This window comes from Mustela putorius, unplaced genomic scaffold, assembly GCF_011764305.1.
Source record: "Mustela putorius furo isolate JIRA1106 unplaced genomic scaffold, ASM1176430v1.1 tig00001566_pilon_pilon_pilon, whole genome shotgun sequence".
Lineage (NCBI taxonomy): Eukaryota > Metazoa > Chordata > Mammalia > Carnivora > Mustelidae > Mustela > Mustela putorius.
In genome coordinates this window covers 537,211-660,322 of record NW_025421798.1, presented here as the reverse complement: position 1 = coordinate 660,322, position 123,112 = coordinate 537,211, and the positions used below count along the sequence as shown (strand labels likewise).

The 123,112-nt window shown below is 47.3% G+C and overlaps 1 protein-coding gene and 1 pseudogene across 8 annotated transcripts; one reads left to right on the top strand and one right to left on the bottom strand.

The window, feature by feature from the left end:
• Positions 1 to 6,093: 6,093 nt before the first annotated feature.
• IQSEC2 (IQ motif and Sec7 domain ArfGEF 2) lies at positions 6,094 to 84,316 on the bottom strand. 8 transcript variants are annotated; one of them, XM_004781217.3, is made up of 16 exons: positions 83,348 to 84,316; positions 59,274 to 59,303; positions 46,836 to 46,931; positions 26,229 to 26,490; positions 24,863 to 25,264; positions 21,468 to 22,363; positions 19,895 to 20,056; positions 19,297 to 19,419; positions 18,135 to 18,301; positions 15,227 to 15,366; positions 14,164 to 14,289; positions 11,962 to 12,061; positions 11,298 to 11,459; positions 9,552 to 9,725; positions 9,011 to 9,060; positions 6,094 to 8,411 (listed from the first exon to the last, which is right to left on the bottom strand). In XM_004781217.3, the coding sequence occupies exons 1-16, from the start codon at positions 84,052 to 84,054 to the stop codon at positions 7,446 to 7,448; spliced, it is 4,563 nt and encodes a 1,520-aa protein (XP_004781274.1). In that variant the 5' UTR covers positions 84,055 to 84,316; the 3' UTR covers positions 6,094 to 7,445. The 8 variants fall into 8 exon arrangements, with proteins under 8 accessions (XP_004781274.1, XP_004781275.1, XP_004781276.1 ...); XM_004781218.3 differs by lacking the exon at positions 46,836 to 46,931; XM_004781219.3 differs by lacking the exons at positions 59,274 to 59,303; positions 83,348 to 84,316 and adding an exon at positions 48,715 to 49,381.
• Positions 84,317 to 84,527: 211 nt separating this feature from the next.
• Positions 84,528 to 86,829, top strand: LOC106004523 (annotated as a pseudogene).
• The last annotated feature ends 36,283 nt before the right edge of the window (positions 86,830 to 123,112 follow it).

The following is a 123,112-nucleotide window of genomic DNA, read 5'->3' as shown; positions in this document are numbered from 1 at the left end:
TTCATCCAAGGTTATGTGTAGAGGCCTCTCAGAGGTCGGGCTTCCATTCATACTCCGCAAAGAGTCATTGTCAGCATTTTAAAAAAATGAACACTTTGAATTCTTCTGTATGAAGCTTTTATTGTGGGCACATTTGTAGAACGGACTCCTATAAAACAGGCCTGAGTGTATATATATTTTGATTGTTGGATGTTTTAACAACAGCATATTTACCTATTGCCTACTAGTGCCTACTGTATGAAACACGTACCATTTGTGAGCCTATAGCATACTTACAAAACGTATATGTACATGAGCTGTATTTATTGTGCATAACCCCTGCCATATGCATTTGAGTACCTACTATGTGTACATCTATTCCTATTGTGTGTATGGTCATTGAGCAGTTTCTGAATAGTTTTATTGCAACTACTTTGAGTATCAGACCAGTACTTTGCCCACACAGACATCAGGCATCTGAAGCATTTGACGAAGATGTTATTCCTTGGTTGTGGGCCCATTGCATACAATTTGAACACCTACTGTGCACATATTAGAGTACATGTATACATGCTGATTAAATGCTTTTGTGTGCATCAGACTGAATTCCTTAAGGGCAGGGACCATGTGGCTTTATACATCCCTTGCACTTGTCACCATAAGCAGTAAATGTTGAGTAAACAAAAGAAAAAATGAATGTATATTTTTGAGCATCTTTAGTATATAGTGACTGAAAATACACTATATGATTTTGCAAATACTTCCTGTATATATTAAGCATCTGTGACAAGCTTGAGTGCATTTGAATTAGGAACAGATAACTGTACCTACATGTCCCAGTTAGGTCCATCATTCTGCCTACTTTGGGATGGAGCTGAAGACATCTTATCTGATAGAGCAGTACACACCAGTAGGAGCCCACATCTTAGTGTCAGATAGGCCTAATTACTTTAATCCTTATTAATCTTTGCAATTTCCCTTAACCTTTGTCTTAGGAAAGATGTAGGTTAACTTACCCATTCTGTAGGCAAGGAACTATATTATAGAAAGATTAAACAACTTCCCTACTGTTACACAGGAAGTTGCTACCTCTAGGTCAAATGCTCTTCCTGTCATTTGCTCTCACCAGGAATAGGAGCAGGCAGAAGGGTGAGGAGAATGCAGAAAGTGGGAGATATGCCAAATACTAAGCTGAAGGCAGCTCAGCATCTCCATCAAATGCAGCTCAGTGAAGAGCAAAGAATCAGGAGTCAGAAGACCAGGTTTGGAGGCTCAGGTCAGCCCACACATCCCATAACCTTCTCTGATGGCCTTAGCCCAGACACCAGCCCCACCATCTTGGAAGCACAAATGTAAATTGCACGGAGTCTTTGAAGCCAGTCAGATCTAATTCATTCACTCACAAATATTTATTAAACTCCTCTTATGCACCAGGCACTTTTCTGAGCCCTGGAATATGATGGCGACCAAGACAGATATGGTCCCCACTTTCCTGAAGCTGACATTCACCAACAGAGATCTGCCAAGTACCTCTTCTTCCTTAGCCTTGATTTTCTCATTTATCCAAAGAGGCTCTGTAATCCCTTTCTTACAGGGTAGTTATGAAGATTAGAGATAACCATAACTGCCACTCATCAAGGACCAAGAGCTATGAAATAGGTATGCTTATCCCTCTTTTACACATAAGGGGACTGAAGCTCAGAGAAGTATGAACCTACCATGTCATATGGCTAGTAAGGGGCAGAGCTGGAGTTCAAACCCAGGTCTGTCTGACTGCTACGCAATTCTGCCTGTAAAAGTCTCAGATGGTGCTTCCCGCTCCCACCCCCCAACCCCAGTGCAGTGCTCAGGGAACGGGATCCTTTCCCAACCCTTGGGTCTTGCTGAAGATCAACCTAGATCCGGGCACTGCTGAGTTAAGAATTGGAAAGCACCAGGGAGCTCACCATGGGCTGGGGGCTAGGTTGGCTTCACCCACCCACCTGGGAGAGTGAGTCTGGCATGGAGCCGAGGCAAAACAGTGACTGGAAGCTTCAGCTGGCCTCTCCACAACATTCACCCCATCCATGTCTTCTGAACGGGCAGGATGAGAGTGACTCTGTACCTTACTTTTTGATTTGCAAAATAGGGTCCCCTCTAGTTCTGAAGTAGGTATGAGCTGTGAGTTCTAACTCCTGAATAGCTCTGAAATCCATCCCCTCCTCCCCCTACCATTTTCTAATCTTCTCTTCCCCTGAGAGCCATTTACTATCTCTAGCCTCTTCGAAGTATCAAGGTGTCTGTGTGAATTCATGAATATATCTATATGCAGAACAATAAAATATGTTCAAAATAGCGATAATTCCAAAAGAATTACTATAATGGATTTCTAACTCATTGAAGAATGAAATAAAAATCCATGACTCCACACTGATATACATATATAAAAAGAGAGAAAAGAGGAAACTTGTCCTTAAAGGAAGGATGGAGTAAGATGATCATCAACAGATGCTCAGAATTTTTCCAAGCAAAAAAGTAAATTCTTAAAACATAGCTCTAACACTGAAATTTTGGCCCAAATCTTGCTTCCTAAATGCTATTCTCTACTAAAAAGAACCAGGGGTCCTTGGGAAAAGTGGCTGATTCCAAGTCTGGGGCAGAGAAAGTACATGATGGGCCTGCAGCATCTTGTGGTGCCAGAAAACAAGGAAGTGCTAAAAAAAATAAATAAATAAATAAAAAATGGAGACTTGCCCAAAGGCCATAGAAGCCAGCTCCCAGAGAGCCTCCTGCTGGCCAAATATGGGACATTTTGAACACCATAATAAAGAATGATACTAATGTGTTATAACCATCAAATACAACAGACAATCAAGAGTCCATGAGGATACAAACAAATACCTGTAGAAGAGGGGAAAGCTCTCCCTTACAGTGGAAAGTCAACTAATCCATGTCAAAAGTATGATAGCATTTGAAAATCACCATTTGGGGGCGCCTGGGTGACTCAGTGGGTTAAAGCCTCTGCCTTCGGCTCAGGTCATGGTCCCAGGGTCCTGGGATCGAGCCCCGCATCAGGCTCTCTGCTCGGCAGAGAGCCTGCTTCCCCTTTCTCTGCCTGGCTCTCTGCCTACTTGTGATCTCTGTCCGTCAAATAAATAAATAAAATATTTTTTAAAAAGAATTGAAAATCACCATTTGGCAATCTGGATAAGCATCAGTGAATCCTGGTGGGTGAAAGTTTGAGGAGAATGGGATATTTATACAATCTCAATGTTGCTCTCCACGAGATGCTCATTTATTATAAGGGGGAAAACAGTAACTTTACAGTGGGGAACACTGTGTAGCTCAATGTGTTACCACGTCATACTTTAGGTCCTCAGGAGACTAGGGGGAAAAAAAACCTGTTGGCAACAGAGGAAAGAGGGCACACTGCCTGCCAGCCTCTGGGCTTTGAGAATATGCCATGCCTGCCACCTGGGCTTCCCTCTCCCATTCCTTCTCACTATGCCACTAACAATCACATACACACCTCCCTCCACACCCTTGTCTACCCTGCTCCCCCTGACAAATGCCCTTCTTTACCAGGGTGATTCCTACTTACCACTCAAGACTCAGCTAAAGGGGCAGTGCCCTCCTTGCTCACCCATCCCGCCACCCAAAGTTGGGCTTTCCCCTTCTTTGTACCTCCCTCCACATACTCTGCTCCCTTCTGGGCCTGTACTTAGTATCATATGGTGTAGACATTATCCCTGCCAGGCTGTTCCCTCCTGAAGGTCTTGTCCTGCTCTAATATGGCAGCCACCACCCACACGTGGCTATTTCTATTTAAATTAAAAAATAAAAATCAGTTCCTCAGTTATACTGGCCACATTTCAAGGGCCCAATAGCCACATGTGCTAGGGGTTACTATACTGGACAGCACAAATATAGGAAATTTCCATCATCACAGAAAGGATTATTGGACAGCACTGGTCTAGGACAAAGAACACTGTGAGTGTCTAGGACCTTTGTCCTTTGTTATATGTTGTCCCTTCCCATCCATGTCCCCAAAGAGATGGGCAGTAGAACCTTGGAAGGCTGGACAGCCACTGGGCTTCTTGTCTTCAGGCCCTCAAAGAAATGGGGAGGTGAGGAGCCAAAATACCCCTCCTCCACTGTCTGGACGGTGAGGCTCCGGGAAGCAGAGGATAGGGAGTGGGGACAGGGACAGCTGAGTGCTGGTGCTGCACTGAGGAGGGTAGGGGAGAACATAGGAAAGAGCTGAAGGAGGCATGAAGAGGTCCAGGGCCAGTGGGCGGCGGGAGGGGGGGGGGACCGTCGGTACACAGGTTGTAACAATCAGTAAACCAACCAATGCAAAGATACCTTACTCTAAGATTCAGCTTAGAAAGAACTATACACCGACTCAAATCAACAAAATTTCAGTGTCATCTGTGCCGTGCAACGCTCTGGACAGCAATGATTCAGACCATTATCACTCTTGAGCCACTTGTGGCCTAGTGGGGAAGAAAGATGACATGAAAGATGTCAGAGGATGTGATCAAGGGCACATTTTGTGAGGGGTGGGTCTTTTAAGCCCAATCTCACCAGAGGGAGGAAATCTTCATCAGGGGATTGGGGAGGCACCTTTGGCGGGGGTGGGGGCAGGCACAGGTAAAATACAGAGCCGGAAAATTACACACAGGCCTTCTCTGGGAACAGTGAGTGGGTGGTCGAAGTGTGGGCGAGGAATGAGGACGAGGAGATCGACTGGGGCCACGTGGTGGAGGACCTCCAATGTCAAGACAGGGAGTTTGCGTTCATTTCTGTAGGTGGCAGAGAACAGCTTACTGTGCAGGAGGCAGGCATTTCACATGCATCTGTGAACAATTTCCCTGCAAGATTATTATCCTTACTATACAGGTGAAAGACCAGCCTCTGAGGGGCTAGGTGAGCTGCCGACAGCAACCTGGTCAAGTCTGTGACTAAGCAAGGATTCGAGGGCTAACAGCTAAACTTTGGGAAGACAAAACCAGCATTAGGTTGAAGGTGGGAGAAGGGGGAGCAACCAGGGAAGAAACCAACAAGCAAAATGCTTATTGGACTTCATTCTGGCCCCTCTGGATCTAAGTTCTTCAAAAGCTCAGGTTGGATCCTGGAGGAGGCATCAAGATGGCCCCAGCTTCTTCTTCCACTAGAATGTGCATACGAAGCGGAAAAACTGAGACACCTCTGGCTATTCCAGACTCTTAAGAAGGCACCAAAAATGTTTACTGACTGCTGCTTCTGGGCAGCTGCTGACCCTAACCAAGAGCCAATGTTTAGCCCCATTCCTCCTGGACTCTGCAAAGACATAACTGGCGGGGCTGGAAATGTGTTCATTTCCTAAGGGGGCAGTTAGGGGGACTGGAGAGTGGCAGGAGCCCCTGTCCCGACTTGCTGTGTGGACTTGGAAAAGACCCTTCTCTTCTCTGGACTTGTCCACTCCCGTTTAAGCTGAAGAGAATCCAGTTACTTGTTACCTGACAACCTAAGTATATACATGTTGAGAGCTCTTACAATGGATCTAGCCCCTGGCTTCCTGGCCCAGGTCTCCTACCTGCCCACCTACCCTCCAGGGCAGAAACACAGCTTGCCCCAGGGGTGTGGGGAGGGCCCCAGGACAAAGCCAGGCCAGCCACAGGAAGGGTAAGCATGGATGGCAGAAGAGCAGAAGGAAGTCTCCAACCTGAGAAAGGAAGAGCAGGGAACTAACTTCCCAAGCACCTACTCCACGCTGTCTGCTTGACATTCGTCACTGCCTGTCATCATCACAATCCCATGTGACAACAGCTCATCCCCTCCAGTTTTAAATCAAGAAGACCAAGTCTGAGAGGATGCTTTTCCCAAGTGTGTGTGCCTCAGGAGGGAAAACCCCAGGATTTGAACTGGCTCAACTCCAAAGCCCACACACCCTTGCTGCTGTCACATGGCAGTTAACAAGCTGAGATGGGGAAACCTCCCTCCTCCCCCACCTTCCACCCACCCAAGGCATCTCACCCATCCTGGTGCCTGGGCTGCTACCCTTCACTCCTCACCTCCCTGGGCTAAAGGCCTCTCTCTCCATGGGCTCCACCCCAGGGAGAGGGGGCATAAGTAGGAGGCAGAGGCGGGAGGTGAGCACAAGGTCTTTTATGAGGCATCAAATATACATTCTTATATACAAGGAGGAAAAAAGACAATGCCTGAACCCCAGCTCCTCTCCATACAGCCCCTCTGGCTGCTGCCCTCCCCCACCCCCAAGCCCCTGGGTCCCTGGACCTTCATACAGCCAGGGTCTGTCTGTCTGTACTGCAGCCCATGGTGGGTGGGGGGCAGAGGGAGGCAGGAACTGAGAAAGGAGCTGGGTATGTGGGGCGAGAGGAAGAGCTGGGGCTTGTAAAAAATATATTTATAATAAATAAACAGGGCTGTAAAGGAGTTGGAGAGGCGGCAGAGATTTTGACGTACAGAAGGAGTCAGGCATCCTGGCTCCCAGCCCCTGCTCTGATGGCTTCAATCTGCCTCAGGAAGGACATCATGGGCTTATGGTGGCCCTCTGGGAGCCTATCTCCCCAGGGCTGATGCTGGCTGCCCTGCTCCAGCGAGGTGTATGTGGGCAAGATCTGTAAAGTGCATTGTCTTCAGTTGTAGGTGGGGTAGGTGTAAGGGAATGGGGGGCATGCAATATGGGTGAGGGAGGGCAGTGCCCTTCTCATCCCAGACTTGAGTCCCCCTCGCTCCCCCCCGCCCCGCCCAAACCTGTCTGGACTTTGATCAGGATAAGAACGTTGCTGTGAGAGGCAAGGTCCCAAAGCTGAAGAGGTCTGGGCTGGGGCCCACTGGAAAGAGGACAGAGGCTGGCTCTGGAGGGGAGGGACTGCCCCTATGGGGGGCCAGCGTTAGTGGGGGCCCACCCGCTGAGGGCACCTACAGCTCTGTTCCTCAGGCAGATGGAGAGACACATGGAGGAATTTAGCCAGGCCCTGAGGTCTGAGAGAGGACAGAGCCAACTGAAGGTTGGCCACAACTCTATGGAGCTCCCTCCTAGCCCTGCGTGGCTAGAGGTGCTCTGGGGAAACCTTCACCCTCACTGCTCCTGACACCTGTCTGCCCTTCTCTACCAGCCAGAGCTAACAGGGAGCCCACACTGGCCCAGAGGTCGGAGGCCACCTCAGGGAGTGAGGGTTGGGGGTGGGGAGTGGTGATGGAGAGAGTAGAGGAGGAAAAAAAAGAAAGAATGAGGATCTCCAAAAGGTCCTCACCACTCCCCAGGGCTTGAGAGCCCTGCGTCCAGGCTTCAAGTGGCAAGGATCCTTGAATCTGGAAGGAAACCCCACGGCAGCTGTTGTGGGTTAGAGGAGGGATTCCAAGGCAGGGAGGAAGTGGGGAGGAGGGCATCTCTATGTGTACATATATTTTGGAAAAACCGGGGAATCTCTTGTGGATTCCCCAGACCTCCCTGGGCCCCAGCTCACTCCCTCTGTTCATCAGACCACGGTGCTGATCCGGCTTGGCTTGGCCTTGGGGTTCGTACTGGGTGGGTTGGCCGTGCCAGGGGGCCCAGAGGCGTGCAGTGGGCCATGGGGGGAGGTGGGTGGCAGGGGCGAGTGTGGGGTGTGGGGTGAGGGTGGGGGCAGGGGTGGGTAGGAAGGGTGGGGTGGGATGGGTGAGTGTGGTGACAAGGGTGACTGGGGGTGGTGAGGGTGGGAATAGGAGCCCCCTGGTGGCCGGGATCCAGGGCCCCCAGTGGCCCCTGCTGCTGGCATCATTTGTGGGTGGTGGCTGAAGATGAAGTGTTTGGGGCCCTGTTTGTGGGCTGGCGGGTGCTGGGGGGCAGGACTGTACAGGGGCAATGGGGATGTGGGCTGGTGCAGGGGGTGGCGGCCATGTGGAGCAAACTGAGGGTGTCCTCCAGCCCCCCGTCTGGGGGCCCTGCCTGGCCGGCCCAAGGTGTAGTGCTGGGGGCCTGGGACGGGGCCATGGGCATGGAAGTGGCGATGTGGCCCCACAGGTGGGGCCGAGGCAGGTGGTGGTGGAATGGAGCCCAGCTGGGGCAGGGGCGGGGGCTGCTGAGGAGGTGGGGGGAGAGGGGGCTGCTGGGGTGGGAGGTAGGGCGGCGGGGCAGGGCCTGGTCCTTGGCAATATTGGGCATGCAGGGCCTGGAGCTTGGACTGCCCATCAGGCAGCACCCCCAGGCCACCGTGGCTGTGACCATGGTGGTGGTGGTGGTGGTGGTGGTGGGTGGAAGAAGCAGATGAAGAGGATGCAGAAGCCTGGCCTGTCGGCGGTGGTGGCATCTGGAAGGGCCCCTTGCCCCGCTTGCTTCCAAACAGGGAGCCCAGGAAGGATGAGGAGTTGGAGACGGGCCTCTGGCTCTTGTACTCCTCTGGCGGCGGGGGCGGGGGCGGAGGTGGCATCCTCTGGTGAGGGCGTGGACTGCTAATAACAGACCCCTGGAAGCGGGGAGGGGGGACAGTCAGGCCAGTCTAGACTTCCTAAACCCCCAACCCTAAACTCCACCCAGTCCCTGAGGGCTGGAGCTGGGGAGACAGGAACACCCAGGGCATAATGAAAGCCAGTAACAGTCCTGTACTTTGTACGCGGAGCTCCCCAGCTTGCAGAGCTCTGCTGTCACATCCACTATCTCATCTGAGCCTCCGCCAGGAGAGGAAGAATCAGTAGGACCTCCTCCTTATCCCCATTTTGCAGGCAGGGAGAATGCTAGGCCCGGAGAGACACAGAGTGACTTGCTCCGGCTCAAAGGGCAGGACTTGGAGGTGAGAGCTTCTCACGGTCCAACTCCAAGGGCATCTCTACTCAGAGTCGGCCCTGGGGTTGAGAGGGGCTAGGGAGAGTGGAAGACAGACTGAGAGACAGGCAGAGTGAGGACAGACAGAGTTGAGGACAGATGGAGAGAGTGGTTGGCTGGGAGAGGCAGCCTCGAGGTTCCCATCAGGGAAGAGGGGGAAGCAACAGGTCCCCTCTTCCTCTGGGGCTCTGAGGCAGGGCAGGGCTCATGCAGAGGGCGAGTGGGGCAGGAGCTGGCACTTACTTCGATGGTGCTGTCCAGCGATCCCACGCTGTTACGCCGCCCCCGCTTCCCTGCACCCACAAGCAAGGAGCCCAGCGTCAGAGCAGCAACCCCCCCTCCCCACCCTGCTGGGCTCCAGAGCTGGGCACCAGGCCTGGGCCCCTCCCGGGGACAGACACCCCTATTCCCTTTCCCCCATTGAAGAGGGGAAGGTGGGGAGGAGGAGAGGTGGAGGAGGAGGCGTGAGAGGAGGAAAAGATGGAGAAGGAGGAGAGGTGGTACTGGAGAGAGAGAAGAGGAAAGAGAGGAGGAGAGGTGGAGCAGCGAGAGAGAGGGGCTAAGACTGTGGCCCCACTTCACACTCCGTGGCCCAGACTCTGGGCTCCACCTGATCTGACCTGGCTCCCAGGCCCCCTGCGGCATGGTGCCCAGGGCTCTGGATAAAGGCAGGGTGCGTGCGTGTGTGGTGGGTGCAGGGAAGGCTGGCGGTCAGTGTGATAGGAGGCAGAAAGGACGCCCTGTCCCACATCTCCCCAGCCAGGGCAGGGCCCCAAAGACTTGCCTGCGTCAGAGAGGTCTCGCAGGGAACTGCTGAGTGCGCCCCGTTTGAGCCCATCGCCTGCCCCATACGTGTCCTCCAGGCTGCTGCGGGCCAGCGTGCCATTCACTGAGTCCTTGGCCCCTCCCGGCTGTGAGGCGTTAGGCCGCATCATACCTTTCTGCTTCTCTAGCTCCGCTGGGTGGTAGTGGGAGAGACAGGGAGAGAAGGTCAGGGATAAGAGTGAAAGGCCACCTGAGAGATGAGCCTTCCCCATCCTTGCCCACTCTCTCCCCAGGGCTCCTGCTTTGCCCACTGGACAGGCAGCATGCTACCCCCAAACCTCAGCTCCATCTTTGAAGCCCCCCTCCCCGCTACCCACACTGCCCAGCCCCGTTTTGTGCCATGTCCTCTGGCTAGGTTTTCCCTCTGTTCCTCTCTGGTGCTTGCTCCTCCGGTTTCTCCTGCTCCTCCCCTCTTCCTCTCACCCTTCTTGCTCCCAGCTCCCCTGCCCACTCTCAGTCTGGTCTTCCAAACCACCCCTGCCCTTCAAAACAGCTTCACAGCTGCTGGTCACAGCAGGGGCAGGAAGGATTATGGCAAAGGGCAATCATTCCAAAGTCTGCTTGGTTCTCAGATATCTTGCTCCAGAGCAGAGGGCTCCTGGAAGGACAGGAGCAGGAAACCAACAGGAATCGAAGCCTCTATTATATGCCAGCAGTATGCTGGGAGCTGTGTTTACTTGATTTCACTCCATCTCACGACAGTTCAGAGGTAAGGCATTATTATCCACATTTTTCAGAGGAAGAAACTGAGAATCCGAGAAGTCAGAGAGCTTGCCCAGAGTCATACAGCTGGAAATGGGGAGGCCATATTCTGGAAGCAGTTCTGCCTGAGTCCAAAGCCTACATTCTCCAGCCTCTTTCTACCCCACCTCCCTGAGGTGGTCATGGAGACCTCTATCGCCCTCCCCCTCATATTGGTACGCTCACCCCTCTCTAATTAGCCCCTGGGTTTCAAGGATCTGGTGAACTGATATGTGGACCCTGCCTTGCTGAGGAGTAGCATCGACCCTGGAACCATGAAGAGCTCACCAAGCAGCTGTCCACTGCCTCAGTTTCTCTCTGTGTGTCTGCCTGCCTCTTTCTCCTCAACACCATGTTACTTAACTGTGACTGCTTAGCCTGGAGAAGAGAAAACTTGGAGGGCATCGAGTGGAATGAGATGTAATCACTATTTCCCATTTATATATGCTGAAAGTGACTTGATGCGGCCTCTAGGGGCCAGAAGAATGGGTGATAGGGACTCAGCTCAGGAACTGGAATGTGGGAAGAGGACACCTTGTCTACCTTACCTCATCGAATCTCCACAACTCTGTGAAGGACCTTTCATCTTCCCAATGTCATATATAAAGAAACTGGGGCTCAGGGAGTCAGGCAACTTGCCCTGGTTTACCTAAGCGATGAGTAGCAAACCTGGGATCTGAAACTAGAGTCCTACCTCCAGAACCCTGATTCTTCTCCCTGCCGCCTTTCAATAGAAGGAAGAGTTGGTTCATAATTTGGGCTTGGCGTAATAATCTGCTGTTCAGAGGTAATGAGCCTCTTGTCACTGAAGGTATTCAAGCAGAGGCTGAAAGTTTCCTAGAATGAGGGTAGGAAGGCTGGACAAGCTCACCCTCGACTCTGAGATTCTCAAAGGACAGAATTCTTGGTGTCTGCAGGGTGCTGTGTCAGGAAAAGGGGAAAGAGGTGCCACTGGGCTACTCACACTCCACACGGTATTTCTCCATCTCCTGCACCTCGGCAATGGACTCGCGCAAGTCGGATGTGAAGCGAAGCCGGTCCTGGAGGCTGGGGGCGTTGAAGATGATGAGGACTTTGCGTTCCCCGCCAGGTACCGCGGACAGCAGCTTGATCCCAAACTGGTAATCTGTGGGGAAGGGGGAGGTCTGGGATCTTCAGCAGCTCCCCTTTGCCCTACCCCGCAGCCCCCAAGCTTCTGGTACTCATGGCCCCGCTACTCCCTGTACTCCAGATATGAAGGCAAATTGAACTCTAGCTGCTCTCTCAAATCCCTTCCTTCACATCTCTGCTTCTACTCACATTGCTTCTGCAGCCACCCAACAAAGCTCCTCTGGCTTGGTCTTTCAAAGCGCAGCAAGATCACCATCTCTTCGGCCCACCAGAAAACATACACACCCCATGGTTCTCTCTGCCAGACCACGAGCTCCCCAGGGCACAGACCCAAATTATACTTCACCCTGGCCTGCCCTGCATCCCGGGACCAAGTAGGTGCTTTGGAGATCTTAGTCCCGTCGTAAAGGGCTCCAAAAAAAAAAAAAAACAAAAACCGGAGGCTGGTACGGATGAAGGATGAGCATCAGGGCCATGGCATAGACTTTTGGGATGCAGGAATCCAGGAAGGGACTCACATGAATTCTGGAAGAGCTGCATGTGCATTTCCACGAGAGGAAAGGACTGACGGAAGCTGTACGTCACCAAGATCTTCTTCTTCTGGAAAATTTTGGTGACCTTTGGCGGGGCAGGGGGGAGATGGAGACAAGAGGCAGGGTTTGGGTGGGGAATTTCCACATGACACCTATTTCTCAAAGCCGCCCTCTCCCCTCCCACCAGCACTAGCGGACACATACACACAAACACACATACCCATGAGCTGGGAAGAACTGAAGCTTGAGAAGCAAAACGGAAGAGACGGGAGAAAATGCAAGTTCCTCATATGTAATGACGACGCACAACAGGCATATACGATTTTTACAGGAAGTAACTGAATGCTGTCCTCTCCAGAAAGCCTGTTGTATCTAACACCTCACACGCACTCCCCTACCCCACCCCCTTCTCTGAGCTGGTAAGCTGCTGCTTCCGTGCCTTTCACCAGGAGGCTTTAGCTGAGCACTGTGCGGGAGTGGTCGCCCCCTGCTGGACTGGGAGCACCAAGAGGAGTCTGGTTTTCGGGTTTCTTGCCCATCCCTGAAGATCCCAGCCAACAATGGCAAATGCCATTGAACCCATGTCTAGAGCTAACGGGTCTTCCTCTCAATAGCCCAGGGTCTTTGTCAAGTGGTTGGGCACTCTGGATTCGACCACCATAGGCTCTGAACACCTCAGGCAGTCTATGAGTGGCATTTAAAAGCAAAATACTGGGCGCCTGGGTGGCTCAGTGCGTTAAGCCGCTGCCTTCGGCTCAGGTCATGATCTCAGGGTCCTGAGATCGAGTCCCGCATCGGGCTCTCTGCTCAGCAGGGAGCCTGCTTCCCTCTCTCTCTCTCTCTCTGCCTGCCTCTCCATCTACTTGTGATTTCTCTCTGTCAAATAAATAAATAAAATCTTTAAAAAAAAATAAAAGCAAAATACTTCATTTCAGGACTGTTACAGCGTGTGGTTATGCAAAGCTTTTTTTTTTTTTTTCAATCCTTCGGACCGTGAGCTCCCAAGAACAAGGACTAAGTTTCGCTCATCTCTGTGAACTCAGTGCTTAGCACGGGGCTGGACACACTCTGGCGTTAGTGCGTGAGAGGTGGTGAGATATTTACTCAGCACCTGTGTGAGCCAGGCCCTCCTCTGGGTTAGGCTATTCCCCATCTGACTTCTTAACTCCATCCTCAGGACAACCCATGAGATAGGGATTAGCCCCACTTCGTAGAGGAGGAAATTGAGGCTTAGAGAAGGCATTCTCAACTAGAGATGACTTCGAACCCTGGGGGACATCTAGCAATGTCTGGAAACAGTTTTGCTTAAAGGAGTGCTACTAGCATCTAGGAGGTTGAGACCAAGAATGCTGCTAAATGTCTTCTAACGCACAGAATAGCCCCCATAACAGTTATCCTGCCCCAAATGTTAATAGTGTTGAGATTGAGAGACCCTGTTCTAAAGAATTAGAGAAGACCATGGGGGTAGGGTCGGGGGGAACAGGCCACTGTCCTCAAATCCCTGAGGAGCAGAAGAAACACTTGTTCTCTGTGATTGCAAGGGCCCAGGGAAGATGGTTAGAAGAAACCCATTGGGAGACAGTTTCTACCAATCAGAGCTGTCTAACCAGGAAACTGGCTGCCTTGGAGGAAGGCAGTCTTCTGTCTCCGCAGTCAACCAGGGGGCCATGCAGGATACTGGTTCTTGCTCCGGGTAGGAGGTTGGAAGGGAAACCCTGAAATTCTCTTCCCACTGGCAGAGTCAATAAAAGTCCCAGCTCTAAAAGATGCATGTCTACAGTGGTGACAAGCTTGGTTTTCAGAATCACTTTGAGCATCCTGACCACCTGAAGGTTTCGGAGTAACCTCAGGGTCACAGGTTCCTCTCCTTCCAGCCAACACTCTGGGCTACAGAGATGGACGGGGACTTTTTCTATGGCTTCCCAGGTTGTAGGTCTGTCAAGTCCCCTGGTCCTCACATTTTCTCCCCCGTGCAGCTGTCCACCACCACCAAATGGATCCGAAAGGGGAAAGAGGGGCATAGGGGGCCTGTGCCTTATCCAAGACGGCACAGAGGCCATGGCGAAGCACCTCACCCACCACACCTCCACCCGCCACCATTAACGTGGTTCACCCTAGACCCAGGGTCCAAGCTCAGCACCTCCTCTTCATTTCCTTCCCCTGCCCTCCGTACCCCAAGGCACATACCACAAGGAGATCGTTGAAGAGGAATACTTCCCGCTGATGCAACCCTAGCCGCTGGGGGCGGTTTGGATCTGGCACCTCGTAGAGTTGACAGCAGCAAACCAGTCGACGGTGAGGAAGAGACAAGACCTAGGCAAGCATGAAGAAATAGGTGTCAGCAAGGCTAGCATGCCAGCTTTGGGCCTTCAGCACCTTACCGTTTAACCTCAGGAGGAAGTCTACTTCTGATACATATCACTGTCACTGTGACACGAGGAGTCCGAGCAATGGAGGTGTCGGCTTGCCTTTGTTCTTAGAGCTCTCTCTGTCTGGAGTGCCTTTCTTGCCCAGTTCCATATTCCACTCTTCCTCCGCATCCCAGTTCTATGACTGAAAATGACTTTTCCCTCCTTTCTGCTCCCTTAGACTGACTATAAGGCAGAAAGAAGTATTATGCTGACACTCCCCACTCCCAGTCTGTGAATGTCCCCAAGGACGGAGACTCTGTCTGATTTTATCAATGTTCCTATTTCCTAGTGAAATGCTGGGCTCTGTGGAAAGGCATCTGTAAATGTTTTTTTTTAAAAAGATTTTATTTATTTATTTGATGGAGAGAGATACAGCAAGAGAGGGAACACAAGCAGGGGGAGTGGGAGAGGGAGAAGCAGGCTCTCCACTGAGCAGGGAGCCTGATTGGGGGCTTGATCCCAGGACACTGGGATCATGACCTAAGCCAAAGGCAGACACTCAACCAACTGAGCCACCCAGGTGTCCCAACATCTGTAAATGTTTGTTGACTATAAGACTAGAGGGTGTTCTTGGTTTTGGTTATCAACTAACTATTACCTTGGTTCCCCACCTGGGATGGAGAGGCAAAACTACAGGTGGAAAGGATGTGCACTAGAGGCATTCCCCCAAGAGCATCTCGCTCTGTACCATGACCCCCAAGGAATGCATTATCACCATTATCACCATTCAGCAGGAGACGGGGAGTCTGGGGCTCAGAGAGGGATACTGACTTACCTACCACTCAGTGGCAGAAACCAGCCCAAATCCTGTCCCCTCTGCAGCCCCCCAAGGCACTTACCGGTTTCTTGCCCACAATCATGCGCTCCACGGCCTGCACCTGGGACACATGGTCATCATTGGTTCGCAGTTCACGGCCCTGGATACGCTGGTAGATGCCCACCAGGAGGTCTCGGGGGATGTCTTCACCATTATCAACCCCTGCGGAGAGGAGCAACACAGGGATATATTGCATAAATGTGGGGGGTGGGTGGCAGGGGTTCTCCACAATATCCCACACTGAAGCAGGAGTGCAAACAATGGCTATGACTGGAAGGAGTGTGCACCCTCAGTCCTTTGGTCAGGACCGGGCCAGAAAAGGCATCCTTTGTCAAGTATCTGGACGACCAGCTGCTTTCTTTCCCAGCATGGGGATTTTTTCTAAGCAACTCAGAGCACGCTGTGATGAAAATCATCAGATACTTTTTTTCTTTTCTAACTAGCAAAAATAATGTTAAATTATATATCCAGTGTTAAAAAGAGGGCAGGGAAGTGGGCACGTATATGAACATAACTGTTTTGGATGATAACTTTGCAAAAGCTTGAATACTCCATGACTCTTTTCCTCGGAATCTGCCCTAAGGAATTACTCAGAAATACATGCAAAGATACATGTACAAGTGCTACTTACAGGAAAACTTCGAAACAACCTAAGTTCTCACAACAGAGGCCCAATTAATTAAAGCTGAGTGTATCCAGTTAAAATAATTTACAACTATCCAAAACTTGGTGTTTACAAAAAAGCATGAAAAAATTCCTGTAGCAAGGTAAGTAGAAAGAGCAGGATAATAAATCACATTCACGGCGCGATCTTAACTTCATAAAAAGTTCCATATGCAGAAGGAAAAAGACTAGCAAGCAACAAAATAAATTATCAACCATGGTTGCCTCTAGGGGGCAGAATTCGGGATGATTAAACAATTTTTTCTCATTTGCTATATTTCTGAAGTTTCCGGGTATGAGCAAGTATTCATTTCGTTTGTTTGCTTATTTATTTAATAATTGGAGGGGAAAGATATATGCATATACTATATATATATATATATATACATATACACGTATATACATACATATATGTATTTATATGTGTGTATATGTATTTGGAGAGGTACTTCCTCTCCAAATACATATACACACATATACATATGTATTCACACATATAAGTGTGTATGTACATGTACGTGTGTGTACATACAGAGAGAGGATGACGGAGGGAGAGAGGATGGGTGAAATGAATGAATGAATGAATAAATGACTAATAGCAGGATTCTGGGAGACAGCTCCAGATGGCCTCTGATCTAACTCTCTCTTCCCAAGTCTACCATCCTTCTCCACTCCTGACTGTCTGCTGAGTGAAACCCACTCACTCTTCCCTCTAAACCTTCTGCTAGAGAAGATGTTTTCTCCTTTGGAAATGCCACACCTCCTCCTTGGGCAGGTGTTAAGGGAACATCCGTCATCACACCGCCTTTTTACCTCAGCTGCCAAAGAGCTTGAGCCCAGCAACCGTGCACAGCCTGCTGGTCAGCCAATTTGTCTCATCTGTTTGTTTTTCCTCAATTCTGTTTCCCCCTCTCATTTCTGTTTAAAAATCCTAATGTCTGTGCTGTTTTTAGTAGGCTGGTCTTTGGTGAGATGCCAGGGCTTGACATCAATACAATAAACTAAGAAAAAAAGGTCAGGGCGCCTGGGTGGTTCAGTGGTTAAGTGTCTGCCTTTGGCTCAGGTCATGATCCCAGGGTACTAGGATAAAGCACAGCAGTGGGCTCCCTGCTCAGTGGGAAGCCTGCTTCTCCCTCTCCTACTCCCCCTGCTTGTGTTCCCTCTCTCACTGTACCCCTCTGTCAAATAAATAAAATCTTAAAAAAAAAAAAAGGTCACCTTGACCTTTTTTCTCACCTGGCATTCAAGGCCCTCATGTATTGATTCCCACTGACCTTCCTGACTGCATCGTCCACCCCACCTTTTTTTTTTTTTTAAAGATTTTATTTATTTACTTGAGAGAGAGACAGTGAGAGAGAGCATGAACGAGGAGAAGGTCAGAGAGAGAAGCAGACTCCCCATGGAGCTGGGAGTCCGATGCGGGACTCGATCCCGGGACTCCAGGATGATGACCTGAGCCGAAGGCAGTCGTCCAATCAACTGAGCCACCCAGGCGTCCCTCGTCCACCCCATCTTGATTGTTTTCTCAACAACTTGTCCTACCTCTGTGCCTTTGTATTCTTATTGCTACATAAGCCTCCTCTATTGCTATTCTGTCACATTATTCATGTCTTCAAGGCCCACCTTAAAATGAAAATGCTACTTCCTCCAGAAAGTGCGTTGGAGGTGGGCTCTCTCTCCTCTGAGCTCTGATTGCACTTGTGGCCTGTCTAACATCACGATTCGCTCTTTCTCTTGTGTTGGGTATCTGGTCTAGTAAGTCAGTCTGTCCCACAAACCAGGAGCTTTAAGGGCAGGGGCTGGGGTGTCCTTAGCGTCCAACACAGGGCCGGGTACATGGGAGGCACTCAGGGTCAGCTGGCTGGTCAAGGGAATAAGTGAACATATGGATGGAGGAAAGGGTACAGAGAAGAATTAAATGAGTCTTTATGGGCATAAATAAAGAGGAGAGGGAAAGAGGACGTGATATGTCAATGAGTGGATCAGTACACGCTCTGTAAGAGCCAGGGCTTTTAGCTCTCATGCTTACTGCTATAACCCCAGAACCCACTCGCTCAGTATTCGGTGCAGGAATGAGCAGACAGACAATATTCGAGCGAATTAATAAGGGAACGTGGCAGCTTTGGCAGAAAAGGAGAGAACCCCACAGGTTCATCTCCAGGGAGTCTATGTGATCTTTCCCCTCCTTCCCCAGCCCACTCCCAATCTTCCCACTCTCCCTTCCCAGGTGAAGAATGGGACAAGCCGATAGGGAGGTGTAGGGTCACCTCTCAGGTTCTTGATGAAGTCATCTAGTTTCATCTTGCGTTCAGCCTTGACGCTGGGACTGTACATGTCGGTATTGAGGAGGATGATAGCAAAAGCGAGGATGAAGATGGTGTCTGGGTTTCGGAACTGGCGCACGAGGGCTGGGTTACACACACAGTACCGCTGGCTGCAGGGCGGGATCATGGCCAAGGTTAGTCACCAGTAAGCTTCACCTACCCACCATCCCTCGCTCCCACCCCACCAATCCAGTCTGGTGCCCCCAGCCTTCTCCCCCAAGAAACGTCCCCAAGCCTTTTGGGCATGTCTTCTTCCTTCAGTTTCCCCATGACCAGCATGTAAAAACCACTACCACTACCTTTTATGGAGCTCCCCTAGGGGACTTAGGTATATTGTGTCATGGAATCCTACCACAAGCCTGCAAGGTAGTGATTGGCAGCCCCATTTTACAGAGGAAGTAATGAGACCCAAAGGAAAGAGGTAAACTGCGAGGTGAAAGAGCTGGCAAAGGGTGAAGACAAGATGAAAATCCAGATCTTTCTGACTTTAAGGCAAATCCTTCTCCCATTATGAGCAACAAGTTCTCCGTCATTCTTCTGTTTCTCTGCTACATACCCTGAAATGTTGGGGCCGGGATTTCTATCCAGGTCTGCCTAATTCCCAAAGTATCAAGGGTGGAGGATAAGAGTTAAGGGCACTGGGTCATGGAGGAAAACACACTTGAGTTCAAATCCCGGCTCCACCTCTTACTCATTGTATGACCCTGAGCAAGTTACTTCACCCCCTAAACTTCCGATTTCTTATCTGCAACAGGGGGATAATAATAAAAGCACCTACCTCATTGGGTTGTTATGAGTATTTGGTCAAATAATCGTACGAAGTGCCTAGCTCAGCACCTGCTATCTGGTGAGGACTCGACAAGTGTTAGCTGGGGCTGCTGTCATCAACTTTTGGATGTCCACATCTCAGGTGCTGAGCTAGATACTCTAGGTACACTACCTCTGATCCTCACAATTGCATGACTGCCTGGCAAGATAGGACTTATAATTTCCATTTTCTGGTGTGAGGAAAATCTGAGGTTCAGAGAGGTGACTTGGAGACACAGACTCCGCTGACCCCTGGAAGGAGGTTAAGGGAAGTTTTGGGAATGGGAGACAGGCACACCTGAAGGCTTCAATGAGTCGCTCCACTTTCTGGGCCTCGCCTTGAACTCGGATGTGGGATTGGAACTTCCGGAGTGCATCATCCAAATCCATGGAGGAGAAGTCCATCTCGTCCACCACACAGCTGTGGAACAAAGAAGTGGGTATGGCACTCTCAAATCCTCTGTAGAAAACCTCTGACCTATCCTGACCTGCCCGAATAGACAAACACCCCCACTGCCAGACTTCCAAAATCTGGACCCATGGCCCTAGCAAGTACTTTCAAGGATGGAATGTTTGAAATGGAATCCATCCCAGAAAAATCAAGGCCAGACACATGGTTACTAAGGGTCCTTTCCATTGACCCACTCTTTTCAGAGACAGAAAAACTGAGGCCCAAAGCAGGTCCGAGGACAAACAGGGCCACCCAGAAGACTTGTAGAAATAGGGCCAAAAGAGATCAGACCTTTTTGAAGTACAGGGGCATGGGAGCAGAAAGGTCTCTTCATCCTGTTTTGTAAAGTTTATCCATGCAAAAAGGACCAGCTGCCCACTTCCTCCCTCCTGCCCTCCTTTTCCAGGAATCCCTGGCCCAGTCTGCCCCATCCTGGGGTCCTCACTCCAACACATCTCTGTTGAACTGCTTCTGCCGGTTCCCTAGGAATTCCCCTATCATCTGCCGGCTCAGGCCTTTCCGTTCCAGGATAAAGTGAGCCACTCCCACCGGTGTGTCTGACAGGAAGCCCCGCTCGATCAGATACTGGATGCCCTTCTCTGGCTTCCTGCAGAAAGAGGGGAGGTAGATGAGATGACTATCCTCCGAGACCTTGGCCCTCTGTCCCACTACTTGAACTAATTTGAGGTCCAACCACAGCCTCAAAGTACCAAGGAAGTTGAATACATAATTTGGCCCAATCCCTTCACAGATGTGAAAACCAAGGCCCAAGGAGAGGAAGCCACTCTCACAGAGCTTCCAAACTCCAAGGTATCCTCAACCCAACTTCCTCCTCCATGGGAGCCACACTATGATGGAAAGAAAATTAAGATCTAATGAGAGGCTGCTCTATGCCAGGAGCTTCCATACCCCTAGCAGGCACAGAGGAGTCCTGGGAAAAGGCGTGAGTTCCAGGCTACGCCCTTCTCTCCCAGTCACAAACCCTCTGAATAGGAAAGCAAAGAGGTTACCTTGTCTGCGTCTCACATTCCACCCAGACAAGGTATTACCCAGCCTCTGTGGGTTGTTCAACAGACAAGATACTCCCCACTTTCCACAAGGCCAAATCTGGGTCTGAACTATCCCATATTCAGAACCCCAGAGCCTTAGGCCCCAACGAGGCTGGAATTTGGAAGGGACTTTGGTGCCACCAGAGTCTCAAGTCCATTACTTACCTGTTGCATGACTCAGGACAACTCCTTTTTACTTCTCCAAGCCTCAATCCCTTCTCTATAAAACAGGGACACTACTTCCCACCTTACTGAGCTATTGCAAGAAGTAAATACAGGTGATGGCATCTACTAAGCTATAAAGACATAGGGCATCCATTTTCTCTTCCTTTTCTGACCAAATGTCACGCTTCCACCCCGCTCCTAGGCACCTGGCACAAAACCAGGCATCTGGAAAGAGCTCGGTCATGGTCACGGACTACTCCAGCACCCCACGCTGCCCCCCAGTGCCTCAGATATATACCCTGCTAAGAGATGGAAGCCCTGAAGCCCAAGGAAGGAACACACCTTTCCCAGGGCTGCATACACAGTTTGGCCAAAGTGGGGTTACGGGTCCAGGGCTCCTGGGACTCAGAGCAGGGCTCTTGATACATTGTATCACCTCCTCACCGAAAAGGGGATGTGGGGGAACTGAGGTTCAAAACCTATCCCTACAGACAGCAAACTGGGGCCCAGAAAAGGAAGCTTCCTGCCCCAAGTCCCACAGCCAGTCAGAGACAGTATTAGGACTAGAGCTGCTTCTGAAAGAGGGAGGGTGTGTGTGCGTGTGTGTGTGTGTGTGTGTGTGTGTGTGTGGTGAGGAGGGCTTTCTATTCTGCCACCCCGCTGCCCAGGCCAGGGAGAAAGCCCATCCACAAAATGAGAGAGGACAGCAGAAACAGGAGCTCTGCTTGGAGTCCAGCCCCCATGGTCCAAGTGCTTCTGGCAGGATAGGGAGGAGGTGAAGAGGCAGGAGCAGGGAGCACGTACTTATTGAACAGGTTGAGGCCAATTCTGTAGTGTCGCCTCTGCACCACGTCATTGTTAAAGGCTGGTGAGTCCCAGCTGTGCCTCGTCTCCCGCTGGTAAGTCTGCTTGCACAGGCCTGTGGATGGAGGCTCCCTCAGGCTGTCCCTCGAAGAGGAGCCAGAGCTGCAGTTGATGGTCTCATTGGAATTGCTGGAGCTCTCAAGGCTCTCATTATCTCCACCATCAGAGTTCTCGCCTGCTGCCTCACACTTCCCCAACCTCCGACCCCCAGCCACACCACTGGGCCCGGTGCCACTGTTGGGGGCTGGTGGCAGGGGCCCTGGTGGGGCTGGGGCTGGGCCCTCTGGGGCTGGGTAGTGGCGGTGTGGGATTGGGGCCCTGCCTGGTGGCCCCTTGTGCTTCAGGGTCCCATGGGGGCTGCAGCCATCAGCCTCATACACCAGCTGGCGATGGACAGAGCCGCGATCTGAGCGGTCACTCAGGTCCACGGAGCTGTCACTAGGAGGCTCAATGGTAAGCAGGGGGAGGTGGGCGGCCCGCAGCCGGAAATCCCGGCACTCCAAGCACCCAGGACCCCTGCGAGTGCCTTCCTCACGGGCACCATCTTCCCGGGTCCCTGGTGGCACTGGTGGAGGAACTGGTGGGAGAGGGGCTGGTGCCCAGAACTCGGGCCTGCCCTGGGGTGGGGGCTCTGTGCTGGGCAGTCGCTCAGGGGATGGTGGGGGAACTGGGTCATCCAAGTAGAGGGGAAGATCACTGAAGGATGTGGCCGAGCTGTCCTCTTGCTGTTCCTTTGACTCCCGCTTCTCCAGCTGGGCTGACCCTGGCTCCTCAGACATGGGCCCTGATGGGTGGCAGTTCAGGGCCTCATCAATGGATTCAGCCAGAGACTTTACCTGTGTGGGCGGAAAGGGGAAGGGGGAAGGGGAGAGAAAGGGAGGAAAGAGGAAGGGAAGGAGGATGGGATGGTGCAAGGGAGGAATGAGGAAGGGAGGAAGGGTAAGAGGGAGGGAGGGAAGGAGGGTAGAAGGGAAGGAGGGAGGGAGGGAGAAAGGGGAAATCTTCCTAGTGGGTCAGCCAAGAAGAAGTGGTTCCCCTCCCCCACCTCCACAGGTTCTCTGCAGTATATAAAACAACTCCCAGGGAGCCATTGTGAGCTCACAGGAGCTGGGTAATGGCGACAAGTTCTCTTCTCAGAAATCTCAGTATCTCCTTCATGTCCCTATAGACCCAAGCCAAATGCCATCTCCCGGATTCAATCCTTATTTCTTGCCTCTGCCATTCCCCAGGGTAAACCAAAATCTCGGCTTCCTCTGGGCTCCCAGAGCCCCCCATCTGGTTCTGTCTTACGAAATCCATATAGTTATTATTTGAGATCCAAACCGTGGCTGGTAACTCGGCTTCTCTGTGGTATCCAGTCTCTACACCCTTGTGTACCACACTGACCAAGGCGTGGTCTGTGGAACCAACAGTATATGGCAGAAGGGATGGGATGTCACTTCCGGGATTAGGTTATGAAAGACTAGATTCCTTCCTGAGAACTCCTGTTCACTCTTTCTCTCTCTCTCAGACCCCTTGTTCTGGAGGGAAGCCACACCATGAGCAGCCCTTTGGAGATGTCCACATGGTGAGCATCTGTAGTCAAGTGAGTGAGCTTGGAAGGAGACCCATCAGCCCCAGTCAAGTCTTCAGAGACTGTGGTCTAAACCTATAGCCTGATGGCAGCCTCATAAGAGACCCCGAGCCAGAGTCACCAGCCAAGCCACTCCTGGCCCTCAGAAACTGCATGAAGGAATAAATGTTTCTAGTTTAAGCTCAGTCTTAAAGTTCAGTTTTAAGCTACTAAATTTCAGCATCATTTGATATGCAGCAATGTAACTAATACACGTAACTAACATACTTCTCCATTGGACGTGGACAGCACTGACAGCTGGACCCAGGCCTAGTCCCTCATAGAATCACCAGACTGTGATCCCGTAACCCCCATTCTCCCCTTGAGGGCTGGGTCCAGGTCCGGCTTCCCTCTTTTCAGCTCAGCTCAACACACTTGACACAGAAGAGGTATTCAATTAAATGTCTGTTGTTATGAATGGATGGATGATTTCAATCTTCCCTTTAATACTTCTTTCCTTCCCCCTACATATATCCCCTCCAGGGATAGCCCAGGGGTTATCCCTAGCTCCAGGGAAGCCCATCCTGGCTGATGGCAGGGCCAGATCACAGAGATTAGAGAAGAATGATTTCTTCTCTTACAAGGCTTCATTCATTCATTCTTTCATTCAATAATCTCTGCCAAATACCTCCTTGGTTTTAGGAAGGAAACTAACATGTACTTAACAGCCACCATGCATAAGTGCTGTCATGTATATTTCCTAGCTGAAGTGACTCTTCACACAGCTTTAGAAGGAAGGTTTTACCTCTGTTTTATTGATCATGTTTCAGTGAGGTTAAGCAAGTTGCTGAAGATCACATTTCTGGGAGATGGCAGAACTGGGATTTGCACCTGAATGGCTCCACAGACTACACCCTTGAGCTGAGAATGGTCTCCTTCCACCACCACCACCACAGCCTATTATATTCCTGCCATTCGGTGTTTTTGCCAATGCATTGCCTGGGCAAGCAACACCCTCCCAACAGTCTCTAACTTGCTAAATCTTATCTGTCTGGTAAGGCCCAGCTCCAGTGCTATTTTCCCAAAGAAGCTTTCTCTGTTAATCCCAAAAGAAAGTTTCTTTTCCTTCCTCTGGGTTCCCTTGGTACTCTAGGTGGTCCTTCCTCATGGCTTGGAGCCCACTCTGTTTCAGGGGACAGTCACGCACACATGTCTGCTATTTTCTACTGGCTTCGGAGAGCCTTAAAAACCGACCCTGGACAGCTCTCATCTGTCTCCGTCAAGGTGCCCAGCCCAGAGCCTGGTCCCTAGTAAGTGTGGTATAAGAGAAAGGGCTCAGAGTTTGAAACTAGACAGAGCTGAGTTCCACTCCAGTTTGGAGAAGTCCCTTCGCTTCTCAGGGATTTGGAGCCTCAGTCTCCTTCTTTGTAAAACTGGGAAACCACCACCCCTGTCCCCTCCCCTGGTCTCGCGGGGGTCTCGCACACAGCCCGTGGCACGGAGTAGGAGCTCATCACCTGTTGGTTAGGCCTGAACTCCATAGTGGGTCACGTTCCAGAGAGTGGGAACATAAATTTTCTTTGTGTTCTCCATGCCTAGATTTTTAACTTGCTTGTTTTAATGACCTGATTTTTTCGTCTGGCCAAATCTTTCTCCTCAATCTCACAGCCCCTCCTCAAATGCTTGCCAGGCAACTCCTTTTAGTACGGAACATAGGTAAAGAGGCATAGGAGTAGCTAGGGCATGGGGATGGGGAGGAAAGGCCCTTTTCAGGGATACTGACCTGTTTGGAGAAGGAGTCCTCGAGCTCTGTGATATCATTAGAAAACTCTCCAGATGTGGTGACGGAGCTTCCCCCACCATCAATGCCTCCTCCACAGGAGCCTCCATAGGGGAGCCCTCGTTCAAGCCGGTGGCTCCGGGCACCGGCCATGGCACCCTCGTCCAGCGAGGCAGGCTTGCCCTCGAAGTACGCGGGGTTCTGTGCCTTCTCGTACTCCTCAAAGGAGAACTGCATCCTCATGTTGGAAAGGATGATGCGGCGGGACATGCGGCTCTCTGAAGCTGAGCTGCGGAGCCGCTCAAAGTTCTTGTTCATGCGGTACTGGCGAAAGGCTGTCTGGATGGTCCTGGCAGCCCTGCGGCTCAGGAAGGAGCCCCCATACTTCCTCTCCAGCATTTCCACCTAGCAGGGGAGGATCGAGGGGAACAAGGTCAGAAACTCACGCCAGCCTCATTCATCTCCCTGAGCCTCAATCACATACCACCCCCTTCTCTCCCCTCCCCACCGGCCCCAAGTCACAGCTAACTGCCTAGAGCTGCCTGGACACGCCAGGCTGGGCTCTGTGTGGTGTCCTCATTTTAATCTCTGATAGCACTTGGCACATGAGGCTGGATGGTGGTTTTCTTTCTTATTTACAAGAGATAGAGGTCCATTATTCCAAAAAAGTTGGAAAAAAACCCAGAGAAGCCAAAAACGGTGAGAAAGTAAGAAGTAAATTGAGAGCCAGAAGGAGGAAAGGAAAGAGGAAGAGAGAGAAAGGAGAGAGAGAGGGAGGAAGGGAGGGGGAGTAGGGAGAGAGGGAAAGAAAGAAAGAAGGAAAGAAGAGAGGAAGGAAGATCGGTTTGGCTAAAGTCACGATATGTAGGAATAACCACAATTAACATTTTGGTATATGAAATTTTCCTGGAAGGAAAACCTTCCAGGGTTTTTTTTTTCCCCCCATATACATGGCGTTTTGTGCCCCCCCCCAGCCTTTTTTTTTTTTTTAACTAAATGATATCCTGTGTGATATATGTGATGTACTATAGCACAGTCTTCTGAAAGTGTCAATGGATGTGTGTGCTTCTCATATTGGATTTTTGGAGGACTGGGGCCGGGTCTTATTCTTCTTTACATTTCCAGTGAGGGCTTGGAGCTCAGTCGATGTTTGTTGAGTGAAAAGGAGACTCAGCGGATGGATGGTGAATGAGTGGGTAAGTCTCCAGTAGGGCAAAGAATCCTAGAGCTCGTCTCCCATTCTGGGCTTCCTTTCCCTCCCTGGATACCACCCTCAAGTATCCCTCTTTGGGGATCCCTCCCTTGGTTCTCTCACACCCCCATTCCCCTTCCCAGCTCCCATTCCTAGCCAGAGCTATCTCCTCTGCACCTTTTTGTCCTGCAGGTCCGTGGAGAGTTCATAGCTGTCCGACAGGGCCTTGGAGCGCTTTATCTCCTCCTCCTCCTGCTTCCTCAGGGCGACACTGGCTGGCTGGAGGCGAGCTCGCTGAGCCCAGGGAAGGCCCACCCCAGCTGGGGGGCCCCCCATGTGGCTGCTGGTGGGGGGCAGCTGGCTCAGCCGGTAGGGGGGTTGGCTCCCAGGACTATCAACCGCTGTGCTCAGGTCACTGCCTGGGGCTTCCCCCTCCACACTGTGGGGATGAGATAAGATGAACCAGGATGTGGCACCAGGAGATGGGCCTGCTCAGCCAGACTGAACATGGGTGGACCAGATCCCTTCCCACAACCCCATCCTCCCCAGCTTCCACACAGACGTAGGAACCCCAACATTTAAAGGCCAGAGGGGAGGTATACCCCCCACCCCAAGCTGCCCTTGGCAGTCCCTTCCCTGCAGGCCCTCTTGACTTCACAGCCTTACCATCATTGCCCTTCTGCCCCACTGCTCACAGCTCCAGCTGCTTAGACTCCTTTACCTCAAAGCTGGGTTTTCTCACAGACTTGTCCTGGTTCCTTCTCACCCCTCACACCTGGCCCACCATGGTCACGTCCCCTCAGAGCCTTATCCACAGACCAATTTCCTCCCAGTCTTGTCCACTCAAGTCCCTTTTTCTAATAGTCCTGGCCCCTAACAACTCCATCCCAAAACCTTCCTTCCCCTGACAGACCAGTTCCTTCACAGCGCCCCCTCCCCACCGCAGGCCCCTTCCCCTCTCAGCTCCAGCCCCCTCATGGCTCTGTCCCCAACACGGTTTGCTGCACTTTCGCTCCCAGCCTGATCCTCCAGCACCACCCCAGATCAACCAAGCCTGATGCCAAGCCCTGCCCCTGCCCTCTGCTGCCTGGACACTGGCCTGGCTAGTTCCCAGGGTTCCTTGGCTGCAAGGGCTCAGGCTCGGAGACAGAGAGAGGTGCCTCCCATTCAGCATCCTCACAGATAAAGAGCTGCCCTGCGGGGCAACTTCTTTTTCCTCCTCATGGCCTCTTCTGTTCAGCTGGGGGAGGGGGAGGCAAAAGTCTTGAGGTCGGAGACTGGCAGAAGCGGGACACGGGGCCTTGCCCGCCCTGGTTACCCAGAGCTGTTGTTCCGCCAGACTTGCTCCCATGGTGCCATGGCAACCAGGCTGCCAGGGAACCCAGGTGGCGACAGCGCCCAGGCACCCTGAGCCTAGTAGGCAAGGTGAGGAGCCACAGAGGTGAGAGGAATGGAGGAAGGGGGTTGGGAGGGAAGGGACAGGTGGGTGAGGCATGGGGGCTATGGGGGGAGTGGGTGTGGTAGAGCCCAGAGAATGGTCTGGTTTGGGCAGGCACATGGTTGAGGGGGCTCTTAGCTGGAAAGGCTTAAGGGGCCACTCCTCAAGCCCTACTTGGCAGAGGCCAGGGCTCAGGGCAGGGCAAGCTAGGGTGGATGTAGGGGGACTCCCTACCAGTGTAAGAACTTCAGCTGGATCAGACCTGCCAGCCTTGTGGGAGAGCACTTCGGGCTGGGGGCTGGGTGCAGTGGGGAGCCAGTACCCACCCACTCAGCTGAGTCCTGGGCTGCAGGAGTAGAGCTCAGCTCCACCTTAGAGGACCCCCTCCCCGCCCACCATTCATCCTCTAACCTCCCAACATCATGCTATAATACTGCCAGGAACAAGGCAGAAGCAGACTGGGGAGCTGCCCTCTACCCCAAATCCTCTCTCCTCCTGGGCCTCAGGGGTTGTGAACTCCCACTTCAGGCGTCAGACCTAGTCTAGCCCGCCCTCCCCACCCCGCTCCCCGCCAACCCAGGCATCTAAGATGCTCCTCAGGACTTAAGGATCCTGCTCATCAACCTTTCAAACCTCTCCCTCTCAGCATACAGCTTAAACCCAGTTTTGAGCCAATTGTCTCCTCTGTTCGTGAACCATCTGTAGCTCTGCTGCCCACAAGAGATAGCCCAAGCTTCTTATTCTGGCACCTGAGGCTTCTCAAAGACACAATCGCTAATGCTTATGAAGAACTTAGCACATCAGTCACTGTTCTTATCACTTCACATTTAATAATCTGTTTATTCTTCAAAACAACCCTATGAGACAGGTATTATGATTTATCTTCATTTTATACATCAAGAAACTGAGGCCCAGAGAGGTTAAGTAACTTATCAGTGGTCACAGCTCCTAATACTAGAGTCAGGATTCAAATCTAGGCAGTCTGACTCCAGATCTCATGCCCTTAAACATTCAGCCAGACTGCAGGGTGAGCTGCCAGCCTCCCATCCTCTCCACCCTTCCCTTCAGCCTGGCCCAGATCCTGTTTCTCCCAAATACTCCTCTGCTTTCCACCTCCCAAACTGCTCATACAGTACCTTCCACCTGGAATGCAGTCCCTATCATCTCTGCCATCTGCAATCTGAGAAATCCCCCCACACCCTACTTCTATCAAGATTCAGGTCATATGCCACCACTAAGAAGCCCTCTTGAAGCCGCCTCCAGCCAGAAATTATTGCTGATCCTGTTCAGAGCTCCCACTCACAGCACATGTCTGTCCTTCTTTTTATGGTGCAGGTTAGCTTTGGCAAAGCGTGACAGCTATTTGTGTTCATGACTCCCAGAATCCCAGCACAGGAAGAGAATTTGGTAATCTCCTAGCCAGCACCGAGCACAAGGCCTGGAACAGAAGAGCTTGACAAAACCTCTGGAGTGAAGGAGTCAATGAATAAGCTCCGGTGGCCATGCTGATCCTCCCCCCTGAGCCTTGACCTCCGCCCGCCAGTGTCCTCTTCCAATCCATTCTCCATCCTGTGGCCAGAGAGAGCCCTCCAACATACAGATCTGTCCATTTTGCTCTCCCACTAAAACCTTCCCAGGGCTCATCCGAACTCATTCAATGAATAACAGTTGAGCATTTTTGGTATGCCAGGCCCAGTGCTGGGTGCTCGGACTATACAGAATATAATATAATTATAGAATATAATATATAATAGTGAACAAGACACATAAGATGTGTTCCCTAGGGGAGGTGACATTCTAGCGGGAGAAACAGACTATAAATACATACTATCATTGCAGGTAGAGATAAGTGCTAGGGAGGAAAATATGGCAGAATGGTCAAATGCACTGTTTTCAACATGGTGATTAGGGAAGGTCTTTTTGAAGAAATGGCGTAGAAGCGGAGCCTGGATGGAAGTGAGGGAGTGAGTTCTGTGGTCACCTGAAGCCAAAGGAGTCCAGACAGAAGGTAGAGCCAGCACAAAGATGTTGAGGTAGAGCAATGCCTGGCATGTTACAGAAACAGCAAGAAAGCCAGTGTAGCTGGAGCAGAGTGAATGAGGGGAGAGTGAGAAGAGGTAAAGTTAGAGGAGGAATGGGAGCCAAATCGTGAAGGGCAATGAACCCATGATAAAGACTTCGACTTCTGGTCTGATTGAGATGAGCAGAAGAGCGACGTGATCTACCTTAGGCTTTACAGGGATCAACTTTTGGGGGGATAACCTCTAACTACCTCAGCAGAGCCGTGGATGGCTCTCCTGATCTGACCCCTGCCTCATATACCTTCTTCCCCATGACTTCAATCTGACTACATCCTGCCCACTCTTCAACAGTTAGCTCAGGTGCGCCCTTTCATGCCTACCCGCCCCCTCCACATGGCTTGGCTTACAGGTCCTTCCTCTGCTCCCACAGGGCCCTAGAGTCACCCCCATCCCTAGGGCAAGAGCATCAATGAGCTGACTGAATCCTTGAAACTTATGGCAGACCCCATTAGCCCTGTGTTATAGATGAGGACAGGGAGGCTCAGAGAGGGTAATATAAACTTGCTTAAGGTCACTCGGCCTATTAAGTGAGAAAGTCAGAAAGCAGACACAGGGCCCAGGCTGTCTTTGCACGACAACTTGTTGCCTCTCGCCACTTCTGGCTCCATGCTACCCCTGGCTCTCTGCTCTTTGGCAATTCTTCCCTTCGGAGCTGGCCCCTAACTTTAATTGCAAAGGGAAGGGGGCAGGGAGGTCAGGCTGTCAGTGCAGTCTCCCCCAAGAGGGCCTGGCAAAAAGGACAGTGTTTGAGGATGTCCTTCCTGATATCATACATACTGCTGAAAAAACCGGACCTGGGGATGTGAAATCCCTTTACTCAGGGCCCCCAAAACACTGAGGGATATGTTGATCACATGGAAAATCTCTTTCTCTCATATGCACACATGCACACACACACACACACACACACACACACACACACAATATGTGCAGTAAAAAGCTGGGAAGCCCAGCTTCAGTTCTTGACTGCCATTTAGCAGCTTTGTGAGCCTGGCCATGTCACTTTACCTCCCTGCACTTGTTTCTCACCTGTGCAGGGCTAGAGGGAAATGCAATTCCCTCTTTGGATTCCTGGACTTCAGAAAGGGCCTGGGAGGCCCGCCCCCCTCCCCACCACCACCCTGCTCTGGACTTCTCCCAGCCTGGAGCAAAGAACACAAGAACACACACACACACACACACACACACACACACGCCTGTGTGCACTGTCTTCTGGGCCATTCTGTGGGAGAAACTGAAGAGCATCCTCTGCAGCAGGGCGGGGGGCGGGGGGGGGATAAACCACGTTACACAAATAACCACAGTACAAAACTGAAAGTTCTCAAGGCTGGGGAACAGAGGAAGTGTTGGGGGAGCTCAGGAGAGAGATTCCTTCTGCTTGGGGGTGGCTGAGCAGAATAAAAATAAACTCACACTTGCAGCGCACCTTCCCTGTGTCAGGCATTTTCCGCACATTATTTAATCTGCATGACAAACGTGAAGGAAGAATTAGGATTCCTATTTTGCAAGTGAGGAAAAAGACTCCGAGGGGGAAAGTTAACTGCCAGAGGTCTCAGAGAGAGCAAGTGGCAGAACAGTAATCCAAAACCCAGAGTCTGGACTATTTCCCCTGCAGCTTTAAAGGCTTCCCTGGGGAGGAAGCGTTGACCAGGACCTTGCCTCGGAGGAGCTGGTAGAAGTGAGTGAGTGACCTTGTGAGCCAAGGCACTAAGATGGGGAGAGGCAGGACATTCTGTAAGGATTTAGGGTAGCATGGGCATAGACTCTCCCCGATGCTGCTCCTAATGGGAAGTCTCTCTCCCTCCTTCCCTTTTTTGGTGCTGCCCGGAGCCAGGCAGCCAGCAGGGGACAGGATCAGGATGCAGTTGCCATGGAAATGAATGGGGGCTGTTGCTATGGATACCATAAGATGAGGGCTAGAGGAAGCTAGGGATGCTGAGGACTATCCCCATGACAACTTAGGCTGGAAGGGGCGGGACCGGAAGTGGGAGACAAAAAAACAAGAGGAGGAGGTCGGTGCACCTAGATGAGAGCAGAGGCTTGGGGCTCTGGAGAAAGAACCGGTCGGGGGGAAATGGGACACAGGGGTGGGTGGGGCAGAGGAGCGGAGGGACCCCAATCACCTCCATCTCCTCTGATGGTTCTTCTGCAAGCTGTTTCTCCTACCCAATCCCAGTACCCTGGAGATTCCAAACCTGAGGCCAGCCCCACTTGGCATAGGGGCTGACAGGGGAGGGGGTCACCAAAGGGGCTGACTAGGGAGACAGCAGGCAAATGTGGGCTTGGGGGGCACACAGACCTGGGCTTGAATCCCAGCTCTACTGCTTTGCAGCTCTAAAAAGAATTGCTGTCATTTACTGAGTACCTACTTTTGGCTAGGCCTAGCAACTCTGCTAGGTCCAGGTTGTTTTCCCTGAGGGAGATATAACAGATGAGGAAAATGAAATGCAGAGGGATGAGTAACTTGCCCAAAGTCTCAAAGCTCAGCAGTGGTAGAGCCAGGAGTCAAATCAACACTCCCGCTCTTACTCCTGTGCCCCCACCCCTCGACACTGAACCCCCACACACACCCCTCCCAAGTCTGATCTGTATTCTCCAGCTCCCTGTGCCTTCCCACAGTGACATGCGGAGGGCAGAGGCTGGGTAAATATCTGTGGAGTGGGAGAAGCAGCAACCCAGGAGGAAGCAGGAAATACTGAGGTTAAATGGAAGAAGGGCCTGACATTGAGAAGAGTGAGTCATGGGTTTAACTGGCCACAGGGAGAAGCCACAGAACAGGGATGGGCTTTATGAACCGTCCGATCCCTGAGATCCAAACTGAGGCCCACATAGTCAAAATGACGTGTCCAGGGTCATGAAGAATGAGAACCCAAATCTCCTACCTTCCAGGCCAGTGTCTCCGCTTTTAGTTTGAGCAGCCCCTTGAATCTGTCCAGCTGCCCCTAACCCCTTTGAGCTCATAGACAAAGGCTGGGCAACAGCAGGTAACCTGCACCTGCTAGCCTAGTGAGCCCAGTGCCGTTGTTGCTCATACTCTTCCTTGGTTTCTTCTGCCCAGGATGGCCTCCCTCTCCCCTTGGCCCCAGACCTCATCTGCATCTTGCAGCACTCTGAGCATGTGAGCCCTCCTGGAGAGTCAATTCTGACTCATTCTGTGACACACACATACCCCCGAAACACACAGAACCCGACAGGGTCAGCTACTCCCCACTCTGAGTCTTGTGCACACTCACGTGACGGGTGGTCCTTACCGGCAGCTACCTTGTGATGTGTCCCTCCCCTTCCCTGCTCCTGTCTCCCAATGGCAGTGGCTGATATGAGTCACCTCTGTGGGCCCTGCAAGCCCAGGCCAGGGCACAGCACACGGCACGTGCTCAGTGGCCACTTCCGTCCCCTACGACAAGTGACTGTCGTGCATGTCTGAGTGTGTGTGACCATCCTGCCCGAAGACTGTCACCCTAAAAGCCATGGCCCCACATGCTCAAAAGCCACCCACACACAGTCTCATGATTATCTCTACCAGGCAGACACAGAGAGCCTGCCGGGCACAGAAGGTCGGCCCCTTGCACAATCAATCTCCCACACATACTCAGAATTCCTCACACCCAGCCTCACACAATCACATACCCTTAGATACATAACAACGCATGGTCTCTTAATACTGACCCACCCGCCCACCACACATAAGGACACGCACACGTACGTGCAGGCATACACATTTCCCTCACAGCTGACAGTAACCTTCCCCCTTCCTGCAGCACAGGCCCTTGGCCAATTCCATTGCCTACACAGGTGTCCACACCTCCTTGGCTTCCACAGTGATCGCCTGACCTTTATTTGGCCTCTGCCTCCATTTCATTGAACCCCCACCCCCACCCTACCTCCAGTCAGATAAAGGGTAGAATGGTCTCTCCATCTACAGGTCATCTAGCCTCCCACAGTCCTGGAGACCAGCTGAGCAGAGCAACCTACACACCATTCCCCAGCATAACTCTGGAGCTCCCCGCCAGGGTTTCCTCCAGGCTGTGCCTGTCTCCTGTGGTGCCTCGTCATGTCTGCCACCCGTTCGAACCCTTCTCAGCCTTCCACTCTTTGCCCCTCCTCCTCCAGCAAGCCCTCCCTGACTCTACCACCCTCCTCAGCCCATTCTGACACACTCACTCTTTTTTGGGCTAGGAACCAATTTTGCTCAACAGTGAAGCCGTATCTACTCAATCATTTCTGCCCTTCACACCCTGCCTCTTTTTCCAAAGGAATTCTCACCTCCCCTGGGAGATGGAGAACTCGGGGAGAACAGAGCCACTGTCTTCTTTTGGAGCCCTCACAGTATTTAGCTTAAAGCCTCATCGGGACACCTGGGGTAGCTCAGCCGGTTAAGTATCTGCCTTTGGCTCGGGTCATGATCCCAGGGTCCTGGGATCAAGTACTGCATCGGACTCCTTGCTCAGGGTGGAGCCTGCTTCTCCCTCTGCCTACAGCTCTCCCTCTCCCTGACAAATAAATAAATAAAACCGTTAAAAAAATAATAAAATAAAGCCTTGCCCACAGTTAGGTGTTCAAGCAATGCCTTCTGGAAGAGTAAAGGAGGGAAAAGAGGAAGAGAGAGAGGAAGGGACAGAGGAAAGGCCAGAGGGAGCTGAGAAATAAATTAGAATTTGAATAAGTGAGTAGATGAGCTGAGTGGCTGAGTGAGGGAATAAGGTGAGCCTCTGTGAAAAGGACGGGACCCATGTGATAGGGATGCTGAAGGGAGGGCTGAAAGAAAGGAGAGGAGGCACTCTCACGTGGACCCTAATCACACTTGCCCCACTGTGCACCAGACCCTGTGCTGGGCTCCTTGTGTTTCTTTGCTAATCTTCACAATAACCCACAGAGGTAGATATATTCTCACTGTGCTCAGGAGGAAGATGAAACTCAAGGAGAAGAAAATACTTGCTCAAGATTACACAGGCAGTAAGTGAGAGAACTGGAAGGTAAGCTCAGATTTGTTCAATGCCAAAGGCTTAGAAAGGGAAAGCTGGGGGGTATGAACCCACATGGGGGTCTCCTGAGTTTGCTCCATAATGTGATGACACATTATGGAAGATGTGGGTCCTACAGTCCCTAAAGGATACCTTCCACCCTCCTGCCAACAGCCTCCAGAGAGTCTTAGAACCAGCTTCTGGAAGGTGCAGGAAATACTTAGCGTCACTGCAACTGGAGGAAATGGCTTAGATTCAGAGATCCCTAAAGTTGTAGAATCAGAACCTTGAAAGTACAGAATCAAGGACTCTTAAACCATCACAGAGTATTAAAATCATACCATCAGAAGCTTTTTAAAATAATAGAATCATGAAATCTTTTAAAATAATAGAATCAAGAAATCCAAAGGACTGGAGACTCCCCAAATCAGTGTTCTTGTAGAAATAGAAACCACAGAATTGCATGGAATGTGTCATTGAATCATCATATTTTAAATGTGTGTAATTATACTTCCTTAAAATTGTTGGACCTGAGATCGACAGATTGTTGGAGCTGGAGGAGCCCTTGGAGAGCCTCTGACCCAACCCCTCTATGGCAGAGGTGGGGAACTAGGTAGCAGAGGGGCCAAGCAGCATGTCTGAGCTGGCCTCAGGTTGACAGGCTGGAGAAGGCAACAGGCTTGCCCTGGGTGAGAGTGAGAGCACCACACCATTCATTCATTCACTGAGTGCCTGCCTCTAGGGTGTTGACAATACCAACAATCAAACCCTATTCTCTCTCCCAGGCCCTGTCCCCAGCCCTGGATAGGAAAGAAGGTAAAGCCCTGGTGGGGATGAAGAGAGGGAAGTGGGGGGTAGGGTGGAACATACATCAGACAGAGAGAGGAGATCAGCTTTTATTGATGGAAATTCCTTTATACACAGCGACACACGTACTCTGAAAGGCCTTTTTCTCCTGATCATATTTACAGAGCACTATGGGAGTGGCAGAGGGCACGGGACGAGGCCTTCAAGCGGCGGAGGAGATGGCAGCAATGGCCGCAGTGAGGGAACGAGCAACGGGGAACTAGGCAGGCTGGGTACCGCCCCCGTCTGGTCCTCTGAGCCCTAGGCACCCTGCATCTCTGTTTGTGCTCACAGAGGACAGAGGTAGGTCCTTGGGATGTCATTTGGAGACCTTTCCAGGAGTGGCAGGCTCCAGGGTGCCTGGGAAATGGGGTGCAGGTGCGGGAGGGTCCAGGTTCCAAGCTCCAAGCTCCAAGCTCTGCTGCTCCCATATTTTAGTCAGACCTAGGGCTCCAGCCTTTATAATTCGGGGGCTGGAGTCCAGGGGAAACAGCAGTAGGGGTGTGTGGGAATTCCAAGGAGGTGGGGGAGGAAGGGGCACGATGCTTGCCCATCCTGAAGCAGGGACAGGGTCCCATAGGGGATAGCGGGCGGGGGGTGAGGGGGCTGGTTAAGGCTTTTGCTTCTGCATAGAAAATGACCCTTGTCCTCTCAGTTACCGAGAGGAGGGACTACTGCACTCGGAGGCCGGACAGCAGAACTGATGAGCGTCTTCCTCTTCCTCTTCCTCAGTCTCCTCCTCCTCCTCCTCTTCCCTGGGGCCAGGAAGGGCAGGGTAGAGGCCACAGGCGGGCGGGTGACAGAGAGAGGCAGAGGCATTAGTTTGCAGAGCAGGGGAGATACATGAACGGCTTTGGAACCAGGGTGGTGGGCTAGGAGTGGGGTCTGAATGGGGAGGCCAGCATGACAGCTTACCTAGGGCCATGCCCAACTCAGTCTCCAAGGAGCCTGCAACAGCCCTCCCCCACACCCAGGCTGGGCTCGTTCAAGGTCACACCCAGAGTATACCAATTCCATTTCAGACCTGACAGGTGCCCAAACTTCAGTTGAATAGAAATAGCAGCAACCTGCTTGGTGCTGGCTCTTTGCAGACATCATCTCATTTAACCACTGCAACAACACGGCAACATTTTAGAGATGAGGGAATTGAAGCTCAGAGAGGTTGAGATAACATTCCCAAGGTCACATAGCTGGCTGAGTGGTAGAGTCAGGATTTCAGCCGGGAGTTCTCAGAGCTCCAAGTCTCAGACTCATCCCACTGGGTCCTTTAGGTGAACTTGGCACAACCGCTAGAAATCCGCCCTGCCCTTGAAAGACAAAGATTTGTATTTCTTGGAGTCTCAGGGTCAGGGAAATTGACGATGTCAGAAATGGAGTGTGGAAAGCCCACAGCTTTGGAAGCAAACAGACCTGGGTTCCAACACCAGCTCTGTAAGTGCTTCCAGGCTATGTGCCCCGGCATGCTATTGCCCCTCTTGAAGCCTCAGTGTTCTCATCTGTAAAAATGAGGCTCATGATGCCAACCCCACGGGACTGTTGCAAGGACTGGAACATACATCAAGTGCCTGGCAAATAAGAGTAACAGGAACATGGTGGTGGTTACTGTTAACTGCTCGTGAACAGAATATATTTCCCAAGTTGGCCATTGGCACCCGTGCAGAAGCGCCAAGGTGGCAGGGGGCGGGGGGAGATGGTGCAGGAACAAGCTCCTGGCCCCAGGGTATTGCACACAGGCACCAGGGGCCAGTCTGTGCGTGGCAGTCCCTGGAGCCAGGCTACAATTTTGTGGCATGGATGGACAGACACTAGGGCTCAGGGGGTCCAGCTGCTTTGGGAATGGAAAGGTTGATTTTCTGGAGATAGCTAATGAAACAGTATCGCCCCGCTCCCAGATCCCTTGGCTCAAGGGAGGCAGGAAGTATGGAAGCCAGGAAACTGGAGGATTGGGAAGAGATGAGAAGGAAAGAGGACAGGGACAGGCAAGGGAAGGCACTGCTGTCCACCAGACAGGCAGACGAGCCCCCACACACACAGGTAACACGCGTACTCGCACGCAGGCACCCGAGCACACATGCATTCCCTCTTCATACTCAAAGTTCCCTCTAACACATTGTCCCACAGTCAGTGAGTCAGCAGAACCACGTGAAGCAGAACTCAAGTCTGGGGCAAGCCACTCGCCCTTCCTGAGTCTCATTCCTCATCTAGAAAAGGAGCAAATACCACACCCCTCAAGGCTATCAGGAAGGACAAGTGATCTTCCAGTCCCACCGCTCACTCCCCTCGCATTCAGGTCAGGTCTCTGCCACCGCTCACCCTATCCTGCCATCCCCTCCCGATTTTTTCTCTCTACCCTTTTGGACCCATTAGCCTTCCTAATAGAGTCTGCAAGTACAAATCTCTTGCATGTCTCTGCTTAGACGCCCACCTTGGCTCTCCGTCACTTCCTGGATAAAAGGTCAGACTCTCCAAGTTGGCATTCAAGGCTCCACCACCATATGGCTTCACCTGGTCTTGTCTGGTAGAGAAAACATGGGCTTTAGAGTTCCCCAGACCTGGGTACGAATATCAGCCCCACCTCCTACTAGCTGGGTGACCTTGGGTCCACTTCTGTACTTCTCTAGGACTTATGTTCCTCATCTACAAAATGAGAAAATGCCCATTCTGCAGGGTGTGGTGGAATTAAATGGAGTCAAGTATGTCGAGCACCTGCCACAGGGTATGTTTGGGGTTTCATACACAGTAACTCTTATTATGTCATTATTAGTGACTCACCTCATGCTTAGCCTTCATCAAACCAGCTCGTTCATTACTCCATTAGGATGGCCAGCTTCTTTATACCTCCATGCCTTTGCTGACTCTGTTTCTTCCCTCTGCACATATCTTCTGCTACTGAGATCCCATCTGAACATGATGGCCCTGTTTAAATGCTGCTTCTTGCAGGAAGTCCTCCCTGACTCACAAGAAGGAGTATTCCTTGCTTCCTCTTAGCTTCCCCATCCCTGCTCTTGGTGGTTGCTCCAAACTCCACTGAAGCATTTCTTTCACCAGCCCCCTCAACGCCCTTGTCTTCGCCCCCACTACCCCTGCTCTGCCTCTCTGTGAGAAAGAGAGGGCCCCTATACTATTTAAGGCTGGCCCCTCCACTCGGGCACTAGGCCCACCCCTGCTACCTCCTCCACAACTACCATCCCCTCTCTCTCCCGTGTTTCAACTTCTCTCCCTCTCTCCCTCTCTCTCTCTCTCTCTCTCTCTTTCTGTTGCCTCCTTCTTACCAACATTTATAGAAGCTCAAGTCTCTCCCATCTGGGAATACAAACCCTCTATCTGCCCCCACATCTCCCTCTAGCAATCACTGTCCCTCTCTCCTCTTCACAGCTAAGCTTCTTGAGAAATTCATCTCCACTGGCCATCTCCACTTCAGTACCTCCCACGAGCTCTCCAACCCACTGCAATCTGCCTTGTGCGCCCACCCTGCCACCAAAACTGTTCTTAGCCAGGTCGCCGAGGACCTCCTAGTGGTTAAAGCCAATAGACTCTCTCCCACCCTCATCTTCCTTCCCCCAGCTGTAACATTTGCCACTCTTAACAAGCCCCTCCTTTGTGCGCGGATGGCTCCTGCCTTCCTCTGCTTCTGTGAGCCCACTCCCTGCTGGTTCTCCTCCTACTTCTCTGACCACCCCCATCTCTTCTTCCTCTCCCCATCTCTTATGCATTGGTTCCTCTACCCTAGTCCTGCTCTGGCCCTCTTCTCTTTCATTCCACACCCTTTTTCAGCAGTCCCACTCCATGGCCTAACATCAGGGATGGCTTAGGCCTCCTCCCCCATCTCTGTCTCTGTCTCTGTCTCATGGATCTCTCTCTTGGGTCTCAGACCCATCAAGCCTAATGCTTGCAGAAAGCTCTGCCAGGATGGCCTTTTGGCCTTCAGAGCTCACGGTGACCTCAAACTCAGCATCTTACCACTGCAAACATGTCCTCTGCATTTTGCACCTTAATGTAAAGCACCACCTTCCACCCAGTGGTCCAAGCGCAGAACACACCTGGGAGCCATGCTAGATTCTTCCTGCTCCCTTAACAAGTCAGTCACCAAATTCTGCCGATTCCACCTCTTCATCTTCTACTCCTCTCACTCCTTGTTGGTTTTTTCTCCAATCATACTAGTCTCCCTGCTGTCCCTCAAACATGACCTGCACATGCTTATCTTGGGGTCTTTGCGCTCCATGTTCCTTCTGTCTGGAACATCATCCCCCAGAGAGGCGTGGCACCAGACACATTCTATATATTTTGTGGTTTATTTATCTATTATCCATCTCACCCACCATAAGATCCATCAGGACCAGCATCTGTTCTGTTAAGTGCTGTATTCCCAATGCCCAGCACAGCGTCTGGCACTCAAGAAATATTCATTGAATGCATAACTCCATTGCCAGACCCGAACACTGAAACTCACTGTGAATTCCAACCTCTGTCATCTCCACTCCCTCCCATCCCCACTATTTATTCAGCCTACTACTCCAGTTCTCTCTTCCTCCCAATCACCTCTCCAATGCATCTCCTCTGCTCTATCCCCACGGCTGCTACCTTAGCTTCTCTCTCTCCTAAATTACCACAGCAGCCTCCTCCCTAGTTTCCCTTCCTCTAAAAAGCCTCTTTGACGTGTCACTTTGTCTACTCAAGATCTGCTCCTGGCTCCCTAGCGCCTACCATGAAGAAGGAAAACTGACTGTCCCCAGAGAGTTGTTTGAGGCAGGTCTAAACTCCACCCCCTCCCACATTTGATTTCACCATCCCTCACCCCTGAGCCTTTGTGTGTCTTCCCAGAGCATCCTCCCCCATCCCTAGCTCTCCAGATCTTTAGGGACCTTGAATGACTGACTCAAACATCACTTTCTTTAGGAAACAACATGACTCACAACCCAGACGTAAATCCTCTCCAAAGTCCATAGAGAGAGAAGTATCTTCAGTGTCGCTCTGGGATCTCCAAGAACCAAGCAGGCTGGAAGCTAGTAACCACCAAGGACACTGAGTGCTGGTTAAGCATTAATAGAGGTTCCCTTTTCCTCCTGCAGTTACCCTGGATTCATGTCCCTGTGGCCCTCTGCTAATGCCAGCTCATCCTTGTCTCCTCCCTTCCCTTCATCTTCCATCAAGTCTATCTCATTAATAACTCTCAAAGACTTTTGATTCTGTAATTTGCAATTAAAATGCTTCTATATGACCAGTGCCCACTGAAGTAGTGCAACAGGGTAGTTCTTCTCAAATCCATTCCCTTCTGTACCAATACCCCAGTGTAGGCCCTCCAGCTGGCCCCCAGGCATATAATCCACTTCTCATACTGACTGCTAATGGGATGTTTCTAAAACACAAATTTCACCAAATTTCTCTCCTGTTTAGGATCCATTCCCAAGACACTTTGTCACTGGCAACACTGGTTCTTGACGTTTTTGTAGGAGCACAAACACTTTATGCATATAACAAAAGCCATGGACCATCTCCCCAACAAAAAAAATGCACACACAAAAAAATAAGTGCACACACAAAACATTTTGCACTCAATTTCAGGAGTTTCATGGACCACTTGTAGCCCCTGTCACCCCAGGTTAAGAACCTCTGGCCCTACCCAATAACATCTAGGTTCTTCTGCATATGCCATTCCTTCTTCCTAAAATGTTCTTCCACACTTCAGCCTTCTATCCCTGACTACCTCTTACTCGTCCTCTAAGATTCAGCTCTTAGGTTGAGCTGACCTGCAGCAGTCCTAGACTAGGCCCAGATCCCTCCTTTGGGGCTTCTACAGCACCCCCCCACCAATGAGCTCCTCTATCATAGCGCTCCTTGGTCTCCCTAACTAACTGGGGACTTGTGGAAGGCAAGAACCATTACTCAGCATAGGTCCTGGCTACAAGAGAACTCTCTAAGTGTCTCCTGAAACAAACACTAAGAAGAGCTATGCTTTTTTTTTTTTTTTTTTTTTTGAGTACCCATTATGTGCCAGGCACTCAGCAATTGATCTCCTCTATAAGCCCCACGATGTTAGTGGTATTGTGTTTCTTTTAACAGATGGGGAACTAGGCTCAGAGATGTGAAGGGAGTTGTTTACGGTCACCCAGCTAGGGAGTGAAAGAACTGGGAATGAAATTGAGATGTTCTGGCCCCAGTGCAAATATTGGTCCACCATGCTTCCCTGCCTTGGACTGTGAGACTGGAAGATGGCATCAGAACAGGGCCAAGAACCAGGGGCAGAATGCCCTGTATAGGCTCCATTTCCCAGGGCCACCTGCCCATTTTTTCCTTCCTGTGCCACCTTCATGGCAAGACCAGAGACGTGGCTCTCTCTTCTTATAGTGCAGTCCCCTCCGTCCTGTGTACAACTCTCAGCCTTCTCATCTCAAAGTCCCACTATGGTTAGGCCCATTCTTTGCTCCAGAACCAGTTCCAATCCAATCCAATCCAATCCAATTTAATCCAATTCAATCCAATCCAATGCAACACACTTGCCTATGAGGAACAGAAGACACGGGTGGTCCCTGTCTTTCAAGAGTTGATAGTCACCCAGGAATTTTACATGTACCATCTCCAATCCTAAATCAGCCCTGAGAGTTAAGTAGGCATTATCCTCATTACACAGATGAGGAAACAGAGGCTCAGAGGTTAAACAGCCTGCCCACAGTCATAGATTTGGTAAGTGGTCAAACTTAGATTTGAATAAAGAAAGGTACTGACTCAACTATTTCCCCCCATTACGTCATCCTGCTTGGAAGAGCCAAAAAGTAGACCAGTTCAGTCAGGGTTGGGGGATGAAGGAAAGCTATTGCTCTTTCAAGACTCAGTACCCATGTCCCCTCCTGTAGGAGCAGATGCAATTAGGTGCCCTTCCTCAGGAGACCCTCTGAACCTACTTTTGTCCCATACCAAATAACACTATGCTGTTATTGTCTACCTGTCTCTCCTTTCTAGACTTCAGCTCCCTGGTGGTAGGACCAGATACAATTCAGTCCTATATCCCACAGAGGCTCAGCACAAGGCTTAATCAAGGGTAGGCCAGACAAATCTTGCTAAATGAATCAGGTGGTATTTGAGCTAGTTATTAAAAGAAAAAGCAAGATCTGAACAACTGGACACAGGGAAATGGTATAGAGGAAGAAGGAAATCAATTAGTAAAAGGGAAGAAAATAGACCAAGGAAAAAGGCCAGTGATTTTGATATCATGACAGGATATGTATAACATGTTTTCATCATTGTTATGTGGATTTTCTTTTCCTTACGACAATGGGGTAACACTACAAGCCTTGTTCTGCAACTTGCTTTTTTTTTTTTTTTTAAGATTTTATTTATTTATTTGACAGACAGAGATCACAAGTGGGCAGAGAGGCAGGCAGAGAGAGAGAGGATAAAGCAGGCTCCCTGCCGAGCAGATAGCCCGATGCGGGGCTCGATCCCAGGATCCTGGGATCATGACCTGAGCCGAAGGCAGAGGCTTTAACCCACTGAGCCACCCAGGTGTCCCGCTTTTTTTCATATAACAATAAGCCTTGGAGATCCTTCCATGCCAGTATAGAGATAGATCTTTTTCTTTTGATCTGTAAGAGTATCACATAGTAGGGGTGAATCATGAAGGAAAACCTGCTCTCCATAACGGATAGGAAGATTGTTTTAATTTTCACTATTATAAACAATGCTGCAATGAACATCTTTGCATTTGTCTGGAAGTAGTTTTGAAGGATAGGCTCCTAAAAGTTGAACTGTAGGGCCGAAGGAATGCATATTTTGTGTGAAATGTGGCTAAAAATTTTTTTTTGTTGCTTTAACATTTTTATAGACTGGCTAAAAGATTATTCCTACTCATACTCACATAATCTTGTCTTTATTTTGAGTAGCATACATCATGCAACCTTTTCATTAAGAGTTGGCTAAGAATGCTATCCTACAAGGGCACTTGATAAAAGAGCTGCACAGTACAGTTTAAGCTTGTAGTTGGGGTTGAATGTTTAAGAAAAGACCTCAGGTTGGGGGACCGCCTAGTAGTAAAGCCTTAGAGAAGTCTACCTCCCTCCAAGACATGGTTCTCAGGTTAGAAGTATATGCACATTTAAGATTCTGGGGACAACTGACAAATAGGTGCCATTAAAAAAATTGCACCAATTTGCACTCCAGTCAAGGAATGTGAGAGCTCCCATTTCTTCACAACTCTTTCAATCTTCCCATTTGGCATTTTAAAATTGGTACTTTGTTGATGTTTTAGTTATATTTCTTTAGCTATTGGCAAGTTTTAGTATTCTTTCTCATTCATCAGCTAATGGATGTCGATTTCTTCACTGAATTGCCAAATCGTGTTATTTCTCTATTCTAAATGTGGTATACAACTTTTTCTTATTAGTTTCCAGGTGTTGATATACAGACATAGATATTAACCTTTGCCTGATATCTATGTTGTTGTTCTTTTTTTTTTTTTTCCTAGCCTGTTGTTATGTTTTAACTTTGTGTATGGTATCTTTGTCCAAACAGAAGCTCTTAACTTTGATGTAGCCAGAATTAACTGCTCTTTACTTTATGGCTTCTGGGTTCTTCAGTCATGCTCAGAAAGGCTCCTCTACCTTAGTATTATAAAAATATTCCGTATTTTCTTCTGGAACATTTATAGTTCTATCCTTTGTATTCAATTTTATATGAGACAGAGGTTTGACTTCATTTTCCCCCAAATGGTAGCCAATGGTCCCATCCCACTTACTACTGATTTGACATGTGTTTTTTTTTTTAATCATAAATTAAATTCTCATATGAATATATGGGTTTGTTTCTAAACTCTGTTTTGTTCCATGTATGCCATCCTCCATTTCTGTGTTATTATATGTAATTTCTGCAGCTTTATGTTAAGTTTTGCATTTAATAGGGCAAGGTCCCCCTCATTATTCTCCTTTTCCAAAATTTTCTTAGTAATCCATGAGCATTCACTCTTCCAAATGAACTTTAAAATCCAACTGCCCAATTCCCAAAGAAAATACCAATGAAATTTTAATGAGAAATGCATTGAACCTTTTGACCAAATTGAGAGGAAAAATATCATTTTTACTATATTCAATCTTCCCATCCAGGAGCAGGATACAACGCTTGACTATGCAAGTCTTCTCACAGCCTTTAATGAAATTTTATAGTTTTTTACAGAGAAGTATTTCATGTTTCTTGTCAATTCCTAGGAATTTTATCATTTTTCCCTACTACTTCTATTATGTCTTCTAATTAGTTATTGCTGGTATTCAGAGAAGCTAATGGTTTGGGTGCATATTCATCTTGTGTCTGGCCATCTCACATAATTTTTATATTAGTTCTAATAAATTTTCCTCTTATTCTCGTTGATTGTCTAAGTAGCCAACCACACAATCTTCAAAGAGTGCTAATTCTGGGTCTTTCTTTCTAATATTTATACCACTTTTTTTCTTTTTTTAAGCCCACTGGTTAAAACTTCTAGAAAAAAAAATGTTGGTTAGTGACAGCAATGGCAGTCATACTTATTTTGTTCCCAAACTTAATGGCAATTTATCTAGTAGTTCACAATTACATCTGATGATTGTCTTTGGTTTCTGATAAAAAATTCTTTACCAACTTAAGGACGTTTTCACTGATAGCTTACTATAGTAGTTATCTATAGCTGTGTAACAAATTACCCAATACAGCAAGAAATAACTAGGACAGTTACTAAGAGTTCTAAAATCAAGAATGGATGTGTAATTGTATCAGATTATTTTTTCAGCTTTTATGGAGATAGTTATATGTTCCATTTAATTTAATCTATTAATGTAATCCATTACAATAACAGCTATCCTAATGTTGAACAATCCCTGCATTCCTGGAACAAACCTTCATTTGTCACAGTGCATTCTTCTTTCAATACACTGATGGATTCCGTTTGATACTTTTATTTAAAATATTAGTGACTGTATTAATATATGAGATTAGGCTATAGTTTTCATATTTTTTTTGTCTAAACCTATCCAGTTACACTAGCTTTCTGGAATGAACCAACTACCCAGAGAGAGAGTCCATTTTTTTCTATTACCTGATCTTTCCAGATTTGACAGAACTTCCATCATACCAGAACGTCCATGATACCAACTGGGCCCTGGTACCATTTCTAAGGAGAAAACTTTGACCATCTTTTTAACTTCTTCTGTATTGTTCTATTCTAGTCAGCTTTTCTGTCACTCCTTATATCATTTTGGTAATTTATATTTTCCTAGAAAACCACCCATTTCATCTACAGTTTTATATTTATTAGTATAAGATTATACAAAGCATCTTTTATGACTTTTTCATCTCTTCAAAATCTGTGGTTAAGTCCCCTTCATCATACCTTATTTTATTTATGTCTTTCTTGCCTTTTTCTGTGTCATATCAGTTAGAGGACAGTCTGTCTAGTTTACCAGTCTTTTCAAAAACCACCTCATAGTTTATCAAATCTTTTATTTTCTATTCCATGAATTTCTGGTTTTATCTATAGTAATTACTTTATTCTGCTTTCTTTCACAGTTGTTCTTTTTCTAAATTCTTGAGTGGAATAATTAGTTCATTAAATTTAAACTGTCTTGTTCTCTAATAAAAGCATTTAAGATGATCAATTTTCCTCCAGGAATCCCCCATGGTCACATCCCGTGGGTTTTGATATATAGTATTCCCGCTGTCATTTATTCTAAAGAGTCTATAATTGATACTTACCCTAAAAAGTCTATAAATTCCATTCTTATTTCCTCTTTCACCCAAGTATTTTTTTCAGCTTTCCAATAGGCCTAACCTTTTTGTCATTGCTATGAATATTTCATGTTATTGTATTATAATTAGAAAACGTAAAATGTGATTTTCAATTACTTTGGAAATAATGTTGTTCTCAGAGGTGTGGGCGATTTTCCCCTCTGCCTAAACACCCTTCCCCATCCTAGCCAACTGGCAAACTCTTACTCATCCTTCAAAACAGCTCAAATATTACATATTCTTGAACCAACCACTCCCACTTTTGGGGGCAGATATCTAGGGAAGAATTTTTAAGGAAGGACAAACTACAAACAGAATCTGAATGTCCGGGGTGCCTGGGTGGCTCAGTGGGTTAAAGCCTCTGCCTTTGGCTCAGGTCATGATCCCAGAGTCCTGGGATAGAGCCCCCCCCATGGGGCTCTCCGCTCCGCAGGGAGCCTGCTTCCCCCTCTCTCTCTGCCTGCCTCTCTGCCTACTTGTGATCTCTGTCTGTCAAATAAATAAATAAAATCTTAAAAACATAAAACAAAAAAGAATCTGAATGTCCTCCTTGGTCTCCTACCTGGTCTCCCAGTCACTCTCCTCACATGCTCAGACATCCATTCCCCATTCATTCCAGAGGCTAGAGGGAGGTGGGAAAGGGGGTCTGGCCATCCTATGGCAGATCTGTCCGGAAGGGTGAAGGATGGAGGGGAGGGATGGGTCTAGCTCTTACCTGCTCTCTGCCAGCCTGCCTGAGGGGGTAAGCTTCATGGAGTCAAGGACCTGAGTAGGACAGCAATACTGGTGTAGAGTATGAGACGCTGTGGACCTGAGAGACAGCAAGAGACAGAGAGAGAAAGAGAGACAGAGAGAGAGACAGGGAGGGAGGGGAGAGGCAGGGTGGGGAGTAGGGACAAGGAAGTGAGAGTGAGTGGGGAAGAGAGAGGGGAGGGAAGACTGGGAGGATGGGTGGAGGAGGATTGGGAAAGGAAGAGGAGTGGTGGGAGGTGGGGAGCCAGGGCAGGAGGGAGAGGAGGGAGAGGAAGCAGGGAAGGAAGGAAGGAAGGAAAGAAGGAAGAAAAAAGAAAAAAACCACAAAGTCAAGAAAGAGAGGACGGCACTCAAACCACAAACAGAACACAATGACAACAGGGGGCAGCAGAGACAAAAGAGCCAGTCTGGGCCTCCTGTGTTCCAGGTGACTCCGTGGGGACCTGAGCCACGGAGACACTGGGACACCACAGCAGGGAAGGGGGAAGGGAGCCCTCCTCACACCAGACGCTACACGGGTAGGGAAGAGGGGAGGGGAGGGGAGATGAAAGAGAAAGGGGAAAGCTTATGGGGGGGCTCCCCCTTATAGAAAGGGAGGAAGAGATGGAGTGAGAAGAGGTTCTGGATCCAAAGAGGGGGAAGAACGCAGGCCAGGTGGATGGAGGAAACACTGTAGGAGGAGAGGGAGAGGGACGGAAAGAAACCGAAAGAGACAAGGAAAGGGTGAGACAGAAAAGGAGAAAAGACAGAGAAAGAGGAAGACAGAGAAAGGGTGAGACAAAAGACACGGAGAGAAGACAGGGAGAGGCAGAGAGCACCAGAGCAAAGGAGAGGAGTGGCGAGGGCGGAGGAGAGCTGACAAGGTCTCTGTGGTCTAGGTGACAGGATGGGGACTGGGGCTGAGTGGGTGGGTGGGGCCCAGTGAGCCAGAGGACAGGGTGGTTCCCAGCAGGAGTCTTGGCTTCCAAGGTCAGTGTTGTGCCCCCAGCCCAGGGCACAGCCCATACTCCACCCCCCAGGGCTGTGCCCCCACCCCTAGTGCAGGGTCCAAAGGCCCCGTGCCTCCTGCTTCCCATGATTAAAGTCCAGAGACTGGCGGGGGCAGGGGTGGGGGGGCCGGAGGGACAGTAAAGGGAGTGAGGCTGAGGGCCTGGTTTATCCAGTGCAGGGCGGACCCTGGGAGTGGAGCTGGCCCTTCCAGGTCAGCCAGCCCCTGTCCCCCACAAGCCCCTGAAGGCAGGTTGTGGTCAGGGCCCAGCCATTCCAGAGCCCAAGTAAAGGCTGGGAAATGTGGCTGCAGGCCATTCCAGCTACCCAGTATCTCACTTGTGATTTGGAGGATGCCCAAATCTTAGATCCTTATAGACATCTTAGAATCTATTCTTGTCAGACTCTGAAGTACTTGTCGTCATCAGAAAGAGTGTTTCTCAAGTGCCATCTATGTGCCCGCCCGTCAGCAGCCCCAGTTCTTGACTCCTTATCTCATTAAACCTGAGATGCAGAGCCCCTCCAGCTGCTGAAATGTTCGCCTCAGGGAAGCTCAGCAGCTGTGGGGAGCCCTACAGTGCTGAGCCAGACTAACAAGCCAAGGGGGCCACTCAAGGGCCCATGAACTGTGCTGCTCAGGGCTCCAGGGTCCTCCCAGTGCTGGGCACCCAAAGGTCCATGCGCACTGGCTCTCACAAACTCCCTCCTAAAGCCAAAGGCCTCCAAGAGTCCATAAGGGGAGCCAGGAACCAGGAAGACAGGAGGCTGCTGAATCAGCAGCCCAAGGCCCGTGGCCCGGGCAGGGAAGGAGGCGGTCAGGCTGCAGGGTGGGAGGTGGGGGGCTAGGTTCCTACCTGCTACTCCTCTCGGGGGTCTCCATGGGTCTGGACCTACCCTGAGGGCAGGCCCCCTGGCCAGGCGGTGCCTCCACTTTGTCACCACCCACTCCTCCCCTGCCCCTCCCTAGAAGGAGGAACCAAAGAGGCGGGGCCGGGCCAGCTGGGCGGTAGGCCAAACTGCAACTGGAAACTTTGCTCCTTCCCCTGCTTCCCCAGGAGGACTAGGAACGCCAAGTAAGAGGAAGCAGTTTTGAGAACTCACAGTTGACTCCTCCAGGCCAAAGCCAGGCTAAGCTCCCTATATGCATCTTTGCTGGAATCTCCCCAAGCACCCTCTCAATTATGTGTCACTAGCTCTAGTCTCCTAAGGGGAAAACTGAGGCGGGGAGACTAAGTAATTGGGCACAGGTACTGTGCTACAAAGTGGCGGAACCTCAAGTTCAAGACCTGATTTGGCCATTCCCCAGATCAGGATTCTTCCTCCCTCGGCCATACTGCTGAAAACTTTCCACAGAAGCTCTTCAACAAACATTCTCATCTTCCATGCAATTAAAGAGACTCTGTTTTGTTGCTGTGCCCTGATGCTCCAGATCAAGTAATATTCAAATCAACCATTTGGGGAAATCAAGATGAGGCCCTGGCCAATATGCCTGACCACCGCAATAAGCTCACAGTTCAGTTTCCTGGACTGGCTAAGAGAAATGCTCCCTGAAGAGAAAAGCAAAAATCAGAAGAAACGCCATTCTGGATCAAGAGGCTCTTCTCCCAGGGAAACTGCCCTGCCTGACTTTATAGATGGGGAAATTGAGGCCTGTAGAGGCAAAGAGTCTTGCTAATGTTCACACAGTCAGTCAGACTAGAATCCAGATGCCCTGACTCCCACCTACCTGTCACATATGGGTGGGGCTGGAGAAAGGAGAGAATTTGGACGATGTGAAGGATTGTGTGTGTTGGGGGGGGGTGGTGATCCTGAAGAGTCCCCCAGCTCCAGCTCAGAGTGCTCCTGTCCTTTCACGGCCCCAGAGCCCAGGCCCCTGGCTGTTCTAAGCAGAAGGCGGCCCTGGGAGGAGCCAGGGGGGCAGTGATCTAGAAGGAATAGGAACTGACAGGCAACAGGCCAGCCTTCCTGTCTTCCTGCCTCCCTGCTGGGGCAGCTGGTTCCTCTTAAGAAAGCCAAAGCCTCTGAGAGATACGCCCTCCGGACCACCGCAAAGTTGGCATCTGTGGGCCAGTTGTGGCCTCCTCTCCCTCCTCCCACTCTCTAAAGCCCCTGGTCCTCAGGGCTCGGCTCCAGCCTCAACTGCTTTTTTTCTCTCTCCTTCAGCAGCCCTTCTCACTCCTGCAGTTGCTGTGCCTTGTGCCCACGCACCCCTGGCCAGGCCTTCCTCTTGGCCTGGTAGAAGCTGAGAGACAGAAGTTCTAGTCCCGGCCTGAGGGTTGTGTGACCCAGGGCAAACTCCTTCCCCTCTGTGGTGAGGCAAAGAGCCTATAGCTGGGGGCCAGGTAGAGCCAGTGCAAGTCCTAGCTCTACCACTTTCTAGCTAGATAACCCCTCGGAGACTCAGTTTCTTTATCTCTAAGAGACAAGTGGCAAATTTCTACTTCACGGGTTCTTGTGAGGATTCAGTGAAACAAATGTGCATATATGATGAAGAGTCAGCTTGAGCCTGAAAGAGTCTGACCTCTCTCCCAGGAAGACTGTGGAGACCCACGGGGAAGCCTCTTTGTTTCAGGGAAGAGGAGAATTCTTGGAAAATATCTCTGAGCCACTCCTGGAACTCAGACATATCTGAGCACGTTGGGTAGACTCATGTGATGACCCAGTGAGCCAAAAGGAAGAGGAATTAAGGGTGAGGAGCTTGACCCTAGCCGCAGGGCACTGGTAGGGCCTTCACTCACTTATTCAACAGGTCCTGTGGACGAGGCACAGGGCCTTATCTCATGGAGCTTGTATCTGAGAGGAGACAGACATTCACCAACAAATGGAATGAAGCTGGGCAAAAAGGGGAGGTGGCAGGGGAGAGTGTTCCAGGCTGAGGAAACAACTTGGACAAAGGACCCAAGGCAATATTTCCAGGAACTGCGAGGAGGCCAATGCAACTGAGTGGAAAAAGCGAGGGGGAGAGAGGGGAGACTGGAGATGTAGGTGGGGGTCCAATCCTGCAGAGCCTCTGAGGCCATGATAAAGTTTCAGTATTGATACTAAGAGCAGTTTGGCAGCCTGTGATTCATGGGTGCCCCCATTGTGGGGAGGGGGGAGTATCTCTGAAGCCCTTGAAATTGTATGGAAAATATTAATGAGTAACAGCATGTCTGAGGGGAGAGCAGATGGGTTTATGATCCCCAAAGGGCAGGGAAGCTCCTTATACGATTCCATTCACTTAGTGCCAACCCTAAGCTAGGGGCAGGCGCCCTAGAACCTTCTCTGAGCTGGCTGCTAGTCTCAGCCTTCCCCCACCCCACCCTCAACTTCAACCAGTGCTCCACCCAGACAGAAGCGCTCACATTCTTGCCTACAAGGCTGTCCAAGCCTTCCCTTGGCTTCCACTCAAAAGCCATTCCCCACCCCCCCACCCCCAATGCCCCATCTCCACCTTCCTAGCTCCCCTTCGTTCTTCACAAGTCAGCTTAGAGGTTGTGCCCTCTGGGAAACCACCCTGACCCCCCTCCCCTGTTTCCTTCCCATCCTGAGCTTGTCTCTGCATCGTCTGTTCACATGCTGATGCTCCCTCTGGGCCGGGGCCCTGTGGGGACAGGGGCTGAGGCTTACTTATCCGCGTGTCCCCAGTACCCAGTACAGGGCACCTAGTCACACAGGTCAGTAAGTGGAAGTGGTGGTAGACAAGCCAGCCTGAGGCGGAGGCTGCAAGATGGGCTGGTGGACACTAGAGGGCACTGCGGCCATTGGAATCGTGGCCTGATGCTGCCCAGGAGAACCGAGGTGGGGCCCCAGGACCAGGTGCGCAGGGAAGCAGGGAAAAACTCTGTTCTTGGGGCATGCAGCTCCTGAGCTCTGGGCCTAATTGATCAGGGTCCCAGTCACAGCCTCCCAATTTACCTTCTGCTCCTGTTCTGGACCATTTCTTATGACAGCCCCGTTCCTCTACAGATACAGCTTTAGTTCTTCAAAAACGCAGGTGACAAACATGCCTCCCACAGTCATGGCATACATTTTCTGCTCTGCCCGGGACACTTTCCCCTTCACCTCACCGCACCCCCACTCCTCACCTGGCCAACTCCTACTTGCCCTCCAAGTCTCAACTTAGATGTCAGCTTAGAGACGCCTCCCTGGCCCTCAGGCTTGCTTGGGTACTAAGATGATTGCCCCCTGCACTTCCCCAGTAATTGTCTGTTTTCTCGTCTGTTTCCCTAATGGACAGTGAGTTTGTTCCAGGCAGGACTCTAGTCTTCACCATTGTATCAACTGCCTCTAATTTAGCGCGATGCCTGGCACACTGGAGGTACTCAATAAATCATCCTGGAGTGAGTGAATGGATCGGTGGATGAATGGATGGAAGGGTGGGTGGACAGGTGGGTGGGTGGATGGATGGATGGAGGACTCTGGCAATTCACTTTACCACCACAGGCTTCAGTTTCCCCACAGCTGTGATGTGCACACAATTGCCCCTACTCAGCAGGGTGGCCAAGAGGTTTAAAGAGAATGTGTGCCAAATTCTCCCTAACAGTACCTAATACACAGCGGACACTTTGTGGATCAAAAGCAATTATTAATATTTGGAATAGTTTTTTTTTAAAAGGCAGGGAGGGGAGAAGTTGAAAGAGACTCTGCCCTGAACCTGGGATGATCTCTCCCACTCACATTTACGATTTACACGTGGAAGATGGCTTTAATGATAATGAGAAAACTATCAATCTTATTAAAAATAACAACAGCACCACCGGCCAGAAACAGGAGGCTGCTGGGGAGGCGGTGGGCAGCCTCTAAGTCTCAGTCAGAGCGTATGAGGCCAAGGCCAAAGTCAGAGCGATGGGTATTGCTCCTGCATCTGGAGAGCAGTCATAATGGGCACAGCTGGTTCCAAACTCTTTACTCATAGGTGAAAACTTGTCTAAGAGGTCATTAATTCTCTCTGTAATTAATGTAAAAACTGCAGGGGTTTGTATTAATGGAAAAGTAAGCTCAAGCGTCAAGCTGATAATATTGATAATGTGTGCTTGTAATTATATACTGCAGATAACTATAAATTCAGTCATGCGCTAATAAAATGTGAAAATTCCCAAAGCCACCAACAACTTGGTAGCAGCTGGTACTATGAGTAGCATTTATGCCAAGGCTATGAAAACCACCACACACTTGTAGCAATGGTAATATTTACTGTGCCCTTAAAAACTGCTCTGGCATTTAAAGGGGGGAATTATTTTGATAAAATGGGGTGTTTTGATGGAAGACCATGGAACTTGAAAGCATAGTCAGCAAAGGTCAACTTGCATTAGAGTGGGAATGGAAGTCTTGATGGATGGGCAATCTGACCTCCTTGGGCTCTGAGCAGACCTTCCCCACCCCAGGCGCTGACCTCATTTGCGCACTAAGAAAAACTGCTTACCGTGGAAGTATCTGACCTCTCTCCCCTCACCCACTTCTAAGGGAACGGACTCCCACCAACAGCCCCTTGCTGTCTTGTGTTACCCCGGGCTGGACAGAAACACTGCGGGCACGTGAAATGGACCCTTAAGCTGGAAGGTCACGTAGCTTGCGGGTTGGCAGCCACAGCAGGTCTTGTGAAAGCAGAGTGGGCTAGTCCAGAGAAACGAGTCAGTGACAGAGAGATGACAGGGACCAAGCAAGCCATGAGATAGATAGAGAGATGAGACATGGGCCTGGGAGATGCAGAGAAAGAGAGAGAGAGAGGGAGAGGGAGAAAGAAATATGGGTTCTTGACTTCTTGGGCCTGCTTCCAGTTGGTGTGAGGCCCGGCTCTGTATACTTCATTTCTCAGATTCTGTGATATATAGCCTCACAGTAGTACCCCCCCACCCAACTCTTTATTCTGGAGCGAGTTTGAGTGGGCTTCTGTTCCCTGCAACAAAATGTACCCAGACTAAGACAAGGGAAAATTGGGGATATAAGTGCAGGGCTTGCATAAGCAAGACCACATAGAGAACATGATGGAGGGAGGGGGGAAGGCAATTATAAAGTGTTTGTGTTTGCTTACTCAAATGCTCCCTCATTTCCTGACAGTTGCTACCCTAGACACACGCTACAGCCACGCACTCACACACGCTGACATTCGGTGGCATGCAGAAACACAGGCAGGAATGATTCGAGATGCTTTCATGCAGACACCCAGATGCCCATGGACAAGTTCCAGTGCCCCTGTGCTCTCCACACCCGCAGGGACATGGAATCGGTGGCACACAGGAGTGTGCCGACACACATGAACTCAGTGGCACTGCCCACAAGGCTCAGGGCAAGAGTCGCGCCTTGACTGGGCTCTGCGCAGCCTCCCTCCCCAGCTGCCAAGTGACTCATCCCTAGGGCTGCTAATTAAAGCCAGGACAGAGGGGACAGAGGCAAGGGGAGGGGAAGAGAGAGAAGGCAAGTTTATTTTGGTGCCAACTAGGCACGAAGCCAGCTTAGGGGTCACCCACTTCCTGGGGCTTGGCCAGGCAGAGGCAGGGGAAGGCAAAACAGGAAGGGGAAGGAAGACCCTCTTACCCCTTCTTGTCCCTCACGAGCTTCCTGGAATGGCACCTCCTTTGGGAAAATTACCCAACTCCCCGCCCCCCCATCCTCCTCTATCCTACTGCTGTTCCAGCTCTACCCACTCCCAACTCTTGTTCTCACAACTGGCTTCTCCTCTTCAGCACACTCCCATATGGGCTTGCCAGAGCCGGCTTGTCTGTGTGTGTACTCCGCTTTTGTCTCCCCAGCCCCAGCCCCAACAGACCACCCAACACAGGTCCAGTACCCAAGGAATGCTCTTGCGGACTTCTGGAATGCAGTTGGGTTGACTCCAGTATACAGTGGTGACTGCAGCTCTGATGGTCTGAATTCCTATCCTAGGTCTCCTGTGGGCTAAATAACTTCAGCTAAGATTGGTCTCCTCACTGGTAAAATTACAAGAATATACACCTGATAGCATTATTATGGAGATTAAATGAGAGAGTACAGGTAAAGTGGTCAGCAGGGGGCCTGGCATACACCGGCTTCAGCAGGGCTCACTGAGTGCTGCCGCTGTGAACACCCCACCTCAGGCCTGGGGTAGCAGCAATTAGGCAGAGCCGAGTTTCAAGCCCATTTCCACCCTGCAGTACCCGGGGAACGGCAAACAGAGTCACATATGCTCACAGAGCCTGCCTCACCCGAAAAATGGAGATTCGTGACATGATGCCAGAGATGTACTGAAAGATTTGAGCCTGTCAGGCATTCCATGTGGAGCCCAGTCCTTAGAAGCTGCCTGAGAAATGGCAGCAGTGAATACTCAGGGCAGCAGGGAGGAGTTCAGACCTTCGGGGCCAGAGCATCCCAGGAGGGAGGAAACAGGCTGGATGGACCCGGGCAGCCAGGGAATGCTTCCCGGAGTGAGCAGGATGGCGTTGGGCCCCCAGAGCCAAAAGGCATTCAGCAGACACTCAAGTGACAGGGTTCCAGGCACAGGACGTGGTGGGAACAGAGAGTTGGACAGGGAGGGCAACAAGGCTACACCACCAAACAAGAGGCCGCATGTGAGGGAAGACTTGAACACAGCTGGATTGCCTCCGGGGACTGGTGGCATCTCTGATATGTGGCTGGGGGAGCCTCAGAAGGTTCGTGAGGTCTCAGCTACCCGGACTGCCAAGAGGTCAAAACAAGGAAGAATCTTACAGATTATCTAATTCAAACTACCATCGCCATCGCCGTTGGACAGATGGGGGCACGGAGGCCCAGAGTGGGAGGCCTCCTCTGGGAACTGAGCCAGCAGTGGCTCCTCCTCCCACTTCTCCTCCCCAATGCAGCGGCTCCCGTTGCCATGGGGACATCCCTGACTCTGCGGGTGTCAGTGACTCCCCCTTCTCCTCCTTCCTTCCCTAGCAACGGGCCACCTCCTCGGCTCTCATCCTTGCGTGCCTGGAAACCCCAGCCTGGTCCCCAAAGCCCCCTAAGTCTCAGCCAGAGCCTCCCTACCATGGCAGTGCATCCAAACCTGGGATTCCTGGGCTTCTGGCTTCAGGCAGCAGAGGTATCGGGCCCTCCTCCCTCTTGGGGCACATCTCCACATCTTCAAGCTTGACTATCCATTAAAGACAACGGACTGGGGTAGAGGAGGGCAGAGAGCACTACTCTGTATTGTGCACTATTAGATGCTGAACCCTGTTTTACTTTCATTTCTCTCACCTCACCCAGAGAAGTCAGAATTGTCCCCATTTCACCATGAGGAAGCCAAGGATCAGAGAAGTTCAGAGACTTTGCAGAGAGCGCATAGCTAGGAAGCAGGCTCCACTGAGAACTAGTTTTGTGAGCTTGAGCCATCACCCTCTGCAGACCTTGGTTTTGAGTGCCTGTAGGCTTGACAACTTTTCACAAATCCACAGGAAGTCCGGGCACCTTCCTCTGCCACAGCCCTCGCGCAACACCAGCTGTTCAGCTCTAATTAGACTCCACACTTCCTCTGGCACCCCATACTTAGAAGCCCTCAGGCCTCGGTGGCTTTTCGATTTACTGACCCTGCTCCTTCCTTGCTGTACTGCTGTCGAAATAGCCAAGGCCTAGCCCCTCTCCTTGGCATGTCTTCTCCCCATCTAAACCTTTCCCTTTTACACACACAGACACACGACCTTTATTAGATGAGGACACTGGGGGCTCCAAGGGATGAACAGATTTTTCTCAAGTCACATAGCTAGAAAGTGACCTGGCCATAAATAGAGCCCTTTGCCCAGATCCAGTCACTGCCCTTGCTACCCTGCAGAGTCCTGTCTCTCCCTGCCAGCCTTCCCTGGCTCCCACTGATGACAGACGGTATCTGACCTAACCCCCGCTCCCTTCCCGTCCGTGTTCTGAACTTTAGCTCTTTTCCTGCCCAGACATATTTCAGCCCAACCCACCGAACCCATTCTGATCTTGTCCTTACTTCTGATGCACACTGGTTCCACTTCCAGAGGTGTGAACCCCACCCCACCCCACCCCACCCCCACCCAGCCTCCATGCAGAGTCAGCCTATCAGTCTGCCATAGCCCAGATCGGATTCTGCCTTCTCCAGGAAGCTCTCCCAGACTCCTAACTAAAGTGAGCTCAAGAATCTAGGTGAGGTCCTGGTAGCATCCTCACATGCCCCCCGCCCCCGGCCCCTGCTCATAGCCCTCAGTTCCAAGTTCCAGGCTCTTCCCACCATGTTTGCCAGATCTTGCCGCACAGGGGCTATGTTGAGGACCCTTCCACAGCCCGAATGTGACCCTTGCTTCCCAACTGCTGAGTCCTCAAGGCCCCCGTAGACTCCTGGATGGGGGGCCCAGGACGGATTTGGGAAGTATGCCTTAATAAAACAAATGCTGGCTTTGGAAACAGACAGCACAGGGTATAAGGGGTATAAGCCAGAGTGATTCCACCCTGACCTCTCGCTCTTCTTTCCTCGGGCAAGGCGCTGACCCTCTGGGGCACCTCCTTTTCCTCATCTGTAAATCAGGGATCCCAAAACACATATAACAGGGCTGTTGTGAGCACTAAATAAGATCATGTTCAGAGTTCTTAATATGTAAGAAGCAAATGATCACTGCTATTATTACTAATATTAGGATGATGATGAGAAGGATTATTATTATCTGCAAGGCTGTCAAGAGCTCCCGCAGTGGTGGCGTGGGCAGGGCTCCGGGCTTGGTGCCAGGCAGACCTGGGTTTGAATCCTGGCCCAGCCATCTCCTTGTTGCGTGGCTGTATGCAAAACCCACACCCAGCCCCAGCTTCAGTTTCTTCAACTGTAAAACAATGATGATAAAGCCGGCCCAGGTCCCTCCTACAGTGTCACTGGGAGGATCAAACAAAAGGAAGGCCCTGACAACATTTGTAAGTTGTAAAGGACCAACGCATGTCATCGTGGCTTATGATTAGGATCATTAGTAAACACCCTGAACTCTAGGTCCCAGAGACTTCTCTGCTGCAGAGAGCTGGGAGCTAGAGATGGCTTTGATCAGGTTCCTTGACGAGTAAGTAGCAGGGCTCCTCAGTGGTGTTGCCCCGTTGTCTTTCTCCAAACGTGCAGTGGGACAGTGGGATCTGTGTCCTTTGTCAGACTAGTGGCTTCCTAAAAGCTAGGACAGGCTGTGCCCATGCTTTACTCCTTGGCTGCATTCTGGGACTAATCGCATCTTGTCATGTACTCTTTGCCGGGACGCTAGGCCTGACTGCCTCCGTCATGGTCCCCTGCTTTCCTGCTGGCCACAGACCCTACCCTGGGCCTATTATCAGCGTTTTCATCCTGTGGTCCCTGCCTGGGATGCCAGGAAGCGGAGTGTCTCATTATGCACTCCCAGCTGGATGCTAGGGTCCTCAGTCCCCCTCCCGCACTGCCTGAATGGCCAGACCTGGGCCACTGCATATGGTTGGGCAAGCTGTGCCCTGTGCAAGGGTTCACATCCAAGATGGGGGCTGTGAACAGACGGGGGCTGACATGCAACCTGTGCTCTGCTCACTGAGCTGGGAACCCTGGTGAGAGGCTGTGGTAGCCCCTGGTACCCCGTGGTAACCCCGTGGTAGCAGAAAGCAAATATTCTTCCACCGATCCACTCAGTGCATAACACCCTTCACAAAAGCACTGTGTATGCTAGTTAGGCACTGGCTAGCCCTGGCTGGGACTCAGTGTACCCATCCCATGCCTCTGTTGCCTGGGTCCCTCTCATCTCAGAAGCCCACCGCATCGCCCCTGGCCTAGATGCTGAGAGTGAATGGGCCTCAGCCTGGGTCCCCCATCATTCCCATATAGACCCTATCCTTGATACTTGTGACCTCATGAAGCCTCTAATAGGTTAAGCCCCCAGAAAGGCACAAACAGCCCTTGTCTTTACCCCACCTCCCCAAGTGGCAGACTGATCACACTGTGACAACTTACTGAAACCTGTAAGCCCTTTTTAGCCAGCATGTAAATAAAAAATGTGCCCTCGTCACCATAAGGTATGTTTATAATGTGTAGAGTATGTCAGCGGAAGTCCACCTGGATCCCACCACTAAGGGCTGGTGCAGTTTGGGGCGCAGCACCAGCGCTAGACCAGGGAAGCCCCCCTTCTCTCATGCCCACTTCTCCTAAAAGGAGAAGATGGAGAAGGTCCCAGGTCCAGAGCCACCCTCTCTGCAGGATGGCGTTCCCACCAGGGCAGCAGCCATGAGTCCCTCTAGAATTCAGACCAGCCCAGAGGAGCTAGGGTCAGAAAGGCTGAGGAACAGTTTTCACCCCCCTGCCCACGCCTGCCACACTCACCCTAGCCCTCCCACTCGGCTCCATACCCACTCCTAATACCAATGGGGCAAAAAACCCCTGGGGTCGACCCCTGCCCCTGCCCATGGATTCCCCAAGTAACAAACCAGAGGGCCCCACCCTAATCTCTGCCCCATCTCCCAACTGCTACTAGAGAAAGGGGGTACTGACCTGACTGTCCTGGAATTCTCACCATCAGATCTGAAAGGGAAACAGAAAAAAAAATCAACAATCAGCAATATGCTCTCAATGCTGCTTCTCCCTGTGCCCTAAACAATGGCCTCATGGCCAACACATATCACGGATATGAGGGATGGGGTATTTCATGCAGAGAAGAGCCAGCACGAAGGCTGGGAGATGGTGATGGGCCTGCCTGAGTTGTTGGGACAGGGAAGGGCACAGTGTGCCTGGGGTGGATGGAGCAAGGGGAGGAGTGGTAGGTGGTGAGGTCAGAGAGGAGCCTGGAACCAACCACCTGGGGCTTCGTGGGTCAGAGGGGGAAGCGAGGCCCAAATCCAAGTGGCTGAGAGGCAGCCTGCAGCTGTGGGCTAGGGCACAGCCCAAGCTTTAAACACAGAGGGACCTCCCCTTGGATATTCGTTCTGCCACATACCAGCCCAGTGACCCAGGCAAGCCACCTCCCTTCTCAGGACCTGAGCCTCAGTCTCCCCACTTGGAATACAAGGCCAATTCTGGCAGGGTTGTTGGGATGATTAAGCCCTTTGTAACCCAGCAGACAAATGCCAGGTATTATTAACAACACAGAAAAGGCTTTGCCAATTGCCTGGTCCAAACTGCTTATTTTCTAGATGAAGAGAAAGAGGCTGAGGGGGTAAGTGAGTCAGCCACTGGGCTCCTTTCTACTCCATTGGTCTGCCTTCTTCATTGTGAGGCCCCCTCAGAGGTGAAGGAAGGGCGAGAGAAGAGAATGGAGTGGAGGACAGCTTTGAAGGAACTGAGGGAATGAGGGAAATCTGAGACCCGCCCATCTGGCTGCTCTTCCTCAAAGGAGGGTGTGTGGTGGGGTTGGGGGGGCACTTAGTGGAGCTGGTGCCTTGGAGTTGGGGAAGGGGAGGAAGAGAGACCAAGGAACTTGGAAGAAGTGGGAAAGTGTGGGAAGCAGCCTTTCTCATCCCCTTTGTCTTCTTCCTCCTCCTTCACACCCCTCCCCACTCCCTGCCCCACCTTTTCCCCTGCGGAGAAGAGAGAGAGAGAGAAAAAACACCTCACAGGCTCCATCCTCAGGTGAGAGAGCCAAGACTCAACCTCAGTGAGAGGAGCATCATCTATGTTGGGTGCAAAGTGAGAGACGGATGCACAGGGAGAGGAGGTGGACCTCAGGAGGGAGTATTTGTTAGAAGAGTGAATGGAGCCCTCACGGGGCGGGTGGGCAGGCAGGCCTCAGGGTGCTGGAGCTCTAACTGGGTGAGTACAGCATGCCCAGTTCTTTTTTTTTTTTTTTAAGATTTTATTTATTCTTTTGAGACAGAGAGCTACAGGGAGAGAGAGAGAGCGAGCGCATGAGCAGGAGGAGAGGCAGAGGGAGAAGCAGACTCCCCTCAAGCCTGGAGCTTGATCCAAGACCCAGATCATGACCAGAGCCAAAGGCAGAAGCCTAACCATCTGAGCCACCGAAGTGCCCAGTTCTGCTACTTGCTAGCCACGTAATCCTGGGGAAGGCACTCCCCTATGCCCTGCCTCAGCTTTTTCATTTGGAAAATGGGGTGGGGGAGAGAAGCCCTCCCCTCCACCAGGAGGCTGTGAGGCTCCGCCTAGGACAGTGTCTGCATGGCCCGTGGTCCGTGTTCAGCCAAGGACAGTAGCACTAACCTTTAGCCTTCAGAGCTCCCTAAAGGGACAGAGGACCAGGGCCACAAAGCACCTTTTTGCATTTATTAAAACTTTCCATCTCACTCTGTAGCAGCAAGATTGCTTCTGAGGCCTGGCCCAATTCTTCATAGGGACCAGGCTGGAGGGGTCTGACTTCGCTGGCTCCCCAACTGTCAACAGAATTGAGGCCAAACCCTTCAGCCACCCTCCCTAACACTAATACTCTGCTCCAAGCAGGCTCTGTCTTCTCGGATACCCCACCCCATCCCTAACCCCCAGCACACACTTAATCAGACCCAGACCTGGGAATGAATAGGAACCTTCCAGGAGCTCACAGGTGGACCCCCTTGCCCCAATCTTCTTTAGAGCATAAGCAACCTATATAATCACTACCATCAGCATGTGAGTAATCACTGAGCCCCTGCTAGGCACCAGGCAGACTCTTTGATCCTGCAATATGGGAACTGCTCATTCAATTCTAAGATGATGAAACTGAGACTCAGAGAGGTCAAAATGATTTGCCACATAGCATACAGGTAGGGGAGCTTGGCATAAAACCCAAAATCCATGCTCTTACCACCACCCTGGACACATACACACTGTTAAGATGAGTTCCCTTATCCTACCTCCCTAATGTCAAGACAGAATCTTCTTCTCCAGTGCTCTTTGTTCGAAGAGATTACCACATATGCACCTCTGTTCCAAAAGCATTTCTCTCTCTCTCTTTTTTAAAAAATTTTATTTATTTATTTGAGAGAGGGAGTGCACAATCAGGTGTGGGGAGGGGCAGAGAGAGAGGGAGAAGCAGACTCCCCACTGAGCGGGGCTCGATCCCAGGACCATTCTTTGGGAGACAGCGCAGACCTGGATAAGTCACTGCCCCTGGACCTTGGTTCCTCATCTATAAATAATGGGGCTATGTTAGTTGAGTTCCAGACAATCTTAGGCCCTAAACTTAACCCTAAAATATCTCATTTCTTCAGAATTCCAGAGTTTCTCTTTTGCATCAGCTGGGTTCAGCTGCCTACATAGAGACCCAAAGACTTGGGGTACCAGGCCTCTCTTTATCAATCCATGTCAGGAGAAGAGATCCATCTCTCCTGCTACTCCAAATGTCTTCTCCTAATGAAAGGTCCCTTAGGACCCCAGTCTCAAAAGGTTTAGTTGGGCCAATTCTTATCCTCAGGAGTGGTCCTCAATAAACAGTAACTTACTAAAAGCTATGAGTACAGTGACCACATTTTCTGAATCTAAAACTTGGCCATGTAATCAGACCAAGGATTTTAAGTGATCTCTACACCCAATGTGGGGCTCAAACTCATGACCCTGAGATCAAGAGTCTCGTGCTCTTCTGACTGAGCCAGCCAAGAGCCCCTGACCAAGGACTTTGACACTGCTGCTTCCAGGTACGAGAAGCAGTTTGGCAGATGGGACAATAAATAGCAAAATATTGGAAGTTCCTGAAACTTTGAGGGACTTAAGGGGACAATAGGCTGGAATACTTGAAAAGAATGTAAGCCCTTGAGTTGCCATATTGGGGTTTCTACCTTAGCCTCCTGACTGGTTCCCTGCCTCTGGTTTTGGTACTCTGAGCCTCCTGTAAACAGTGCGTGGGGAAATAATAAGGTGCTTTGCCCTAATATCCTAGAATTAGATAAACAAGATGATCCTCTGAGAGCTAAATTAATAAACATAAAATACATAAAAAATGAGACATGCAAAGTTACCTGAAAGAGAAAGACTGGTCCTCAAGTCAGGATTTGAGTTGAGTAACATGTCTAAAAAATTGGGTGTCAAAAGAAAGGAGACTGGACACCCATGGAGGTAAATTTTTTTAAGGAGGCTTGAAGGAGGGGCTCAGTAGGTTAAGCATCTGCCTTTGGCTCAGGTCATGATTCTGGAGTTCTGGGATCCAGCCCGCACTGGGCTCCCTGCTCATTGAAGAGTCTGCTCCTCCCCCTGCTCATGCTCTTTCTCTCTCATTCTCTGTTCTCTCTCAAATAAATAAATAAAATCTTTTTTTTTTTTTAATTTAAAAAGGAGGCTTGAAGGACAACTGTGAATAGGGCTCCTCCCAGCAGTACCCTGAGGAGAAAGAGGGGGGTACACTAGCCCACGGATCTCACAGGTCTCTTGCAAAGCACAGAACCAATCCTGGGGTAGCCATGGACCTTCTCTCCTAGCCATCACCTAGTCTAACTACAAGTCTCGTCAGTGGAGCACTCCCTCCTCACTACTGAAAGAACATCTCTAAAATGCAAATCAGCTGACATGGTTCTCCTGCTTCAAGTATTCAGTAACTCCCCCCATTGACTTCCCTGCCTGTTCAGCCCAAGCACTCCAAAGCTCTCCATCTCACTCTGCCCTCCCATTGACTTTTCTAGCACATCTGGTACTTGCTACCTGGAACACTCCTGCCCCTCTCTAGGTCTTTAACTGTGTTACAGCGATATGTGAAATAGTTTTAAAAGTCAAATTGTGAAAGGATCTCAACAGAATGAGACTCCTTTTCAATGACATTTTTTTTCTGAGTTCACTTTCAGATTTCTAAAGTATATGTTCATATTATATTGCTAATCTGCTTGTGAAATTTATTTTCTTGTGTGTCTTTTTACATTTTTTTGTGTAATAGATGTATGCAGATTTTCAAGTCACAAGGACTGTGAGGATTATAACAGAAAACACAAATTCCCCACTCTACTCCCTTCCCACCCTTGACCCCCACTGTCAGAAATACCCCCACTGCTTGCTCAGGTATTTGCCTTCTCATTTCTAAAGAACCCAGGCAGGGCGCCTGGGCAGCTCAGTCAGTTAAGCAGCTGCCTTTGGCTCAGGTTATGATCTCAGGGTCCTGGGATGGAGAACCGGGACAGACCCTTGCTCAGCAGGGAGCCTGCTTCTCTCTCTTCCCCTCCCCTGCTCATGCTCACCATAGTATGTGCGGTAACTGTACTTCATTTCCCATACAACTTTTCTTTTTCCCTGGTATTTTTTTAAAATTTTTATTTACTTGACAGAGAGAGATGACAAGCAGGCAGAGAGGCAGGCAGAGAGAGAGGAGGAAGCAGGCTCCCTGCTGAGCAGAGAGCCTGAAGCAGGGCTTGACCCCAGGACCCTGAATCATGACCCGAGCCGAAGGCAGCGGCTTAACCCACTGAGCCACCCAGGCACCCCACTTTTCCCCTGGTATTGATGGTGATGTCTTTGCTTGCTTAGTTTTCTTCATATCTATGACTGGTTTTCCCCGAACTCTGTTGGGAGTACATTTCTCTTCTCAATGTGTTTTGACACCTCAGATAACCCATCAGATTTTTTCTTTTCTTTTTTCTTCCTTTCGAGAATTTGTCCCAACTGCAATTCAGGCTGGGTGCTCTCTAGACCCGCATAATGGTGCACGGAGGGTCTTGTCCCTGCCCCAGCACTCTGGGATTCCTTTCACCTGTCTTCTGTGTTGGATTTCCTATTTCCTATATCCTTGGCCTTTTTTCTGACTTTAGGTCCACACTTTGCTGGAGCACATTCTCCAGAGCTCCCCAGAGAAAAGAGGCCGGGGACATAAAATCTTTAGACCTTATCTGTCTGAAAACGTCTTCCTTATGCTCTCTGCCTTGATTGATAATTTGACTGAGTATAGACTTCTAGGTTGGAAATTATGTTCACTCAGAATTTTGAGAACACTGCTCCACTGTCTCCTAGCTTCCAGTGTTGCTGTTGAGAAATCCAATGCCATTCTCTTTCTTGAAACTTTGTGCATGATATGTTTTTCTCACCAACCCCTGGAAATTTTCAGGATCGTCTCTTTATCCCTGGCATTCTGCAATTCTACAGACATACCTTGGTGTAAATCTTTTTATCATTTATCTTGCTGGCTACTCAGTGAGATTTGCATCCTTCAGTTCTGGGACATGTTCTTGTATTTTGGCTTTGATCCCTTCCTTCCTGCTGTTTCCTCCATTCTATTTCTGGAACTCCTGTTGTTGGATGTTGGAGTTCCTCAACTGATCCTCCAATTTTCTCATCTTTTCTCTTCTGTTGTCTATTCCTTCATCTTGTTATTCTGCCTCCTAGGATATTTTGTCTCCTTTTATTTTCTAATTCTTCCCACTGAAATCTTTATTTTGACTCTCGCTATCTTTAATTTCCCAGGTTTCTTCTCCTCCCTCCTGACCTCAGTTCCTTCCAAATCCCTTTGTTTTCTGTTTGTTTGCTTGCTTGCTTTTTTGGTCACTCTTAGAGGTTCAAATAGCTTTGTACTATCCGATCATCTCTAGCTACCTAAGACTTGCCCGTGCATGTGTGCATGCGCAAGAGCACACACTTGCGCATGTGTGTTTGTGTGTGTGTGTGTGTGTGTGAGAGAGAGAGAGAGAGAGAGAGAAATGTTAGTTGCACTGAGGTTTAATGTACATAAAATCAAATATACCTGTCTTAAGGGTCTTTGGCTGGTGATCCTTGGCAATTGGTTCCCATGACACTAACAAGCAGATGGAAAGCTCTGTGCATAGCTGAAGCTTGCCAAATGGTGGGCTTCACTACAGTTGCTGGGCTGAAGCCTGTTCTTTTGTTGAAAGACTCCCACGTGTCATCTTTTGGAGGCCTTTTTCTAGAGCCTTTTAGTTTCCTCAGAGAAGACTACTTTCCTCTCTTGTATGCTCCTGACTTTGGTGTCCTAGAAGTAGGGGAGTGGGAGGAGGTTGGGGTCCCACTGTTTTGGGATGCAGATCCCTTTGCTTATATCCCTGCTTCATCCCACACTTCACTGTGCCTGCTATCCCCAAGCCCAGGGCCCCCTAACTTCAATTTCTCCAAAGAATCAACCCCCATCTGCAGAGATGGGGCTTTGTGGTGGGGGGGGTGAGGTCCCTCACTAGATGGGGCCATGAAGGGACAAGAAGGTCTGTTCACAGACTTTCAATATTCTCCCTGTTTTTAATTCCACACCTCACCCAGCCTTCTGTGGTTCCTAGCATCTCTGAATCCTAAGCATTTCTGGGGCTCTCTGGGCAGAATAGATTACTTCTGGTCAGCTTCCCAGACCCTGTGCATTTCTACCTTTTTTATTTCTTTACTCATATTTCAGTTGGGTTTGAGGAAGCAGCAGAGATAAATAAGTTTATTCAACTCATTATGTTTAACAGGAAGTTCCTCTTCTTGCTGCAGCCAACTCCTATTCATCTTCAGTGACTCATTTAGGCAAGACCTCTTCCAGAAAGCTTATCTGAATGTCTCTAGGCTGGATGAGGAGGCCCTCCTCTGTTCTCCCGCAGTGTCCTTTTCTTGCTTCCATCACAGCCCCGATCAAACTTATTCTGAAAGTGTCCATTTCCATGCCCCACTCTCCTTGTAGATTAGGAGCCCCTGTAGATTAGGAGCAGTCTAGGGATGTGACTTAGTCATGCCTGTACCTCCAGACCTCACGGTCTGGCCCACAGAGGTACAGAGCTACTATGTGGTGATGGAATGAATGAATAAATGAATGACTACCCGAATGAATCAGACCCAGTTGGAGGGATCATCCAGAAAGGGAAATAAGCTGAAGCTGATTTTTCCTCTCCAAGACCAGTTCCCTAAAAGCTGTAAGTTCCCTAAAAGCTATATGTGCATGCTTGCCCACTGAAACAGGACTTAAAGCCATGGAAAAATGGGCCCAGCTTCTATGCCCTACATTTGGTGGATGGTTAAGTACATTATGGTATATCAGCTACCGTTAAAAATAATGCTTGCGACGAATATGCAGTTACATGCGGGAAATGATCAAGTGAAAAGAAGCAAGAAAAACTTATATGTGCTATATCATTTCAGCTATATGAAAAGAATAAAAAGAACAAGGGAAATACACCAAATGCTCGCAGTGGCTGTCTTTGTGCGCTCTAATTACAGGTAATGTTTTTCTCCTCTACTTTTTTTTTTTTTTAAAGATTTTATCTATTTGGGGCTCCTGGGTGGCTCAGTGGGTTAAGCCTCTGCCTTCGGCTCGGGTCATGATCTCAGGGTCCTGGGATCAAGCCCCACATCGGGCTCTCTGCTCAGCAGGGAGCCTGCTTCCCTCTCTTTCTCTCTCTGCCTGCCTCTCTGCCTACTTGTGATCTCTGTCTGTCAAATAAATAAATAAAGTCATTTTTCTAAGATTTTATTTATTTAATTGACAGAGATCACAAGTAGGCAGAGAGGCAGGCAGAGAGAGAGAGAGAGGAGGAAGCAGGTCCCCTGAGGAGCAGAGAGCCTGATGCGGGGTTCGATCCCACGACTCTGGGATCATGACCTGAGCCAAAGGCAGAGGCTTTAACCCACTGAGCCACCCAGGCGCCCCTCTCCTCTACTTTTCTGAGTTCTTCTACATTTTCTAATGCAAGTGCGTTAAATGTCTAATTTTTTAAAAAGCTCCTAAGAAACGAAGGTAAATGTACTGAGAGTGCCATGGAGAAAACACTGTGAAGGGCACCTGAGAGTCTGAGTGCAGGTCCAGCAGTGCTTGCTGGGAAGGCTCTGTTCTCCACTGTCCAGAGGCCTTGAAGACTCAGACCCACGGAACACCACCCCCTCTCACTGCAAAAGAAGGATGTTGCTCTGGAAGCCAAAGGAGGAGGATCTTGGGAGTCTAGCTTCTTAAAAATCACATCACCATAGGCCATACTGGGAAACAGAGACCTCTACACTGGGCTCCAAACTTCAGATGCCCCTCTCCATGAGATGAAGAGTCTGTGGGGCCAAGGGAATAGGACTGTCAGGATCTTTGGCTCTCTGTCTTCCAGACTGCACTCCAGGTACCCAGAACCCCAGAATTCCCTGCTCATATCTCTTGAGGTTATTTGCAAGAATTGTTTGGTCTTATTATCCAGGTCCATCTGCTAGGGCCAACAGGTGGCCAAGGGGAAGTTGGAGGGAGGTGGGGCTTTGATGTCGCATTGAGTGTCCATATACATCTCAAGGTTCTATATGAACCACAGGTGGGAAGAGAAGGGGGGAGGGCCAAGGGCCTAAGCTGGTACCTTGAAGGGCCCTGCAGAAGTAGAGGCAGGCAAGTCCATAGGTCCTTGCGCCTTCAGGGTTTACAAAAAGGCCTAACACTTAGAGGTGGACAGATCTGTGTTCAAAACCACTTATTTGCTGTGAAACCATGAATGAATCCATTCCTTTATCCGAACCTCAATTTCCCCAACTGTAAAATAGGTATAGTAATTCCAACTTCAGAGGGTTGCAGTGAGGTTTGCTAGGGGCAAATAGGCCTAGTGGTTATGAGCACAGGCTTTGGGTCAGAGGGGCCTAGGCCTCAGTGGCAGCTCTGGCCTCGGTAACTATGTGATTAACATCTATAAGGCCCCGTTTATTCCTTAGTATAATGGAGATAACAACAGGGTTAACCTAACAGAGTTGCTGGAAGGATTGTGGTTGTAAAGAATATGTAATAACATTGGAAAAGGCTTAAATGAGGAAAGGCTGCTTAATAATCGTTGTACAAATATTGGTTATGGTAGAGTTGATGGGGCCTCCTGTACTCCCCATCCCCTCTGCCCAGCTTTTTTTTTTTTTTTTTTTTTTTGCCATAGCTCTGACCACTATAGGACATATTCTGTGTCATCTTGTTTCTTTTCTGCCCCTGCTCCACACCCCGCCCCCCAACATACACACAATAGAATATCAGCTCCGCAGGGCAGAGATTTTACCTATTTTGTTCACTGTGTCCAAACACCTAGAACAATGAGAACAGAGAAGATGTTCTTCTACAGTTAAGTGGATATCTGCTCCTTAGGGGCAAAAAGGCATTCTTGGCAAATACAATAGTCAGAATATAGGCATGGGGGCACACATAAGTCTGTTATGCTTAGGAACCCTAGACAGTTCAATACAACTTGAATACTGGTCAGGAAGGGAAGACCGTGGCTAGAGAGATGAGTGGAGCCATGGTCTGATCAAAAGGAGCACACGAGAGCTTTCCTAGACCATAAATGGTATAAAGACTTACTCGTGATGATGGCCAGGGAATGGAAAAGCCCTCGGGGAGAGGCAAAGATACCTCCCAAGTTCAAGAGCCACCTAAATCATGACAATGTGAAAAGTGACTGTAAAAAACCTCTTGAAAGATAATTCAGCTGGAGAAAGACTCCTGCCTAAGGGACCAATCTGAGCCCAATCTGAGCCTAGAAATGACACAGAGGGAGGTAGAGAGGTCAGGAGGGTAAGAGAATGGTGACACGCAAGAAAATCTCATAAGGGTTAATAAGAGAGAACAACCAGATGAACCACCGGACAAATCAGAAAGCTTGGGGGATAATGAAGCCACTGTCAGTAATGGATCCACCCGACATCCAAGGCCAAAATGGTGGCAGGGAAGCAAAATGAAGGCCATGGCAATTTCAGCTGCCGTTTATCCTTTTGCTGGTGATTACTCTTCCTAAGGGGTCCTTGATTACCACTATTCATTGAACAAGTTCTGGGATGCTGAGGATGATGATGAAGATGGCTGCATACTTCAAAGAAATGTTTAGCTATTGTTTTTTAAATTTCTTCCTCAGAAAATGAGGCAAGTGCCACTTCACATTTTTTATTTTAAAAAGAAGACAGGCAGAGGCTACAACAAAGAGCCTTGAATACCAGGCAAGGGTATATTGTTCTGTAATTTCTGGGGAGTCCTTGGGGAGCTCAGCCCTGGGCGTGATAAGGTCAAAAGCTGCCTTCCCCCAATTCATGCTCCTTCCTGTCAAGCAGGCTTTATTTGGTCTTTCGCTTATTCTGCCTTCTAGTAATGCAGAAAGAATAAAGTGACTATTTATTAGGCACCTACGAAGGTTCAGGCTTGTGTTATGTTCTTGACAGCTGGGCGAGATGGTTATTCTTCTTGCCATTGTATAAATATGAATACTCAGGCTCAGGGTAGCAATGTGATTTGCCTAGAGTTATGCAGTTAATGATCGGTGGAGCTGAGATTCAAGTCTGGGTTGGTCTGACTCTAAAACCAATGCTTTTAACTTCTACAGCTGTGGTTTCCTTCTGTTATGTCAGAGCTAAGTGGCACTTCATCTCCCATACCAGCCTGTGAGCTTGGCCTCTCTCCCTCACCTGGCTCCAATCTCCCCTACACAACATGCCGCCCAAGCCCCTGCCCCCACCTTCCCACCACCCATGAGCATTGGGGTGGGGGGGAGTGCTTCTGAAAGAAGCAATCATTCAAGGTCAGAGGGGGAGCGCCAAAACAGGAAGGTGGTGTTAGGTACAGGTATTGCAGCCCAGATCAGCTCCACATTATGACAAAAAAAAAAAAAAAAGAAAAGAAAAAGAAAGAAAGAAAGAAGAAGGGGGAGAGAGAGAGAGAGAAAAGGAAAATGGAACTGGTTCTCTCTCTAGCCCTCCCTTCCTGCCTCCCTCTGCTAGAGGCAGAGGGATGGAAGTTCAGTGATGATGGGGAGGAGAGTGGGTGGAAAGGGGAGCAGCTTAGAGCAGCTCGATGTTGCAGAAACCTCAGCTCAGACTCAAAGCCCCCTCCTGCGCACTAGGGGCCCATCTCTGGCCTACCTGCTCCTACTGCCTAAGCAAAGCAGGCTGGGTTGAGCTCCTGGGAGCCCACTAAAATGAATGTGAAAAATAAAAAAAGGTATGAAGTCCTAACAGTGAAGAGGATGGAAGAAAGTGGTATTGATGAGAGATTTCAACAAATTTCTGGAAGCAAAACAAAAACAAAAACAACGAAAGAGGAGAATATTCATAGTTGAAGGGACACCGCTCAGGGGGTTGCAGCCAGGGTGGGAGCCAATCTGGCCAGCAGAGGTCCAAAGAGACTGCAGACATGAAGATGGTAGGTATGAGGAAGGGCAGGAATGGTCAGGATCTGAAAATGGGGGTATATGCTGAAGGTAAGTACATGAAATCCTCCCCTGCTCCCCTAAGCCCCAAATCCAGAATCCAAGCTGCCTGGCAAAGCAAGATATCAGAGAGCTCCTGACTAAGGGAATGAACCTATCTGCAGTCAATTAGGGCCCCCAGGGGCCTACTGGTGTCCCCAGGATGAAGTGCTTTTCATTCTGGCATTCAGGGAGCACCCATTATAATAGCCAGCCCCCTGGTGTCTCACCTAAAATAAAGCCAGCAAGTGGATAAGCCAGTCTGGGTGTAAGGGCATCTCAATCAGACTTTCTCCTAACTCATTCATAGACTATAAGATAGAAAGTATGAGGGAAAAGACAGGCAGCCTCGGGGATCAATCCAGGAAGTTGCACATCTAACTGGCGGACATTCCAGAAAGAGAAAACAGAGAAAATGAAAGGAAAGAAACTACCGAAGAAATTATGTAAGGAGAGATCAAAAGAATCCAACTGAACCGACTCACTGAGTACCAGGTTGGGTGAATGGAAAACAGACCTTGAACTGATTACATAGTTTACATAGCTGGTTACATAGGTGTATTTGGCTTGTAAAAATTGAGCAATTCATTTGTGACATGAGCACTTTTCTGTATGCATATCATATTTCCATGTGATATCTAAAAAAAAAAAAAAAAGAAGAAAAAAAGAACACCTTCTCGAAATCTTCCAGCAAACTCTCTCCAGAAGGTGTGCTATGATTATCTGCAGTTTCAAGGAACTCCACGGGACAGTAACGACATAAATGAACAAGTGAGCGAACAAATAAGGGAGAAAGTTCTGGTCTCAAATACAAAGCAAAGGAAACAGTGGCATGATTTTGAGCCATGTCATAGAAAATAAGAAAGGAAAATGCATTTGCTTTTTTTTTTTTTAAGATTTTATTTATTTATTTCATAGAGACACAGCGAGAGAGGGAACACGAGCAGGGGGAGTGGGAGAGAGAGAAGCAGGCTTCCGACTCAGCCCGATGTGGGGCTCGATGTGAGGCTCAATTCCAGGACCCTGAGATCATGACCTGAGCCAAAGGCAGACGTTTAACAACTGAGCCACCCAGGTGACCCTGCATTTGCTTTTGACACTAGGAACATCTTCCTGGGAGTACAGAGATTGTGACAGCGGACCATGGAAACTGAGGTGCAATTATAGTCCTAAGCACATGAACACAGTGCATTATTGGTGGTCGGTTTGTCTGGATAAACCACCAAACACCTAATTGTTACAGAATGCAAATGCAGTCAACCCTGTGGAATGCAAAAGTACTGAGCACAGAATGTGGGAGGTGCCAGGGTGGAGGAGAGAGGGAGGGGAGGATGGGGCCCTAATAACTATGTCTTAGAGACCAAGTGGTGAAGAGATAGTGTGGAAAATGGATGGAATAGGAAACCGTAGTTTAAAACACTGCTTGTTGGGGGGCCTGGGTGGCTCAGCGGATTAAAGCCTCTGCCTTCGGCTCAGGTCATGATCCCAGAGATCTGGGATCGAGCCCCTCTTCGGGCTCTCTGCTCAGCGGGGAGCCTGCTTCCTGCTCTCTCTCTCTCTGCCTGCCTCTCCGCCTGCTTGTGATTTCTGTCAAGTAAATAAATAAAATCTTTAAAAAATAAAAAAAAAAAAAATAAAACACTGCTTGTTAAAGTTACAAAGGTAACTAACAGAGGAACCGAAGTAGTAGTATAACTATCGCAATCTATGAAAGGGAGAGAGTCAGGTGTTGTAAAGAAGCTAGATCCTGGGGCGCCTGGGTGGCTCAGTGGGTTAAGCCGCTGCCTTCGGCTCAGGCCATGATCTCGGGGTCCTGGGATCGAGTCCCGCATCGGGCTTTCTGCTGAGCAGGGAGCCTGCTTCCTCCTCTCTCTCTGCCTGCCTCTCTATCTACCTGTGATCTCTCTCTGTCGAATAAATAAATAAAATCTTTAAAAAAAAAAAAAAAAGAAGAAGCTAGATCCTCATTTGTCCTAGTAGAAAGAAGTCAGTAAATAATGTTTAAGTTGATAAATGAAGGGCACCTGGGTGGCTCAGTCGTGATCCCAGGGTCCCTGCACTAGGCTTCCTGCTCAGCGGGGAGTCTGTTTCTCCCTCTACCTCCTCCCTGCTTCTTGTGATCTCTTTCTCTCACAGTGCGCTCTCTCTCAAATAAATAAATAAAATGTTTTAAAAAGATCAAGTTGATAAATGAAGAAATAACCACGGAAGCATGTTATTTAGAGATGTGAAATCACCACCAGAAAACCTAAATGGTAAAAGCAGTCACCTCTGAGGGCTGGAAGGGGGAAATAGGGAGACATAGGCTTTTTATTATATACATCTTTGTGTACTCTTTGCCTTTTTTTAAAAAAATGTTTTATTTTTAAGTAATCTCTCTGCCCAACGTGGGGCTAGAACCCACCAAGCCCAGAGATCAAGAGTTGCATGCTCTACTGCCTGAACCAGCCAGCCTCCTGCCCAGTATTTGCCTTTTTAAAATTATGCAAATGTACAGCTTTAACTTAATTTAAAAAAAAAACAAGCCCCTCCTCTTTCTTTGGACCTCAGTCTCCCTCACAGGACGGACAGAAGAGGGAGGGTGATGATTCCACGTGATGTGAGGGCCTGTTCTCCAGTGCAGCCTTCTTTTTAGAGCAGGAATGAGACAGGCTACAGCCCCCGCCCCCAACTAACACCTCAACTCCTTCTGGAGTCACAGTAGTTGGTGAGGGTACCTTCTCAGCTGCTCCAGCCTGTACGGCCCTCCAGTCCCCTTCCAGCCCCACAGTCGTCTGTCCAGCCTCTCCAGCCTTCCATTCATTTGACTATTTGCGCCAGTTAGTTATTTATACCTGCCTGAGTCACAAAAGATTTGAGGTGGCTTACTCCAATAACACAGATAAAGGAAGAATTAAAAAATTGAACTAGAAAATAGGACTCAGAAAAAGAGATCAACAAAGATGCTCAAACTGTATTTCAAATTGGCCGGTAGCTGGGGAACTAGAGCGAGATACAATGAGCCATGATAGCCTCATGTTAGGAAGGAGGAAATACAGCCGTTCTCCAGGGACATAAATCTTTGCCGGGCAAGAAATTTTGCAAATCACTGTCTGTGGGAGATTTCATGAAGGAGAAGGAAAGGACTGGTTTGGTTTGTTTTTTAAACTTAAAGTTGTCCTACTTTAATGATGTGCTATCCAGATATCTGGATGAGTTAAGGCCTATAAAAACTAAAGAATCTCAGGTAATATCATGATTATAGAAATGAGGTATAAGAGGTGTACCTGAGTGGCTCAGTCATTTAAGCATCTGCCTTCAGCTCGAGTCATGATCCCGGGGTCCTGGATTGAGCCTCAGTTGGGGCTTCCTGCTCAACGGGCAGTCTGCTTCTCCCTCTCCCTCTGCCTACCCCACCCCACTTGTTCTTTCTCTCTCTCTCAAATGATTAAATATTTTCAAAAATACAAAAAAAGAGAGAGAGACATAATGTATAAGAGCATGTACTTTGGCACAATCTTGAATGATTCCATATGTTTTCTTCCCCTGAAAATGACTATTAAGCACCTAGGGGTATCAGGGAATGCCATTGAAATGATCTCGGTTAATCCTGAGAGATGGCCATTATCATGCCATTTTCCAGACAAGAAAACTAAACCTCAGAGAAGGCAAGATGACATAGCTGAGGTCCTCCAGTGGGGGCACAGCCGAGATTCAAACTTGGGTCTGTGTGCTGGTAGCCACCCTTGTGGGGAGCACAGCACAACGTGTAAACTTGTGGAGTCTGTGTCCTACACCTGAAAACAAGTGTGATATTGTGTGTCCACTACACTCAAAACAAACAAACAAAAAAACAGAGACAAACTTAGATCTCTCCATTTCGAAAGCTCATTCTTTGTGTATCATACAGTGGGGCCTCAAAACCAAGGCATCCGGGCTGGAGATGCTCTGCCCAAGGCAATAGGCACCCAAGTGATGACAGACACAAGCCTGCCCTCTCCCATGAAAACAGAAAAAAGGCGGGTGACTGGCCTAGCTCTCAAGCCGAAAGTTGCCTCTGAGCTGTCTCAATTACATTAAATGAGGACCTCAAAGGCAAAGAGCAGCAGGGAGAAAGGTGGGCCTGGGTGGAGAAAGGGAAATCTGGGCGTTCTCCCTCACTGTGAATCTAGGAGATCTGATTTCTGAGGGGCTGAGCCAGACAGGGTGGAGGGTCTGTCTGCCATCAAAGCAAGAGACCCTTTCTCTGAGGGATGCCTCCTCTTCATGGCTTCCTCCCCAGCAAGTCATCAAGCCTCCTCAAGCCCAGGTTTTCTCATCTGTAGGACACAGAGAGAATGGGCCCTGCAACCTTCCCAGGATTTCAAGGCATAAAACTGCACTTTTGAGGGATGATCCTTTGAACATGGGCACTAACATTAGCGTCACTCTTCTGGTCAGAGCTCTTCTACTCACACATTGGCCTCAGACGAGCCCTTTCTCTCTGGGCCTCACCCTTCTCATCTGTGAAGTGAACAGCTTGAGCTGGATGCTTTTTAAGGGTCCCTCTGGCTCAAGTTTCTTGGCTTTTATGCTGGAATCACTGAAATTGTGCTGGTCATGAACAAGGCCCAGCAGCTATCTACACACCCCTGTCACGGCTCTTGCCCCCATGTTGTCACTGTCTTTCTCCTCCAGTAGATTATCTCTACTCCCCACTGACTGAGATCAGGCCTTATCATCTCTCATGCAGATTGTCCCACTAGCCACCTCACTGGATGCCCTCCAATCTGTGTTCCACACTGTCCACTCATGGGATCTCTCCAGAACCTAGCTCTCAACACATCACCCCACAGTCTAAAATGAGCATCTCTTTCCTCAATCTAAAACCCTCTCCTGGCTCCCAATTCCCAATAGAATAAAGCTCCTCATCCTGCTATTCAAGTGTCCTCCTGATCTGGGCTGGCTGACCCTGCAGACCCTCCTCCAGAAACCCTTCCTGTCTCGCTGTTTGTGCTTCAGTTTGTACTGACCTCATAAAAGTAAGTGCTCCCCTCCCCTACACACCCAGCTGGTTCCATGTCTCCGCACATTCACTGATGTGGTCCCCCTCTGCCTTAGCCTCCCTTTTGCTCTCCATTTCCGCCATACTGTCCTTCTTCATCTAACTCACTCCTACTCATCCTCCAAGTCTCAGCTCAGGCATCACCTCTTCCAGGAAGCTCTCCCTGATGGTCTAGGTAGATGTCCCTCTTTTGGGCACCCACAGCCCCCCTGTGTTCCCCTCTAGCCCACAGGAAACCTCAGTATATTCATCTCCCCTACCCAACTGTGAATGCCGGGAATCCGGGAACTGAGTAATATTAACCACAGAACTTCCTGCCGGCAGTAGTACAAGACATGGCACGTACTAGGCTCGTAACATTCACTGGACTGACCTCTCTTTCAGAAATGCAGTGAGCTCCCATATGGCCTCTCCCTCCAGCTCCTCTGCAGCAGAGTTTGGCCAAGTTATTAATAATAATAATGCTTCTTGCTAAGGAAGCAGACACTGTGTGCTGAACGCTTCACCTATGTCATCTTATTTAATTTGCACAATAATCCCGAGAAGATTCATAACCATTTAGGAACTGGCCAGCCCATCAGATGGACAACTGCCTCCCTCCCACTGTTCTAAGGGAAATTTGGGGAGGGAAAACGATTTAGGTACTTTTCATCACAGATATGATGACAGTGATTCTAACGTGGCTATAGCGAGAAAAATACTGGCTTTGTTCAGGTGAGGGCAGCATCCTAGAATCCAGCAGGAAATCACAAGGCCCAGATCTGCGGTCATATTATCCCTTTAAAAGGGTATAAAAATCACATAGCTACAAAGAAATGGATCGATATTAGGGAAACAGTACATATCAGGTGCTACTTGGGATAAATTTCCTTCCAAAATATTAGAGGACTGATCCTGATGAGCCCACGGGGCTCTGCCTTGTTACCTTTGTTTTGAAGATGTGCGGTGAGGTTCTTGGCTGAGTTGTTTTGTTTGCTACATTACACCTCTAGGGGGCAGGGTAGCCCCACAGATTATTTGCCATCCTTAGCTCTCAGCTTTCCATCCGGATCAGAGAGCCTTGATGGGTATATTAGGCAGAGAGGCAATTTTCTGATATATTTGGCGGCGGGGTGGGGGTGGGGAGAGGTTCAACATGAATATTTTCTATCAGAAAACAGTTTTCTCATTTCCTACTTGAGAAAACCGAGGTTCTCAGAGTTAAGTGACTTGCCCAGAATTGGAGAAAAGTCCTCCTTCCACAGTGCTGCATTTTCCCTGACTGCTAAGGCCCCTAGAGAGATTTGGCTCTTAAGTGTTTGAGAACAGGCTTCCCCACATAAATACTTTCAATGTGGATGCTTGGAGAGAGACCAAATAACTTCCAGGAGAAAGTCGGAGTAACTAGCAAACTACCTGGCCCTACGTGAGTTACATCAAAAGTGGAAACCAGTCATTTACTCATCATCCTTCCCCAAGACCAGGGTTTATCCTTCTGCCAGGGAACACAGTAGGGAAAGAGTCAAAGGGGCTGAGTCTTATTTGACTCTAAGACCCCATGCCTGGCCCAGGGTCTGAACCCAATAAAGATTTGATGAAAAATAAGTAACTTTCCACTAGACTGGGCAGACTGTGCATGGGTCCTATGCATGTCTCTTTGCTCCTTTCAGAGAAGAAGATTCTGCACCAAAGGGCAGGACCATGGTATGACATGGCCACAGTGTGGGAGGGAGAGGTAACGATGAGTGGACTGGCCGTGGCGTCCCCAAAGTTTTGTCTGACTCTGCTACCCTGACATCCTACCAACTGTAAAAATGAGTGAGTGCAAAAAGCACCAAAGAGTGGAGGCCAAACCACTCCTGGGAGCATGAGGACAAGGCCACACAGGAGCCAAGAGGATTCTGAAGTGGAGTTATTTCACACCGCCAGAGCCCTGGAATGAGGAAAGACAGAGGCACCTCTAGCCATTAGTGCGCCAAGGCTTAATCTGACATTCATTTGTCTATTCACTGTTTCCTAGGCAGCTACTGTGTGCTGTGCTGTGTGTTTCCAAGCTGCTTGCTCTCTCACTCATGCCCAGAGCACCTGCCACAGGCAACATGCTCTTGATACGTGTCAGTTCAATCTCAAGCTGAAGGAGCTCTCCATCCAGTAGGGAGGACACGAGATGCAAACAAAGAACTGGGGCAAAGTGCTCGTTTCAAGGGCTGGAGGTAACCCAGCAAACCAACATGGGAGAGGGGACAGGGCAGCTCGGCCTTGGGAAGTGGATGGAGCAGCAGCCTAGGAGAAGGAGGCAGCATGAGTGAAGACCGCGAGACCATGAGCAGGCTGCGCTGGCTAATGAGGGGGTACGCCGGCCCTTCTGGCTGGAGCATGGTGTATGGGAAGGGGCCTGGAGAAGAGGTGAGAGGAGAATGGTGAGTTGGGTGCCAATCCTAAGAGGGCCCTGGGTGGCAGGTGGAGGAGCCCTGCAGAAAGCTCGGCCTGGCTGTGTGTTACCAGAGGCTTGATGGAGCAAGAGCAGGGGAGGCATCTATGAGAGGAGACTGTGGCAAAAATCTAGGCGGCAATCAGGAGCCGGACCCTGACTCGACTAGTGGTATCCGGAGCTCTGCCGGGGGATGGAGGGGAGGCCAGAGCTGTTCCTGGAGTGTCTTTAAAGTCTTTCTACCTTGCCTACGGGAGGCCATGGTATCTCACAGACTCAAGCCAGACACTTCTGGGCCCCATGAGCTTGTGTAACCTCAGGTAGGTCGCTGTACCTCTCCGATCCTGGTTGCCCTGTCTGAACAATGAGGATAATACTACCCCTTCACTAACCTGGCAAGGGACTCTGCGAATGAGATAAGCGGCCAGACTGCATGGTGGGTGAGAGCACTGCAGATGGACTCTGGAGCCTGCCACCTGGGCTCCTTCGAGCTCCTTCTTGGTCCTGCTGCTTATTCACTGAGTGACCTTGGGCAAGTTAACCAACACTTTCTGGGCCTTGCTTTCCTCATCTGTGAAATGGATTTAATAACAACATCCACATCAAAGGATTCATGTGACAACTGAATGAATTAATACATGGAAAGCGCTTAGAACAAATAGTGCTTGGCACTCAGTAAATTCAGTAAAAAGAAGGACAAGAAGGAGAAGAAGAAGAGGAAGAAGAAGAAGATCTAGCTATTCTTACATAAAGCCACATAGGGTGGCACCTGGCACACAGAAGGCTGAGACTCACTCAGCATGTGTGTGGCCTCCTCTCCATGCTCCAGGCCTTTACTATGCTCTCAACAAATTCAGAGGCCCCAGTAGGCAAGGCAAGAGGTGGTGGGGGATGAGATCAAACAGTAGCAGAGGGCAAGCCTGAGTCCAGTCTTTCTCCCGCATAGGCCCCCATCTGACACCAGGAGACACCTACTCCCTTCAAAGCCCTCCAGCCAGGTACTCAGCCAGAGGCCTGCCCTGCCCTGATCCTTCCTTCCTCCCAGATCCTGCACACCCCCACCACCCTTGCTGCTTGTTTTGTGCTGAGCACTGTCGCTGCCATGGGCTGTGTCTCTGGCCAGTAGGAAGGGGCTCTATAAGTGTTGAGAGCACGGTGTTTGCTCAGCCTGGGGGCCCCTGCTGATCTGTGCACGCAGCCAAGAAATGTTTGTAGATGACAACAACCCCATTCTTGCCCCAGATCTAGACGGAGAAGCAAGACTCCTCTAATTCTCATTCAACTCAACATTATCATTTCCTCCCACACAAGTATAATGCTCCCAACACAGTGGGGGGAAAATAAATGGCTTACCCTCCTGGGAAGAAGGAGAGCCCCCCCACCCCCGGGAAAAGCAACCAAGACCCCAGAGGAGACACACTTCCCCGGGGCCCCCTCCCTGGGCTCACTCTCATCACCCCCACTTCCCCCCAGTGCCCTCGGCCCCTGCAGGGAGCACACTGACACAGCCCAGCAGCCACGCAGTAGACCATGCATTGTCCTGGCTGTCAGGAACACCAGGCCGGGCCCTCTGGTTGCTGTCCCCCAGTGTGAGCTAGCTTGCAGGGTGGGTGGGCGGGGGAGGAGGTATGCCTGGAGGGGGTTGGGCAGAGGATGGAGAGTTACCACCCAACCAGCTTCAGCCCACCACCTCCTACAGCGGAGCCAGAGCTGGGCCCCATGCACAAAGCGTGGGAAATACAGCTCTCTTCAGTGTGGAGTGTCTCAGCAGTGCCCCCCAGCACACCCGTAAATCATTCCAGGCGCCAGAACTGCAAGGGGGGCCAGGCCAAGATCAACCAGGAACGCAGAGCTCTTCTCTGATCATCTGGAGAGGGGCGGCCATGCCAAGGATAAAAGACCTGAATGCTGATGGAGCCCAGCAGTGACTAACAAACAAAGAAGCAAACAACCAAGCAAAGCCCTCACATCCAGAAGACCAGTGGCCGGAAGGAGGTTGAGCCTCCTCTCACTCTATGCTGCACTAAAAAGGCCACACCCAGAGCACAGCAGAAGGCAGACTGGCATCCGGGAACCTGTCCAGAAGAGACAGTGCAGGAGGATGTGGGACTCTGGGGGGGAGAGCGGGGGGGGGGGAGTGGAGTAGGACATGGGTGGGGGTGGACAAGACAGCCACTTGCAGCTGCAGCAGAGCTAAAGTTCCCAGGACCAAAAGTCTGTCTTCGGGGTAGTGTGACCTCGGGCGGGTCGCTTCACTCCTCTGAGCCCCCTGTTTCTTCAGCTATAAAATGTGCATTGTGGTGACAGACGCACAGGATCGCGGGGAGGACTGAATTAAGTCTCCAGGCACACGGGGCCCTCAGCTAGCGGCAGCTGGCCTCTCTCCTCTCTCTCTCCGCCAGAGGGAGCCTGGGGACCAGAAACGCCTATAGCCTGTACCCGCTTTACCTATCCTCCCCCAGTGCGGCAGCCTCTGCTGCAAAAACTCCCACCCTGCCTGCCCTGGCTTTCCGAGGCAGCCTTCTCACCCACTCCTTACAAACCCAGAACGGCCCGGCAGGGGAGTCTCCTTGGCAGCAGTGGTGGCAGCAATGGCTACTGCAGCAACAGGCCCCTTCCTGATGCCTGGCTGCGAGGGAGAGAGGAAAGGAGGGAGACACAGGACCCTCTTCCCTCCCTCGTTGGCTCCCCCACTCATCCCAGTGTCAGCTCCTCCAGCTCAAATCCTCTAGATATCTAAGGCTCTCCTGGCCTCTCCTAGCTTGTGAACTGGCCAGGTCCCAAAGCCAACAGACTCCTGTGGATCGCCAAGCTCTGGTGGAAAAATGACAGGCCTTGGAGCAGGTGGACTTGGGTTCGAGTCCCAGCTCTGTTAGGACCAGCAGCATAACCTTGAGCAAAACCCTTTCATCTTGGAGCCTCGGTTTCCCCATCTCTAAGATGGAGTTGCTACTGATCACTGCACAGGGCCTGTTGTGAGGCTCCAAAGAGGCCAAGGTGGATGTGCAAATATTTAATATATGGTTAGGAGAAATTTAAAGTACTATCTAAACCCTCCTATTAATCTAGTTGAAGAAAAGAAATCCAACAAACAGCCTGGAGGGTTTACAAAAGAGGGACAGACCGAGAGGCAGGCCTGTGGGGATGGCAGAAGCACAGAGCTCAAGAGCAAATGGGCTTCCAGCCAGCCAAGAGATTCAGATCCATGGCTGCAGGATGGAGAATCTGAGGGTAATGAAATCCTGGAACTGGGGAAGACCCAGGTCACTTCACTGGGCTCTATACCTCATTCAGGAATGGTGCTTTCTCTAGCTCTTCCCGACACCCACTGGGCCTCTACTGGACATGTCCAGCGCCGCCCCCCAACCATCTCTTGAGTCAGTCCACTGCATCACCATCCAGCCAGGCTGGAAAGTTCTCCCTAAATTATCCCCTAATTTCCGCCTGCTCCTGGTTCTGCTCCCTTGAGCCACACATAATGAGACTATCACAGGTCTGACCACTCTGGAAAATTATTCCACAGCCAGGCTCAAGGACCACCATGTCCATCCAGTCTCTTGCTCCTACTCCCACCAGGGGCCTCTCCTGAAACAGCCTCATTCAGTGGGTCTGACCCCTTCCTTCCTCCAGCGTGGGACCCACACAAGCAGTCAGTCTACGGGGAATGGGCTCCCAGTAGTCATGCCTGGACAGGAGAACCCATCTCCCTCGTCCCCGGACTACTCTGGGGCAGTGCACACCAAAACTCAGCTGAGGGTGCACTGCAGCAGAGCCCAGCTGAGCCCTCGAGCTGCAGCTGCTGCTCCTGGGGCGCAGCCATCTCAACCCAGCACCCCAGCCTGCTGCCTCACCACGGGGGAGTTGCAGAGAGCTGTCTCCCGGCAGATTTCCTGAGGCAGAAGGCTTCCCCACCCCCAGCCCAGCCTCCAAGAGACACTCCACTGGTTGTGGCACATGGTAGGACCAGCTGAGCAGTGAGAGGAGGGGGAAGGCTGTCCATTCGCTAGAGGACTTCAGACTTGCTCTGTAGTGTGGCTGTATTAGTCACAGAACCATCAAATCTAAGCTGGGGGACCTTAAAGAGCATTCGAGGCAGACAAGATATTGGGGGGGGGGGGACTGAAGGCCCGAGAGAGGAAGGGATTCAGTCAAGGTCACGAAGCCAATCTGCAGCACAGCTGGAAGGGGGACCCAGGTCTCCTAACTCCCGGTTCAGTGTTCTTTCCAATACAGCAGAAGGGAAAGCAGGGAGCCTTCAGGGAAGCCCTGTGAGCCTACATGCCCTTGACTCTCTTAGCCTGACATTTATCTCGACCAGTTCATGGTACTGTCTGCAAGGAAGAAGTGGACCCAGACTATGTCCCACCAACCCAAGAGACACTGCCAACATGTCCCGAATAGGCTAATACAGGCCCCAGAAGAGAAACTGGCACTGATCCAACAAGAGGGAAGATCTGTAGACTTCCCTTCCTGGTAGCTCTTTCATTGGGTGGTGTTTTTCTCCAGGGTGGAGAGGGGTGGTCTTTGAGGAACTAGCCAAGGGCCTGGCCTCCATCTTTGCTCTCCCATCTTTGCTCCCCTGGCCAGAATGTGCTGCAGTTCCCCTCAGAGGGGCGTCTCAGCCTCCAGCAGCCATTCCAGTCCCCACCTGCCTATCTGGGAAAGGATGGGTCTGAGACCATCAGAGACAAGATCAGGCCTGCACTCAGCACCTGCAGAGGAAACCCAAAGGTTGGTTGGGCGGGGGGGGGGGGGGGGCTTTCTTTCCCTTGGGGCTCTGAGGTGACACCATCAGATAATAAAAATCCCAAGCAGCATCTCCAAAATAAATAAATAAATAAATAAATAGCCATCCTCTGGCAAGGGTACAGCTAGGGGGTGAAGAAGTGGAGGGGTGATGACTGCTGTAGGCCCTCACTTCGTGGTTTTGAGAAAGAAGAGACACCTGCACTCATCTGGCCAACCTAGGCTGGGGTGGCTAGAGAAGGGGTGTCAGCTCCTCCTGACAGGCTGGGACGGGAGAGGAGGACATGGAATCAGGCACGGGCTTCTTACTTTATCAGCCATACAAGTTGGAGAGGGAACTAGAGGGGAAGAGCTGGGATGAACGGAGGGGTGGGTGGTGGTACGAACACACGTTCCTTACTTTCTCTGGAGGGTTGTGGCCGGGCTGGTGCTGGTACTGGTGCTGTGGCCGCCGCCGGCCCCGGGGCTGGAGCTCCTGGATGCGCCACGGCTCATCTGGCCCCGCTCCCGCGGTGGCCGGGGCCCCACGCCCACCGCCGCCGAATAGCCGGCTTCCTTCTCGCGGCCCGGGTGAGCTGACCCGGTCTCCCGCCCGCCACGTTCGCGACCCAGGGCTGGGTTCTCGTGGTGCAGGTGGCACTGGGCCACGTCGCGCTCGCGGGCTGGGTAGCCGGTAGTGTCCTGAAGCGGGTAGGCGGCGTCCCGCTCCTTGTCCCGATACACCGCCTCCCGGTTCTGGTAGGCGCCGTCCCGGTTCGGGTAGCCCACGTCCCGAGCCGCCTGGTGGAACTGGCTCTCCCGCAGCTCTCGGTGGTGAAACTGGGTCTCGCGCAGGTTCTGGTACTGGCTCTCGCGGCCGGGGCTATCCCGCGCGCCGTGGGGGTCCCGGTGCAGCTCCCCGCGGTGCAGCTGGCTCTCCTCCCTCAGGTCGCGGTTCTCCTGGGTGAGCTGGTCCAGCTGGCCCTCCAGCTCTTCAATGCGCCGCCGCTGGGTCTCCAGCAGCTGCTGCTGGCTCTCGATGATGTTGTTCAGCTCCAGCAGGTACTCCACCGCCCGGTTGGGGCTCTCGGATCCCGGACCGCCCGGGGGCCCCGACCCCGCCTCCATTCTGGCGGCCCAGGGGCAGGGGAAGGGGCAAGAGAGCCCGGTCCCCGCTCGCTCACGGCGCCACCCTCCCCCGGGCCCAGCCGGGGGAGGGGGCCGGCGGGACGCGAGGGCGCGCACCGGGCTCGAGGGCCCGGGGGCCCGGGGGGGCCCGGGAGACAGCTCTGGAGCCGGCCGCACCGGGAGCAGGAGCTGAGGCTACCGCTGCCGCCGCCACCGCCACGGCTCAGGAGGACGCGGCCCACGGCGCTCCGCCCGCTGCGGAGTCACTGCGCAGCGCGGCCGCGCGGGACCGCCCCGGCCGCCGGCCCGCCCCCCGCCCCTGCCCCCACCCCGCGCGCCCGGCCCGCCCCCGCGCGCCCCACCTGCCGCCGCCACCCGAGCCCGAAGGCAGACCCGCCCTGAGACACTCGCGCCGGCCGCAACATAGGCTGCGGGGAATCTCTCTGTGCCACCGCTCCCAGGGGCTTCACCCAATGCAGCCCAACGCAGCCCTCCATCTCGGTCCGTTCCAATGTCCCTGGGGTCCTCTCAGCCCAAGATCCTCATCTAAGACATCCCTGGAACCCCCATTGCAGGCAGCCTCCGGATCCGGGCCTCCCGAGGACTCCGCATTCCCGGGCCTGCCAATCCCAAGTGTCCGATTCCACATCCCATCCAACCCCGGGACGTCCTATCTCAGGCGACCTCCCTCCCGCCCACATCCCGGGACTACCCTAGCCAGTCCCTGGACCATTCTTCCATCTCAGCCAGCCCCGTGTCCCTCCAGCCCAGGAAGGCCACAGCTCCCACTTCCCAGGCAGCCCCCAGAACATCACCTCCCTTTCCCCACAGTCATCACAGCCATCCACCCCCCCACTGCAGCCAGTTCCTAAACTCTCCATCCAGTGCAACGTCCAGATCCCCCACCCCCTCAACCCCAGGATTAGGAAAGTTACCCAGTCCCTGGGTCCTCCAACCAAGGAGGTCCCAGAATCCCATCCCAACAAGTTTTGGGACTCCCCATCGCAGCTAAGGATCAAAGCTCCATTCATTCCTCCAGCTCTCACTTTCTGCCCTCCTCTGGAAATGCTCTCCATTGTGTCCATTGTCTTCATCCAGTGGGACCCATCCTTCAAGACTTAAATGTCACCTTATTGAAGCCAACCTTAATTTCCCTGGCCAGAAGTGCTCGCTTTCTCTCTCCTCTCAACCTCCCATTTCACTTCTTTACACTTCTCTTGTGGTACTATGGGACAAGTGGATCTCTGCTTTAAAATGTATTCGTTTGTGTTCTTATTTTATGTCCTCTGCCAAGTCGAGCTCCTTAAAGCCAGAAACATGTCTTCATTCATCCTTGTGAGCAGGTTGGGGTAGAGGAGAAAGCATCCATTTTATAGTGAGACAAAAATGGATTTAAATTCTATCTTCTCTCTGAACTTCCATTTCCCCAATCAATAACACCTGTCTGGTAGGAGTGGTCTTAGAAAAAAGCAGATAAAAACATTTGGCACAGAAAGCACAATCCACAGAATAGGAGAAAATATTTGCCGATGGTATATCTGATAAGTGTTTTGTATTCAGAATACACAAAGAACTCTTAGAGCCCAACAACAAGAAGACAACCCAATGTTTTTGAATGAGCAAAGAATTTGAAGAGATATCGCTCTGAGGAAGATACAAAGGGCCAATAAGCTCATGAAAAGACACTCACCATCATTAGCCACCAGATAAATGCAGATCAAAAACCACAATGAGACACACACGCACACGCACACACACACAATGAGATTTCTGTGCTACCCATATGGTGTTGTTCTGAGTTCCTGTCATAGCTTTCACAATTTCCAGAGCCTTTAGTGTCCTCCACATGAAGGAGGCGGCTGTCCTTAAAATCTTTGCAACAAGAACCCTCTTAAGTGGCACCAAGCTTGACTTCCAAGTGGAACTGTACATCTCTAAAGAGAAAAATGAAGGCATATACAGCTTAAATCTGAAGAAAACCTGGGAGAAGCTTCTGCTGGTGGCTTGTACCATTGTTACCATTGAAAACTTGGTTGCTGCCAGTGTCATATACTCCAGTAATAGTGGCCAGTGAGCTGTGTTCAAGTTTGCTGTTGTTCCTGGATCCAGTCCTACCGCTGGCCACGTCACTCCCCGAAACTTCACTAGCCAGCTCCAGACAGCCTCCCTGGAGCCATGACTTCTGGTGATGTCTGGTCCCCGGGCTGATCACCAGCCTGCCACCTAAGTGTCTTATGTTAATCTGCCTACCAATGCTCTGTATTACACAGACACTCCTCTGTGCCATGTGGGCATTGCCATTCCATGCAACAACAAGGCAGAACCCTCAGTGGGTCTGGACCAGGAAGTTCTTTCTGTGCATGCATGGCAACGTTTCCCATGAGCACCCATGGGAGGTCATGCCTGATCTCTACTTCTACAGAGATCCTGAAGAGATTGAAGAGGAAGAGCAGGCTACTGCTGAAAAGGCTGTGCCCAAGGAGGAATTTCAAGGTGAATGTACTGCTCCAGTTCCTGAGTTTACTGTTACTCAACCCAAGGTCCTAAACTGGTCTGAAGGTGTGTATGTGCCTTTGGTGCCTTTCCTAGAAGTTCCCTGCTGAAGACTGGAGCGCTCAGCCCACTACAGAAGACTGGTCTGCAACTCCCACTGCTTCGGCCACTGAATGGGTAGGAACAACCGTTGGGTGGTCCTTTGGGATGCAAAATGGTGTGGTCACTTGGGAGAGCCGTTTGAAATTTGTTCAGAATGTTAACCATAGAGTTACCATATGACCCGGGAATTCCACTCCTAGGTACATAGCCAAGAGAAATGAAAACATATGTCCACCAAGAAACGTGTACATGAATGTTCATAGCAGCATTATTTGCAAAAACCAAAAAGCAGAAACAATCAAATGTTCATCTGTCGATGAATGGGCAAACAAAATGTGCCATATCCACACAATGGAGTACTTTTCAGCCATAAAAAGGACTGAAGTATTGATCCATGCTAAAACATGGATAAACCTTAAAAACATTATGTTACGTTATGCTAAATGAGACACGACAGGCCACATATTGTGGGATGCCTGGGCGGCTTAGTTGCTTTAGCAGCTCACTTTTTATTTTGGCTCAGGTCATGATCTCAGGGTCCTGAGATGCAGCCCCCTCTTGAACTTCATGCTGGGTATGGAGCCTGCTTAAGTTTCTCACTCTCCCTCTTTTTCTGCCTCTTGCTCCCGGCATGCACTCACTCTCTCGTTCTCTCTCTCTATTAAGAAGAAAAAAGGGCCACATATCGTGATTTCACTTATATAAAATTCCAGAATAGGCAAATTCATAGAGACAAAAAGCAGACTGGTGCTTGCCAGGAGCTGGGGCATGTGTTGGGGAAAGCAGAGTGACTACTAACAGGTATGAGGTTTTTTGAGAGAGAATGAATGTTCTAAAATTAGATTGGTGGGACTCCTGGGTGGCTCCCTCGGGTAAGCCCCCGACTCTTGAATTCAGTTTGTGTTCTCAGGGTTGTGAGATGGAGATCCGAGGTGGGCTCCTCCTTGGGTGTGTAGTTTGTTTTAAGACTCTCTCTATCCGTTTCCCTCTGTCCCTCCCTCTTTCTCTCTCCCTCTCTAAAAATACCATAAATAAAAAAATAAAATTCAATTGTGGTGATGGTTGCACAACTCTGTTAATTAAAAACCACTGAACTGTACATTTTTAAAGGGAGAATTTTATGATATGTAAATTTTATTTTGATAAGGCTATTTTAAGAAAAAACCAAATACCTTGCACAGAGTGTAGCACATAACAGCAATTACAGTAGTAATAACTAACACTTCTACAGAGCTTACCATGTGCCAGGGACTGTGCTAAGCATTTTACATTACATCACTTAATCCTTATGACAATCCTATGAGGTAGGTAGTGTTATTACCCCCATGTTACAGGTACAAGGAGAGTGAAACCCAGAGGTTGAATGACTTGCCCAGGGTCACAAGGAGGCATAGCCAGGATGCTCAGAGTTTTCCTTCTCGCTTCTTCATATCTTTTCTCAGTATTTTATACAAAAAAGATGCACCATCTTTGTGTTAAGTTAACACATCCATTGCACACTTCTATTCATCCAGTGAACACTTACAGAGTATTATGTTCTAGGCAATACCTGCATTCTCATCCTTATCCTTGCTTCTTTCATTCAGATTCCCTGTGGGTCATGGGGTGAATGGGTAGGGAGATTCATTCACAAAATACTTGTTGAGTCTCTACTATGTGTCAAACACTGTTCTAGACGCTGAGGATAGAATAATGAACAAACTAGACCACAATCTCTAACCTCATGAAGCTAATGTTCTAGTAGAACAGAGAGACAATAAACAAATAGAAAATACAGAGCATGTTGGATGGTATACTAGATGTCATCAAGTTAAGGTGAGGCCATACTCCATTAGTGTGGGTCCTAATCCAATGACTGGTGTCCTTATAAGAAGAGAGAAACTTGGACATAGACACACACACACACACACACACACACACACAACATGCACACACGTGTGCACGCACAAAGAGGAATGACATGTGAAGACAGAGGCAGAGATTGCAATCTACAAGCCAAGGAATGCTAAGCATTGTCAGTAACCACCAGAAGGTAGGAAGAGACAAGGAAAGATTCTTCCCTAGAGACTTCAGAGAGAAGCATGGCCCCACCACCACCTTGATTTCAGACTTCCAGCCCCCAGAGCCCTGAGAGAATAAATAAATTTTCATTGTTTGAGGTAACCCAGTTTGGGGTACTTTGTTATAGCAGCCCTAGGAGACTAACACTGGTGCTCTGGAGAAAGACCAAACAAGGAAGGATGATAGAGAGCCCTGGGTGAATCAGACATAGCCTGTGCCCTCAGGGAGCTGCCGGTCTAGTCAGAGAGCTCCAACCATAAGTCACAGACAGGACTAACAACACAAGGTGTAAAGGACCAGAGCAGAGGCGCAGCAGGACTGGGGTGCTGGGATGTCTTTATGGCTGTGAAGGTATTTGAGCTGAGCTTAAGATTTTAACAGGTGGGGGGCGCCTGGGTGGCTCAGTGGGTTAGGCTGCTGCCTTCAGCTTGGGTCATGATCTCAGGGTCCTGGGATCGAGTCCCACATCAGGTTCTCTGCTCGGCAGGGAGACTGCTTCCCTCTCTCTCTTTCTGCCTGCCTCTCTGTCTACTTGTGATCTCTCTCTGTCAAATAAATAAATAAAATATTTTTTTAAAAAAGATTTTAACAGGTGGAAGTGGAAGAGCTGAGAAAAATACCTGTTGCATGGAGCCACGTGTGGTGGGAGGAAAGGAACGGTCAGTAAAACTGTGTGTTTGAGGAGCCACACACAGTTTGGTTGAAGAGAGCACAAGATATAAGTGTGTGAGCAGGTGTGTGTGTGTGTGTGTGTGTGTGTGTGTGTGTGTGTTGTAAGGGATAGGAGGTAGTGGGAAGACATGGCTTGATTTAGCTTAGAGAAGACTCCATTGCCAAGCTGGAGCATCTGGACTTTCTCTTACAGGCAATGAAAAGTCAGGAGCATTTTTGAGCAAGAGAGTAACATGGTAGGCGGCGAGGGGGGCTCCACATGGATATCATATGTACCAAACATTATACACCATAAGGTGAGTTTTGTCTTGGTTCATTGCTATTTGGCTGAAACTGTGGTACTACCTTTTTGTTTTTTCCTGCCTGCTGGCTCCCAGGGTCATTTCCCAGAAGCCTCAGCCTCTGGCATGATTGCTCCAATTCTCCTTATCCTAGGGCCGGCTTTGCCAAGGAATATGGAGCCAGAGCAGGAAAGAGCCCTGAAAACCACATCTCACCATTACCAGTATCCAGTCAACAAAAACTCATCACGATAACGAGAGCCAGGAAATATTTTCCTCAGATGCAAAGGTGGCACCTGTTCAAATTGGTTTTTCCTGTTGGGTTCTCACAGCTCTGTCCATAAACAGATCTTCTCTTATACCGGTTAGCTGCCAGACATGAGATGGGAAAATCAAAAAATTTTTAAAAGTCATTGTTCTTTCCATCAGAGAGTTTGCAGGTCCAGAATGTCAGAGCAGAAGTGATGTTAAAGATTAACTCACTTTTCAGATGAGGGCGCTGAGGACCCAGAGAAATGATTTGCACATACTTGCTGTGTGATCACTGAGGTACAGTTCCTGACTTGGGCTATTTCCTGAGGTCCAGTGTTCCAAAGAGTCTTAAGATTGCAGACTATAAAGAGCGGAATGCTAAGGAAGTGCCTATCCATGAGGAACATAGGAGAACCAAGAAGGACGGGAAAAGGAAGTCTCTCATCTCTGTGGGGATCCCTAAAGAGATAGCAGTGCTTAAAACTGAGACAGCATTTAGCTAATTAATTAATCATCTTTCCAGTCCTCTTTCCCCTAGTGGGGGAAGGGACAAGATATATCCAAAGTGCCTGTCAGTCTTGAACAGTCTCACAGAAAGCAATCCTAATAGGTTAGTCGGGAGTTTTGTTTCAGGAAAAATTTTCTCTCCGAAGAGGATTTGTAAGCTTGATCCTGTCAGAACATAAAACCACATAACCCAATGTGTTTCCAAATTTGTCCTAGCTGCCATAAAATTTTGAGCCAAATTCAGAGTCCAATTATAATCCAGTTCATTTTGGGTACCTGGCAACATCTATTCATGCTTCCTTTACATGGTCTCTGGTCTGTTTTCTTCCACATTTTTATCCCTAATTGTCTTTCTTTCATGTTATAACTGATGAGCCTCCTAATATCCTCTTTAAGGTAGGCGGGATATAAATCTTACATAAACTAAACTATATTTACAGATGCTAAGGGGATTTGAACTAGTGAAGAACATTTGCAGGAACAGATGATATTTGGCCTAGAAGAGAGCACGCTTGTGAAGACATGATTACTGGCTTCAAATATCCAATAGGCTGTCAGAGGGGCAATGCAGTGGAATTATTGTGCTTAGCTCTGAAGGGCACAATCAGAAGCAATGGATAAAAAGTACAGGAAGACCAATTCCCAGAGGGAAGAAACCTCTCAGAGGCAAAGCTTAGCAATGACGGTGAGTTTACTACCATGGGATGTCTTCATATAGTGGCTGGATGGCCTCATTTGGAGGGGCTTATTGCATAGGGAATGTAAGCACTGGATGGAAGGGTTGGATGAGATTATTTAAAAGGCCCTTTCCAGCCCTAATAGACGTAAAACACAGCTCTATGTGTAGAAAAGAAGACTGGGGCAGGGGACAGGTGGGGAAAGAGACAGGAAAGATACAAAAGTTCATCAAATGCTAGAACATTCTAGTCAGAAGCAGCAAACCCTAATTGCTTCCAAGATCCTTGTACATGGAAAAATTATCCACAAACAGAATCCCCGGCCGCAATTTCCCCAGTCTTATTCCATCTGACTCCTACAGGGCAGGAGAAACGAAAAAATCAGCTCCATTGCTCCTGGTGCTGTTATTCAAGAAAGAGCACATCAAGACCTTTAGAGCTGGAAGGAGCCTTAGAGATCCTATTATCCCAACCCCGCACTTTAGAACTGGAGAGAAAGAGGCCCAGAGAGTGGAAGGGGCCTCCCTGTCTACCTGTCAGCCCCTTCACTGACCATGTGGTACTAAGGGGAAGAGACAATTTTGTTTACCCTTCAGTCCCCCACCTAGATGGGGCTGCAGGTCCTTGGACATGGTGAATGCCCAGTAGGCAGTTGGAAAATGGAACTGAATTGCCCAGAAGAGCTGGAAGTAGAAGCTGGGTCTTTTGGCACCCCCACCCGCAGCCCACAATACTTTCCATGACAAAATTTCATCCACTTCAATTCAACAGACACTGATTTGGCATATCTGTGTGCCAGGCCTGGAGCTATAGCAAGAGAGGAACAAGAGGCAGGCTGTGCCCTCAAGGAGCAACCGGCTCCTCCTGGGAGCTGGGCTCTTCCCTTCTTGGGCCCTGCACACCTGCTGTTCTTTTGGCGCAGAAAGCTCTTTTCGCTGCCTTTGCCTACTTACTGCCTATTCATCCTTCAGATCTCAGTTCAAATGTCAATTCTTCAGCGGCACCGTCTCTCACTCCCAGATGAGGCAGATCCCTCTGATAAACGCTCTCAGTGAGTCTTTCTCCTTCCTTGAGCTTAGCAAGTATGTAATTACATATTGATTTGTGCGGTTCTTTGTTTGCTTTCCTCCTGCCTCCTTCACTAGACTATTAGCTCTACAAGGGCAGATACTCCGTCTGTTACGCTCCCCACTGTACCACGAGTCTGGCAAAAAGCCTGGGACATGGTAGGCAAGCAATAAGCAATCTATGTTTGTTGAATGCATGAATCAACAACCTAATTGGGTATATAGATAGATAAATCATAACTACAATTCACTATGATAAGGGATATATGGTAATACAGAAATCAATTCCGTAGGAGGGAGAAAGCCAGCTCTTGTATCAACGGATCTGGCCTTGTAGAATAATTACACTGCCAGACAATCAAAGTAGGAAACTAACAGCATAGCCTTGAGAAAGTGCCAGTTGGGGGCACCCGGCTGGGTTAGTCATTAGAGCATGGGACTCTTGATCTTGGGGTCATGAGTTCAAGCCCCACGTTGGGTGTAGATTACCTAAAAGAAGAAAGGAAGGAAGAAAGAAAAGAAAGTGCCTTTTGTGTTTAGACAAACCAAAGCTGTGAGTACCTGGAGAATCACAGTAGTTCTGCCACAGTCGCACAGACTGGGCACCTGAGTACCAGGCACGAAAGGCAGAACCAGACATGGGGCTGGCAAGGCCAAAAGGACGCTGCTGGTATTTGAAATCCAGATTTCTCTGTTCCTTAGTGATGTCCTCTACAGGAGAAAGATCCAGAGGATTAACTGGTCCTGGAATGAGGGGGCAGTTCTGCATCTTTGGTGGTGGTGGCGGAGTGGGGGGGGGGGGGTCTGGTAAGACCTTCTCCCAAGCATAAGAGAGTGTTGCCCTCTAGTGGTAATAATGATCATGATCACTATAATAGCAAGTAATGGATGTGGCCCTTATTAGGGTGAACATCCACTCCGGTTTGCCCGGGATCATTTCAGCTCTCAAGTTCCACTTTCTGGGGAACCTCTGGGTCCCAGGCAAACAGTGAAATTTGGTCATTTTACCCCTTGATGACGTTTAGTGCACGATGCATACACACGATCTCATTCGATGGCTCATAGCCCCCAGGGCCATGAATGAAGATTCAGGCTCCAGAGACCTGTAGAGCTTTAGCTACCCAGCCTGATTCCCAAATGAGAAAAGAAAGCCCAAGAGAAGCAAATTCCTTTTTCAACATCACATTCCAAATTTATAGCAGAACTGGGATCAACATGTAGGTATCCAGACCCACAATGCCGTGCTCTCTGTCCCTGCCTGGCATGCCTTTGTGTGCTTTGTCAATTTGTCTAGGTCCCACGCCCTCCAGGAAGCCTTTCCTAAACTACCCACCTCTCAGTCCTTTCAGAAAGCTTTCCCCTGAAACACTCATCTGACACTTAGCATGTGCTATAGGTACTGGGGTTTTTTAATGCTTTAAATAAATAACTGGAAAAAAAAGTAAGACTCCTTGGCCTCCCACCCCCAAACCCCCACAGGTACTGGGGAGGAGAGCAGCCTCTGGGCATGAGTGTCAGGTGTTCCCATAGTTTGTTCTCATATTTCCCATAGAAAATATTCTATTTTCCCATGCCCCGAGGAAAAGGCATTTGGCACTGCAGAGCAAGGAAAGAAGAAGAGAGAGATTTTTTGCAATTACCAGGTGGGATGGATTTGAGAGCCAAGAGCTGAGCAGAGGTGAGAAGGCATATCTGTGACCTTAAGAGGAAAGGAGAGAGAGCGAGAGCCTTCTTTGCCCCAGTGATACCATCAGGGAATAGGTCCTAGTTTCTTGCTACCAGAATTGCAGTGTCCTTTGGTGTTCCCCTGGTCCCTGTCAAGGACCCCCCAAATCAGCTCTTGCCTCTCCCCTCCACGGAGACAAATTTGCAAACTCCCACATCTCTGTGGAAACGGCAGAGAGCAGGAGAGAAGAAAAAAGGAGAAAAATCCACCCACATGCCAACAAACTGGAAAAAAAATAACCCAGGCCTTGTCTCACTCAGCTGTTGGCTTGCTGCTCCCTCCCACTGTGATGGCTGCTCCTGCCTCCTGGACAGGGACCTGGCTCAGTGCAGCCTCCCTTGCCGCCCTGAGCTGGCTTTAGTCAATATTCTTCCCCCAATCTCAGCTATGGAAAGGAGGGTCCTACAGCCTAGGGATAGGAAAGCTGGAAGGAAAGACTGACAGAGCCACCAAATGTTTGTGACCAACTACAACTCAGTTCCCATCACTGTCCCCTAAACCATGAGGGGGACCATTCTCCCATCCCAGGGAGAGAAGTCAAGGAGTTCTCTCCCACCAGGCAATTTCTTCCTCAAATGCCGTCCCTTGACCATTCCCTCTGCTACCTCTCTCTACCATTTCATTTTTAGGCTCTATTTTCAGGCTAACTCCCTCTACTCCAATATTTTCATGCTTTTTCGTGCTTTATCCTTTTTTCACCTTCTGCCCAATTCTGGGCATCATACCTTAAAAAAAAAAAAAAAACAAGATTCAGCATGTCAGTAAGAAAGGAAGGTTCTGGAAGTCATCACTATTAGAAACTGTTAAAGAAAATAGAGGTGTTTAGTAGTAGAGAGGGTACAGACTCATAAATCATGGCAAGATGAAACCACAAAAAGCTTTTTGGATTATTTTGTCCAACCCTTCATTTTCCACCTGAGGTTACTGAGGCCCAGAGAGGGAAGAAGACCTGGGCTGTCATGCAGAAGAGGGGACAGCTTTGGTCTGTGGGCCTCCAGGAAACAGAAGGAGGACGAGTGGGTGAAAGATTTGAAAAAGTAGATTTAGATGACAGTTTTGTTTCTTCCTTCCAAAACCTTACTCCTGTTATGTTATGTCCTTGTCTTACTGTGTGGGATCTCCAGTTCAATGGTGAACAAAAGGGGCCATAATGGGCATCCCTGTTTTGTTATTCATTTTAAAAGGAAAAATTTGAATGTTTCACCATTATATATGTTTGCTGTAGGATTTTGGAGGTTGCTTTCATTGGGTTAAGGAAGTTCCCTTTTACTCCTAGTATGCAAGGTTTTTTGTTTGTTTGTTTTTTATTTTATTTTGTTTTGTTTTGTTTTTGGTCACTAACAGGTGTCAAATTTTATCAAAGCCTTCCTCAGCATCTTTTGTAATGGTCATGTTTTTTTCTTTTCTGATCTGTTTTTATGGCCAAGGATGCAGTATTTAGCTCAAGAGAAAAATGAACTCTCTAAATTACAAAACTACCTACAGAGGCATTGGCTGCCTCATAGATCAATGCAGTCAGTTCCAAGTCACTGGAGATGTCCAAGTGGAAGTGTAGCCGTTCAATATATATTCAGGTCCCAGGCTCTATTCTAGGTATAGACAACTCAGTGGTTAAGAGGGTCCCAGCTCTCTTGGTGTTCACATTTTAGAGAAAAGATAATAGACACAAACAACCAACACATACAAGAAGATCATTTCCAAAAGTTAAAAGTTCTTTGAAAACAAATGGGAAAAAAAAAATCTACAAAGGCAGTGTGACTGGGTAGGGGTGGGGAACAAGTTTAAATAGAGTAGGCAAGGATGGTTTCTCCAGGGAGGTGACAGCAAAGGCAAGACTGAATGACAAGAAAGTAGTCATTTCCTGAAGATCCAGAGCCATGGCATCCCAGACAAGGTGAAACACAAGGTCAAAGGCCCTAAGATGAGAATGAGTTTGGTATATTCAAAGGGTTTCAGGAGGAAGTCTGACTAGGGAGAGCAAGGGGGGAGACTGATATTAGATGAAGCAGGAAAGAAGTTCTGGAGCAAGACTGTGTAAGGCATGTCACTCAGTCCTAAAAAAGAATGAAATCTTGCCATTTGTAACAACATGGATAGAGCTAGAGGGTAAAATGCTAAGTGAGACAAGTCAGTCAGAGAAAGATAAATAAACCATGTGATTGCACTCATATGCAGAATTTAAGAAACAAACAAAGGAAAAAAGACACAAACAAAAAAAATTGACTCTAAAATGTAGAGAATAAACCGGAGGTTGCCAGAGGGGAGGTGGGTAGGAACACAGTGAAATGGTAGAGATTGATCACTTATCACTTATCATGATGAGCCCTATACATGAGTCTTGTATAGAATTGTTGGATCACTGTATTGTACACCTGAAACTAATAAAACACTGTATGTTAATTATACCTAAATTTAAAAATAAATTAAAAAAGACTGTGCATGGCCATGCCAACCATGGGAAAGTGTTTAGATTTTATTGTAGGTACAATGAAAAGCCAATGGAGACTTTGAGCTGGGAGTGATATGATCTATAATCATTCTATGTGATGTGAGGAGAATGGATTATAAGAAGGGCAAAATTGGAAACAGAAAAGTTAGTAGGCTAGTTATGAAACCAGTTAGGAGGTACAGGTCCCATAATAGCTTATGCTAGGATAGTGATGGTAGAGAAAGTTAAGTGGACAGATTGGGGATATATTTTTACCTGAACATCATTATCAATCAACTTGATCTCATTGACATTTATAGATTACTCCATCCAACAGCAGAGTGCACATTCTTCTCAAGTCTGCAGTGAACACTCAACAAGATAGACCATATTCTGGGCCATAAAACATATATTAACAAATTGAAAAAAATAGAAATCACACGAAGTATGCTCTCAGACCACAATGGAACTAAACTAGAAATCTGTAATAGATAATAGCTGGAAAATCCCCAAATGTTTAGAAATTAGACAACACATTTCTAAATAATGCATGAGACTGTGGACTTTGAGAAACAAACTAAGGGTTTTGGAGGGGTGGGGAGTGGGGGGTTGGGTGACCCCGGTGGTGGGTATTATGGAGGGCACGTATTACATGGAGCACTGGGTGTGGTGCATAAACAATGAATGCTGGAACACTGAAAAGAAATAAAATAAAATGGAAAAAAAAGAGAAAAAAAATAATGCATGTGTCAAAGAAGAAGTCTCAAGAGAAATTTTAAAATATTTTGAATTAAATGAAAATGAAAATACAGTTTACCAAAATTTGCAGCATTGTAGAAAACCCCAAACAATCACACACACACACACACACACACACACACACACACAACCTTCTGAACTAATGAGAACATATATAGCAAGGTTGCAGACACAACCTCAATATGCAAAAATCAATTGCTTTCTTATATTCCAGCAATGAAAAATTAGAACAGGAATTTTTATTTATTTATTTATTTATTTATTTATTTATTTATTAAAGATTTTATTTATTTGACAGAGACACAGAGAGAGAGGGAACACAAGCAGGGGGAGTGTGAGAGGGAGAAGCAGGCCTCCCGCTGAGCAGGGAGCCAATGTGGGCCTCAATCCCAGGACCCTGGGATCCTGACCTGAGCTGAAGGCAGACACTTAATGACTGAGCCACCCAGGTGCCCTAGAATAGGAATTTTTAAGAAAATGGTACTACTTACAGCAGCTGCAAAACAATGAAGGTATAAATATAGGTAGGTATATTTAGGTATAAATATAACAAAATATGTACAGGATCTGAATGTGAAAAGCTACAAAACACAAATAAAAAACAACAACAAAGAAGATCTAAATAAATGGAGAGATATTCCATGTTCATGGATAGGAAGACTCAATGTTGTCAAATATGTCAGTTCTTCCCAACTTGATCTATAGAATAATTTCAGTTAAAATGCAATCAAACTATTTTGTAGATATAAACAAAATGATTCTCAATTTATATGGAAAAGCCAAAGACCTATCATAACCAAAATGATACTGAAGAACAAAGTTGGACGATTCACACTACTGATTTCAAGATAGCTACAATACTATAAAACTACAGTACATAAGGTAGTGGTATTAAAAGAAAGAATAGACACTTAGGTCAATGGAAAAAATGAAATATATATAAAAATGGAGCCCATAAACTTGTTGATGGAGGTACAGGATGAAGAAAAGTAGGGAATCAAGAAGGACCATCTGCATGAGATGAGAGGAAGATCAGGTTAGATCCTTTTAAAATTATCTTCCAAACTTTAAGTTTTATTTTTTTATTTTTTAAATATTTAATTTATTTATCTGACAGAGAGAGATCACAAGTAGGCAGAGAGGCAAGCAGAGAGAGAGAGAGAGGAGGAAGCAGTCTCCCCACCGAGCAGAGAGCCTGATGCAGGACTTGATCCCAGGACCCTGAGATCATGACCTGAGCCAAAGACAGAGGCCCAGCCCACTGAGCCACTCAGGTGCCCCCAAACTCTAAGTTTTAATAAAAAATTATAAGGCCCATGATTCCTTGGCCTGACCACATATTTCTCCTAAGCTACTACAGCTGTACTTGGGGCTGGTGTCTCACTACTTACAGACATCATACCTCAAGCTCAGTCTCCTTTCCTCTTCTTTGGAGGGGTTGCTAGGGGTTCTCTGCAAGTGGGAACCAACGAATAGGGTGAAGCCACCCAGGGGCTCCGATGCTTCACTTTCTGTCAAGTCACAGACCTCTATGAGAGTGTGATGAAAGCTATGGTCTGCACACTTTCCCAGAAAAATGTTAATATACATAATCATATCAAGTTTTGCTTACAATTCAGCATGTTCGTGTATTTTCTAAAACCCTCCAGAGCCTATGAACCCCTGTGTAGAATCTCTGAATAAGAGAATATTCAGGGGATGCCTGGGTGGCTCAGTGCCTTCGGCTCAGGTCATGGTCCCAGGGTCCTGGGATCGAGCCCCACATTGGGCTCTCTGCTGGGCAGGGAGCCTGCTTCCCTCTCTCTCTCTCCTGCCTGTTTCTCTGCCTACTTGTGATCTCTGTCTGTCAAATAAATAAACTCTTTAAATAAAAGAGAATATTTAGGAGGTGAAAATCAGCACTATTAGTGAATGGATTGCATGTGATAGTTAACAGAGTGAGTCAAAGAAGAAGCCTAAATTTATGGCTGACATGACTGGGAGGATAGTGGAACAAATCACTGAGACAGAGAACAACCAAATAAGGACAGGTTTCAGAGAGAAAATACTGAATTCGATTTTGGTGTCTGGGGGATATCCAAGGAAAGATATTCAGGAGACAGTTTGATTTATGGATCTGGAGTTCAGGAAAGAAATGTAGTCAGGAGCTGGAGAATTGGGAGCCATCAGCATGTAGATGGTTATTAGGGCCTTAGGAATGAATGAGATCACCCACCATGGTTGTACAGACTGAGGAAAGAAAAGGGTCTTGGACATAACCCTATCAGACACCAACATTTGAGGAAAGGAAGTTGGAAAGGGGCCCACAAAAGGGAACAAGAAGTAGTGGCCAAAGAGTAAAGAATAGAAGCAATAATGGGGTGTCACAGAAACCAAGGGCAAATTATCTTCCAAATGGAGGGAACAGGTCAACATTACAAATAGTACATGAAACAGTCTGAAAACCAGCCACTAGATTTACCAGCAAGGTCACTGGCTGGCTGTCTTGCAGAGAACAGGGAGTGATGGTGGTGGATGGCAAATTACAATCAGTTAAGAGGAAGGAGTGGAAGGCAAAATGCAATGGGCTAAGGGGAGATTGGAGGAATAAAAGATTAAAAGAGGAAAAAAGTGAACAGGAGGTGAGGAAATATGTACACGAGTACAAACATTTTCAAGCTTTTTGCCCATGCAGAGAAGTAGGGTAGGAGCTAGAGAAACTGTGTTGTTGTTGTTGTTGTTTATTTAATTTAATTTATTTATTACTTTTGGTGAGAACGCTTAAGTTCTAATTTCTTAACTAATTTCAATTATACAGTACAGTGTTGTCAACTCTAATCACCATGTTATACATTAGATCCTCAGACTTATTCTTCTTATAGCTGAAAGTTCTTACCCTTTTACCAACCTCTCCCCATCTTCCCCACTCCCCTGCCCTTGGCAACCACTTTTCTCCTGTCTGTTTCTCTGGGTTTGATTGTTTTTTTCCTTTTAGATTCCACACATTGCATGGTACAATGTAATATTTATTTTTCTCTGTCTGACTTATTTCATTTAGCATAATGTCCTCTAGGTCCATTCATGTTGTTGAAAATGGCAGGATTTCCTTCTTTGGTGCAGCTGAATAATAGCCTGAGTATATATCTGAATATATAATATGATATAATATAATATAATATAATATAATATAATAATATATAATGGATGCATATCACATATATCACATATACTGTTAGGTTCTTTCCATATCTTAGCTATTGTGAATAATGCTGTAATGAACATGTGAATGCAGATATCTCTTTGAGGCTCTGTTTTTATTTCCTTTGGATATATAACCAGAAGTGGGATTGCTGGATCATATGGTAGTTCAAGTTTTTATTTTTTGAGGAACCTGCATGCTGTTTTCCGTAGTGGCTGCACCAATTTGCATTCCCACCAACAGTGCACAAGAGTTCCCTTTTCTCCATGTCTTTACCAACACTTATCTTTTGTCTTTTTAATAATAGCCATTCTAACAAGCGTGAAGCGATATTGTGATTTTGAGGTGCATTTCCCTGATGATTAGTGATGCTGAGCACCTGTCATGTACCTGTTGGTCATTTGTGTATCTTCTTTGGAAAAATGTCTATTCAGTTCCTCTGCCCATTTTTAATCTTATTGGGGTTTTTTGTTATTGAATTGTATGAGTTCTTTATATATTATGAATATTAACCCTTATCAGATATATGATTTGCAAATATCTTCACCCATTCCATAGGTTGCCTTTCCATTTCAAAAAGGTGTGCAGAATAACGACTTTCCTTTGCTGTGCAGATGCTTTTTAGTTTGATGTAGTTATACTTATTCATTTTTGCTTTTGCTGCCTTTGTTTTTGGTGTCAAATCCGAAAAATCATTGCTGAGACTACTGTCAAGGAGCTTACCCTGTATGTTTTCTACTACAATTTCAGGTCTTATATTCATGGTTTTAATCTATTTTGAGCTGATTTGGGAGTATGTTGTAAGATGGAGGTCCAGTTCATTATTTCGCATGTGTCTGTCCAGTTTTCCCAATACCATTTATTGAGGAGATTATCCTTTCCCCAAGTGTATGCCTGGCTCCTTTGTTGTAAGTTAATTGACTGTATATGCCTGGGTTTACTTCTGGGCTCTCTATTCTTTCCACTGATCAATGTGTCTCTTTTCATGCCAATGTCATACTGTTTTTTTTTTTCAGTTTTATTGAGATGTAATTGATATGCAGCACTGCATAAGTTTAAGGTGTATAGAATAGTGGCTTGACATACATATATTGCAAGATGATTAAGTTTAGTTAACATAAGTTTAGCTAACATCTATCCCTCATATAGTTATAGGTTTTTTTCCTTGTGATGAGAACTTTTAAGATTATGAGCGCATACTGCTTAGATGACTATAGTTTTGTAATATAGATCAAAATCAGGAAATATGATGCTTCCAGCTTTGTTCTTTCTCAAGATCGCTTTGGCTATTCAGGATCTTTCATGGTCCCAACAAATTTTAGGATTGTTTGTTCTATTTCTATGAAAAAATACCATTGGAATTTTGGTAAGGATTTCACTGAATCTGTGGATTGCTTTGGGTAGTACAACAGTTTAATAACAGTAATTCTTTCAATCCACAAGCATAGAATATCTTTCCAATTATCTGTGTCTTCTTTCATCAATGTATTATAGTTTTCAGTGTACAGATCTTTCACCACCTTGGTTGAATTTATTCCTAAGTATCTTACTCCTTTCAATGCCATTGCAAATGGATTGTTTTTCTTTTCTTTTTAAGATTTTACCCACTTATTTGACAGAGAGAGACAGCGGGAGAGGGAACACAAACAGGGGGAGTGGAAGAAGGAGAAGCAGGTTTCTCACCGAGAAGGGAGCCCGATGCAGGGCTCAATCCCAGCACCCCAGGATGATGACGTGGGTCCAAGGCAGATGCTTAACCTCGGAGCCACCCAGGCACCCCCAGGATTGTTTTCTTAATTTCTCTTTCTAATAGTTCACTGTCAGCATTTATATCTTACATATAGAAAACATCTTATTTTGTTTTGCAACTTATTTTTTTTGAAGATTTTATTTATTTATTTGACAGACAGAGATCACAAGTAGGCAGAGAGGCAGGCAGAGAGAGAGAGAGAGGAGGAAGCAGGCTCCCTGCTGAGCAGAGAACCCTATGCGGGGCTCGATCCCAGGACCCTGGGATCATGACCTGAGCCGAAGGCAGAGGCTTTAACCCACTGAGCCACCCAGGCGCCCCTGCAAATTATTTTTTAAGATTGATTTTGTACTCTGCAAATATGATGAATTAATTGTTTCTTTCCAACAGTTTTTTTGTGAATCCTTAGGGTTTTATATATATAATATTATATCATCTACAAATAGAAACAGTTTTACTTTTTCCTTTCTGATATGGCTGTCTTTTATTTCTCTTTCTTACCTAATTTCCCTGGCTAGGACTTGCAGTACTACGTTGAACAAGAGTGGCAAGAGTAGGCATCCTTTTCTTACTCCTGATCTTAGAGGAAAAATTTTCAGGTTCTCACCACTGAGTGGGGTATTGGCTGTAAGCTTGTCGTATATGGCCTTTATTATGTTGAAGTATCTTCCCTCTAAACCAGTTTGTTTAATTTTGTCAAATTTTTTTTCTGCATCCATTAGGAAAATCATATGATTTTTTTTTTAAAATCATATGATTTGTATACTTCATTTTGTTAATGTGGTGTATCACATTGTTTGGTCAGTGGATGTTGAACCATCCTTGCATCCCCGGAATATATTCTACTCGATCATGGGCATGATTCTTTTAATGTATTTTCGAATTCAGGATCGGACATTGGCCTGTAATTTTTTTCTTGTAGTCTTCTTATCTGGTTTTGTTATTGGGGTAATGCCGGCCTCATAAAATGAGATTGAAAGTGTTTCCTTCTCCTATATTTTTTGAAAATTTGAGAAGAATTGGTATTTATTTTTCTATAAATGTTTGATAGAATTCACCTGGGAAGCCATCTGGTCCTGGGCTTTTCTTTACTGGAGGTTCTTTTTTTTTTTTTTTTTTTAAGATTTTATTTATTTATTTGACAGACAGATCACAAGTGGGCAGAGAGGCAGAGAGAGAGAGGAGGAAGCAGGCTCCTGCTGAGCAGAGAGCCCAATGCGGGGCTCGATCCCAGGACCCCGGGATCATGACCTGAGCTGAAGGCAGAGACCTTAACCCACTGAGCCACCCAGGCGCCCCTATTGGAAGTTCTTGATTGCTAAGTTAATATCATTACTGGTAATTGTTCTGTTCAGATTTTCTATCTCTTCATGATTCAGTCTTGATAGGTTGTATGTTTCTAGGAATTTATCCATTCTTTTTAGGTTGTCCAATTTGTTGGCATAGAATTATTCACAGTGTGTTATGATCCTTTGTATTTGTTTGGTTTCAGTTGTAATGACTCCTCCTTCATTTCTAATTTCATTTATTTGAGTTCTCTCTCTCCCTCTCATTCTCTATGTTAAGTCTAGCTAAAGGTTTGTCTACATTTTCAAAGCTTTTTTAAAAAATCTTTTCTATTGTCTTTTTCATCTCTATTTCATTTATTTCACTCTGATCTTTGTTATTTCCTTCCTTCTACTAACCTTGGGCTTGGCTTGTTTTTCTTTTTCTGGTTCCTTTCGGTGTAAAGTTAGGTTGTTTATTTGAGATCTTTCTTATTTTTTTTTAAGATTTTATTTATTTATTTATTTGTCAGAGAGAGAGAGAGAGAGAGAGAGAGGGAAAGAGCATGCACAAACAAGCAGAGTGGCAGGCAGAGGCAGAGAGAGAAGCAGGTTCCCTGGGGAGCAAGGAGCCCAATGTGGGACTCGATCCCAGGATCCTGGGATCATGGCCTGAGCCGAAGGCAGTGGCTTAACTGACTGAGCCACCCAGGCATCCCAGAGATCTTTCCTTTTTCTTAATGTAGGTGTTTATTGCTATGAACTTGCTTGTTAAAACTGATTTTGCTGTATCCCATAAATTTTGGTATGTTGTATTTCCATTTTCATTGTCTCAAAAATATTTTTTCTCTTTTGATTTCTTCTTTGACCTGTTGGATATTCAGTAGCATGTTGTTTAATCTCCACATAACTGTGAATTTTCCAGTTTCCTTCTTATAATTGATTTTTAGTTTCATATCTTTGTGTTTGGAATAGATGCTTGATATAATTTCAATCTTCTTAAATTTATTAAGACTTTTTTTGTGACCTAACACATGATACATCCAGGAAAATATTCCATGTGCACTTGAGAAGAATGTGTATTCTGCTCTTGATGGATTGCATGTTCTGTGTTATTGTTCTTTTGAAAAAAATACAGTTTTATTGAGATATAATTAAATAGCATAAAATTTCCCTGCTTTACATATACAGTTTAGTTGTAGCGTATTTATAGTACTGTACATATACCATAACAATCCACTTTTAGAACATTTCCACCTCCCCAGAAAGATCCCTCATGCCCATTTGTAGTCACTCCCCATTCTCAGCCCTTGCCCCCAGCAACCAATAATCTAGTTTCTGTTTCTATAGACTTGTAATTTTTTGAGATTTCCTATAATCGGGCTTATAATATGTGGGTTGTGTGTGTGTGTGTCTGGCTTCTTTCATTGAGCAAAATGCTTTTGAGGTTCTTAGATGGTATGGCATGTATCAACACTCTGTTGCTTTTTATTAACAAGCATATATGGATATATCACATTTTGTTTACACATTTACCACTTGGTGAACATTTGGACTGTTTCTACCTTTTAGCTATTATAAATAATGCTGCTATGAACATTCAAGTACAATTTTCTATGCAGACACATTTTCATTTCTCTTAGGTAGATACCTAACAGTGGAAATGCTGGGTCACATGGTAAATTTATGTTTAACATTTGAAGAAATGGAGGCAGTGACTTTTTTGAGGTAAAGTTCACAAAACATAAAAGTAGCTATTTTAAAGTATACAATCTGTGGCATTTAGTAAATATATAGTGTTGTGCAACCATCACTTTTACCTTTACAAAACATTTCAACACCCCCACATGAAATCCTGTACCCATTAACCAGTCATTTCCCATTCTTCCTCTCTTCCCAGCCCCAGGAAACAAACAATGTGCTTTCTGCCTGTATGAATTTACCTTTTCTGGACATTTCATGTAAGTGGGATTATACAATATGTGGTCTATCATGTGTGCTTCTTTCACTTAGCATCATTTCTTCAAGATTCATCCATGTTGCAGCATGTATCAGTACTTTGCTTCTTTTAATGGCTAAATAATATTCCATAATATGGACACACCACCATTTTGCTTATCCATTCATCAGGTAATGAACACTTGGCTTGTTTATACCTTTTGCCTATTTTGAATAGTGTTATTATAAACATTCATGTACAAGCATTTGTTTGAATACTCATTTTCAGTTCTTCTGAGTATATACCTAAGAGTGGGTCATATGGAAAATCTATACTTATCTTTTGGGAAAATCCCAAACTTATTTCCACATTACACAATACCACATTACATTCCCATGAGCAATATACAAAGGTTCCAACTTTTTCATATCCTTGCCAATACTTATTTTCTGTTTTTTAAGTTACAGCCATTCTAGTGGATGTGAAGTATTATCTCACTTGTTTGCATTTCCCTGATGGTGAATAATATTGAGCATTTTTTTCATGTGCTTCATGGTTATTTATATATTTTCTTTGGAGAAATTTCTATTCAACTTCTTTGTCTATTTTCTTTCCTTTTAAGATTTATTTATTTATTTGAGAGAGAGAGAGAGCATGAGCAGGAGGGGCAGAGGGAGAGAGAATCTCAAGCAGACTCCACACTGAACACAGAGCCTCATGAAGGGTTCAATCTCAGGGCCCTAAAATCACAACCTGAACCAAAACCAAGAGTTGGTTGTTTAACCAACTGTGCCACCTAGGTACCCCACTTTGCCCATTTTCAATTTCGTTGATTGCCTTTTTGTTACTGAGTTATACAAATTCTTGGTATATTCTAGATACAAGTCCCTTATCAGAGGTATGACTGACAAATGTTTTTTCTTTATTCTATAGGCTTTCTTTCCATTATCTTGATGGTGTCCTCTTATACACAAAAAGTTTTTCCTTTTAGGAAACCCTCCTACAATGTTTGTGGGAAGGCAAGCTAGTGCAACCACTCTGGAAAACAGTACGGAGGCTCCTCAAAAAGTTGAAAATAGAGCTACCCTATGACCCAGCAATTGTACTACTGGGTATTTACCCTAAAGATACAAATGTAGTGATCTGAAGGGGCACTATGGAAACTACAGAACGAACCTAGATGTCCATCAACAGATGAATGGATAAAGAAGATGTGGTATATATGTACAATGGAATACTATGCAGCCATCAAAAGAAATTAAATCTTGCCATTTGCAATGGTGTGGATGGAACTAGAGGTTATTATGCTTAATGAAATAAGTCAATTGGAGAAAGACAACTATCATATGATCTCCCTGTTATGAAGAAGTGGAGATTCAACGTTGGGGGGTTGGGAGGTAGGAAAAGAATAAATGAAACAATATGGGATCAGGGGGGAGACAAACCATAAGAGACTCTTAATCTCACAAAACAAACTGAGGGTTGCCAGGGGGAGGAGGGTAGGGGAGAGGATGGTAGGGTTATGAACATTGGGGAGTATATGTGCTATGGTGAGTGTTTTGAAGTGTGTAAACCTGACGATTCACAGACCTGTACCCTGGGGCTAATAATACATTATATGTTAATAAAAAAAATAAAAAATAAAAAATTTAAAAAGACTAAAAAAAGTTTTTCCTTTTAATTTTGATGAAGTCCAATGTATCTGTTTTCTTTCATTGCCTGTGCTTTTGGTGTCATATATAAGAATCCATTGCCAAATCCAAAGTCATGAAGATTTATCCCTAGTTTTCTTCTAAAAGATTTAATGTATTATTTTAACTTTTACATTTAAGTCTTTGATCCATTTGAGTTTATTTTTGTGTATCATGTAAAGAAAAGTGCTCAACTTCATTCTTTTTGAATGTGGCTATCTGCTCATCCCAGCACCATCACTTAAAAAGCTATTCTTTCCCCCATTGAATGATCTTGGTATCTTTATTGAAAATCAATTGACCATAGATGTTTCAGCTTATTTTGGACACCAAGTTTTATTCCACAGATCTGTATGTCTATCATTATGCCAGTACCATATTGTTTGATTACTGTGGCTTTGTAGTAAGTTTTGAAGCTGGGAAGTGTGAGTCTTCCAACTTTCTTTTCTTTTTTCAAAATTGTCTATGTGGGGTCCCTTGCAATTCCATATCAATGATAGGTTTAACTTTTCCTTTTCTGCAAAAAAGATCATTAGGATTATTTTTGAAGCATAGTTGGCATGCAATGCTGTATTAGGATCATTAGGATGTTGATAGGGATTGCATTTTTTGGTAAATGGCTTGGGTGGTATCTCTATCTTAACAAGGTTAAATCTTACAATCCACGAATATGGGACCTTTCCATTTATTTAGTTCCTATTTAATTTCATTCTGTAATTTTTTTAGTTTTTAGTGTACAACTCTTGCATATCCTTGGTTAAATTTATTCCTAAGAACGTTATTACTTTTGATGTTATTGTAAATAAGACAACCTTTCTTTAAGATGCAAGAAACTTGAACCTGTTTAACGGCTGACTCAGTAAAGAGGGAGGGACTGAAGATACAGGAGGGAGAGAGAAAACTGATAGATCAAGGTTCCTGAGGAAATAGTGGGGCATGGGGCACAGAACATCAGCAGAAGGATTAGTCAGCCTGAAAAAGGGCATCTCTTCCCTATGACAGAAAGGAAAGAGCAAGGACTGGTCAGATGTGGATGCTCATGAGTTTGCGGGTAGTTTGTGGCAAAAAGTTGAGAGCACTGCTGCCTGGGATATTCTAAGTTCAGTAGGAAGTGAAGTGAGGGGGAAGAGGAAACTGTAGGAGGGCTAAGGAAATGGAGATTTGGCAAAGTTGCTATGGAGCCTTGGAGACGAGCAGGGAAACAGGATTCCCAGGATGCAGTAGAGGTCGGGGACCATGAATTTTTATTGGCTTCCATTTAAGCAATTATATGAGCATAAGATTAATATAGAGAGGGTGGAGAGTTGTATTTATCTGGATTTGGGGCTGTGATAGAAGGACAATAAGGCATATGACTTAGGATATTATTGGCTATTACAGCAGATTGGGCAGATTTCCACTTTTCAGGCAAGATTCACTTAAGTCAGGAGGTGAAATATGTGTTAGTGAAGGATATGAAGACTGGAGTGAACATAAGTATTTTGGGTGCTTAGCATTCAAACACTCTTACTGTTTGGGAGGAATCACATGATAGGTTTGGAAGCAGGGTGCTACCATGCACTACTGAAACCAAGGAGGGGCGCACGTATTTCTTCTCCCCATCCCCTCATGGCTAGTGCATGGGCATGTGACCTCAGGATGGCAAATCACATGATCCTGCCTGGAACCTTGAATGTTGAAGGAGTGATGCAAAAGTGTGCAGTCATTTAATGATTTTTCAACCAGCTACTGCAAAGTCAAAAATCTAATAGTACAGCAATGGTATCAAGAGACAACAGGGTCCAGCTGTAGTGGTAAGTATTAGTTGGCAATGGAGACAACAGCGTCATGCTATCAGACCATTCCTACAATAAAATCTTTGCTGTGTCATGTCATACCACCTTTGGTTCCTGACCTCATCTGGTTCTCCAGGCCTCTTATGGACCCCATGAAATATGTGACACCATTTTCTGTCAGGATGGGATGGTTTATGTTTTGATAATAAATGAATCCCAAATCTCAATAACAACACATACAAGTTTATTTTTTGCAAAATCTATAGCAAGTTCAGTGGCTTTTCAAGACAGCTCCTTTCCAAATGGGAACTCAGGAATACAGCTGACATCTTGTGGCTGTCTCATCTAGAACTTGAGGCCTCCATGGTTGCCATAGCAGAACAGAGAGCAGAAGGATTGAGCATCAGTTCTTCAATGCGCTATTGGCCAGAACTCTTCACATGGCCTCATCTAACTCTGAGACGGCTGGGAAATATGGCGAGGCACATGGTTATCCAACAAACAGTAAATGACTTGGACACACAGGCCAGTAATTTCATTTTCTGCTACAGTTAACCAAAGTCACCAGTGATGCAATATATTATTTACAATCAAGAACCATGACTAATAAAGGATATAGGTGTTTAGAACATTTAAATATATAGAGATAGATCTTTTTTCTGGTTATGAAAGTGATACGTTTTAAAATTTGAACATTACATAAACATTTGATGTAGAAAGCCTAAAATCCCTCATAATCTCACACTCTTGAGATAACTTAAGTTTGTTATATAGTCTTTATATATCTTTCCGATAGTAATGTTCTATCAAAAATAAGATAATACTATAGTTACTATTTTGCAAGTGCCTTCTTTGATTAACACTATATATTTGACATTGTTCTAACTTATATAGATCTATACTTTCTTGTTAGTTCCCCCCATTTTTAGTTTTAATAATTTTTAATTATGCAAGTCATATAGGAGTAAATGATCCTTTAAAAAATTTTAAAGTAGCAATGTAAGGCTAAAGTTATTTTTGACCATCATCCAATTCTAATTTCTTCCTTGACTTTACATGTATTTGAATGATTGCATAGTATTGCATTGTATGAATGCAATATAATTTACTTGAGTAATTCCCTATCAGTGGACAATCAGCTTTTAATTTTTACTGTGGAGTACATGCAAATGTTTTCTCAAGGGTGTTGTTTGACTTTATGTAGAGTGTCACTCACTAAATTGAAGAGTACATTAGTATGCAGTTAAATTTACCTAACCTTATATTGTTACTTGGGGAAAAAAGTGAAAGACATAAAAGTATATATAGTATACTTTTGTGTAAGTATACCGTTTGTGTAAGAAAGGATGAAATAGGGATAAATATTCACATTTGCTCATACTGGCATAAAGGAACATTGGATGAATGAACAAGAAATTAATAAAACTAGTTATCTAAAGTTTTCAAGGGTAAACAAGTAGACAGGACAGGGTGCGAACACTGCATATCAGTGTACACCTATTTATATAGTTTTGATTTTTTTAACTATATACATCAGACTTCCTATTGCTGCTGTAACAAATTATCACAAACTTATTGGCTTAAAACAGTGCAAATTTATTATCTTGCAGTTCTGGAGACCAGAAGTCTGAAATGATCCTTTTGGGACTAAAATAAAAATCTGTGGTTTGTTTGTTTTTCTGGAGACTAAGAAAGAATTATTTCCTTGTTTTTTCCCCAGCTTTTACACTTTTATTCTTGGATTCCTTGGCTCATGGCCCCTTCTTCATCTTCAAAGCCAGCACTGATAATCTTCAAATCTCTCTTTGTGATCTCTGTATCTTATGTCGCATCTTCTCTGACCCTGGCTCTCCTCCCTCCCTTGTGATTACATTGATCCCCCCAAATAATCCAGGATAATCTCTCCAAGTCAAGGTGCGTTTTAGTTCATTGATTTTTAGTGTTGGCTAATACTCCATTGTATGGCTGTGCCACCATTTTGTTTATCCATTTACCTGTTAATGGGCATTTGGGTTGTTTTCAGTCTTTTTGTGTGGTCATGAATAATGTATTGCCAGGAAAGAGGGCTGAATATTTATATTTTTAAGACATCTGAAACTTATTTTGGTGTAAGCAATGAAACAGAAATCTAACTTTATTTTTGTCAAATCACAGTTATTACAGTTTAAGCCAGTTATCCCAAAACCATCTATTGCATAATCTATCTTTTCACCAATAAATTAAAATATTATCTTTTAATATACTAAATTCTCTGCAGACCAAATGACTTTTTCCTGAGCTTTCCTTTTTTTAAAAATATTTTATTTATTTATTTGACAGAGATTACAAGTAGGCAGAGAGGCAGGCAGAGAGAGAGTAATAAGCAGGCTCCCTGCTGAGCAGAGAGCCCAGGCGGGGCTCGATCCCAGGACCCTGGGATCATGATCTGAGCTGAAGGCAGAGGCTTAACCCACTGAGCCACCCAGGCGCCCCTTTTCTGAGCTTTCTATTGTGTCCCATTGATTGAACTGTTAGTTTTGAATCAGTACCAGTGTGTTTTAATTGCTGTAGCCTTACAATGTGTTTCAATAAGTGGTAACACTGATTGGTAGTCATTACTCTTCTTTTTCAGAATTTCCCTGGTTATTTCTGGATGTTTACTGTATAATTTAGAACTGTATATAATTTAGGACTGTAATGTGAATGAAAAATTATTTTGGTTGCATTAGATTTATAAGCTAACTTGAAGGAAATTCACATCTTTATAATACTGAGTATGCCCATGCAGGAACTAAATATGTCTCTCTGTTTATTCACATAATTCTTAACCTACAAGTTCCCAGAGGATACAGTAGAAAGGTTTTGGAGGAAGAGAGGCATTTCAAGTTTGGCTAAAGAGAGGGAAAACACAGAGTTGTATGAAATACAGGAGAGAATAGATTATTAGAGCACCTTATATAAATGATGGTTACTATAATTAGTTATCTATTACTAAGTAACGGATAACTATAAACTTGGTGGCTTAAAAAAACAACATTTATTCATCTCATAGTTTCTGTGGACTTAGTTGGGCCCAGGTTCTCTGCTGAGTTCTCTGTTTTGGGGTCTTTCACAAGGCTACAGTCAAGATGTCTGCCATGGGCGGGGTCTCATCTGAAAGCCTGACAGTGGAAGAATGCTCCTCTAAGATCACCTGATTGTTGGCAGATTTTCAGTTCCTCAAGGACTGCTAGACTGAGAGACTCAGTTCCTGGCTAGATGTTGGCCTTCACTTCCTTGGCACATGGATATCCCCAACAGAGCAACTTGCTTCATCAAAGCCAACAAGAAAGAGAGTCCAATAGCAAGACGGTAGTCACAGTCCTATGTGGCCAAATCCCTAAGTGACATTCCATCACCTTGGCCACATTCTATCAGTTAGAAGTAAGTCCCTATGTCAGCCCACACTCAAGGAAGGGATTGCACAAGGATGTGAATACTAAGAGTCACAATTTGCCAAGGGACTGTCCTAGAAGTCCCCTGGAGCACGGGGATAAGAAGGAACATGGGTCTTCAAGGTTCTCCTATAACTTAGATCAACTGCATTTCCAAGAGAATTGTGATCTCTGGTGGAAGAAGAGACTCCAGGCTCATTAGTCCAGGTAAATAACAACCATTTCCATGTGTGTAATGCTTCAGGGTTTACAAGTCTACTTTGGAGCCATCATTTCATTTGATTCTCATAACAATCCTGTGAGGTGGCCAAACAATGAAACTAAGGTTCAAAGAGGCTACAGGGCCACCTCAGATCTTACAAGGAGTGGCAGAGCTGAGATTGGAGTCTCAATCTTCAAATTCTTAGCCTATTACACCAGACTGCCTTCTCCAAAGCACAGAGATAAGCTGTTTTTTTCTCTTTAATAGCATCTCCCCCCATCTTCCTCCCTCTCTGTGTTCTTATCATGGCTCAGTTATTACTAGCCAGTCAGTCAACTTCATCACATCTTCCATAATTACTGCAGGGGAGCAGAGATAATGTTTGTAAAGCTCCTAACCCACTTTCTGGTACACAGCAAGATCTCACCAAATAGAAGTTTTATTCTTTCAACTCTTCCAGGCCAGTCTCATTGCTACTCATCTTTGGTTTTACTCCTTCCCATGAATCTCTGTGGTACTACAACCCATTCTTTCAAAAAACACCAATACCAGGGCACCTGGGTGGCTCAGTGGGTTAAGCCTCTGCCTTCGGTTCAGGTCATGATTTCAGGGTCCTGGGATTGGGCCCCATGTTGGGCTCTCTGCTGGACGGGGAGCCTGCTTCCCCCGCCCCCCGCCTGCCTCTCTGCCTACTTGTGATTTCTTTCTGTGTGTAAAATAAATAAATAAAATCTTAAAAAAAAACACCAATGCCCAACAACTTCTATAGGCAGACAATGTCCACTTCCCAACACTTCCAACAAAGAGCATTTGGTTGTCAGTGGTGTGGCTTCTGCTTTCTTTTTTTTTTTTTTTTTTTTTTTTTTTTTTTTTTTTTTAAAGATTTTATTTATTTATTTGTGAGAGAGAGAGAGTGAGAGCAAGCACAGGCAGACAGAGTGGAAGGCAGAGTCAGAGGGAGAAGCAGGCTCCCTGCAGAGCAAGGAGCCCGATATGGGACTCGATCCCAGGACGCCGGGATCATGACCTGAGCCGAAGGCAGCTGCTCAACCAACTGAGCCACCCAGGCGTCCCGGCTTCTGCTTTCTTTTCCCCCAAAATAGAAAACCAAAATTCCAAAAGTGTAGCTATAATACCTAGTGCCCAAATTTGGTTCCTAAATGCCATTCTCAACTAAAAAGAACTAGGACTCTTGAAAAATTGCTGATTCCAGGGCTGGGGAAGAGAAAGCACAAAACGGCCCTTGGGCATCTTGTAGTGTCAGAAAACAAAGAAGTTCTCAAAGATGGAGACCTGCCCAAAGGACATGGAAGCCAGCTTGGAGGGCCTCCTGCTGGCCAAATCTGGGGCATTTTGAATATCATAATAAAGAATGATACTAATATGTTATAAGCTATTGAATACAATAGACAACAATGAGTTCATGGAGATATAAACAAATACATGTAGAAGAAGGAAAAGCTCTCCCATATAGGGGAAAGTCAACTAATCCATGTCAAAAGAATGAAGGTCTTTGAAAATCACCATTCAGGGGCACTTGGTTAAGCCTCGGTCTTCAGCTCAGGTCATGATCTCAGGGTGCTGGGATCGAGTCCCCATCGGGTTCCCAGCTTAGCAGGGAGTCTGCTTCTCCCTCTCCCATTCCCCCTGCTTGTATTTCCTTTCTCTCTCCATCAAATAAATAAACAAAATATTTTTTAAAAAAAGAAAGAAAAAGAAAATCACCATTCAACAACCTTAAGAATCATCAGTGAATATTAAAACCTGTGGGTGAAAGTTTGAGGAAAATAGGATATTTACATAATCTCAGTATAGCTCTCCACAAAATACTCATTAATTACAAAGGGGAAAATAGTAACTTTATAGTGGAGAAATACAAATAGTCATTATGTGCCTTCTGATATGATGCACAGCATTACTTCTGTGATATTCCTACCAAAATGCATAGCATGAATTTCATCATAAGGAAATATATCAGACAAACCCAAATTAAGATACAGTCTAAAAATAGCCTGCACTCTTCATAAATGTCAGTGGGGCGTCTGGGTGGCTCATATTGTTAAGCATCTGCCTTAGGCTCAGGTCATGATTCCAGGGTCCTGGGATGGAGCCCCACATCCTGTTCCTTGTTCCACAGGGAGCCTGCTTCTCCCTTTCCCTCTGCCTGCTGCTCCCCCTGCTTGTGCTTTCTCTCTGTCTGATAAGTAAATAAAATCTTTTTAAAAAATGGGGGCGCCTGGGTGGCTCAGTGGGTTAAAGCCTCTGGCTTTGGCTCAGGTCATGATCCCAGGATCCTGGAATCAAGCCCACATCAAACTGTCTGCTCAGCAGGGAGCCTGCTTCCCCCACCCGCCGCCTCTCTGCCTACCTGTGATCTCTCTCTCTCTGTCAAATAAATAATTTAAAAATCTTTTAAAAAATAAAAAAAATCTTAAAAATGTCAATGTCAGAAGACACAAAAAAAGACCAAATTACTCTTGCCTATCAAAGGGGACTAAAGAGGTATGATGACTGAATGCACATGATTAAGAGTTTTCTTTTGCTATAAAGGACATTTTTGAGGATACTGGTCAGTTCTAAGTAAGTTCTGTAAATTATATTTATAATAGTATTGTATCACTGTGAATTTCCTGACTGATAATTACTTTGTGATCATGTAAGATAATTCTTTGTTTTAAGAAATACACATTGAGGACCAACTAGGTGGCTCAGTCAGTTAAGCATCTGCCTTCGGCTCAAGTTATGATCCCAGGGTCCCAGACTGAGCCCCACGTTGGGCTCCCTGCTCAGTGGGAGTCTGCTTCTCCCTCTCCCTCTGCCCCTCTCCCTGCTCATGCTCTCTCACTCCCTCTCTTTCAAATAAATAAATAAAATCTTAAAAAAAGAAATACACATTGGATTATTTATGGGTAAAATGGCATCATTTCTGCAACTGACTCTTAATTAGTTCAAGAGAAGAAAGAAATATATATATATACAAAATATAGAAATTATATATATGAAATATAGAAATATATATATGAGACAGAGAAATAGAGTAGGATAAACAAATGTGGTAAAACGTTAACATTTGAGGAATCTGGGTGAAAAGTATACAGCAGTTCTTTGTGCTATTTTAGGAACTTTTCTGTTAATCTTAAATTGTCTAAATAAAAATATAAGAGAAAAATTCCCAGTTAAAAAAACACAGTTAAAGAACATCTACAAAAAAACTAGAGCTAGCGTCATACCTAATGGTAAGAAGAAATGCTTTCCACTAAGATCGGGAACAGGGCAAGGATGTCTGGTCTTATCACTCTTATTCTTATTCTTATTAATGAAATAACACAAGAGAAGGAAATTAAAGGTATACAGATTGGGAAGGAAGAAATAAAACTGTCTTTGTTCACAGATGGCATAATTGTTTACATAGAAAATCCCAAATAATCCACCAAAAACCTGCTGGAACTAATAAACAATTATCACAAGGTTGTAGGATACAAGGTTAACATATAAAAGACAATTGCTTGCCTATATACAGCAATGAGCAATTGGGATTTTAAATAAAAAACACAAAACTGTATGGTGACTAACACAGCATAACAAAAAAATGAAAAAAAATTTTAAATACATAAAAATCTTTAAAATAAATAAATGGATGCCCCCAAACCACAATACTACTTGTATTAGCACCAAAAAAATGAAATACATACATATAAATCTATCAAAATATGTATAGGATCTATATAAACTATAAAATTGATAAATCAGAGAAGATAAATGGAGCATATACACGGATGGAAAACTTAACATCATCAAGATATCAGTTCTTCCCAATTTGATCTCTAGAAGGAAGGGGGCAAGACAGCGGAGAAGTAGGAAACGCTGTTTCAGCTGGTCTCCTAAAATGAGCTGATTATCCACCAGATTACTCTGAACACACATGAAATCAGCCCGAGATGTAGGATTATACACTTCTGGATCTCTATGGGGGCAGAAGACACGAGTGGACAGGTAAAGCGGAGTGGGAACATAGCACTGATATTGGAAGATAAACAAAAGGGGGAGGAAGCCACCAGAAATGACCCATTGGAAAGTAATACCCAAATATGAGAGTGCCCTGTGATTGGAAACCAGCATTAACTTGGAGTTTGGTTAAAAGCACTCAAAGACCAACTTGATCTCTAGATTCAATGCAATCCCAATTAAAAAAAAATCCCACCAAGTTATTTTGTGACTATCAACAAACTGATTGTGAAGTTTATCTGTAAATGCAAAAGTGTGCAGAATAGCAAACATGATATTGGAGGAGAAAAAAAAAGTCTGAAGACTGACACTACCTAATTGCAAGACTTACTCCTAGTTATGGTAGTCAAGGTGGTGTACTATTGGCAAAAGAATGGACAAATAGATCAATGGAACAGAACAGAGAGCCCAGAAATTTACCCACACAAATAGCCAATTGATCTTTTCACAAAGGAACAAAGGCAAGTCAATGGAGAAAAGATAGTCTTTTCAACAAATAGTGCTGAAATAACTGGACATTGACATATAAAAAACATTAATCTAGACAGATCTTACACTATTCACCAAAACTAGCTCAAATTGGAGCACAGACCTAAGTGTAAAACACAAAACTATAAAATTCCCAGAAGACAACTTGGGGAAAATCTAGATGACCATGAGTTAGGCAATGACTAAATATAACACCAAAACACAATCCATGAAAGAAAAAATAATCAACAATTGGGGTGCCTAGGTAGCTCAGTGGGTTAAAGCCTCTGCCTTCGGCTCAGGTCATGATCCCAGGACCCTGGGATCAAGTCCCGCATCAGGCTCTCTGCTCAACAGGGAGCCTGCTTCCTCCTCTCTCTGCCTGACTCTCTCTGCCTGACTCTCTGCCTACCTGTTATCTCTGTCTGTCAAATAAATAAATAAAATCTTAAAAAAAAAAAAAAGGAAAGAAAAAAAATCAACAAATCAATAGATTGGATTTTGTTATTGGCAGAAGACACTATTAAGAAGACAAAAAGAAAAGCCACAGAATGGTTAAAAGTATTTGCAAAACACATATCTGATAAAAGATTGGTGTCCAGAATATATAAAGAACTCTTAAAACCCCCAAATAAGAAAACAGGCAGTCCAATTTAAAAAAGGGCAAAAGACTCCAGAAGATACCTCACCAAAGAAGAGATGTAGATGGCAAGTAAACCTATGAAAAGATGTTCCAAGTCTACGTCATTAGAAAAATGCAGCTTAAAACAACATTGAGATACCATCACACGCTTATGAGAAGGGCTAAAATCCAAAACACTGACAACACCAAATGCTAACAAAGAGGTGGAGCAACAGGAATTCTCATTCATTGCTGGTGGGAAAGGAAAATGGTACAGCCATTTTGGAAAACAGTTTGGCAGTCTCTTACTTGTATACTCTTACAATACAGTCCAAAAATCATGCTTCTTGGTATTTACCCAAATGAGTTGAAAACTTATGTCTGCGCAGCTTTATTCACATTTGCCAAAACTTTTAAGCAACCAAAATGTCCTTTGGTATATGAGTGAATAAACTGTGGTACATCCAGGTAATGAAATACTATTCAGTGATAAAAAGAAGTGAGCTATCAAGCCATGAAAAGACACAGAAGGACCTTAAATGCATCTTACTTAAGTGAAGGAAGCTAATGGGAAAAGACTATATACATTGTATGATTCCAACTATATGACATTCTGAAAAAGGCAAAACTATGGAGATAGTAAAAAGATTAGTGGTTACCAGGGGTCAAGGGAGGGAGGGCTGAATAAACAGAGCACAGAGGATTTTTAGGGTAGTGAAATTGCTCTATATGATATTGTAATGGCGGATACATGCCATTATACACTTGTCAAAACCCATAGAATATACAACACAGAGTGAACCCCGATGTAAACTATAGACTTTAGTTAATGTAGAAGTCAATCATATCTCAATAAAGCTGAAAAGAAGAAAAATAACTTTTATCATTATTGGATTATCAATTGTAATAAAGGCACCATACTAATGCACAGTGTTAATAATAGGGAAACTGGGTTTGGTCAGGGAGTATATGGAAAAACTCTGTACTTACCACCCAATTTTCATTTAAACCTAAAGCTGCTAAAAAAAATAAATAAATAAAATAAAGTTTAGGGGCCCCTGGCTGGCCCCAGTATAGCTTGCTACTCTTGATCTCAGGGTTGTGAGTTCAAGCCCCACGTTGGAGATAGAGGTTATTAAAAAATTTTTTTAAATAAAAAATTTTAAAATAAAGTTTATATATAAAAAGCACAATGAAGTATTGATACACACTACAACCTTAAAACATGCTAAGAAGTGAAAGAAGTCATTTGTAGAAGGCTGCATATCATGATTCCATTTATATGAAACATCCAGAATAGGCAGATCTATAGAGACAGAATGGGGAGATGGGGGCTTTGGAGCAAAGGAGCACAGGATTTCTTTGGGGCGTAATAAAAATGTTCTAAAATTTACTGCGGTAATGATTGCATAGCTCTGTGAATACACTATAAGCCACTGAATTACACACTCTAAGTGGGTGAATTAGATCTCAATACAGCTGTTAGAAAAATAAAAATACAACTACACACACACTTGTATAGGCTTAGAATATCCACACACAAAAGACATTCAAAAAAGTGCTACCAGTTTATCCCCAGTAGAAGATGTGAGAACGAAGGTGAGCTGTGAGAAAGAGACATATTTTTCACCAAATATCTTCTTGTATCGTTTCAAAGTTTTATCCTGTGCATGTCTAACATACTCCAAAGTTTCCCTCAAATACTACTGCTTCCAACAAGCCTACCCTGCTTTTCCCAACTTCTCTCAAACAATGATCTGCTACCTCCCAAAATAAGACACAGAGGAAATCAAACCTAAAATCCAGCCTTGTACAATTCGAAAGAAAGAAAGCCAAGTAACAAAAGGAATGCCAAACCCATGCAGAAAGGAATTCTATAAGCATCTCCACTCAATAGGATATTTTGCTCTATTGAAATAATGTTTATGAACAATTTTAATGGGAAAATGTTTATGTGAAAAGGGCAGTATATATCTGAACCTAGAGCATGATCTCAAATAGGTTTTTAAGGACAAGAATAAAGCCCAAATACACTGAGATGCTAACATTGATTGTGTTTGGGCAGTAGGGTGTTTTTTTCCCCTCAAAATTTTCATCAATGAACATGTATTACTTTTGGAAGGAGGGGCAATTACTTTGCTGTTTGGGGACTTCTTGTTAGTGGCTGAGGTTCCTCATGGCCTCAGACCAGGCTCATTATCATCATTGACTCCTTCCAGTCTCCTCTTGATTCCTTTGTTTGTTCACTTTATTTATTTATTCTCTAGAATTCCTATGCCCCACACTCACTCCCATTCCCCCCTCAAAACAACACTTCGGTGTATTTAGTGAATTTTACTTCTAGCATCAGAAAACTTTCTCTTTAATATATGTGAAATAGAAACACGTTTTAGTATATACATAAATAATATATAGATATATATTATAGTGTTCTCACTCTATAAAGAGAGCATGTTTATTTATACATAATATATAGATATTCTCTCTCTATAATTATATATTATTACACTAATTACATAATATACATATATGTATACATAGTATACATTCATATACTATATATTTGTTATTACTTTTTAACAGAAAGTGCCCAGTCTGGGCTTTGAATTCTAGCTCTGGGCCTTCCAGAGCCAAACTCGACCCCTCCTTTTCAAAGTCCCATCCCCACCAGTCCCTCCTGTCTTCAGGCTGCTCTCAACCTGGCCACTCTTGTCCCAGTCCCTTGCAAAACCATGATCTAATTTACTTTGGAGCCTTGCTCGTCCCCTTTCATTGTGGAGCCTGACATACCTATGCAAGTCCTGCGCTTGCTGCTTATTAGGTGGCTAAACTTATGTAAGTCACTTCCTCTCCAGGAGCCTCAGTTTTCCAGAGGTGAATCATGATCTTAATAATTTCCACACAAAGGAGCTACTTCAAGAGTTAAGAGGTTATGTACAGAGAGACCCAAGCAGATAACAAGCTCAAGAAATGTTCGAGCTCCATTTTTCACCCCATCCCCCCACTCTTCTAGATGTTCCCATAGCTTAAGGTCACAGCAGGTGTTTAGGATATGACTTCTTCCTTCTTTTCTGCCTTGCCAATTGTTTCTCTAAGACCCAGGTTGGAGGCACAACTCTACCGTTAACTAGTACAAACCTGTTTTCCAAAGTGAATGGGGACAAGGTGAAAAATGACTTGGAGCTGAACAGAGTTGGAGTCCCAGCATGACCATATTTACCTGTGTGGCTTTGGCCAGTCACCTGAGACTCCATGTGTCTCAGTTTCCTTACCTGCAAGGAAGAGGGAAAATAAAACACCTACCTCAATGGCCACCCTCACTTTCTATCTCAGATCGCACCTCTTCTCTTCCAACATGCCTCACCTTCAGGCTCAGGACTTGGCTGGTTTGGCCTCACTCTGAAACATCTGACCCACTCCACGCCCTCTCCCAGAGAAACCATGCCTTGGAGCTCAGAGGAACCTGCTAGGAACTAGTGACATCTCGCAGGCCCTTTGAGGCAAGATTGTGCAACCACAGGGCTGAACCCAATTTCCATTCCTCATCCGACCATTCATGCACCTGAATGCATGCAATGACTAGTCACTGATACTCCCTAGGGAGCCAGGTGCTGAGCTTTGCTGGAGACAGAGTTCCTGCCTTCAGGGAACTTCTGAACTGCTAGGAGAACACATGGGGGCAGACGGGGTGGAGAGGGGGAGGTTCTGGGGACTGTGAGAACCCAGAGGACGGGATCCAATTCCACTTGGGAATCAAGGTAGGGTTCTCGGAAGAAGTGACATTTGGGAGTTCATTCGGTTTGGGAATTCAGTGTAAAGGCCTTCCATGGAAAGACACCTAGACAAGAGAAAGCCCAGTACCTTGTAGTAACCACTTGTCATTAGTTCAGTGGTCAGAGCAGAGCATGTGAAGCTAAATGTGGCAAAAGATGAGATTGGAGAGGTTTGGTGGGGGGTCAGAACTCTGGACGGCCTTAAGTGCCAAACAAGAGCTAGAAATTTAATGCTACTTGGACTGGTAGGATGTAAAGGAAGAAAGCAATGTGTTGGTTTCTGCATCACTGCTCTCTCACTGCTGGTGTGCAAAATAGTAGGTTGAAGATGGCCAGTCTGGGAGCAGGAAGCCAGGAAATAGACTTGGGGTCACTCATATGAGGGATATTGAGGCTGAAGCAAGGCAGTGGCTGAAGATGAGAAAAGGTGGGTTTGAGAGACAGAAAGGAGAATCAGCTGGACTTGGTGAGGGGATTGGCTGTGAGGAGAAAAGGGGCATTGGGATGCACATAGGCAGAGGACACAGGGGAAATGCATTGTGCAAGTGCCAAGGGGATGATTAAGGCAAAGATAATAGCAAGAGGAAGTCTGAGGGCTGAGAAGTTAGTATGGGATAGAAAGGCAGAAACACCTTTTTGGACAAGGAGGGATTCGGGCTAAGACTCACCATGTGACCTTGGGCCAGTCGTTTTATCTTCCTCTGGTTCTTTCGATTTCCATCTGCTGGGGCTGCCTATCTGGCTCAGTCAGTAGAGCATGGGATGCTTAATCTCAGGGTCATGAGTTCAAGCCTCACTTTGGGCATGGAGGAAAGAAAGAGAGAAAGAAAGAGTGAAAGAAAGAGAAAGAGAAAGAAAAGAGAAGAAAAGAAATATGGCTAGATGTCCACCTGCTAACTCAGGAGACAGAGAATAATTGTGAGGAATGAATCACATAAAAGAATGTTCAGGAAGTGCCTAGCCCTGTGGGAGATTTGGAGGGGGAAGTGTGTGGCAGCTGGGTTTGGTCCAGGGAGGGCTGAGGCTGGGCTGCCATTTGTGCAACAGCATTGCCATTGGCAGTGGCCACACTGCATACCTGCAGAAGAAGAAGGTGTGCAGGAAGGGGAAGTGTGATCTCAACACATGCATGTTGGCTTTGAGAGGGTCAAAGGCCAAGGCAGTCAAATGAATCTCACCCTGGGAGGCTGTATCTTGGCAGTCAGCACTGAAGAGCCTCTCTGAATCATGAACCCGAGAGAGCCACTTCCTCAGGAAGTATCCAGGCCTAGGAGGCCTGAGGCCTCTGGGTTCTGATATCAAGTCAGCGCCCAAGTTGCTATGCGACCCTGAGTCATTTCTAACCCACTCTGGGTCCCAGGTTTCCCATATGAACAACAGTGAAAGCATGTGTGTGTTGGTGGAAAGGTGGATGAAATGTTTCCAAAGGTCCTCTCCAGGTGTGTTATGCTTTAGTTCCATGACCCTGAGTCCTTTTTTAAAAAGGTCGAATCCTGTTTCCATCCCTGACTTACTGTGTGGCATTGAGCCAGCTGCTGGAGCTCTCTGGGTCTTTTTTCACATCTGGAATATCAGGAGATTGAGTAGGAGACCCTCCAATGTCCAGTGATTCTCCCTGGAGGACGTTCACCCTCATCTTCAGCAGAATGCTTCAGACAGATCAGAGGAAAGTGAGGCGCTGGTCACAGACGACCCCCCTTCCAAATCTTCCGACTTCTCCCACTGCCCTCCCCTCCCTACTGTCAGGAGCTCGCAGCACTGGCTCTCTTGCCAAACTTGTTGCCATGACAACGGGTTACAAATAACTCAGATGCAGACGAAGATTTTAACCCAAGAGCTGCTGGTCCAAGGGCTTCTAGCTCCCTCCCCACACCAGGCTGAGGGAACAATCTGACATATTCTTTGGGTTCAAGTGACTTCCCTGATCACAAGCCTGCTAGGGCTCCTCAGCG

Excerpts from the sequence above, each read along its gene's own strand:
- IQSEC2 (XM_004781217.3), bottom strand. The coding sequence starts at position 84,054 with ATGGAGGCGGGGTCGGGGCCCCCGGGCGGTCCGGGATCCGAGAGCCCC. Across the intron at positions 15,367-18,134 it reads CTTCATCAAGAACCTGAGAG|GGGTTGATAATGGTGAAGAC; the intron begins GTGACCCTACAC and ends TCCTCTCCGCAG. Across the intron at positions 8,412-9,010 it reads CGCTGGACAGCACCATCGAA|GGGTCTGTTATTAGCAGTCC; the intron begins GTAAGTGCCAGC and ends CCCCGCTTCCAG.